Genomic DNA, 144179 nt, shown 5'->3' on the forward strand with positions numbered 1-144179 from the left:
CGTCCAATCCATCATCCTCTTCAAACTTGACTACTGCAATGCCATTTACCTATGCTTAACAAAAAAAAGCCTCCAAAGACTCCAGCTTATTCAGAATACTGCAGCCAAGCTGATCTTTGCAAAACGTAAATCTGACCACGTCTCCCCACTCCTGGCCAATCTTCACTGGCTCCCAGTGATTTCCAGAATTCAATTCAAATGTTCTTGCCTGGCTTTTAAGATTATTCATGGCATCCTTCCTTCCCTAATCCCACTTTCCTTTAACTCCTCGTGCCCTGACTCCACCAGGCCCGCCCAAAGATTAAAACTATCCTTCCCCTCCCCACATGGTGTTCTCCACGCAGGTAAACTGGGAAAAATCACTTCTATTCAAAATCACAGGTCTCTGGAAAGACCTTACTATCCCGCTGCGGAATCTGAGCTCCCTCCATTTATTGCACAAGCAACTAAAATCCTGGCTCTTCTCTAACATATAATTTCTTTTTTCCCCTTACTTTTCCACTCTATTTATAAACTTATGTAAACCTTTTCCTATCCTTTCTCATTTTTTAAGTTCTTGTAAACCGTGCCGAGCTCTACTTCCGTGGAGATGATGCGGTATATAAACTTAAGGTTTAGTTTAGTTTAGTTTAGGATTATGCATAAGGGTACATTTACGTTATATTGGCATAGGACAGGGTATATTCACATTATACTAGGGAATTTGGTGCAGGATATAGTGACATAATCTTGATATGTTGGCAGCATAACGTACTATGCTCAACGAGTACTCAGTCTAGACATATAGTGGTGCAATCATAATGTGTTGGGATGTCAGGTTGATGTATTGTATCCATATATTTCAGTCAGGAAGGAGGTGAAACAAAATATGCAGTGACTTGGATTCCAATTTCAGAGAGACATGCAATGAGGAGATGATGGTGAATGCCACACTGAGATCCAGCAGCACCAAAGGGATATCACTACCCTTATCCATGAGTTTCCAGCAGTTGTTGATATCGAAAAGGACAGTTTCACTACTGTGGAATTTCCTGAATCTTGATTTGAAGGTGGATAGGGATCCTTGTTTGTCGATAAAGGAGTGTAATTGGTATAACACAGTTTTTTTCCAAGATCTTGGAGATGAAGGGTAGGTTGGAAACAAGTCTAAAGTTGCGGGGCACATTTGGCTTTAGTGTGGGTTTTTTCAAGATTGGTCTGATGACTTCTAGTTTGTGGGCACTATAACTGTTTGTAGAGTTGTGTTTATGAGAGGGAGGATGGAGTCTACAAGGGTGCCTTTCACAGACAGGGTTCTAGATTGGAACTGGAAGGGCAAATAGTGTCTAGTACAGGGGTGGGCAACTCCAATCCTCGAGGGCCGGAATCCAATCGGGTTTCCAGGATTTTCCCAATGAATATGCATTGAAAGCAGTGCATGCAAACAGATCTCATGCATATTCATTGGGGAAATCCTGAAAACCCGACCGGAGTTGCCCACCCCTGGTCTAGTATCTTGGTGATGTTGTCATGGGAGACAATTTAGAAGTACAATAAAACAGGGGAACCAATTCCACAAAATCGAACAAGCAAGAGCAAAGTGGAAATGTCCAATCAGAATGGTGCACAAAAAAGTGTCTTTCAACTCATCTGATAAATCCAATGATCTTTATTCATCCAAACCAATTCAAACATCCAAAGCAACTCAACGACTCGACATGATCATGTTTCGGCCATCCGGCCTGCATCAGGAGTCTTAGGAGTCTTTGGGTATCAAATGGTCTTTAAAATAACAAGTGGACTAAAGTAAAATGTTCATGCCGTTGCTCCAAATCTATAGCACTGCAAAACAACTCAGCCATGCTTCCTTCCTGGCCTCCTGCTGGTGTCAATTTACCTAATTCCGGCAGCGGAACAGCCTGCAGAGAGGATCACCAGTACTTTAGCGATCCTTGCAGGTTGCCATCGGTCTCCAGAGCTGTTTCTTCTGCCGCAATCCTGCTTCTAAACTAAACTAAACCTTAAGTTTATATACCACATCCTCTCCATGAATATAGAGCTCGGTACGGTTTACAAGAGTTTAATAAAGGAAAGTATAACACGTTGAGTTTGGAGGTAGTGTAAAGGGGGGGGAGTAGAGCATTATGTTTTTGTGAAAAGACCAGTTTTCAGGTGCTTGCGGAATAGTTGGAAGGAGACCTGATTCCACATAGGGGTAGTAAGGTTATTCCAAAGCCCTGAGATTCTGAAGAAGAGAGATTGTCCCAATTTTTCCGCAAGAAGGATGCCTTTTAGTGAGGGGAAGGATAGTTCAAGTTTTTGGGTGGGTCTAGGGTTTTTGGGATTTGGGGAGTTCCAAGATAGAGGGATTAGGGGAGGGAGGATGCCGTGTAGGATTTTAAAAACTAGACAGGAACATTTAAAGTGAACCCTGGCGATTATTGGGAGCCAGTGGAGTTTGGACAAAAGTGGGGAAACATGGTCAAATTTACATTTTGTGAAGATCAACTTGGCCGCAGTGTTGTGAATTAGTTGAAGTCTTTGAAGACTCTTTTTAGTTAGACTTAGGTAGATGGAATTACAGTAATCTAGTTTGGAAAGGATAATGGATTGAACAAGGATGGCAAAATGTTGTTGGCGGAAGCAGGATCTCACTTTCCTCAGCATGTGGAGGCTGAAAAAGCATGATTTTACCGGGAAGTTGAGGTGGTCATTGAAGGACAGAGAAGAGTCGATGATGATGCCTAGAACTTTGCTTGAGAACTCAAGCTGCAGCGTGGCACCAGAGGGTAGCGTGAAGAGGGTGGGCAGCTGTTCTAATTTTGGACCGAGCCAGAGAAATTTCATTTTGGACTCGTTCGGTTTCATTTGAACAGAGTGGGACCAGGATTGGAGTTTCATTATGCAGGCTATTATGTTCTGAGAGAGGTTGGTAAGGTTTGAGTCTGTCTCGAGAAGGATGAGGATGTCGTCAGCATAAGTATAGATTGTTTCAAAAGAAGCTAGATGGAGGGTTTTCAGGGAAGGCATGTAGATGTTGAAGAGAATAGGAGATAGGGGTGATCCCTGCGGGACTCCACAAGTCAGTTTCCAAGGAGAGGACGTGTTGCCATTTGTGTTGACAGTGTAGGAGCAGGAGTGTAAGAAGTTTGAGAACCACTCTAAGACTGTGGAGTCAATGTCTATCTCAGAAAGTTGATAAATTAGAATATCGTGGTGGACGATATCAAAAGCTGCAGAGAGATCGAATTATAATAGGACAGCAAACTAGTAAATTCAGCACCCAATTGTTTCTGGTAAGACGTAAGCAGGGTAGAACTTAAGCAGCTATTGGTGTCATAAAGGAACTTGGATAGAGGTAGAAGAGCAGGAACGGTGGTCTGTTAGCCCTGAACACAGGGCAGAAGAAGAGAGAGTTGGGTGGGCGGAGTCTGGTCCGATCGGCGTCGCTGTGCTGCAGAGTCAGGCTGAGGAAGGAGGGACAAAATGGAAGCCTTCTTACTCCTTCCTCTGCCTGCAGAAGAGCAGGAACGGTGGTCTGTTAGCCCTGAACACAGAGGAGGGGCGGGACCATGGAAGAGGGAAGACAGCTCCGAAGGCCAAGACAACCTGCAAGGATTGCTAAAGTACGATCCTCTCTGCAGGCTGTTCCGCTGCTGGAATTAGGTAAATGGATGGGAGGGGGGAACACGCAGGCCTTCCGGGGGGGGAAGGACAGAACTTCCGGGGGGACAGGCCTTCAAGGGGGGGACAGGCCTTCGGGGTTGGTGGTACAGGCCTTCAGGGGTAGGGTGTAGGCCTTCAGGAATGGGGTGCCTTCAGGGGAGACAGGCAGGCATTCTGGGGTGGGAGTCAGGTCTTCAGGGGGTTGGTTCAGGCCTTCGGGAGGGACAGGCCTTCAGAGGAGGGGGACCCTGGTATAGAAGTACACGGAGGGAGGGAAGGGGGGTTCAAAGAGATGTGCATATGCCGTACTTTGGGATGATGAAATAATGGGTCTAAAAACAGAGGATAGGGAGAGAGATTGTGGACAATGGGCTTTAGAGAGGAAAGGAACAGAAGTTTCAAGTTTAATTAAAATTGTTTATACCGCCTAATCAGCCTTCAGAAAGGGAGAGAAGTTGGACACAAGGGATGGTGTGGAGAGGGAGATAGAGATACTGTATAGGAGGGTAGTTGGGAAGAAAAAGGGAGAGATGGTGGTCCCTGGGGTGGTGGGGAAGGAGGGAGAGACGCTGGATGAAAGGGTAGTTGATAAAAGGTAGATATGGGAATGGAGACAAAAAAAAGGAAAGACCTCCTGGAGAGGGAGGGATATGGAAGGGGAGGACAGAGATAGAAGATGGATGGTTAGCACGGAGAAAGAAAGAAGGAGACCCTGGCAAGCAAGTTATCAGAAGACAACCAGAGCCTGGGACCAACAAGATCTGAATAATGATTAGACAGCAAAAGGTAGAAAAAATAATTTTTTTTTCAATTTTGTGATTACAATATGTCAGATTTGAAATGTGTATCCTGCCAGAGATGGTGTTAGACCTCGAACTTGAGCTAGGATTTAACAGAGAGGAAAAGTCTTTTTTGTTTGTTTATTTTGTTTACACCACAGCGCCAGTGTGGGAAGGAGAGGGCAAAGGGGGTAAAGAGGCTATAAAATAAACCCACCAGGATGTTTGGAAAAAAACACCCAATTGGGCAGGAAAATCGAATCAAAAAATCGATTCCATAGGCTGAATCAAATCGAATCAAATTTTTTTTTTCCTGAATCGGGCAGCACCAAATATGCCTTGACCTTATTGTTGAAAAACCACTGGTTTAGAGAGACTTGCTTAGGAATCCAACTTGCAGTAGAAACATGATTTAAAAGTGTTAACCTGACAGAATATTCCAACTATCTAAAAAAGTGTCTTGAATCCACCTGTGAAAATAGAACTCTAACCTCAAAGCACATAATCACAAGCCCTATTTCCTGAAATTAGCAATACTGAAAATTCAAGGAGTGGTATCACATCTGTGTTTTTTTTGTAAAGTTGTCTCTCTGCCTTTGAAGTTAGGCATTATTTCATCATTATCACTTCTGTGATAACATTACAGTTCAAGAGCAGTTGCAGTGGCAACATCTTGTGAATGGAAAATGTGTCACCCTTCTCTGAAATCATTATTTTGTCTAGCTTCAGTAAAGATAACCCTTGGCAGGATACCTTGCTGTTCAGTCTGATTAGATGAGATGGGAGGAGGCTGTTTCATTGTTGCCTGAAATTAAACTGACTCTTTCTATAATAAAATAAGAAATCTAAGTATCCTTGCAGTAAGATATGACTCTGTCTGTGCTGAAAGGCACTTAGTTCCATTTCTTTAACTATTATCTTTTCCTGTTGTTCTCAACCTGCTCCTCAGAAATCATCTGGTCTATTTGTTTTACAGAATGGACACAATAAATATGCATAGAAGCAAAGAATATGATGGCAGAAAAGGGCCGGCGGCCCAACAAGTCTGCCCAATCAAGATCCCTCCCATCCTCGAGAAACTATCCTCTATTATACCTCTGTAGCGACCCCATCTGCTTGTCTCATCTATCAATCATCCTCTCGGTAAAGAAGTATTTCCTGGTGTCCCCATGAAATCTTCCTCCCCTAAGTTTTAGTGGATGTCCTCTTGTCACCGTGGGACCCGTAATAGTAAAGATTTCCTCCTCCTCCTCGATGCGGCCCGTTATGTATTTGAAGGTTTCTATCATGTTCCCTCTTTCTCTGCGCTCCTCGAGCGAGTATAAGCGCAGCCTGCTCAGACGATCTTCATATGGAAGATTTTTAAGTCCTGAGATCATCCTTGTGGCCGTTCTCTGAACCGACTCAGTTCTCTTCACATCCTTTTGGTAGTGTGGCCTCCAAAACTAGATGCAGTACTCCAGGTGCAGTCTCACCATGGATCTGTATAACTGCATTATTACTTCGGGCTTTCGGCTGATAAAGCTTCTTCTGATGCAGCCAAGCATTTGTCTAGCCTTTACTGAGGCTTTCTCCACCTGATTTGCAGCCTTCATGTCTTCACGGATGATTACTACCAAGTTCCTTTCTGCTTCAGTTCTTGTTAATTTTTCTCCATTTAAGGTGTATGTAGTGCAAGGATTCCCACTACCAAGATGCATCACCTTACCCGATGTTCACTTACAAAATGGGGGGATCACCGCTAGGAGTGAGTAACCTTGAAAGAGACCTGGGAGTGTTGGTAGACACATTATTGAAGGCGCCACAGCCTCAAGGAAGGCAAACAGAATGTTGGGCATCATTAAGAAGGGTATCACGTCCAGGACGAAGGAAGTCATCCTGCCACTGTACCGTGCAATGGTGTGCCCACACCTGGAGTACTGTGTCCAGTACTGGTCGCCGTACCTCAAGAAGGACATGGCGGTACTTGAGAGAGTCCAGAGAAGAGCAACTAAGCTAATAAAGGGTATGGAGGACCTCTCGTATACTGACAGACTGAAGAAGCTGGGGCTTTTCTCCCTGGAAAAGCGGAGACTTAGAGGGGACATGATAGAAACCTTCAAGATCATGAAGAGCATAGAAAGAGTAGACAGGGACAGATTTTTTAAATTATGGGGAACCACAAGTACTAGGGGGCACTCAGAGAAATTGAAAGGGGGAAGGTTTAGAACAAACGCCAGGAAGTTCTTTTTCACCCAGAGGGTGGTGGATACATGGAACGCGCTACCGGAGGATGTGATAAGCAGGAGTACGCTACAGGGTTTCAAAGAAGGATTGGATAGGTATCTGGAGGACAAAGGGATTGAGGGGTACAGATAGGAGTAGAGGTAGGTTATAGGGATAGGATTAGAGGACTAGAGACAATTACATAATTAGTCAGGGACACTGTTCAGGCAACTAGGCCTGAAGGGCCGCCTCTGGTCTGCCTCAGCGGAGGCAACTTCTTATGTTCTTATGTTCTTACATTTTTTGGCATTGAAATTTAGTTGCCAAGTATTGGTTCATTATTCTAGTAAAAGTAGGTCTTGCTCCATAGTGTTTTGCGCGGTTATGCAGTTAGGTTCTGTTGCCCGGCCAACAACGTTACACAGTTTAGCGTCGTCGGCAAATAACGTAATTTTGCCTCGAAGTCCTTGAGTCAGATCTCTTACAAAGATGTTAAATAGCATCGGTCCCAAGACCGAGCCCTGCGGTACTCCACTGGTTACTCTTGACGTTTCTGAGAGAGTACCGTTTACCATCACCCTTTGAAGTCTGCCGCTGAGTCAATCTTCTACCCATGCAGTCAGCGTTTCTCCTAGTCCCATCGCGTTCATCTTGTTCAATAACCTGCAGTGTGGAACACTATCAAAAGCTTTACTGAAGTCCAAGTACACGATGTCAAGGGACTCCTCCCCGTCCAGTTTTTTTTTTTACCCAGTCAAAGAACCCTATCAGGTTGGATTGACAGGACCTACCCTTCGTGAAGCCATGATGGTGGGGGTCCCTTAACTTTTCTTCATCCAGAAACGTGTCTAATCTGTTTTTGATCATCGTTTCCATTAGTTTACACACTATTGATGTGAGACTTACCGGTCTGTAGTTCTCAGCCTCTGACTTGCATCCCTTTTTGTGAAGTGGAATAACGTTGGCAATTTTCCAGTCTAAGGGAACTCTTCCCTTGCTAAGGGAAAGATTGAAAATCTCGGCTAACGGATCCGCCAGGACATCCCTCAATTCTTGAAGCACTCTGGGGTGTAGATTATCCGGGCCCATAGCTTTGTTAACCTTTAGTTTTGACAGTTCTTGGTAGACACTGCTCGAGGTAAATTCAAATTCCTGGAATGGATCCTCCAAGCTCCCCTTTGTCTGTAGCTGAGGTCCAGATTAGAGAGTTGCGTGGGGACAGAAATCCCACCCGTCCCCACCCGCCCCGTGAGGAATCCCACCTGTCCCCACGAGGAATCCCTCCATCCCCACCCGTCCCCGCGAGGAATCCCTTCCATCCCCGCCCATCCCTATAAACTTCAGAAATAGTTATTTCATTTAATTATGCTACTGAATTAAAAGCTCTGGTAGAAACCCATTTACAAGTACGCAAAAAGACTTTATTAATTTGGAAATATTAATTGGGAAGAATACATACTTTGTAAAAGGGTTTCTACCAGAGCCTCTAATGTTGCTAAATTTTTATCAACACAACTAATATACTACTTTATCCTGAAGCAAAAAAAAAAAAAAGAAATATAATTTTTTTCCTAGCTTTGTTGCCTGGTTTCTGCTTTCCTCATGTTCTCATTCAATTCCTTCCATCCACTATCTCTCTTCTCTCTGCATCTTCCATTTGCTCTGTTACTGTGCCTCTCCCTTTCTCCCCCCTTCCAAATTGGTCTAGCACCCATCTTCTTCCCTTCGCTCCCCCCATAGTCTGGCATCTCTGATCTCTGTCTTCTCCCCTGCCAGCGTCTTCTCCCCACTCTCTCTTCCCCATTTCCTTTCAGCATCCTTCTCCCCCCCATCTTCCCCATGTCCTATCAGCGTCCTTCTCCCCCTCTGTCTTCCACATGTGCTTTCAGCGTCCTTCCCCCCTCTGTCTTCCCCGTGTCCTTTCAGCATCCTTCTCCCTCCCGTCTTCCCCATGTCCTTTCAGCATTCTTCTCCCCCTCTGTCTTCCCCATGTCTTTTCAGCGTCCTTCTCCCCCCGTCTTCCCCATGTGCTTTCAGCGTCCTTCTCCACCCCTTTGTCTTCCCCAGTGCTTTCAGCGTCCTTCTCCCCCCTCAGTTTTACCCATTTCCCTTAAGCGTCTTTTCCTCTCCACTCCACCTTTCCTCCCTTTCTCTCTCCCTGCCCCTTACCTTTGTGACGCTTCCCCGCCCGACAGCAGAACAGGCCCGGTCCGACAAACCTCCCTGTCCTGTAGCCGCAAATCTAAATTACCTTCTTACAGCAGCTGGAGTATTGAAGCTGCTGTATGAACGTAATTTAGATTTGCGGCTACAGGGCAGGGAGGTTTGTCAAACCGGGCCTGTTGTCGGTCGGTCGGGGGAAGTGCCACAAAGGTAAGGGGACCTGGCTGGCTATGCACTCCCTCTCTAAGGCTGCACCCGGGACGGACCGTCCTTCCCCCCCCCGTTGGTACGCCACTACCTTTCCCTACCTGTCCTGCCGCAGCACACAGCCGACCGGAAGTCTTCCCGACGTCAACGCTGACATCGTGGAAGACTTCCGATCGACTGTGTGCTGCGGCAGGGCAGGTAGGGAGAAGATGAGCCTCGCGAGTACATCCAACCCCGCAGGAAACCTGCGACCCTAGAGGGCATCCCCACGGGATCCCCGTGACCCTAGGGGGCATCCCCACGGGATCCCCGTGACCCGAAGGGGGATCCCAGGTCCCGCGGGATTCCCGTCATCCCCGTTCCCGTGCTTTCTAGTCCAAATCCTGGTGCTTCACAAGTGAAGACTGAGTAGAAGTAGTTATTGAGCAGCTCTGCTTTGTCTGCATCCGAGTGTGCAAAGTTACCATCGGGTTTCTTTATGCGGCCAGTACCGTTTGTGTTCTTCTTCTTGTCGTTGACGTACTTAAAAAAGGATTTATCCCCCTTTTTAACCTGCCTAGCTATATTTTCTTCCATTCGGAGTTTGGCCTTCCTGACCGACGTTTTAACTTTCCTAGATTTCGTCAAATATGTTTCTTTTGCTTCCAGTAGTTGTGACTGTTTGTAGGTCACGAAAGCTTTTTTCTTTTGTTTTACTAGTTCTGAAATCTCCTCGGAGAACCACTGTGGTTTAATTCTGCTGTGTCGCTTGCTCACAGTTTTTATATATATGTTGGTTGTTTCTTGTAGGGTTGATTTTAGGTCCGACCATAGTACCTCCACACTGTCTGTCTTGTTTTGGGTTTGTAGTTTTTTGCGGATATAGTCTCCCATGCTCTGAAAATCGGTTCTTTTAAAGTTTAGGACCTTAGTCGATGTATTTGATCTAGTGGCTCCTTTCTTCAGGTGGAACCACACTATGTTATGGTCGCTGGAGCCTAAGGTTTCTCCCACCGCTAATTCTGTGACGCTGTTTGCATATCAAGAAGAAAACACTCAGACTTATTTCTTGGATACTCTTTGTGACTTTTCTTAACAGGTCTGGCGGGTCCCGGGGACTGGTTCAAGAGTCACTTTTTCACTTAACATAAGGACATAATAATATAGTAAATTAAAGTAGATAAAGACTTGAATGGTCCATCCAGTCTGCCCTTTAATTACATGCATTAAAGTGTCTTTTTTTTTTTCTTGACCATCGACCTTAGAAGTCCACCTGGTACTGTCCTTTGCTTCCAACTACTGGAATTGCCATCAAAGCTCACTCCAGCCTATCTAAACCATCTTAAACTTTTGTGTGATTCAGACCATGAAACTCTGCCCAGCGCCGTCCTCATGTTTCAAATTGTTGGAGCTCTCAAAGACCTCTGAAGCCCATCCTAAACCGAATTGCCTCATTTATAGTACCAGCCTTAGTACTTCAATTTATAGTATACCAATCATATTCTAATTTGAGATCCTCTGTATTTAACTCATGCTTTCTTGAATTCTGTTAGTTTTCCTCTCCAGCACCTCTCTCGGAAGGGAAAAATAATTTCCTAACATTTCTCCTTAGTCTACCACCCCTCAACCTCAATTTATGGTCCTCTAGTTTTACCAATTTACCTTCTCTGGAAAATATTTGTTATATATTAATACCTTTCAAGTATTTAAATATCTGTATCATATCACCACTGTCCCTTCTCTCCTCTAGAGTATATAAGCATATGTTCAGGTCTTCTAGACTCTTTGTGTACGTCTTATGACACAACCTCCTAGCATTTTGATGCCTTACTCTGGACCACTTTGAGTCTTTTTATATTCTTAGCCAGATACAGCCTCTGAAACTGAACACATTATTCCAAGTGGGGCCTCACCAATACCTTTACTGGGGCATCAACACATTCTTTCTTCTTCTGGTTATGCCTCTCTCTATACAGCCTAGCATCCTTCTGGCTACAGCTACCACCTTGTCACACTGTTTTGTCGCCTTCATATCCTCAGACACTATCACTACAATGTCCCTATCCCCAACTGTGTATATCAGCCTTTCACCTCCCAGCACAGACATCTTCTTCAGATTTCTACTCCCCAAATATATCACTCTGCACTTCTTCATATTGCATTTTAGTTGCCAGACATTAGACCGTTCTTCCAACTTTTTCAGATCCCTTTTCGTGTTTCCAAATCCCTACAGGAGGTTCACTTTGTTACAAATCTTGGTATCATCCACAAAGAGGCAAACTTTAACCCTTCATAAATATTGCTCATAAACATATTGAATAGAATTGGACTCAGCACCAAACCCTGAGGCACTCCACTACTCACCTTTTCTTCCTCTGAGCAAATTCCACTAACCACCACCCTCTGATTTCTGTCCATCAACCAGTTCCAGTTCATCACTTTGGGTCCTAACTTCAGTCTAAGTTTATTCAAAGCCTCCCATGAGGAATCATGTCAAAAGCTTTGCTGAAATCTAAGTGAATTACATCTTGCTCAAGTCCTCAAACCAGTTCTATGGTTGTCCAGTTAAAGAATTCAATCAGATTTGTTTGGCACAATTTACTTATAGTAAAACCATGTTGTCTCGGATCTTATAACCCACTAAATTCTAGGAAATTCATTATCCTTTCCATCAGCAATACTTCCATTATTTTTCCAATAACTGAATTGAGGTTTTCTGGCCTGTAATTTCCTACTTCATCTCTGCAACCACTTTTGTGAAAAGGGATCACATCTGCTCTTCTCCAATCCCATGTGACCTCTCCTGCCTCCAGGGATTTATTGAACAAATCTCTATTTGCACCTGCTAGAACCTCTGAGTTCCCTCAATATCTTGGGATGTATCCCATCTGGTCCCTTGGCTTTGTCTACCTTCAATTTTTCAAGTTGTTCATAAAAACTTTCTTCCGTGATTGGCATGGTAGTCACTCCTTCTCATGTGTAACTTTGCTAGCTAATCATAGTCCTTTTCCAGGATTTTCTTTCGTGAACAAAGAACAGAAGTATTTGTTTAGCACGTTTGCTTTTTCTCATCGCTCTCCACAAAGCAATTCACAGCTTCTTTCAGTCTTACAATTCCATTTTTCATCTTCCTTCTTTCACTAATACACCTTAAAATATATTTTTCTTCATTTTTTATATTTCTAGTCATTTGCTTTTCTGCTTGCACTTTCGCTAAACATATCTCTTTCTTGGCTTCTTTCAGTTTCATCCGGTATTCTTTCATGTGCTCCTCTTCTTGAGTTTTTTTTTTTTTTTTTTTAATATTTCATGAATGCCAACTCTTTTTCCTTTATTTTCTCTGCCACTAGTCTGCCATATTGGCTTTCTTTTACTCTTGTTTTTATTTACTACTTATGAGGAATTTAGGAAACGTCTGAAAACACACCTGTTCCTAAAGTATCTAGACAACTGATCCTCTCTTCTCTCTCCCCTCTATAGCGATTAACTTGTTCTATTGATCACTCTCTCCTCAAAAATGGATTTCCCTCTTTCTTCCTCCCCTCTTAAAGTCAATCAATTTGTACCTTTGCTTAATCTTTGTAAACCACATAGAACTTCACGGTATTGCGGTATATAAGCTGTTATTATTATTTACTTTCCGACATGAAGATTGGTAGCATTTTTATTGCTCCTTTTAGCATGGATCACTGTTTTACCACTTCTCTTATGACCTCCCATCCTATCAGCTCTTTCTTCAGGTACTTCCCCATTTTACTAAAGTTTCTATGTTTGAAATCCATGATTTTGAGTATTGTGTGTCCACCCTCCACTTTAGCTGTTATATCAAACCAAACTGTTTGATGATTACTACCGCCCAGGTGGGCACCCACTTGGACATTAGAGACACTTTCCCCATTTGTGAGTACCAGATCTAATATTGCTTTTTTGCTCATTAGTTCCATCACTATTTGTCTGAACAGAGCCCCTTGAAGGGCATCCGCTCTCTCTCTCTACTTCTTTCCAATTCCACAAATGGAACTTTCCAACAGCACGTCACCTTTCTTTCCCAACTTGTGGATATCTGCAACAAGATCTTTATCGGTTTGCTAAAATTGAGTTTGAGCTCTGTAGACAACGCTCATGTGGATAGAAGTTCCATCTTCTCTTTAAGTGATCCACATTGCTTCTTCCTTTCCCCAAGCCCCCTGCATTTCAGTCACTTGGATATTGGTCTTTACATAGAGACCTACTCCTCCACCTTTTCAGCCATCTCTGTGCTTCCTAAAAAGAGTATAGTTTGGTATGTTTACATCCCATCCATGGGAATCACTAAACTATGTCTCTATGATAGCAACAATATCCAAATCTGCCTCTAAATCAGGGTTTGCAGATCACGGAGTCCAAGGTCCTGCAGCAGTAATACCGACCCTTCATCACATGCCTTCCCACTCTGTTTACTACTGTTAATAATCCTCTTTTATTAGAATGCTTTTTCTGCCACTCTATAAGGGCAATTCTATAACTGTGTGCTTCTAGTTATGCACATCTTGCATGTGTAAAAGCAGCAAGAAGTGTCACTTTTGTATGTTAGTGCCCTATGCACTATCCTATGAGGGTGTATATAATGTAAGGGTAATATATATGGATAAAGCATGAGTGGGACTACTACTATTTATCACTTCTATAGTGCCGAAAGGCATATGCAATGCTGTACATTTGGCATTTAATAGACGATCCCTGCTCAGAAGAGCTTACAATCTAACTTGGACAGACAGACATGACATATAGGGTTGGTGATGTAGAACCCAAGGTGAGAGGAGTTAGGAGTTAGTTTTTCTGTAATGAAATTTATACTTTACTTTTGAATTTACTTATCTTCAACCTCACTTAATGTAGCATCATATCCTGTATCTCCCTTAGAAAACTATCGCAAGTCACAATAACATATTTTCCCAAGGTAGGTAGATAGAGAGTGAGCCAGCTCTTGGGAAGTTTAAGAAGGGATTGAAAACATGGGACTAGAATTTCAGCTGGTGTGGACCCTGTATTAAGATCAGGCTGTATTCACTGCCAGTGTTTATGTAGATCTAAGAAGAAAAAAAAAATAAAAATAAAAATTTAAATTGAATCAGGTTGGGCAGACTGGATGGACCATTCGGGTCTTTATCTGCCGTCATCTACTATGTTACTATGTTACAATGGTGCAATCACTCTGCTGGCACTGTTTAGTTTAAGCTGACTATTCAGCATATTTAAACTAAAGAGTCGATATTCAAAGCAATTTAACTGGTCAGAAATGCCCACTGGGGGGTTCTGGAGGGAGGGAATGGGCATCCCTTCTGCTGGGGGAATTTTCAGGTAGGTTTGGGGCTTCTGGCAGGAGGGAGTGGGCATCTCTTACGCAAGAAAATAAATGATGGAACATCAGTGACACAGCATGGTTTTTCTATTACCTCAAGAAAAGAGTTAAGATTGCAAACTGTGAGGGTTTAGGACCAGAAGAGTGGAAAAAGCTCCCATCTTATATTAAACAACATAAAAGTTTAGGCGCTTTTTAAAAAATGGCTAAATGGCTAAAACACCTTATGAAATACACAGCTTGAGTTGGTGGGTGGAGAAGAGTTGATCTGTTGTGTGATTATTGTAGTAGGCTACAGTAAGAAAATATTTATGTTTGAGTTATATTATTGTTGTCATGTTTTTTATCTTTCATGTTAAATGATTATGTAGAAATTTTAATTATTGTATGGTGAATGTAATGTTGTTTATGTAGATTTATTGTGTGTGTGGCGATGTGCTCCGCTTTGTGAAAGGCAGATTATTAATTTAACCCCCCCCCTAGAAAACCAGAAATAATAAGAAAGGAAAGTGTACTGAATATTTTGACATAACTATGAAGTCATTCACACCTCACAATTCCCTTTAGCTTCCTGAGGTTTGACCTTTGGCCTGCAGTTACACTAAGCAGATGAGCTTCTCCACTTTTTATCTTTCTTACATAACCTCCTACCTCAGGCTTTATCTTATTGTCGCAGGCAGAAAGAAATGTCAGAGTTCTTATGTGAAGTCCTGAAAGAATGTCATGGGTGGGCTTAAAACAGCACAAACTTAGCAGAAATCACAGTCACCAATTCCTGCTGGCTCAAATGTAAATATGGCTTTATTTTACAAGGCAGAAGGAAATTCAGGAACAATCTGTGCCTTCATCCAGAAAAATGCAACAAAATCCCATAAACCTCAGGCATGATTCTTTGTTCTGGGATGACTCTTTAGACTTCCAAGGGTTCCAGACCCTGACTTTCATAATCCTATCTCTTATTTTTTTCCACAAGCCCCATGCTTGCCTCGTCTCCTCTTGTTTGCAAAATGTTGCACCGACTACTTCTGTAAACTTTTGTTTGTAAAATGTTTTTGTCAACTACTTTTATAAATTGTCTATTACAAGGGCTCTTGTCCAATTGTGAATTGCCTTGAACCTTTATAGGCATTGAGCAATCCACAAATTTCTGATTAGATTAGATTAGTGCTTCTTTAGAAAAAACAAACAAAAAAAACAGAGATCTTTGCCTGAATTTCTCTTATCCCATCTGTTTGGGAAGAAGATCTGCCACATCAGAGCAAATTTGTATGCATGTTGGATGATTTTTTCACAAATTGCATACAAATAAATAAATACTTTGCCAAACTATTTCAAAGACCTGATCTATTTTTTTTTTTTTAATAATTCTTTATTCATTTTCAAAAATTACATTAAGTGTTAATATTTTCATTCACAGTAACAATAAATACATCACTTATAAACAATCATTGGTATATTACATAGATTCTTATCCCTACCCCTCGCCCATCCCTCCCAACCATATACTCCATTATTGTATGATATATGTAATAATAAAATACCCCCCTCCCTACCTCATAAACTGATAAACATAAGGGAAATAATTTTACTTAATCCTGACAATATTTTGTTAATGGTTTCCACACATCCTGAAATTTCTTAAAATATCCCTTTTGTAAAGCAATAAATCTTTCCATTTTATAGATATGGCATAAAGAATTCCACCAAAAGTTATAATTTAATCTCCTCCAGTCTTTCCAATTATATGTGATTTGTTGAATGGCAACCCCTGTCATTATTAGTAATAATTTATTGTTATTTGCAGAAATCTGACTTTTTGCTCTCATATCCACACCAAATATCACAGTATCATAGGATAATGCCACTGGGTTCTCTAATAAAGACCTGATCTATTACCATAGAGAAACAACCACACTCGTCTAGGTTGCTTCTCTGGAGCAGATGAGATCTCAGAAAGGTTTTCACTCCGAACAACAGCAGATATTTGGAGTTTACATTTGCAGAGATTTTGAAATTATTACTAGAACTTCACAATGTTTCACAATTTTATATACTATCAAGTACATTCCCAGCAAATTTTTCTCCACCTTCATTATATAATGGAATATGGAAGGAAAATGCATATTTATGTATTTATTTGAATCATTTTGGTATACCTCAAGTTAAGGGTCCATTATGGTAGTTAGCAAAAAAAATAAATAAAAAAGAAGCAAAGCAGCAATTGTATGTACACATATTCAAACCATTTTTTTTCCTGCAGGCTATAAAGATACTATAATGTCCATGTGAAAAGCTTAGCCCCCTTTTAGAAAATCATGCCAGTGGCTGCTGTATGGCAAACGCCCCAAAGCCCTTTAAATCTCTATAGGCTTTGGGGCAGTTACCACAGCGGAAGCCACTAGCCTTGCTTTGTAAAAGGGAGGAGGGGTAATGTACATTAACAACTAAGATGCAATATGGGACGTCTTACTTTATGGATTATTTGAGTTTCCCAAGTTAAAATGTGTTTTTGATGCTTTAGTCCTGAGCACTGTCTCATACATTTATTTTTCAAATATGAAGCCCGATCTTGTCTAGGCACTCCAGCAGTGAAAGAATTGAATAATCAACATTAGTTCAATGGTTGTGGTTTTATAACTTGTTCTCTTGCTGATTTGCCTACGTAAGAACATGATGCATCTATAAATAAAGAGCACAAAATAAAACAAGTGATTGGAACTAACAGTTTGAATGACATAAGAAAATTGTAACGGCATATCATTACGAAGACATGACTCAGGTATGATGACAAGAGACGAATTCAGAATTTACTATAACAGCACAGAATGCTCTAAAGGACCAACTCTGAAGGCAACGGCACAGCGTTATATATCAAAGGAAAATTAGAGGTTAAGGAATTGAATCTGCCAGATCATGAGAACTAGAGTGAATGAGCTGGGACAGAGCCAGAGCTCAAAGGTCTAATGAGCAATAATAGGACATACTACATAACCCCAGGGGGAAAAAAAAGACATAAGAATGACACTAGAGGCTCCTTTTACTAAGCTGCATTAGGGCTAGATGCTAACACCAGCATTGAGATGGCATTAGTTCTAGCCACATAGTGTGGAGTTAGCGTGCGCTAATCTGCTGCGTGCACTAAAAATGCTAGCGCACCTTAGTAAAAGAAGCCCTAGGAGAAAATGGTTTGAAAAGATAACCTGACTGTGATTATTATATGAGACTGCAAGCTCCTGAAAATTAACTGAGAATGGCTTGTGACTTTTAGCTCAAAGAGGTCACAATACAGTAGTATTTAAAAGTGTCATGTATGAATGCCATAGCGCACAAGGAACTAACGTGGAAAATGCTTATAAACGTATAAACATTTGCCAGAGGTTTCACCTGCACACATACTTCATGCATGTGTATTTTAGGTTAGGGTTAGAGTGTGTATTATATACAGGTAAGTCAACATATTAGAACATAAGAACTTAAGAATAGCCTTACTGGGTCAAACCAATGGTCCATTAAGCCCAGTAGCCCGTTCTCACAGTGGCCAATCCAGGTCACTAGTATCTGGCCAAAACCCAAGGAGTAGCAATATTCTATGCTACCAGTCCAGGGCAAGTAGAGGCTTCCTCCGTGTCTTTCTCAATAACAGACTATGGACTTTTCCGCCAGGAAATTGCCCAAACCTTTCTTAAAATGAGCTACGCTATCCGCTCAAGTTTCCAGTTTTTTTCATAAGCTATATTTCCTAAAATATATAAAAAAATGGAAACTCGCTGGACTAAATGTATAACCCTCAATAGAGACTATGTTGTTTAACTTGTTTTTTTTTTTGTTTGTTTGTTTTTTTACCAAACTTTTCAAACCACCCTCATAGATTATACTATATACATTTGAACTGCATGGATTTTATACTATTATAGAAAGGGAAGTTTCTCTGATTTTTGAACTATGTAAAATCTATATGACCCCCCTGAAAATGTTCCTGCCTTGAGTGATGGAGGAAGGATTTTCAGGATGATCACTAAGCAAGGGTTGTTCTCCTGGCAGGTGGTTTTGGTAGGAGACAGCCATGTGGAAAAAAGGACTTTGATTGCTTGCTCCTGCTGAAACCCTAGCACCGAGAGGGAAGTCATATGAGCCAAGACAGGAGAAGTTTGCAGAGCAAGGTGCAGATGGCCTCTGTTCCAGGATGGGACAGAAATATAGAAGACACTGTATGGATCAGATTCTGGAATGTTAGCAAATGGGATGGCAATTGCCACATGCTGTTTCCTGATTGTTTAGCGGACTTGCATTGAAAATAGATTGGAGTGTGATTGTATTTCCATGTTGAACTGTGGTCTTGAATGGAAGAGATTAAGGATAAACTGCTTTTCCGGATACTTTTGAACCATAAATATGAAGTTACCATTTATGAACTGTGGTTATTGTGTTCCTGTTAGTAAAGTAAGTTGAAGTTAACCACTGATAATGCTGACTGTTTATTTGCTATGAGTGAAGGAAAATGTGCCCAAGAAAGAGTACCCTTTGGCCTACCAGAATTTAACCCAGCCCCAGTCTATGCCCAGTTTGTATATAGAACTTTGTTTTGTAGATCCTGGTCAGGGTATCTTACCCAAAGAGCTTAGCAGGTACTCAGGACATTGGGAGTGTGACCAGGATTACATCTGATTAGATTATATCTTTAAAGAGAGTAGTTTGTCCCTTTAAAACACAGGTGTCAAAGTCGGTCCTCGAGGGCCAGAATCCAGTCGGGTTTTCAGGATTTCCCCAATGAATCTGCATGAGATCTATTTGCATGCACTGCTTTCAATGCATATTCATTGGGGAAATCCAGAAAACCCGACTGGATTCCGGCCCTCGAGGAGGGACTTTGACACCCCTGCTTTAAAATAATTGAATTATGTTTGCATAATGCAATTCGATGAAATCTTCAAGAGGAAAATTTGTCCCTTTAAAATCTTTAATTTATGTTTGTGCTAGGTAATTGAATGGAATCTTCAGTGGGTAGAGTTTTGACCCCTTAAACATTTGTACATCATATTTATATAATGCAATGTGATGAATTCTTTAAGGAATGGTATTTGGTCTTTTAAATCTAATATAATGTACACAAAGTCAAGGTAAGGGTGAGCTAACAACAGTTCAAGGTACTTTTAATCTTTGGTTAGTGTAAAGCCACATGTGGTGGATTTAAGTACTGTATTGCATTTAAAGAAAATTGATGCTAAATATGCCACAGCAGAAATGTTTGATTTTTCCAGAAAACTTGAAACCAACCAAGATACTTAACATTAAAATAGTAGTTTTAGGGGAGGCAACAGAGTGAAGGGAAGCTGCTTTTGTGACCACTTGCAGGCAAGGACCAGGCTGCTGAAAGCCTTACTATCACAGGAGTTATAAGCTCCTATTTTACTTCTGTCTCTCTGTGGAACAATGGGAAGCAGTACATCAAGGGGAAGCTGCTAGTATGACCACTTGCAGGCAAGAAATGGGCAGCTGAAAGCCTTACTATCGCAGGGGTCTTGACCTGCTATTATACTTTATCCTCTCCATGGAACACAGTTGTGGGTACGTTGCCACAGTTACATGCCTGAATGGGCATGTCCAAGGGGGGAGTCGCCTTTGGAGCCCCTTCAGAGCTAATTGATGAGCCAGGAGCAGGGGAAATTTTTATTAATGGGGAAGAAGAAGAGGCTAAAAAGTACCATTGTTGGGCTCTACATCTACCATACACGATATGCAAACCCCAGCCCCTCAACCGGCATTATCTTTAGAATACAAAAGACTTACAGATGATATTTGGGATGGTCACTCAGATCAAGGTATGAGTTTGTTGAACTCTCCCTTTATCTCCTTTATAAGGGCATTGGATGTCCTTTACCTTTGCCCAAGCCTGTCTTGCAAACTCAGTCTTCAGAGGTATTTAAATATTGTGGTGAAGATGAGCCCACTCTTTAAGATATATTAATGGTGATGGATAGAATGGAGAAGAACTTGGAAATTACTTTTTCCCAGTTTTATAAATTTACAGAAGAGTCATGTAATAAAATGATAGTGCAGAAAAAGAGATTGGTAATATCTGAACAGTGATTATTTAAGTCCAGATACAACAGATTGCTAAAACTTGCCGCTTCTTCCTCTATAATATTGCCAAAATCTGACCTTTCCTTTCTGAGCGCACTACCAAAACCTTTATCCATGCCCCAATCACGTCACACTAAGATTACTGCAACTCCCTACTTTCAGGTCTTGTGCTCTGCCATCTTTCTCCCCTTCAATCCATCCAGAATTCGGTTGCACAACTTATATTCCATGAGAGCTGCTATATTCATGTTACCTCTCTTCCAAAGTCACTTCATTGGCTTCCCATCCATTTCCATATACAATTCAAACTCATCGTACTGTCCTACAAATACATTCACTCAGTAGCTCCTAATTATCTCTCATCACTTCTTTCCTCTTATGTTCCCTACGATGAGCTCCACTCAACTGGTAAGTCCCTCCTATCTGTGCCCTACTCTTCCTCTGCCAACTCCTGACTCTGTCCTTTCTGTCTTGCTGCACCGTATGCATAGGAAAAACTGCCTGAATCCTTACAGTGGGCTCCGTCTCTGGCAGTGTTCAAGTCCAAGTTAAAAGCTCACCTCTTTGAGACTGCTTTCAACTCCTAACTCTTCTCATCTTGGGTATTGCATCCCCAACCCGTTATTGTCATGTGTGTCTGTCCAAGTTAGATTGTAAGCTCTTTCAAGCATGGAATGTCTATTTAATATCAAAATGTACAGCACTGCTTATGCTCTTTAGTGCTATAGAAGTATTAAATAGCAGTAGTAGTAGTAAGTTAGAGTCCCAATTAACTCACTTACAATTTGTAGCAGCCTTTTCAATAAAAGATAGCATTTCTATTTATATGAAACGAAGCAACTGAAAATAAATCTAGGGCAAAACATTTGAGAGTCCTAAATTTTCCTTTAACCCAGAGGTATCCAAGCTCAGTCCTCTATTATGTGCTATTAGCAACAAATAAATCTGAACCCATGAAGTTTAGTGGTTAATCACGCTACTCTTTAACTTTGAGTTCTCTGCATATAATACAACTACCATTTAAAATTCCACTTCCAAATTATTCAAGTCTTTCAGAGGGTTTGCTATACACCCCTTTCTCAAATGCCTTAACCATAGAAATTCTTCACAACATTTTCAACAGAACTTCTGTCACACTGACAATATTTTCCAGCTTCCGTGAATAACCTCTTGAGCTTTTTTATAAGCAAACCTTATTCACAAACTTCACTGTCCTTACTTGGTTCTCATCTTATCAACACCATTAAATTCCTATATACATTGGGTCACGTGATGAGGCTTAGCTGAGCGGAGGCTTTCAGCCCGAGCTCCGTTCCTTTCCAGCTCCTTGAGCTTTTATCACAGTGCTTACCTCGTGGCTGGGTCTGTTCTTTGGACTCCAGGGGAAGCTGAGACCTCGTAGCACAGGGGGGTGGCGTGATTTCGACTCGGGGGTAGTGTCGGGTCCCGGGTCATGCCCTCGAAGACTCAGCGGCCCGTCAAACTGAGACAGACCACGCTCTCCCCAAATATGGCGGCCGCCAGCACTTCCCCTAAAACCACCGTCGCGCTGCAGGAGGAGACCATCAGGGAGCTGACTCGGCATCTGTTGGCCCTGATTGATGATAAATTCGCCAGATTTCAGGCGGCGGTCGACGAAATGAAAGACTGTGTCGAGCGCCAGGGGTCTCAAATTACCCAGCTGGAACAGCGGGTTTCGGTCCGGGAGGACGCAGCCGGGCTTACTGAGATGCGGGTCCAGGAACTGGAAGCCACCTGTAAAGTACTCCACTCCCGCCTGGAGGATCAGGAGAACCAAGGGCGGCGAAATAATTTGAGGCTGATTGGTTTCCCTGAGCGGGTCAAAGATTCTGAACTGAAAGACCTCATGGAAAGATGGCTGCCAGAACATGTGGGCTTGCACCTTGAAGCAGGAGGCTGTGCGATTGAGCGGGTGCATCGCATTGGGGCACAGAGAGGGGATGAGGCGCGCCCATGACCGGTGATTGCCAGATATCTGAATGCAGCTGTTAAGGATCGCATTTTAGCGCTGTTCCGTAGATCTGGGACTTTGGCCTATGAAGGGGCGAAGCTCCTGCTCTTCAATGACTACTCGGTGGATGTTGCGGGGAGACGGAAGGCCTTGGCTCCCTACTGCACAGAGCTCTGGAACCGTGGCTTAAAATTTGCTGTTCTTTATCCAGCCAGGGTCCGGATCCATACTACAGCAGGGGCTCGTCTGTGTGAGACCAAAGAAGAGCTGCAGGCCTTTCTGGCGGAGCGCCGTGAGGAGGCTGTGTCTTAAGCTGCCTGGACATGCCCTACAAGGCCATTGTTTCATTGACTCCTCCGGGCTCGTGTAAGAGCCTTCTGTGGGCCGGGGGAGCGGTGTGGAGCCGGAGGTGCCTTTTGTGCCGGGGGGTTGCCCTTACGGGGGCTTCCCTTGCACTTGGCTGCCCCTGTCCCTGTTGAGTCTGGGCCATTTATTCCCTGACATTTGGACTGTGTCCCCTCTCGGGACGGCTGGCGGACTCTTCCCTGTTCGGGATGCTGGCTTATAATGCTTCCCGGAGGGGGGGGGGTGGATTTGCCTGTTTGCTTGACTGTCTGTTTCCCCGTATAGGTTGGGGATGTTACTGGTTTCTACATGTCTGTTCGATTCCGAGGTGGAGGCACCCCTTTAAGGGGTTGCTCACTTTCCCGGGATCAATGGAGTCCTGATCTGGGTTGCTGTTGTTCTTTGAGGTTTCTGGTATTTGCCTTGTATTTCCTATGTTTTTGCACTGTTTTTTGATTCTCTGTTCTTTTGTGGCTGGGCTGGAGGGGGGCGGGGGAGGGTTGTATGGGGATGTTTTTTATCTTATGGTTTTGGGGGTTGTGGGTGCTGGGGGTGTGTGCAGGGTTGTCTAGTGGTAGGGGTTGGGACGTGTATACCCTTGTAGCGAGGGGGGAGGGGAGACGGGTGCGGGGTGTGTGGTTGAGGGGGTTTGAGTGGGGGCTGTCTGTGTGTTGGATATGGAATATGTATGCGGGGGGTGGTTGGTGGGGTGGGGGGAGGGGGGGAGTGGTGGTGGGTATTTCCTTTTTCTTGGGACCCTCCAGATTTGGCAGGGGAGGGATGCTGTGCCACGATGGGGGGTCTGGGGAGGTTCTCTGCTGTTCTCCACTGGTTTCTGTATGGTAGGAAGGAGGGGGTGGGTAGGAGCGGTTGGGTGGGTGTTGTGCCTTGGGGGGTTGGGGGCTGGGTTGGCCTTGGAGGGGGGAGGGGTGGGTTAGGGGGTGGGTACCCCTTGGCGACGGGGAGTTCTCTTCTTTCCTTTTTTTCAGAGGGCTCTGCTGGGAGGCTCTTTGGGAATCTGACGTCCTGTGCTTATCTTTCCTGTTTCTTTGCAGCTCACATGGCTATGGCTGATCTGACTTATATAACTCTTAATGTGGATGGTCTCCACTCTCCCATCAAACGTAAGAAGGTGTTATCTTTTCTGAAGAGGGAGAGGGTGTCAGTGGCTTTCCTCCAAGAGACCCACCTTACCTCTAGTGAACATTCCAAATTAGTTAGGGATTGGGTGGGGGAGGCTGTGTACTCTTCCTATAACTCCAGACAGCGCGGTGTCGTTATTCTTATTAATAAAGCGGTGGTGGCAGTTACGCATGAGACCATTGTGGATCCCCAGGGCCGTTTTGTCCTTTGGGCTGGCACCCTTCAAGATCGTTCGGTGCTCTTGTGCAATATTTATGGTCCCAATGTTTATGCTCACTCTTTCTTTTCCGCTGTGCTGGCTCATATTTTGGCCTTGCCTAACTATGAGCCCATTTTGGCAGGGGATTTCAACATCACTAGCGATCCCACCCTAGATTGCAAGCCTCCGAGGGCGGTGCGGGGAGATAATGAGCATATTGGCGTGAATTTTTTGATGAGTGAATTGGGACTGGTCGATGTGTGGAGGGCTCACCATCCTGGGGAAGTGAATTTCACGTTCTATTCTGCAGTGCATCATACCCACTCGCGGTTGGATTACATCTTGATGCCGTCACAGGCCATCGGCAGGGTGGTGCGTACCCATATCCTCGATGTTCCCTTTAGCGACCACGCTGCAGTCTCCCTCACCTTGCATTGGCAGGGCCCTGTCCATGATCGTATATGGCGTTTGAACCCTTCACTCTATTTAGATAAAGCCTTTCATGCGTATCTTGAAACGGAATGGGATTTCTACTGTCAAACTAATAGAGGGGGGGAGGTGTCTGATACCATTTTCTGGGAAGCTGCTAAGGCCTTTCTTCGGGGGCGAATTATCGCCTATACGGTGACGCAACGTCGGAGACGTGATGCGGCTTTGTTGTCTCTCACTCGTCAATTGCGTTTGTGTAGGAGTGCCTTGCATGCCGCACCCTCGGAGGCCGGTCGTGCGGAATATTTGAACCTGCGAAAACAAAATGATGTTATTTTTACTGAGAGAGCTATGTCTCATATTGACATTTACAAGTTTCGGCTGTATCAATGGGGTAATAAGGCGGGTAAATTATTGGCCAATCTGGTGCACCCATTTCGTAAGGCCACTCGTATCTCTCGCATCCGGGTGAGTGCTAATACTGTTTACACAGGGGAGGCTGAGATCAAAGATCAATTCGTTCGCTTTTATCAGGATCTCTATGGGCCGGGCCCCTATGATTTGGAGGCGCATGACACTTTTTTTCGGGATCTCGTGTTACCTCGAGTATTGGACCAGCAGTTAAGCCTGTTGAATGCCCCTATTTCGTGTGATGAGATTACCACAGCGGTGGGGGCGTTGAAATTGGCGAAGGCTCCTGGAACAGATGGTATGGGGCCAGAATTCTATAAGATACTGAAATTTAAAGTGGGACCGGCATTGGCGGCCCTGTACGCTGATATGCAGAGTACGGGGCGTGTTCTCCCTACTCAGAGCCATGCCCATGTGGTGGTCTTACCGAAGCCTGGAAAGGATCCAGAGCTAGTGGGCTCCTACCGGCCGATATCCCTTTTGAACCAGGACATGAAACTCCTTACCGCGATTTTAGCGCGCCGCTTGGCTCAAGTGATTCCTCACCTGATTCATGCTGATCAGGTTGGCTTTGTCCCGGGCCGTTTTGCCTCTGCCAATATTTTGCGGGCAATGGTGGCCCTTGGGGAGGGTAGAACTCGAGCAGGGGATGATCTATTGGCTAGCTTGGACGCGGAGAAGGCTTTCGATAAGGTGACTTGGCCTTATCTTTTTTGGGTCGTGCAGCAATTCGGTATTTCGGGGCCTTTCCATCAGTGGATTACTCATCTCTATACATCTCCTACGGCCCAGCTACTTATTAATAAGTGTCGTACGCAGTCCTTCTCGTTATATAGGGGTACGCGGCAGGGTTGCCCATTGTCTCCGCTTTTGTTTATCTTATCCCTAGAGCCCCTTGCCCAAAAGATTAGGACTTGTTCAGATATCTCGGGTATCTGGGTGGGCGCTGAGGAGTGCAAGATCTCTCTTTTTGCGGACGATATGTTGCTATTCGTGAGTAGGGCGCGGGAATCGATTCCCTGTCTGACTGCCCTTATTGGACAGTTTGGGGCCTTTTCGGGACTTTGCATTAATTTCAGCAAGTCAGAAGCCTTATCAGTTTCTTCCCCGTGTGCCTCGCAATCTGATCTTAGTTTCCCATTTCGATGGGTGGTTGGGGAACTCAAATATCTGGGTATTTTCCTTAGTGCGGCCTGGTCTACTGTGTATCGTCGGAACATCTCTGACCGCTTGAAAACTTTGCAGGACTCTTGTGTGCGATGGGGCGAACTGCCTCTTTCCTTGTGTGGCAGAATTGCTTTGGTGAAGATGGTGCTGCTCCCCAAACTCCTCTACCCTCTGCAGATGCTCCCTATTTGGATTAAGGCGGTGGACAAACGTTTTTATCGATCTACTATTGGTTCCTTTATTTGGCATAATCGGAGGGCCAGAATTCATTGGCGGTCGCTTACTCAGAGTCGGGAAGGGGGGGGCTGGCTTTGCCAGATCTGCGCTTGTACAATGTCGCTGCCTTGATGAGATGGGTTCATGAGCTTTTTACTGATGCTCCTCGTTTTGCCCCAGGGAGGTTGTTCGATTCTTGGACGGCACCCCATAGAGCTTTTGCCTGTTTGACTTGCCCCCGGTGGAGGCTCCCTCGCTTGGGTCTTGCCTCGGTTTGGTTCCTTCCCCTTTGCAAGGCGCTGCGGTGGTGGAGACATCAGATTGGTAGGGGACAGGGCAATTGGGCTCTTCAAATGATCAGTCACAGTCCTGACTTCCCCCCGGGGGTGGGATCCCCGGGGGGAGTGGGGACGCGTTTCGGCTCCTGTTTCTGCTTGGGTCATGTGTCTGCGTTGAGCTCTGGTCCTTTTGTTTTTCCCTCCTATGACACCCTCCGCATTCAGTGGGCCCAGCCGTGTATGCCCTTTTTCGCTTACCTCCAGTTGAGGCATTTTTACATGGCTAGCCTTCGTCGTAATCCAGGGGGCGTCTCTTTTCTACGGGTGGACCAGATATTCTTGTCCCTTCCTCCGGCTCTCAATTCCTTATCTTTTTGGTATCGGACGGCAAGAGCGGAGAGGGCAGATACTTTGTTGCCTAGACTGGCCGCTCGATGGTCTGGAGACTTGGGGGAGGAGGTGTCTTCGGGGGAGCTTCAGGCATGTTTCTCCAACGTCACCTCGGGGGCTCGCAGTGCACAGCTCAAGGAACTTCAGTTCAAATTGCTTCATCGTACTTTTTTTACTCGGCTCCGGGGTCTACAGGCGGGTCTGTGGGATTCGACGGATTGCACGAAATGTGCGCGTGCGTCGGGGACTCTATTGCACATGATCATTGAATGTCCATCCCTGAATGCTTTCTGGAATGGGGTCTTGGATTTTCTTGCTCAGATCTTGGGGGTGCCAGTCCAGTGGTCTTATCGTATTTTGGTTTTGGGCCATGAGGTGGAGTTTTTGGATCAGGGTTTCACTGCTGCTCAGTGGCGCTTTGTGTATGTTGCTCTCCTGGTCGCCAAGCGGGGAGTTCTTTGCAAATGGATTGATGTGGAACCACTGGTATTAGTGGGGTGGCACCAGGCATTGAGAGAGGTGGCTCATTGGGAGTTGAGGGGTGTGCGGGGACAGCCGGGGGGGGGGGCAGATCCTGCTGTATCAGTCTCTCTGGGAGCGGGCTCTTGCTGAGCTTGTTGCGCTTGCTGCTCCCCTCTGAGGCTGCTCTCCTCTCTCTTTTCTTTTCTCCTCTCTCTCCTTTCTTCTCCCTTGTTTTTCGTTTTCGTTTTCGCTTCCTTCTCGCTTCTTCCTTATTCTTTCTGTCTTTTCCTTCTTCTTTCTGTCTTCTCTTTCTTTCTGCCTTTCTTTCTCTCTCTATCTCTTCTCCTGTCGCTGAGGGGGGGTGGGTGGGTAGGAGGGAGGTTTTCTGTTTGGTTTGGGTGGGGTGTGGGGTGTGGGGGTTTCTTTTCTTCTCTGAGAGAAAAAGAAGAAGGTATGCGGCCAGACTGGTTCTTCTTCATGGTTGTTCTGTGAGTTCTGGGCCTTGCGGGTATTGGCTGATTCTGAGGGGTTTTGAGGTGGGGGGCTTGTCGTTCATTCTGAGTGCCTGGATGTTTTCAGTTCTTCTCTCCTCTACCCTTTCTGACCTTTATGCCTTGCATTCTGTATCGTTTTCACTTTGTACTTGATTATTGTTAGGTTGTATTACCATTGTCTGTCTGTGTGCTTCTTAATAAAAAAACATTTTAAACCAAAAAAAAAAAAAATTCCTATATACAGCAACCATAATTTTTCACATTTACCAACACTTTCTCTCTTTGAAGTAACAACCCCATTTGAGAACCCCTAAAAACACAGGTATAACCAATTAGCTATTTGTTTCTCTAAAAGTCAGTACACATACACATGTATTTACTCACTCTACACGCAATGACTAAATCATAGAAATTCCAAAACCTTCATACCACCAACTCTACACACCACCCAATTACTACCTGTCACACTCTAACACTAAGACAAATCCTCAAAATTCATAGAATTTGAAATGGAGGGTGTAGGACCCCATTGACACCTTTTCAACAAGCAGTGTTGTTAGACAAGCTGCCTACCCTACCCACTAGGATTCTGTATATATACAGTACATTTATTGTGACTGAACCTTGTGGTATTATTTATTGGTGTTTTATGCTACAGGTATAATCCATAATTCGTTGGCGTATTTAACTTTTTTCTCAACATCTGCTCCTGTCTGTTGTTCAGCTCCACTTTCTGTTGATTCTCTGCTCATGCATCACTGCTGTCTTACTGTTCTGTTAGGTCCTGTCTGCTTCAATTTCCTGTCTGACCTTTGTTCCAGTTTTGTTAATATCTCTCATATAGTTTGATCCAGGCTAACATTCCCATTCCTGATCCCTGTCTGCTCTTGCATCCTGCCTTAGATTTAAGTCTCGTTTTGAGCACAGCCTAGATCTGATTTCATATTTATCTTCTGGACTAGCTTGTTACACTTTAAGTACTACGGTCAGTTCACCTGCTTGCTCTGAAATGACCGAGTCCTTTTCGGCTGCCTATGAACTGGCCGCAACCATGACATCACTGTTGCTATTAGGGATTTGAGGCTCTATTCACCTTCCAGAGGTCAAAATGATTTTTAAATGACTCAAGTCCTAAAAGAATAGAATGCTTCCTTATTCTGCTTGAATGGTTTCTTCATGTGAAAAAGTATCCTAGAGAAATTTACCATAAACTCTGCAGTGGCTCATTATGTAAATCATGTGCATTTTAGAACTGTGAGACTGAAAACCAAATGAAAAGAATTATGCTTGACCTGTACTACTAAAGCAGGAAGTCAATTTAGGGATGAAAGATGATCGTATTGTTCACATAAAAAGTATAGAGATAGATATTGAAAAATAAGCAAAAAAATCTGGCACCCAGCATGCAGGTTTCACAAAAAGAAGACTGTAAACTAAAAAGACAGTCTTATTACTACCTTATGTTGAACAGAACATTTTAATATTGGCATAACAACACAGAGAAAAACACATGATCTCATCTTACTGCTGCTATTGCTGACATGATGGTTGATTATAAGGAAATGGTTAAATGTATTCTGATACTAGATTATATTTTTAGTATCTAGAAACACTTGAAATCATAAAGGCAAATACTGTAAATGTGATAAATCTTATGCCATGGTCAAGAAGGGCCAATTTGGTTATGTAGACTTAGTCAGAGCATGAGCAATGAGTTGCCAACATATATACAACGCTCAATTGCTTCATTGGAAAAGCATGATTGAAGAAACTGTAAGAGTCATAGAGAGGTCAAATTGAGAAAGATCACTAGAAAAGCGCATTTGTAAAACTTCAAAAAGGAAGCTGAAATTGTGATGCATTATATGTGATGTAGTTTTTGATGGAATAACAAAAATGCTTACCGCCTTAAAGACCTATCAGAGCACTTTGTTCTTCCCAGAAAGAATTGAGTGCATCTGCTCTTTTGATTCCCAAGTTAAAATAAAACTAAACTAAAACTTGGCTTTGTATACCGGGTCATCATCTAATGAGGAGCGCGACTTGGTTAACGATAATTTTTAAAAAGTACAGAATGATGAAAAAAAGAGCCATAAAACAAAGAGTAAAAGACTAATGAGAGTGATTCCCAAAATGATTTGCAAACAAAATTGTTTTTAAAGTTTTATGAAAAAGTTGAAAAGGACCAGAACCCCTTAAAGCAGGGGTGTCCAATGTCGGTCCTCGAGGGCCGCAATCCAGTCGGGTTTTCAGGATTTCCCCAATTAATATGCATGAGATCTATTTGCATACAATGAAAGCAGTGCTTGCAAATAGATCTCATGCATATTCATTGGGGAAATCCTGAAAACCCGACTGGATTGCGGCCCTCGAGGACTGACATTGGACACCCTTGCCTTAAAGTAAAAGATATTCAATTCCATAATTCTGTTAGTTTAAAAAAGAAAGATTGACTAAGTTTCTTAATTGCTTTTATTCCCTTAGTTGAGGGGAAAGAAAGTTTAAATCGGGTGCTTCTCGCAAGAGAAAATCTATGAGCGTTCCAAGACAGAGGGACAAAAAAAGCAAAGATACCATACAGGCCTTTTCGGGTATAAGCCCTTCACTGCAGAACTCACTCCCAGACAAACTTATGTTAGTTAAGCTTATATATTCATTGCTGCCTTTTCCTAAGCCTGACATCTAATTAAATGTGTTAATGCTTCCAACAAGGTGAGTGCGGGTGAGCTGAGAAGCGAGGTATGACAAGCCACATATACGCAGCCAGGTACGGTGAAAGCAAATATTATTAAAGGTGTCATATAAGGGATCCTATTCACTTCATCTGAAGGGAAGATGCATTACTCGGTGGGGGGAGGGGGGGCTGCTCCTGCAAGGCCATAACATACTTGAGTGCTTCTCAGTTCAGAACCCCCCACATTTTACTGAAAACTTCACTTTTTCCCTGTTTTTAGGGAAAAAGTTAAGTTTACAGTAAAATGAGGAGGGTTACAACCCGCAAGCCCCCCCCAATGCCGCCGCGATCTCTATTAAGTAAACTGGGGGTGCTCCCCAACAAAACCCCCCGTCGGAGCCCCTAAAAACTGTAATTTTCTTCGGCGCGTGCCTCCATCTTGCGCTCAGTTGTCAGCGCGCGCCTTTGTCTTTCGCGGGGTTGTCTATGAACCCTCTGGCTTGGTCCCTAAATCCAGAGTTACCAGCACAGATTCTATTGAGTACATAAGGCTAGCCTGTAGCTGACCAGGTCAAAACACTTAGGCCCAAATTCTCTAAACAGTGCAAATTTTTTAGGCGCTGGTAGGCACCCAAGCTCAGTGAAAGCCACCATTTAAACAATATTTTTCACAGATTTTCAAAAAATCGGTACCAGAATTGTTCCTTTATATGCGCTATATGCTGCCTAACAACACTAGAGGAGTGGCTAACACCAGAAGTGGCTTTAGGTACCATAAAGCACCTATGGAGGCATGATTCACATCAGAAGTATATGCCAGAAATATAGGCCTGGATGCACGATTCTCTAACCAGTGCCATTGCGTGATTGACACGCAATTGGAGGCTGCTGTTAAGGTGGCCGCCGAAAATGGTGTTGGTTAGAGAATCTGGGCTGTATAAGCTCATATTCAGACTGTGAGAGATTGCCAGCAATCTCCCATAGTCCGCAGCAATACTGGAAATTCAATGCTGGCGCCATATCCGGCCATCAACACTGAATTTCCAGTCTATTTTTTGGACATAGCCGGCTATGCCAATATTCAGTGGCTAGCAGTGGCTAGCTAGCTATGTCTCAACGGCCAAAGATATAGCACCCATTTAGTTGGTTGTCTTTGACTGTTGAACTTAGATGGTGAGCCACTGAATATTGCGGTGACCAACTATGTTGCTGGCCAATCTGTACACTGGGATATTCAGCATGAGCTAGCCAGCTATCCCACACTGATTATCGGCATATGGCCAGTTATGTGCTATTTAGACAGCTAAGATTCATTCCCAGCCATCTAATTAGCATTGAATAACTGAATATCGGGTCCAAACTCTTTGAGGTTTCAAATTGAACTTGACCTAGCTGAACATAGCGGTTACAGTTTCTCAGCTTCAAGAAGGAGGTATCTGTGGTAGGCATTGCTGTTTCCTTTTGGGCCTCTTTAAAATAGCTCTGGCATGGCCTTCTCGTATATTTCCTAGACTATGTCCTCCTGGCTCCATCCCTCCCATGTTACTTTGTCCTTGGTGGGCTTATGGGGGTTTAAGGTGGCTCACTGTGATACTACAAGGGAATGTCCTTGAGGGCATGTGGCAGCTTCCTATAGACTACCTTACATTTCCTTCCCCTGAGCTTAACCAAGCCAAGTTGAATGCACTAACACCCAAGACGCCCAACACTGACTGGCTTGGCCCATTTTACTTATCTCATGTGTTACTCTGCCCCATAGGTTCTCTAATATCAGGATATATTTTTGTACCTCTAATTCATAATTCTATTGAGTCTTTTCAGTCAAAGTGTGTTCTCTAGTTACTTAACCAGTGTCTCTTTCACTGGTAGCATGGGTTTATAAGCTGGGTTCAGTAGCTTTCTCTGCCTTGATGTGATCTGAATAGGAGCAACAGGAGAATCAAATGACTGGCAGCCAAAAAAGATTGAAAGCTGCAACAGATGAAAAAAATACGTATTTAACTGATCTATATTTAACAATATATTTGCAAGGAAATTTCAAAAAGAAAAGTGCACACAGCTAGAGAACACCAGGATGTAATAAAATGAAATCCCTTCAGCATTTCTGAGTTTCTGTAATAACACTGGAAAACACCATGATCTAACAATTCAGAAAATTTTCATCTCTATGCTTACAAATAAGCAAACAAACAAACTAAGAACCAGCCTCAATCCAATTTTGAGGCTAAATAAACAACTAAAGTTGTTGTATTAGGTAGCCCCAGAGCCCGTCTCGAGGAGTGAACCTAACACAGAGCTAGGAGGCCTGCGTGAAAGCCCGTCGTAGATGCGGGATCAGTTGTTGAGGTCTGAAGGCAGGGGATAGGCTGGCGGGTCTTTCCTGCCATGGGGAAGACCTGCTATTGGCAAGCCGCGGCCGAGGAGGGTTTTGGGAGGAGGTGAGGTTAAAAGCCGGGGCTTGGGAGAACTCAGGGCATACCTGGTCCTCCGAGGTGGCTTTTCACGTCCACCCACCCTTTGGGTCACGGATCAGAGGGCTAGGTTGTGGTGACTCGAGGTGCGGTATCCCGAGCTACTGACTGCTGGGCTCATCAGGGGATGAGTGGTGGGCCGGCTGGGAGCCTTGCCTGGTGGGTCAGGTGACCCTGGAGAATGGGTCATGTGGGGGACATGCCACGCCTCAGTTCCTTGCTAGCATGGCGGGGTCAGGGGCCATAACTTTTGTTCAAGGTAGCTCAGGAATTTTGTGTTATGATGTTAATTTGCTGTTTATATTTTTAATGTGTAATTTGCAATAAACAGGGCTGCGGCTAATTTTCACCATATGTAGAATCTGGTGTTTTGTGTTAGGAAAGAAAGGGGTGGTGGAGCACAGGTTAATGGCTGTGTTTAGGGATCGGGCCTATCCAGGTTCCACTTTAATAGTTAAGTCAGAGTCTGAAGATGCCAAAAATAGCAGACATATCCATCTCAGCGAGGTCAAACTCTGGTTTGAATATATTTAGGCAACAGGGGCTATAGTTTCAGAAGAAACTTCCTTTAAATATTAAAGGATTCCTCTGATGACCTCTTAGGTAACTTTGGAAAATTAATTAGCTGCAGATTTGCTGCCATAGCAGCATTATCCATAACTTCAAGCGAAGCTATCTTTCACTAATGCTGCATTCTACAGTCAAAATCTATAGTTGCTTTTTTCAAATCTGCTACATCCCAACACATACACCTTCGAGCACTGGTCATGATCCTGAGCTTTTCTGAACAAACCACTAAGAACATAAGAACATAAGAAGTTGCCTCCGCTGAGGCAGACCATAGGTCCATCCTGCTCAGCGGTCCGCTCCCGCGGCGGCCCATCAGGCCCATTGCCTGGGCAATGGTCTATACCTATCTATACCCCCCAATCCCTTTTTCTTCTAGGAATCTATCCAAACCTTCTTTGAAACCATTTAATGTTTTCTTGTCTACAACAGCCTCTGGAAGCGCGTTCCATGTGTCCACCACCCTCTGAGTGAAAAAGAACTTCCTAGCATTTGTTCTGAACCTGTCCCCCTTCAATTTCTCCCAATGCCCCCTTGTGCTTGTGGTGCCCCTTAATTTGAAAAATCTGTCCCTGTCTACTTTCTCTATGCCCTTCAGGATCTTGAAGGTTTCTATCATGTCTCCTCTAAGTCTTCGCTTTTCCAGGGAGAAAAGTCCCAACTGCTTCAATCTGTCGGTATATGGGAGATTTTCCATTCCCTTTATCAGTTTGGTTGCTCTTCTTTGTACTCCCTCAAGTACCGCCATGTCTTTCTTGAGGTACGGCGACCAGTACTGGACACAGTACTCCAGATGCGGTCGTACCATTGCACGATACAGCGGCATGATGACTTCCTTCGTCCTGGTCGTAATACCCTTCTTAATGATACCCAGCATTCTGTTTGCTTTCCTAGAGGCTGTGGCGTATTGCGCCGATGCCTTCAGTGTTGCGTCTACCATCACTCCCAGGTCTCTCTCCAGGTTACTAACCCCTAGTGGTGTTCCCCCCATTTTGTATGTGAACATCAGGTTCTTTTTCCCCACGTGCATGACCTTGCATTTCCCCACGTTGAAGCTCATCTGCCACTTTTCGGCCCACTTTTCCAGCTGCATTAGATCTGATATGGCAAGTCAGAGAGACTAGGCAACTGATAAACAGCAGTCCATATTGATTTGAAAGTAATATGTTCCTCTCACTCAAGTTCAGATTGTGAAGAACAAATTGGTTGAATTTGACCTGAAACTTCAGCAGAGAGCTGATCTAAATGCTCTAATGTGGCATTACAATCATTTGGCCCCTTCCAAGATACTTTCTTTTCAGGATCAACTCTCTGGAGGTGGAACACAGTTTCACAATTTATTTATTTATTTCTAAAATTTCTGAACTGCTTGAACCAAAGCAGTTTCCATATAAAACATTCATAATATTTCATCAGACACTACATTGTACATGTTAAAAAAAAAGCAAAAATGGTCACACTCTATTATAATATATTCCACTTAGAATCATCACTAAAAATGTCTACACACTCAACAATTAAACATAACTCTGTAGGTACAAGAATTCCAAACCCTTAAAAATGTATTCAATGTACTGTACTGTATACTGATGCCAAATCATTCTTCAGTGCAAATTCACATAAATACATCAACAAATAATTGCATTTTCAACTTCTTTTTGGATTGCAGATGATCAGTACAAATCCTCAGGAGTCCAGGGAGGGCATTTCAGAGTTCCACCGCAGCAATGGAGAGCATTGATGCTCTAAATCTTACATATCAAACACTGTTTTCCTTCATGGAAATCAGTTTCATCTCTCCTTCAGATCTTAGTTTTCTGCTACATTACATTACGTTAGAGATTTCTATTCCTCCATTACCTTGCGGTTCAAGGCAGATTACAAAAGAGATAAAAAATGGAGGGTTACAATGGAAGAACATTTGTCCTTTCTAGAGAGGTAAAGAGTAGGTTATGTAGTTTCTGTGTGGCGGGAAGAGGGAGGGGGGAAGGATGGTAAGTTTGAAGTTAGGGCTGTTTCGGGAATTTCTTGAAGAATGTAGTTTTTATTTCTTTTCTGAAGTTATGGCTGTTTCAGGAATTTCTTGAGAGTATAGTTTTTATTTCTTTTCTGAACGTCTTGTAGTCTGGTGTCGTTATCAGTAGATTGGAGATTTGGTTATCTAGTTTAGCTGCTTGAGTGGCCAGGAGGCCATTGTATAGTTTTTTCCGTTTTATTTCTTTGATCGAGGGGTGTGTGAATGGGGGGTGTGTTTTTCTATGTCTGATTGAGGTGGTTTGGATGAGGCGGTTGTTCAGGTAGATTGGGCTGTCTCCGTTTAAGGCTTTAAATAACATACAGTAGAATTTAAATAGTATTCTTTCTTGGATTGGTAGCCAACGTGAGTTGATGTATGCTTCTGTAATATGGTCGTGTTTTCTCAATGAGTAGATGAGTCTCAGAGCTGTATTTTGGATTGCTTGTAGTTGTTTAGTCATTGTAGCAGGGCAGGGGAGGTAGAGGTTGTTGCAGTAATCTAGTAGACTTAGGATTAGGGATTGTACTATAAGCTGGAATTGTGTTTTTTTGAAGAATTTCCTGACTTGTCTTAGGTTTTTCATCACTGCAAAGGATAGGCTGATATACCTTCCAAAGAGTCTGAAAATTTAAAGGAACTAACACACACAAGATGAGACCATTTCAGACTTTAGGCCTCGGACCCCCAAACACTGAACCTCTTGAGTATAAGGAAGTAGGGAATCATACTGCCAAAGGAAGTTGTTTAAAGCAGCATAGAAAATGTGCAATGGGCTCAGAATAACATCTGTGTTTGAGGAAATAGCTAATCCACCTTTCTCTGGCATTGTTTCCAGCAGCAACTGCTTACTGGAACCTCTCTGCATAGCACATAAATATCCATTGAACTCAATGGAGGAGTTCTCACAGATCCCAAGGGATACACCTGTGATCTGCCTTTATATTAGTCTACTTAGCAGAAGACACAGTTAAGATAATTCCAGAGAGAAACTAAATGGCATGCTGTCATTTTTCCAGTTAATCCTTCTATTTTCCAACTATCTTATTTGTTCCCCAGATTTCTAGTCCCCCTGTTTTTCACCTACTTTGTGGTCCTCCAGCCTCATCTGCCTTCCTTTACCTCTCATTCTCTTATCAGTCTAAGTTGCTTCCCAGTCACTCTTCCCCTGTCTACCTTTAGTCTTTCTTTTACCTCCAATTTACCATTTTAAAGCCCCTATTTCTACCCTCTCTCCTTCAAAGATCAGCCTTTCTTTTTTCTCCCAATCTCACAGTAGAACTCTGTCACTTTCAACTTCCTCACAACTCCTCCTCAAACTCCTTAATAGGCTCATAATCAAAACATTTAAATGTCCCAAAATCAGCCTAAATCGGCACTTGGACATCCTAATAGCCTGGATGCTCAAGTGTCAATAATAAAAAACAACTTTATGGACATCCAGCAGGACTTCCAAGCTACTAAACATTCAGAGTCTAAAGGGGCATGTTGGAAGGTGTGTTATGTGTGGGCTTTTGGCGGGCTTAAACCTGGACATCCTGCAGTAATAATCAAAGCTTTCTCAGGATGTCCAAGGTGGAACTTACTTAGCTCTGTTTTACATGTGTCTAAGTGTTCCAAAGGTGACCAAACTGACAAGATGACCACTGGAGGATTCAAGGCATGACCTCCCCTTACTTCCCCAGTGATCATGAGCCCCTCCTACTACCCATGGAGAGAAAACAAAACAGTAGGCTTCACATCAGCTGTTCATGGCAGGGGAATCCCAATCAGCTGAGACAGTTTCAGGGATTCCTGTTGGCTCAGCTGATGGAAATTCTCCCTTCCAGGATCAGCTGAATAGGCAGGGAGATTCCTCTCTCCCTCCCTTCCACCCTCACATGCACTGATCTCCCAGCCCCTCCACAGAAAGCCCCTGCACTACACTCCTCCCCCAACATCCTCATACTCTCCTGATATTGCCACACACCCTGTGCCTTCGGTACAAATATCAGTTGAAGGAAAGCCCATTCTCTCCTTTTGCCGGAGCCCATTGAACCAATCACTCTATCCTAAAAACACAGCACCTCTGAACCCATGGCACCCCACCACATCACCCCCAAATCCATTGCGCACAACCCCAATAACCTGAACCTGTGGCATGCTACCCTGACATTCATGCAGTCTCTCTTGTTGTAAACCGTCTTGAACTGAAAGATATGACGGGATATAAATAAAGCTATTATTATGTGCCTTCGTAGTCATGATTCTCATCACCTACATTTCCAGTAGGCCAGATTCTCATCTGGCCTACATTTCCAGTGCCTCTCTGTGATGTAGCCACAATTTTATAAATTGTGCCATCGTGTGACTGACATGTGACCGTTGCCACTTTTGTGGGTGGTTGCTGATCACGGTGCCATTTATGGAATCCGGGCCTATGTGACTTATACATCACAGCAACATTGATTATCAAATTTTATAAAAGTACTTCACAAGTATATTCTAATACTATTTTTCTGAGCAGCTTCTGATGGAAGTCTGAGATTTTCTTATTACTTGCTGTAACTGCAGAAAAGATACTCTGATTGACATCTTATGGTGCCTCTTACTTTTTTTTTTATTTCTGTATCTTTACCTAGCTACTCTTTTTGTGCTGCTGATGTGTGAATCACATCAATTTGAGAGGTAGATGCCACTCTTAAAGCACCTTCTCTTCTTATGGATCTCATGTAGTTCTCTTGTCTTGTGTTATTCAGCACATAAAATATCAGGCTTTTTCCTCTTTTTTATACTAAAATGGCTATCTGACAATCATGGTTCTCATTACACAGTATTTCTGTGACAGCTACAGCTACCATTATGACCTCCAGCTATGGAATTTTATTAAAATCCATAAAAGCTGACCAAAAACTAAACATATATTTTAGAACATTGGAAAATATTTTGATAGATTTTTAGCAACATTTTGGAAAATACAAATTAAATTACTTTATCCAGATCATATACTCTTTGAATCCTAAAATGATCTACTAATTAAATAAAGTACAGTTTTATAACTGCACCCACTTTTATTCCAAATTTATTCAGTCTTTGTTATCCTACTCCATGAGCAAACCTTATGGTTGCTTACAATCTAAGCAGAGAACAAACAACGAAGGTGACTAATCGATGTTCAATTTCCTTTATTGTTTGAAATGACTCGACACAATCATGTATCGGCCCCAGAGGGCCTGCCTCAGGAGTCTAAAACATGGGCATATATATGATTACATAAATATATAATGTTAAAAGAATGACCATACACATCCATATAAAAGCACAAAACAATTAGTAAATCATGAAACTATGTGCATAGACATTCAAAAACAATTTAAAAAGCATGAAGAAAGCATGAAACACAAAATATTTGTGAAATGTAGTAAATAAATATACATATATATTTTAATAGATAAAAAAAAATAGAAGAATATAAATATTGCATGAAACATGAAATGTTTGTAAAATATAATAAATAAATATACATATACAGAGACTAGGGGAGGAGCTTAGGCAACATGGTGCCCTGAAGTCTCCGCAACAACGCCGTCATGCTTACTAATGGAGCAATGTTAAAAAGGAAGTCAAAGACCTGAGTTTTTCAATCTGAACCTGGGTCTGAAAATGTACCTGGTCCGATGGATCGTTATATGGAGTGTGGACCCTCAACAATTCAGGAGGGAAATGCTTAGACACGAGCAGGACCTACCACTGGAAACAGACTCTGGATGCAACACTTTGGAAATCTGAAGTTGCTCAATTCATGTTGAGTCTTTCAAGCTTCTAAAGCTTCTTCAAACAGGCAGGATCAATGTTAGATATCCTGGGGCCCAGGGCAGAAATTCTTTAAAGGAAATCCAAAGCCTGCCAGCAGACATTGCCTTTTTCACCTCAGATCGGACAGGCTTAGATCCCCTGTAGCAAGGAAACCAAGGCAACTGTCCTGTTTACACACCCTTAGCACCGACCCTAAAGACCTGTCTCTGAAATTAATATTCCTCTCAGTTTAATAATGCCTTTTATTAGTACCTTCTTGTCACACTATTTTTAGTTCAATCTCTCATTGCCGCACCAATTCCTCCTTCCTGGTCCACTGCTCGCTCACTGCTGCCGCAACTCCACGAAGGGAAGGGCCGGTGACATACAATCGGGCCCACCAGCCTTCTCCCGATGTCAATTCTGACATTGGAGATAAGGTCTGGGCCAGCGATTGGCTGGCCTGGACCTTCTCTCCGACGTCAGAATTGACGTTGGGGCAGGACTTGTAGGCCCAATTGCATGCCGTCAGCTCTTCTCTTCCTTTCCTGTGGCAGCGAGTGGGTAAGAGGGCGACGAGCTGCACCGGCGGGGGGGGGGGGGGAGGAGGGGCAACAAGCAGCAGCAGAATGCTGGGGAGGAGGTATATTCGCTCCATAAGATACATCCCCTTTTCCACCCCTCACTATTTCTCTGCACTGGGAAGAAATTTGTTGGATTTGGATTCCCAAAGATAACTGTAACGCTCCTATCACGTCTCAGATTATATCCAAATTAACCACAGCCAGTCTTGGTAATACAGTTAATAGAACTTGTGAACCCAAACTTTCTCTACTCACTGAGTTCAAATTTGAGGGAATAGCAGAGATAATTCCCTTTCAGTCTTCCCCCGATGTTGAACCGGCCCCCTCCGATTCCATCAATGATAATAGTGGCTCTGCTGGAGCCACAGAAACCTTCTATTGGCCACTACCACAAGGCAAAGACTCATTGATCTTACTTCCTGGCACCAAATCAGGCGACGAGTGCAATTGTGGCTGTGTCTGAGGGCTTCAACCTTCAGGAAAGAGAATGATAGCTTGGAAAGAGGCCTGGAGATCTTCCGTCTGATTCCTTCACTCCTTCCGTGCACTTCTATACCAGTGACCCCCTCCCCTGAAGGTCTGTCCCCCCCGAAGGCCTGCATCCCACCCCTAAAGGCCTGTGCCACCATCCCCGAAGGACTGTTTCCCCCTTGAAGGCTTGTCCCCCTTTAAAGGTCTGCATCCTACCCCAGAAGGCCTGCCTGTCCCCCCCTAAAGGCCTGTCCCTCCCTTTGAAGATCTGTCCCCCCCTTTGAAGGTCTGCCTCCCCCCCATGAAGGCTTGTCCCCCCTTGAAGACCTATCCCACTCATGAAGGCCTTGAAGATCTGTCTCCCCTTTGAAGGCCTGCCCCCCACTTGAAGACATGTCCCCCCTTGAAGACCTGCCTCCCCTTCTTGAAGGCTTATCCCCCCCTTGAAAGCCTATCCCACCCTTGAAGACCTGTCTGTCCCCCCCTTGAAGATCTGTCCCCTTTTGAAGGCCTGCCTCCCCCTTGAAGGCTTGTCCTCCCCCTTGAAGGCCTATTCCACCCCTGAAGGCCTGCCTGTCTCTCCTAAATGCCTGTCCCCCCTTGAAGACTAGCCTCCCCCCTTGAAGGCCTATCCCACCCCTGAAGGCCTGCCTGTCTCCCCTAAATGCCTGTCCCCCCCTTGAAGACCTGTCCACCCCCTTTTGACGGCCTGCCTGCCTGTCCCACCCCAAAGGACTGATCATTCCCCCCCTTCCAGCATCCGGCTTCCACCCCCCTGGCCTTCTGCTTTTTCCCCTGGCCTCCCCTCACTGTTTACCTTCCAGCCAGAACAGCCTGCAAACAAGATCGCGGTGTTAGCAATCTTAGTACCGCTTCGGAGCTGGTTCCTCCATCGCGGTCCCACCCCTCCTCTGACATCAGGAACCAGCTCCGAAGTGGTATTAAGATCGCTAACACAGTGATCTTGTTTGCAAGCTGTTCCGGCTGGAAGGTAAACAGTGCGGGAAAGCCAAGGGGGTGGAAGCCGGAAGCCGGACGCCGGGGGGCGGGGAATCCGACAGCAGCACTTCCCGACTGACCCTATCCCCTCGCCTTCTATAGCAGGTGCGGCAGCTGCAGCTCCTGCTTTAGGGGGCGAGGGGGGGAGGTCAGGCCAATAGGGAAGCCATTTTTTTTTGTTTTGAACCGATTCGAATCGATTCACTTGAAGTGAATCGGTGAACCGATTTGAATCGTGAATCGGGCAGCACTACTCTCTACTCCTGTCCAAAACATGCTTATAATATGCCTCCTTGCTATTTGGATGAACTGCAGTGTGAAATGTCCACATTCTAACTTTCCAAAAAAGGTTTAACAGATGAACATTTTTTAAACCATTTTGAGGCATCTATCTACTTTTAAAATGAGTGCCATGGTCATTTAACTTAATCAAAGTAAATGAAGATAGGGAGGTGGATCACAGTGTTCTTGTAAGTTGATATTTACAGAAGCTATGATATTATCCTCTCTTAAAAAGTATTTCCTTATGTTACTCTTAAATCCACTGCCCTGTGACCTCAATTAACATCCTCTAGTTCTACAGCCTCAAAAGAGATATATTTGTATATTAACGCCTTTCAAGTACTTTAATACCTGTATCTCTCTTTTCATCTAGCCCAGTGGTTTTTAAACCTGCCCTGGGGGACCCCCAGCCAGTTGGGTTTTCAAGATATCCTTAATGAATATGCATGAGGCAGATTTGCATGCCTGTCATATCTATTATATGCAAATATGCCTCATGCGTATTCATTAGGGATATCTTGAAAACCCAACTGGCTGGAGGTCCCCCAGGACAGGTTTAAAAACCACTAATCTAGCCTATACATATTCAAAAAGAAGAGTTAAAGTTCAGAGGTCAGTTGCAAATTTCTTAAGGACCAAATACTCTTTTGCCTTGAACATATTTTAGAATCAATAAATAGCATGTCAGGTTATTCTTATCATTTGGCTATGCACACTGATGTGGAGTTACTCACTTTGCTTATCAATTTTTGATGTTTCAAAGGCCTTTTGAACATTGTGCATTCCTTTATCTAAACTGACATCTCCGAATTAATCAAATGTTGTCATCTGGAATGGTAACAGTAAGGTTTTCTGCAAACGAGGTTAAACAAAGGTTATTTCACTACAAATTAGAACTAAGTAGGATACTGATGCTGAGAAACTGGAACCTTGTTAGCTAGATTAATAATGAATCAAGTCTGAGACAGAGGGTCTCCAAAGGTGAGATAGCTGGAACTTGAATGCAAATAGCCAAATTATGATGATCACATTCATATATAAAGGCTGCTTTTCATTATGCATTTGGAAAGCAAACTTTTAAGCATATAAGAGGCAAGACATATTATGATTGTTTTTTTGCTGCTGCTGGTCCATCATGCCCAGCAGTCCACTCCCGCAGTGGCCCCCAGGTCAAAGACCAGTGCCCTGAGACCAGTCCTACTTGCTTACATTCTGGTTCAACAGAAACCCGTCCAACTTTGTCTTAAATCCCTGGAGGGTGTTTTCCCCTATAACAGCCTCCGGAAGAGCATTCCAGTTTTCCACCACTCTCTGGTGAAGAAGAACTTCCTTACATTTCTACGGAATCTATCCCCTTTTAACTTTAGAGAGTGGCCTCTCATTCTCCCTACCTTGGAGAGGGTGAACAACCTGTCTTTATCTACTAAGTCTATTCCCTTCAGTATCTTGAATGTTTCTATCATGTCCCCTCTCAGTCTACTCTTTTCAAGGGAGAAGAGGCCCAGTTTCACTAATCTCTCACTGTACGGCAACTCCTCCAGCCCCTTAACCATTTTAGTCGCTCTTCTATGGACCCTTTCTAGTAGTACCGTGTCCTTCTTCATGTATGGCGACTAGTGCTGGATACAGTACTCCAGGTGAGGGCGCACCATGGAACAAATACTAGATAACATCTTTTCCTAAATAAATTACTTCATCTTGATAAATACAGCAATCAAAAGTTATTATTGAGTATATGAAATTTTCTTTCAGCATTTTTACAGCTATATTTAGAAAAATACATTTTATTCTTTAAATCTAAATTCTTTCCTTGAGTGTCTATTGGCCCTCTACAAAGGATGCTGAAAAGTTCTCAGCCCAAACAACCAACGTCCTAAATTCTGAGTGCTATTTTGCCACTGTAACTGAAAAGAGTATTTTATTCTGTTAAGTGCCAATTTGCAGAAACATCATTCTGTTTTGACCTTGTTTTAGATCATTGGTTGAACCTTATCCACGTCATTCTCTTGGTTGGGCTGATAACCTTTCAATACTCCCTCCCCCCCCCCCCCCCCATAAGTCAGCTGTCTGAATTAGAAATTCAGCAAAGGTTTTTTTTTCCTTTTTCACGTATGAGGCTTTACCATCAGAAACTATCACATACAACATTTTGTGGAACCCTCTGTTTTAGCAGAGGGCTGATAACATTGGGGGAGCATTCTATGAGCCAGGGAGGGGAGATAAGTTTTTAGTTAAGAGAAGTGGTGGAAAGTGGGCTTGAGATAATTGTGATGAGGGAGGAGGAATAAAAAAAAATAAGGATTTTTTTTTTTAATTTCTTTATTCATTTTAAAGCCATGATTAAGTGCAGGATATAATGCAATCATATAACTCTATAAAAGCACTTAAATACATTTACAATTATAATTTATGACAAATAGATATATCACCCCCCCCCCCCCAATTATATAAAAAAAAAATACACTCAAATTGAGAAATTGAAAAATACATTACAACCCACCCTTGACGTGTATGACCACAGGGCATAATCACTAATCACACTGCAAAATTTTGTCAATGGCTCCCAAATCTTCAGAAACTTCTTATAATGTCCCTGATGTATAGCCATACTTCGTTCCATCTTAAAAATATGACATATAGACTCCCTCCGAAAGATATAGTTCAGTCTATCTCAGTTTTTCCAATTCCTTAAAATAAGCTGAATGGCAACCCCTGTCATAATAACATAAGGATTAACAAGCACCAGGGAGATAGGGGTAGAGGTTGTGGATTGGTGAATTTGTGTGGTAAAACAAGGGCATAATAGGATTGGTAGGGAGGAGAAAAGGGGTGGGGAAATTTGGGAAGAAATTTGTGTGGGAAGAAAATTTTGTTTGGGCGGTGAGGGCAGTGGGAGGCCGGGTGAGAGAAGCTGTCCTCCAGGCCCTCCCTCTATGGGATGGAGGTAATAGGTCTGAGCAGGGTAGGGAGTGGTCGCAGCTAGTGGAGGGTTGGAAGGCCAAGAGGGTCCCCCCTGCTTCGAAATGCCCATTATCTACCAATCAATCAAAGAATTTCTTACAAAATCTCATTAATAACGTTTAAAAAGATTCAGTCCAAATTACCCCAAGTTTATTTTATTGATAAATATCTTATTCCATATGAGCCATCCCAGATCCTTAGATCGTCTGACCGTAAATTGTTTGCCGTCCCTTCCCTTTGAATAATAGGAACAAAAAGGCACAACATTTTCTCGGTTGTGGCCCCACAACTCAGTTGTGGAATACCCTACCAGCTCCCATAATGGAAGAGACCAACCTAGAGCGTTTCAAATCACTGTTCCCTCTAAGCTGAGCAGGTGTCCTCCAGCTGCATTGCTACCACTAGGGGGTGGAATATTTTCAGTCGCTAAGGACAGGTATGTTCCCTGGAGTCCTGCAGAACTTGCCTGTCCCTCACAATTGAAAAATAAAAACAGGCCGGCCGGGAGTCATCTATTCAAAGAAGCTTTTAACTCTTGATTTAATTATTCTCATTATAATTCAGATTCCTTCTAAGAAACAAATAGCAATATTCCCTTTCCTTTTGCTTTCTCCTTATTTGGCTCTCTTTCCTATCCAATTTGTTGTTCCAACCCATTTTCCTTTGTGTCTCATGTTTGTCTGTCACATTTGTCGCCCATTCAATATGCCATTTGATTGAAAATGTTTTTTAAATTGTATTTCCCCTGTTAATGTCAATGGTGTGTTTTTTATTTGTATCATGTCTTTGTTTTTGTTTTCCCTTTTATATTTTACCTTGTAAACTTGCTTAGAAATTGGATAAGCATCTAAATCAAATTTTAATAAAAACTTGAAACTTGTCAGTAAAGTTAATGAGTAAGATATGGGGTTTAGTGTGTTTTAACTAAGGGCTCATGTGTGATACTGCCATGAGATGAAGCATGACCTTGTGGTAATGCAGGACATGCATATTGGGGTGAGAAAGGTTGTAGACTTTATGGGTCAAAAGGACAGCTAGTGTAGTACCGTCTAGCTGTTACAATTTGTCATAGTTACATTACAAGTTTGGGTTTTTTTCGATACAAGTTTTTATCCTAATGAAACATACTAGGGATCTAATACCAATAAACAGTGGAACCTTGGTTTACGAGCATAATTCGCTCCAGAAGCATGCTCATCAACCAATTTACTCGTATATCAAAGCGAGTTTCCCCATAGGAAGTAAGAGAAACTTGCTTGATACGTTCCCACCTACCCCCACCCCCCGAGGCCAGCGGCGCTGCTCCATCCCCCCAGAACCGGCTCGCAAACGCCCCCCTCGGAGAGAGCAAGAACCATAAAGCCTTGAGCATGCGCAGATGCTCAAGGCCCAGGCAAGAGGCAGAAACTTCTTTCACCTGTGGGCTGCGTGCTGGTGCCAGATGGGGTAAGGCTGAATGCTGTTCATGGGGGAGGGGAGCGATGCCGATTCTCAGTTTGTGAGACAAGATTTGCGAGAATGTTTTGCTCGTCTTTCAAAACACTCGCAAACCACGTTCCTCGCAAACCGAGGTTTGAATGTACATCATATACAGGTTACAGTTTGCCATAGGTCCAGTGCAAGATTTTGCAATACAAGTTTTTATCTTAACGCAACACATACTGAAGATCTAGTACCAATATACATTTGCTGCTGTTAAGATATATAGTGTTAAAATAAAGCTGCAGCCAATATTTTGCCACTGTTCATAATTAAAATTAATTATTGGGGTGAATGAAGTATGTAAAGGGCAAATGGAATTGTGAGTCCCAATGTTACTATTATTTGTCATTATTTTTTTCACGCTTGAATATTACAGCTACAAGAACCACTGCCTGTGGTATACAATCACAGGCAATGCGTAATAAAATGGTGAGACAACAACAAACAAAAATGCTGTACTAACTCAATTCCCTATCTTTCCTTTAGAAAAATGCTAAAGACCTGCTTATTTGACAAATTCTTCTAAATGTGATTATAATACAGTCTCTTGATTGTGATTAACCGTGTTGAACTGAGAGGTTACTGCAGTATATAAGTGAATTTGTTATGTTATGTTATATTTTGGTTGTTCTGCAGCTCAATTAATGGACTTCTATGTAAGCTATTCCCTCTCTCCCTAAACTCTCTATTAAACTACCTAAGCAAGCAAAGCCTGGCACAACTTATGACCTGCAGATCCCTCCTATGGCCAGGGATTAGGAAAAGTTTCTCTTCCTTATCTGCTATCAACTGGGGGAGGAAGTCTGTTTTCCACAGTAAATCTGAGCTTTGGAACCCTGGATACCATTTTGCGTAGGTTTTTGAACACATTCTTGCTCATGTCTGATTGTCGCATGCTACTTGAGCAACATACAGATACGCATTTACCCCTGATTCTATAATGCCTCATGCCCAGGGCCAAGTAGGCACGTGCCTAGGGCCCAAAATGTTCAGGGGGGCCCGATGAAGGAGGGCATCAACATTGTTTTTTCCAAACGGCAATGGACCCCTCCAGCATCGATCGGCAACGTGGGACCCCCCCCCCACCATCGCCAGAAAGTAAGACAAGCAAGCAACGTGGGTAAGAAAGGCAACGGGAACTGTAATTGTGCAAGCGGTGCTGCTTGCCCAAAGCTTCCCTCTGACGCAGCTTCCTGTTTCCGTCTGGGCGCATGGTGAGGTGGGGCGGGGCAGGGGGCCCCAGTGTACTTGTGTGCCTAGGGGCCCTCGACAAATTAATCCTGCCCTGCTCATGCCCAAATTTACGAGAAGCATGAAAAATTGAACACGGGTCATTTGAGGGTCTAACTTAATAGATTAACGTGATGATAATTGGCCTTAACAACCAATTATTAGCTATAATTGTGCACTAATTGGCAGCGACACATGTGACTGTTCTTATTCTTCTATAAGTTGCACATTCAAGATTCCAGAGCATGCAACTTCAAGGGAGACCAGGACCTGGGAGGCATATGGGTAGGTCAGGGCAGGGACACATCAGGAATCTAAGCATTTATCAGGGGGTGCTGAAAAGTTCTCAGCCCAGCCAAGAAGAGAATGACGTGGATACGGTTCAACCAATGGTCAAAACATAGAATTTTGCTTCTGCGAATTGGCACTTAACAAAATAAGATAACACTCTTTTCAGATATGGTGGCAAAGTAACGCTCAGAATTTAGGAAGTTGGTTGGTTGAGCTGAGATCTTTTCTGCACCCCCCCCCCCCCTTATGCACCTAATTGCACACAGTTAAGTGTGAGCCCTTATTCCAGGCATTTGGCTTACAAAAGTACTTGTGACCACATGTAGGCACATAAATGTGGATAGACACTAGCATTCTATAATGGCAAATGCGTGGGCTTCTCCATCTTTTTAAAAATGTTTTTAAATTTGCTGAATTGAAATCTAATATGTAATGTTCCTCCTGTTTGTTGGAGGTTCTCTTATTGTTATCCACCGGGAAGGGGTAAAACGCGGACCTCACGGACCTGACGGACCTCGCGGATGTAAACCCGTACGGCCTTAAAAATCTGAGGTCCGTGTCCGTGCCGCTTGTAGTTTCTGTCGCTGACAGACCTCGATGAGATTTTAGCACTGACGGATCCGTCTCACCATAGAGAGGGAAAAGTGTTAGGATCCGTCAGCGCTAAAATCTCATCGAGGTCTGTCAGAGCCAGAGACTAGTGCTGGAGTTTGGAGACTTCTTTTCCATAACGCACGTCCGAAACCTATGTCCCCGCTCTCTTGGCTTCAGCTCTGCCGCTCCAGCACCGTACGGGTTTAGATCCGCGATGTCCGTCAGGTCCGTGAGGTCCGCGTTTTACCCCTTCCCTTATCCACCTAGTACTCTTCAAAATAGGCAGAATATAAGCTGTATATAGAATAGTTTGAAGGGGCATTTTCAACACGACATCAAAATCTGAGTTTGGACATTTGGCGGAACACGCACAAAAATCCAGTAGCAAACATAACCATTTTCAAAACAGAAAAACCTCTATATTTTTGATTCAAAAATGATCATTTCTCATATGTGCTTCTCCTTAGTGTTTATACCTTTTTGAACCACTTTTCAGAAAAAAAAAAACGCAAGAAAAAAGCTATTGGGATGTAGGCGGAGCTAGCATTTTTACTACACTGGCCACACAGATTTCTCAGCAGTGCAGTGGGACACCTTAGGGAGCACTGCAGTGAACTTCACATAAAAAGGCCCAGGCACACATCTCACCGTAACCACCTTATAGTGTATAGTGAGCCCTCCAGAACCCATCTAAAACCTACTATGTCTAACTATACATCACACCAATAGCCCTTATGCCTGCAGGTGTCACCTATTTAGAAACATAGAAACATGACAGCACCTGAGCACTTTGACTCCACTCTTCACAATAGTGATATAGAGATTTTAGACTGTATTTTATTATTTTTAATTTGGTTTACCTTTTAATTGAATGTTTCTGCCACTGTTACTTTGTATTTTTTAGATTCAGGTTTTCTCCTGCTTAGATCCGCTGCTGCGAAGCGGCAGCAAGCCGACACCGCTATCAGCTGACTTCCGGTACATGTCTTACAAATTGATCTCCTTTGCGGCGCACGCCAAAGGAGCGCGAACAAGGAGCAGGACCTGCTCCTTGATGCGCTCCTTTGTGCGCGACCTTGGTGCGCCTCTACAATTAGACCTTTACTCTATAAACTTTTCTATATCTTCACTATTAGTACTCATCTTCATTTACATCCAAGCCAAGATTCGATGGAGGACTCAGTGTACCCGATACCAACTTTTTGGGGACACAGACCAACTAAAAGGGGTGAGTCTTTATTGCCTCGGTTTCCAGAGTCTTTACTGCCTCGGCTTCCTCAATATCTTGATATCCAATTAGCTAATTCAGTTTCTACCTATTCTAACAATATAAATATAGGTTTAATTAATATAAGATCAATTAAAAGTAAATTCCATACTATTAAAGATATAATACAGCAATAAAATCTGGATATTCTTTGTTTAACAGAAACATGGCTAACAACAGGAGAGGAAGCTTATCTCTCTTATGCTTGACCATTAGGATTTTCTTATATTTACAACCATCGTATAGGAAAGAAAGGAGGAGGCCTAGCAGTATTATTTAACCATTCTTCTTTATTTAAAGTAGACCAATCATTAGCCAGTATACCGTTAGAATATATACATTTTAAAATAAATACCTCCCCACAAACTGATTTTCTATTGTTATATGATCCCCCTCCAATGGGAAGAGATACATTTGATTCATTACAATCGTTATTATTCGATTTTAATTCTCTAGCTACCAATACAATAATATTAGGAGACTTTAATATTCACCTAGATAATTTAGACAACTCTTTCATAATTGAATTTTCCGAACTAATTTCTAATCTTAATCTTTCTACTCTATTCAATAATCCAACACACACTGCGGGACATACCTTAGATATGATTCTTACCCCCACCTATCACAAAGATAATTTTACAAAACCTACTCTAACTACAGTTCCTTGGTTAGATCATTATTTAATAACTACTAATTACAACTTTCAAATTAATAAGAACATTACCACCAAAAACAATTTCATATCGAGATTACACTAAAATAGAAACCCCAATGATAGCCACATCCTTTAACATTAAAATTGAAGAATTCAATCTCTTACCAATAAAGGAACAAATAAAAGCTTGGCACAAAGCAACAGAACAACTGATAGAAAATATAGCTCCAATATGCACAAAAACCATCAGTAATAAAAAAATGGAAAATCCCTGGTTTACAGACGAACTACTATTAATTAAAAAACAACTCAGATCCGAAGAAAGGAAAGGGAGACATACTAAATCTAGACAACATCAAATCAAATACAAACAACAAATGCAGTATTATAAAAATAAAATAAATGAAGCAAAAACTACATATTATTCAAATAAAATAACGAATGCAAAAAATTCATCTGCTCTCTATAGTATCCTAAAACAGCTTACAATACCCAAAATTATCGAAGATCCATCATTACAAACTAGACCTAGTGCACAAAACCTTGCTGATCACTTTATAAATAAAATAAATAAAATAAGAAGCAACATCAAACCAAATACAAATTTTTTCCAAGAAGAAACACAAATACAAACAATACCTACGTCCAAATGCAACAATTTCATTATACCCTCTATTGAAGATCTTAAATCTCTTCTAGGAAAAATTAACGCAAAAGGAACAGATATTCATACTATTTCCCCTTTTATATTAAAACAACATTTTTCTTTTTTTGGCCCTTTTATCCGATGCATGATAGAATCTAGTTTAACTACAGGGTACATTCCTAAGGAATGGAAAGAAGCTATTATTCGACCAAAGATAAAAAATCCCAAAGAAACAACCTCAGAAATATCAAATTATCGCCCAATAGCCAATTTGCCATTCCTCACTAAACTAATAGAAAAAGTCGTTTTTAATCAGATAACTAACTTCATAGAAAAAACTCATATACTACACCCAAATCAAACTGGATTTAGAGCAAATCACTCAACCGAACACACAATGATAGGACTCACAACTAACATACAATACCATTTAGATCACCATAAATCAATAATTCTGATTTCACTTGATTTATCTGCAGCTTTTGATACAATAGATCATCATCTACTCATTAACAGACTTTCTTCAATTGGCATTTCAGGACAGGTACTAAGTTGGCTTAAATCATATTTCCAAGATCGCTCAGCAAAAGTAGTGTTCAATAATTCAACATCTAATAATTTCACTAATTCATTCGGAATTCCACAAGGCTCAATTCTTTCACCGCTTCTATTCAATATTTTTTTGGCACCTCTACTGACGCTCAGTCAATCTATTGGATTTTCTACATTTGCATATGCAGATGATATTCAATTGCTTCATCCTTTAAATCCATTAGATTCAAATGAGATAATATCCATAAATAATAAGTTAATACAAATAAGCCAATGGCTTAAAGACAATATGTTAGCACTGAATCCAACAAAATCCTCAGTGATGTTCTTCCCTTGGAAAAAAAAGAGCTAAAGGAACAATTTTCATCTCAGATACTATTAAACAATATTCCCCTTCAGCAAGTAAATACAACAAAAATATTGGGAGTAACCTTAGATCAAGAATTTAGCTATCATAATCAAATCAGTACAGTTGTCAAAAACTGTTTCAATAAATTGCGACTTATCAGATCATTAGCAAAGGTTCTTAAACCAGAAGCACTTAATATTCTTATTCACTCCCTAATCATTTCTAGGTTGGATTATTGCAACTCTTTATACTGTGGCATAACTCATAAAGAAATAAGAAGACTACAAATAATACAAAATACAGCAATAAAAATTATAACAAATTCAAAAAAGTATGATCATGTTACACTTCTCCTACAAGATGCACACTGGTTACCTATTATACACAGAATAACATTTAAAATCATATTACTAACATTTAAAATCCAACAATCACATGAGCCGTTATTTCTGGACAGACTACTAATACCTTACTCTTCACTTAGGACGCTGAGATCGACGCAACAAAATTTATTAACCATTCCTTCTTTAAAAATAATTGGGACAAGAAGAGCAACCATATTTTCAGTACAAGCACCCCAACTGTGGAACAATTTACCAATTTATCTACGTAACGAACCATCATTAGTCAAATTCAAACGCGGTCTGAAAAGCATTCTTTATAAAGATGCATTCAATACATAGATAGATAATTCCAATAAACACAGTACTTATTCCCCAAAGAATCAAATGAGTAGGACATCAATATGGAAATTATAAGTGCTTTTATAATCTTAATCCTCTTATTTCTCTCTTCTTTCAAAAGATCATTAATATTAATCTGGGTCTTTTTACATTCTTCATGTTAAAAACCATTTACTTTTAAACTGATTAATCATTCTTAACATTACCTCTTTCCTTGAAACATTTTAAAATAATTAAAGCTTTTTCTATCAATTTATTTTCTTTATATTCTTTCTTAATTGACCCTATCCTTGTGTATAAACCTTAAATGTTCTTTTTTCTTTTTTTATTTTATTTTATAAATTGTATAAATTGTATTTCTCCCCTTTACCTACTTGTTCCAGTTTGTATTAATAGAACATAATGATTAGTCTGTATACTTTTGTTTCATTTGTATTTGTCATCCCTGGCTTTTATTGTACATTACAATTATGTAATACGCATTGAAATATTGGATATTGCGTAAAATCAAAATATAATAAACTTGAAACTTGAACTTGAAACTTGATAAAGGTCAAATGGCCCATCTAGTCTGCCCATCCACAATAACCATTATCTCTTTCTCTCTCTGAGAGATCCCACGTGCCTATCCCAGGCCCTCTTGAATTCAGACACAGTCCCTGTCTCTACCACCTCTTTCGGGAGACTGTTCCACGCATCTACCACCCTTTCTGTAAAAAAGTATTTCCTCAGATTACTCCGGAGCCTATCACCTCTTAACTTCATCCTATGTCCTCTCATTGCAGAGTTTCCTTTCAAATGAAATAGACTCGACTCATGCGCATTTACATTACGTAGGTATTTAAACGTCTCTATCATATCTCCTCTCTCCCGCCTTTCCTCCAAAGTATACAGATTGAGATCTTTAAGTCTGTCCCCATATGCCTTATGATGAAGACCACATATCAATTTAATAGCCTTCCTCTGGACCAACTCTATCCTTTTTATATCTTTTTGAAGGTGCGGCCTCCAGAATTGTATAGAAATATGACGGCAGATAAAGGCTAAATGTGATTTTTTTTTTTTTAAACCCTAATGCGGCGTAATAAAAGGGGGCCTAAGTTGTTAAGACTGAACAATGTGTTTCCCAACTCTTGCAAAAAGCAGCACAATGAATAGTGATACACTCAGAAATGTTTTTTGTTCATTTTAAATAAAAACTTTAGGATTTTCTGAATGCACCTTAGCAAATATATACAAAACCCTGAAACATAATGCCATATACAGTTCAATTCTTCAAGCTCCAGAGCAATGAGCGGAGAAGCATTTCTCATATGTCAGCCCATAAATCTTATTTATTTTTATGCCTAATACCCATTAGAACATGATTTGTTTGCATTTCTTGTTTTGAGGATGTTAAGATTTAATTTAGTTGGGGGGGTATGTAATTAGTCTTGAGCATCTGCCAAATATTAAGTGCTCTAGTAGCCAATCTTTCTTACAAAGCTTTGAATCACAGCCTTTGGATTTCTTTCTCATTTGCCATCATTTGGCCGTAACAGCTCAAGAAGAGAACTATTTGTAAACATCAAAAAATGTTTTACAAAAGAGTTTATTCAGTTAAAGGATTAATTGTAAAGCTAACATCCCTATCACATAATGTGATCTTTATTTAAAAGCTTTTATAAAACTGCTCTTCCCACCTTACATTCACTCAAAACAGTTATATATATATATATATATATATATATACAGTATATAAAAAAATGTACATACTACTTAAAGCCATTCCTTACCACACCATTTTTATTCTTGCAATTTAAGTTACCATAAAACAAACAGTATACGTTGTTATTTAAAGTATCTTAAGTAAAAGTAAAGGTAACTGCATATTTTGATACTTAATAAAAGTAAAAAAAATATAATGAAGAAAATTTACTCAATTAAAAGTAAAAAAAGTTAAGGCCCAAATCTTATTTTTATCTTATTTATTGATTTTGAAAAACATACAGACAGTGCAATCAAATACAATAAACTAATCTTATAAAAGCTCTTATATATATTACAATAAACCCTCTATCTTATAATCCCTCCCTTTACTGGAAGTGTATTAGGACAAGCGCCCCACCGTATAGGGGGCAGCAGTGACAAAATGGCCAAGGCCATTGCCTAGGGGGGAAGGGAGGGAGGGGAGGGAGGGGAAAAATCAGGTAGAAAGAAATAGGACCAGGAAGGGAGGGGGGCAATCAGGGTCAGGGACTTATGCACAGGGGGGCGGGGTGAGCGAGGGGAGGCGATCCGTGGTTCGGCCCACGCCATGGGAGCGTTGTGGCATTTTCTGTGCTGGGCTCTCTTCCCCATGATCTTCCCATGTGCTCACTTGGGTGTTTGGCCCCCTTTTCCAGCCCGATGTAGCTATTCCTGCTTGTGCAGCTCGAGAGGTGAGCGTGGAGGGGTTCCAGGTGAGCAGCTGGGAAAGAAGAGGAGGCCGGTGGGACGTGCGCCCAAGAATTCGTATGGTTTGGGGTGCCTGAGTTGTGCGGGAGCATTCCAGCGCTTCCCTGCCGGCCCCTGCTGCCTTGGGTGCGAGTGTTGGTGGTGATTGGGGAGCCGCTGCAGCCGCCAGTGCTTACCTCGTTCGGGGCTACAGTGTTGGACAAAACAGATCTGCAGAGCACTGCACGAGGCATGTCAGGCATCATCCAGGCAGCAGGTGAGGCAGACGACAGTCTTTCGGTCGTGCACGCTGAGTGCGTGGTCGGTGACTTTCGATCGCTGAGGGCGTGGCTGAGGTCCCACATGGGAAGCGTTTGGCGGTCGACTGAGTTAAGCTGCCAGAGTGCAGTAGGCGCTGCCGGGATCCCTTTGGTGCGTCGTGTCATGGGAGTAAGGTTTAGACTGTATCCCCCTGACTTATAGCAGCTGAGTCCTAGGAACACAGGCGGGGTAAGGCGCCATCTGTTTCCTAAGGGTGTGGTGCTGAAGCTCTCTTCGGCAGCAATGGGGTCCTGCCAGGAGATAAGAGCCAAAGTACGAGGGAGACAGCGAGGGAAGTTTTTGTTCCTTCCCCGCGCACTGTCCGCGGCGTGTGTGTGTGTGTGTGTGGTGTGTGCGCAGCACGATGGGGTGGGTGTTTATGGCCGGTGTGGCTGAGTCGGGTGTTTCAGGGCACCATGCAAGTAGGCAGCCACATGTTGAAGTGTGGGGTAGGCTGCGGCAACAGTCCTCTGCCTGGCTAGTTGACGCACGTGGCCTGGCAATTTGGAGGGCCACCTTTGCTTCTCCATGGGCTGTCTTCATTTGGGTTAAGTTTAGTTAACTTGTTACCTCATCCAGTCTGGATTCTACTGTGGCAACATGTGTTATGCCCATAGTGCTTTTAAATATAGTTTAAGTTTTGCTCTCCACCATGGTGCTCACATGAGCAATTTTGAAACTTGAATTCTACCGCAGTGAAAATGGGGGGGGAGGGGGGAAAGGAGCCCAGAGGTAGCACATATTCAGAAATACAAATTCCTTGCTTGAGGCACATGTGTTTTTCTTTGTCGGAAGTGAGTTTCAGCAGCATTGTCAGCTCGTGGCGTTGTACATGAGAGGAGAGATGATGCAGAGCTTGCTGAACAGCAGAGAGTGCAGGGGGATATCCCAGTTGGGGGAGCCATGTGGTTACCTGCAATCTGGAGGGGAGGATGGACATGGAGGTCCAGGTCTCAGAATGTGATTCAGTGCCTGGGAAAATGCTCTGCAGTACCTAGGTTTAAATAAGTCTTCTTGGGGACCTTTTATGGGTTTTGGATTGTGGTCTGAAGAAAATTCATTCAGACAGGGTTTAACCTTCACTGGAGTTGATTATTGAGAGGGAAGGAACAGAATGGTTGTAAATGATAGCATCATTTACCACCGTGATGGGCGATGCAATTGTAGTTGTTCGATACCCGACACGTGCTATTACGTGGGACCCACTCGGTGGCCATAGGATGTTTTCCCTATACTTAGACTGGGAGGTTGTACCAGCTCAATCTGTCAGTTCACCCAAGGTGAGCACCGATGAGAGCCCGCGAGAAAGGTAAGAGGTTAGGTCCATTACTCAGGAGTGCGCCCTTCATATGGAGGTAGTGTATGGACAAAGGGTAGACGCCCAAGGGTGTACATGTGAGTGTGGATATGCTATAGTACCTGTCTTCAAGGCCAAACTGTATAGTGGGGGCCACAGCCGTATACCTGGTGGGGACCCGAGATAAGCGAGGTTTCGCTATCTCGGGTTGTGGCGGAAAGAATCCTAGTGGGGTCATAAGCACAGCATACAGATAAGAAAGAACACTGCATTACAGTTGTTGATAGCCAAAGATGTGACGACGTATAGCCTTGCAGAAGCAAGTGAGGTAAGCACTCAGAGGCTTGCTTGTCTCCCGGCTTGGACAGCGGGGAGGCCTTGTGACATGACTTCAACAACCGACAGGTGGAGGGCCCCTCCTTGAACGGGATGGGGAGAAGGCGGGGCAGCTTGAACGGCTTTCCCACGAGAACAACGGTGGCCCAGCCAGAGATGCTGGGCAGGACACGGATCACTTGATGGGTGTAAGGACTGAGATGCAGCAATATGAAGTTGTGCCTATATAAAATGTTCAGGCGAATGAATATGATGATATACATTGGTATCTAAATTGTGCATGGTGAAAGTTTTGGTATGTTGGTATTTGCTGTTTGTAGATGATGGCTGCGGCCATTAATAAATCCACATATTGTCGAAGAACAGCGTGTCTGTGTAATACTTGCAAAGTATTGAGAGTGGGCGGGAGGCAACAAGTGCCGAGTGCCAGTTTTTGTAGCTTGAAATATCAGATCTGGTAAAATAGATTAATTTATGACAACTTCAGTTACCTTGAACGTGTGTTACAAAATCATCTAATGGACCCTAGCTCCTGAAGTTAGGTGGAGGTAGGCACCCTGCTGCCGCCTAACTTAATTGGTTTTAATTTGTTTAATTGACACACTAATTGGCTGTGCTGATTAAAAACCAATTAAAATGTAACTAAAATGGAGGCACCAAAATGCATCTCCCCAGAGGCCGCTGTTGTCCTGCCTACAGAGCCGCCTTATGGCACCTAATGCCACTGTAGGTGTGGTTAATGACAGATGTGGCATTAGGCCTCGTAAGGTGCCTCTGTAGGTACGATTCTCATGAAAGGCAGGTGCTGGAAATGTAGGTCTTTATAACACTGGCCTTCATTTCCAGTGCCTACCTTTCTTGTAGCTGCAATTCTCCATATGATGCCATTGTATGATTAACATGCAATTGGCGGCCATTTTATAGGCAGCCAACGATATCGACGCTGGTTGCAGAATCTGGCCCAGAGTGCCTAAAATAATAATTTTTCAGTAAAAAGTAAAAGTACCGCAACTATAACTATGTCTGTTCATCAAGAATTGCAACCAGTTTCAATTTTATCTCCACTTTAAAGTGATCCAACTCATCTAACCAGTTCAAACACAGGCAACTCCACTGTTCTTATAGGCTATAGTCACAGAACAGCAAAATTTAAGCTGAAATGATCCACTGTTTGCATGACAAGATTTGCAATAGAAAAATCCTCTTCCCAGTTTTGCTGTTTCATTTGGTTTACTGAGGAATTGTCATTTACATCTCCCTTCCATTTAACTTTTTATTTTTAACTGTAAGCATCAAATGTAACTAGGTAAAACATTCCTTTTTAAAGATGCCTTTCAAGTATAAATGTCCTTTTAAGGATTTAATTTTTTTTTTTTTTTAAATCCTTTATGAGTCCGCTTTTATTGGACTTAATTATTTTTAACCCCTTCCTTATGTTTATTCCTTTATATCTTACTTTTATTTAACCATTGTAGTTCTCCCCTTTTTTCCACTCGTACCCGTTTGTCTAGTCAAGTATATTATTGTTTTGTTGTGTATGTTTTTTTTTTGTTAAAGTGATGTTAATTTGTATTCTGTTTTTACCCTATTTTAAAATGTATAACCACCTTGACATAAATTGATAAAGTGGTATATCAAATTTTTAATGAACTTGAAACTTGTAAATGTAGTACAAATTGGCAAAATTCTTGCTTCAGTAATTACAAATATGATCCTTCTTTACAATTAAAAGTATCAACATTTACTTAAGTACAGTAATTCCATTTACTTTCAGTAGTTACTATACAACCCTGCCAATATACCCTGGCTATCTTTAATTGCCCTTAGGGCAATTCCCTTATACTGGAACATAGGACTAAAAGTCCATCTAGCCCAACATCCTGTTTCCTATAGGGGCCAATCCAAGTCACCAGTACTTGGCAAGATTCCAAGATGTGGTAAGATTCTATGCTACTTAAGCCGGGGGATATCAGTGGCTTTGAGAGTGCTTTTGATTCCTAATTGCTCTCATCTTGGGTTCTGCAAGCATCCCCAATCCTATATGTCATGTCTGTCTGTCCAAGTTAGATTGTAAGCTCTTCTGAGCAGGGACCATTGATAAATGTCAAAATGTACAGCACTGTGTACACCTTTTAGGGCGATATAAGTGATATGTGCATTCTTTTTTTAAAAAAATATATATCAAAAACGTATTGTAGAAAATGTTTAGTAGCAGGGAGTCATTCAAGTCACATATACACGAATTGCTGACACAACACAACTGCACCATTTTGAGAGGAGCTGGCCTCACTATTGTTAGGTTGGAAGAAGCGGGGAGACATTTGGACACTGCATGGATCCCCTGAAGTAGCCTTTGCAGGCGAAACAGAAAGACTTTTCTGTCCGGACAAGGAGCTAAAAGCCTTTTTGAAGTTCTACGTCTTCAGATGAGTGCATTTTCGCTATTACTGTGATTCTATGCTCTACACCTCCACAATCTCTTATACAAGTGAAGTTGAGCTGTAGCCCTCGCCAATAATTTAGCTAGTTTGGGATTCTAGTCACTTTTTTTGACACAATTAATGCATTGAATTTTGCCTACTCTGTTTATACTCTGAAAAATTTTTTTTTGAAAAAGAGTTGATTCTGTATGAATGAAAATTATTTATTTATATGTATACGGAGTTTTTTTTATAAACCGGTGATGATGTGAATAGGTTTGGGCACTTGTGTAGTCCCAGCCTGTCACAATTGAGGTTTATTTTTCTCTGTTGTATTATTATTTCCATACAGTTGTGTTGTGTCAGCAATTCGTGTATATGTGGCTTGAATGACTCCCTGCTACTAAACATTTTCTACAATACGTTTTTTGATATATATTTTTTGATTATTTACGATTGTATCCCTGAATATTTTTAGTTGTATAACATTCTTTTTTTTAAACACAATGGCCCCAATTCCATATAGGTCACCTAAAAAAAATCAATGCCAATTAGTGGGGTGCTAAGTGCGATTCTACACTCTAGAGGAACGCAGGGAGAGGGGGGACATGATTGAGACATTTAAGTTCATCACGGGACGTGTCGAGGTAGAAGATGACATTCTCTTCCCCAAAGGACCCTCGACCACAAGAGGGCATCCGCTTAAACTTAGAGGGGGGAAATTTAGTAGTGACACCAGGAAGTATTTTTTCACGGAAAGGGTGGTGGACCACTGGAATGAGCTTCCGGTGCAGGTGGTCGAGGCCACCGGCGTGCTCGACTTTAAGAGAAAATGGGACACTTACGTGGGATCCCTACGCAGGTCGAGTCACTAGCATCTAAACTATTGGGGTGGGTCAGTGGAGTGGGCAGACTTGATGGGCTATGGCCCTTTTCTGCCGTCATCTTTCTATGTTTCTATGTTTCTATTCTATAAAAGTTAAGTTTACTGTATAGAATCTTGCTTAGCGCTGCCTAAGCAGCATTAGGTGTCGCTAGGCATCCTAAGTTTAGGTGCACTGTATTTGTGCTAGGGTTTAATTGGCCTAAATACATGCACTTGTTAAGCGCACAACAGCACTTAGTTCAAAAACAGGGGCCTAACTTGAAAACATGCCCACTTTTAAGTAGCCATTTTGGACTAGGCTCCTACTTTTTATAGAATTGTGTTTTTCCAGTTAGATGCTTAACTTTCAATCAAGTCAAATTAATAGCATTCATGAGGTATTGAGTGCCAATTATCAGTGCCAAATAAGCCTATTAACCAATTACCTCCCCTTTTACTAAGCTGGGGTAGAGGCTAAATGCTCCAATGCTTCTCTGACACTCATAGAATTCCTGTGGGCGCTGGTGCATTCATGGGCTAGGCACGCCGATGTAGGTACCTAATTTTAGGTGCACTTTATATAATTTTTCCACTAGGCCTCTAACATGACAGTGAAATTCTCCATTTCAGGCTACTATGGCTTTTTGGCATCTATCCCTCTGTTTTACTAAGGGACGCTAAGCGTTTTAGCGCGTAGTAACCGCTAACGCATCCATAGACTAACATGCATGCATTAGCGTTTGGCACGTGTTTAGCTTGCACTAAAATGCTTAGCACACCTTAGTAAAAAGAGCCCTTGGTGCATGCTAATCATTAACATGTGCTAAATCCATTAGCGCTCCTTAGTAGAAGAAGCCCTTATTATTATTAGGATTTAGTTATCACCTTTTTGAAAGAATTCAGTCAAAGTGAAGGACAGCAAGAATAAGTCAAACATAAGCAACAGACAATTATAGCAGCAAAAATACTCAAATTACAGTACAAAGTATAACACCGTACGCTACATTATAGTGTTAGTACAATATGTGATAAAACATTTTAATAGTTTACAGCTTAGGGTGCAAGCAAAGATGGGGCATATAGGTACACTTCCCCCTCCCCATTCGCGGTTTCCCCACTCACGATTTCACATAATCATGATTTTTTTGGGGGGGAGGGGGGAAAAACATATTTTTGCCTTCCCCCAGCATCCCGGCCTTACCTGGTAGTCTAGCGGGCTTTCAGTGCAGGTTAGTTCTAGCCGTGTAGCGCGGAATTAACGCACGCTAATCTGCTGCATGCGCTAAAAATGCTAGCACACCTTAGTAAAAGGAGCCCTTACTGTAAGATGTGTTTTTATAAAATTAATTTTATAAAATTAATAAACAATTTAAACAGCGAATAAATAAGGATGTGGTAAAAGCATGCATTTTATCACACCTTGATAACCTCCCCCATAGAAGTGCAACATTTCACTTTACAGGGCATATCTCAGTTGCAGTCATTCAGAGGAAGCAGTGAAGACATATCTCGCATAAGCAGTACCCTGCGGTATATTTATTTTTACTACATTTCTAAGTATTTCCTTATACTCACAGTAAGTGCTGCTATTCATTTTAGGGCACAGTTAGCCTTCTGTCAGGTGTGATTAGAGAAGCCATCATGCCTGGGGACATAATAGCCAATGCAGAGATTCCCCCATTTTTTTTGCATCTCTTGCTAAAAAGAAAAACACTGTGATACAAATGTCATGCCTTTTAAGGATATTCCTAATGAATAAAGAAAGTGAACCGGGAGAGAAACTCATAGAATAAATTTTCTAATCATACCATCTTCCTTTGCATGCAAATCTATCTCATGCATATTCATCAGCAATATTCTGGATATCTGAGCAATCTGTGGGCTTTTGAAGACTGGAAGTGAATTCTCAGTTTTGAGGAATTGACATGGAAATGAACATTCAAAACAAAGCATCACCATTTAGATATAGTAAGTAAAAAAAAAAACAACAACAACCCATCAAAGCATTTGTGCTTGTAATATATTCTAAGTACTGTACTGTACATTAATTTGGCTATCAGTTTTATTGTTATGCGGCTATAATCCTATATACCAGTGTGAGTTGTGATGGAGCTTATGAAGAGAATCACTGGACTCTTTATTTGCGGTGCAGTATCTTAAATTTCATTCATGGATGATATACCGTAAATGCAGATGTTTGCCTAGACCTGTTTGTACATGCACAGCATTCATCACTCAATAGCAAGTGCCTAGTGAATTCACTGTTCTGCACTTTTAAGATGCCTACTTTTGAACAGGTATGAAAAAAGTTATGTTATTTTAAAAAGCATAACATACTCAGTGACTGGTTATGTCCTCTTACTTTACAAGGGGGTGCTAATAAATCCTTGGCTTTGTAAAAAAAATAAAAACAAAAAACAACAAGCTATGGGATTGAAAAAAATAAATGAATTACATATTCACCACTGAGCTCCACAACAGGTAATTTCCAAGGACCTTGGAAGCATACTTTTCTGTGCGCTAAAACAAAGAATACCCATGTAACTATCACTCTATAGCCAATCTACCATTTTTACCTAAAATCACTGAAGTGGCAGTTCATTTCCAACTTCATGATTTTGTCAATAAAACAAATACCCATCACCCATGCCAGACTGTCTTTCAACATCATCACAGCACAGAAACCATTTTCATTGGTATTACATCCCACATATACAAAGTATTCAACTAATCTAAAAGCATTTTGATGGCATTCCTTGATTTATCAGTGACCTTCGACCTAATTGACCACTCTCTTCTACTGAATGCTTTACGCTGTAAACTGCTTAATTATAGGTTAAGAAATTTTAGAAATAAACAAATAAGATGCTATTCTTGATCTTCAAAGTTCTAAGATTGGGTGATCCTGCTTACTGATCAATTTTCATCATTCCATATATCCCTTCCAGATACCTCAGATCCATCCACCAAAATTAGTTTAAGATCCCTACATATTGTGAAGTCATACATGAACATATCGGAAATGCAACTTTCTCAGTACTTGGTCCCCAACTTTGGAACTCCATCCCTAGAGCCCTTTCACTTCAGTCATCTTCAGAGAAATTTAAAACTGAACTAAAGACGTTTCTCTTCATGGATGCTTTTCCATAATTCATAGTTTACCTCCCACTCTTTTAACATCTAAGGATAGACCTAGCAGGAACCCAAAGCCTCCCTTTTGTTGTTTCGCTCTCCTCCTACTATTACAAATTTGTAGTTCTACCCCCACTCCTCATTTATGTGTCTGCATTTAATTTACACAATCCATTCTTTTCTACTTCCTCTGTGCTCATTTTTTAAAAAACTTTATTTAAAGCAACTCAGAACAATCCAAAATTGCAAAACATAGGAAGATGGGAACATAAGCATACAAAGAAAACAACCACATCAGGATCCCTGTTCTTCTTTGCAGATAGTTTGATTAACCTCCATCATAAATAGGACATTTTGTTATATGTCCTTCTTTACCTGCTGATAGTTGTACATAAGTAGTTCTTTCAGCTATTTGGCTTTCAAAAAACTCTGAAAACTTGGGTTTGTGGATATATTTTTGATGATGATGGGTATTTATAGCTTGCTAAATCCTTAAATAAGGTTAGAGTCAAGTTTACAAATCATCCCCCCCCCCCTTTTTTTTTTTTTTTTACAAAGCTGAAGTAAAAGTTTCTACTATTGCCAGGAGTGCTAAATGCTCCAATGCTTCTCCGATGCTCCTAGAATTCCTATGAACATTGGAGCTTTTAGCATCCCGGGCAGTGATAGAAAATTCTAACATGGCTTAGTAAAAGAATGGACAAGAAACTGATTCATTAATCAAGAAATTGAGCAAAATGAAACAATCAATACTAAAAGATCATTAAAAAACAAAAACAAAAAAACATCACATATAAGGTTCATAATAAAAATGTTGACAATTGATAACACAGGCAAAAAAAAAAATTCTTGGTGCCTTGTTTTTTTTTAAACCTATTCTTAGGGTTATTTGAGGCACTGATTCAGAAAATTGCATTGGGTAGACCGCATCAGCTCTAGTTTCTTAGATAAGGTTGAATTTATGCCTTTGGGATAGTAGAGCCAAACATAAACATAAGAACATAAGCAGTGCCTCCGCCGGGTCAGACCACAGGTCCATCCCACCCAGCAGTCCGCTCCCGCAGCGGCCCAAAACAGGTCAAGACCTGTCTGAATCATCAGAAGGGGCTCCCTTGCCACCTTGGTTTCCCATTTAAGTCCTGCCTTCCTATCGAAGTCCTAGCCCTCCGGTCTTGCACATGCACGACCAGGTTAGTTTATACTCATTACCTGATTTACTTCCTATACTTGTGTTATATCCCAGCTCCTCCCTCAGTATCCCACGATCCCTTTATCCCTCAGGAATCCATCCAATCCCTGTTTGAATCCTTGTACCGTATTCTGCCTGATCACTTCCTCCGGTAGCGCATTCCAAGTGTCCACGACCCTTTGGGTGAAAAAAAAACTTCCTTGCATTTGTTTTGAACCTGTCTCCCTTCAGTTTCTCAGAATGTCCCCTCGTATTTGCTGTCCCCTTCAGTCTAAAGAATCTGTCCCTATCCACCTTCTCTATGCCCCTCATGATCTTGAAGGTCTCTATCATATCTCCCCTGAGCCTCCTTTTCTCCAGAGAGAAGAGCCCCAGCCTATCCAGCCTCTCGGCGTATGAGCAGTGTTCCAGCCCTCTTACCTATTTCGTTGCTCTCCTTTGGACTCTCTCAAGTACCGCCATGTCCTTCTTGAGGTGCGGCGACCAATACTGAACGCAGTATTCCAGATGTGGACGCACCATCGCTCGATACAATGGCATGATGACTTCCCGTGTTTTGGTTGCTATGCCCTTCTTTATGATGCCCAGCATCCTGTTGGCTTTTTTCGAGGCTGCTGCGCACTGTGCAGATGGCTTCAGTGATGCATCCACCAGCACACCCAAGTCTCTCTCGAGTCTGCTGTCTCCCAACAATACCCCCCCCCTAATTTGTAGCTGAACAACAGGTTCTTTTTCCCTATATGCATGACCTTGCATTTGTCCACGTTGAAGCGCATTTGCCATTTGTTTGCCCAGTCTTCCAGCTTCTCCAGGTCCCTTTGTAGGTCCTCACATTCCTCCCTGGTCGTAACTCTGCCGCACAGTTTGGTATCGTCTGTGAATTTTATAACCTCACACTTTGCCTCCTTTTCCAGGTCATTGATGAATATGTTAAAGAGTAAAGGCCCCAGCACCGATCCCTGTGGCACACCGCTCGTGACTCCCCGCCAGTCAGAATATTGACCCTTTACTCCAACCCTCTGCAGTCTTCCCGACAACCAGTGCTTGATCCATCTGTGCACATCCCCTCCCACCCCATGGTTCCACAGATTTGCCTCCGAGGGAATAGCTACACATAATTATTTTTTATATCTTTATTCATTTTGAAGCCATACATAAGTGTAACCTATTATACAATCATATTACACTATAAAAGCACTTAAATTCAATCAAAATTGTAGTCCATGACAGATAAATATATTACCTCCCCCCATACTCGTATTCAAAAAAATTGCACTCATATTTAAAAATTACAATTTTTTTCCAACCCTCCCTCCCACCCACCCACCCTGGACGTGTATGATCAAAGGGCAAAATCAACTATCACTCTTTGCAAAATTTTGTCAATGGTTCCCAAATCTTTAAAAACTTCTTATAATGTCCCTGTTGTATAGCCATAAAATGTTCCATTTTAAAGACATGACACAGAGACTCCCACCAAAAGGTGTAGTTCAATCTATCCCAATTTTTCCAATTCCTTAAAATAAGCTGCATGGCAACCCCTGTCATAATAAAGAGAAGTTTGTTATTGTGAGATGATATTTGGCTTTTAGCTCTTATCAAAGTGCCAAATAGCACAGTGTTGTTTGTTAGTGCCATTGGATTTTCCATTACTTTGTTCAACTGATCCCAATTGGATCTCCAAAATTGAAATATCAAGGGACAGTAAAATAATAACTGATCTAATATCCCAGGTTCCAGATGACAGTGCCAACACCTATTAGAATTGGAACTATCTAATTTCAGTAATCTAACTGGAGTCCAAAATTCTCTATGTAACCAATAAAACTATGTTTGTCTCATAGATGTAGACACCTTACATCTCAACCTCCAAGTCCAGATTTGTGGCCATAGTACTTTAACTACACATAATTAGTAGAGTATATGCTCTTTCATTTCAACAGGCTTGGCTGTAACATGAGTGTTAAAGTCCATTATCTGCACAGGCACTTAGATCACTTTCCAGAGGACCTTGGTGACTTAAGCGAAGAGCAAGGTGAAAGATTTCATCAAAAAATAAAAACAATAGAAGACAGATACCAAGGAAGATGCACACACATGATGGCAGACTATTGTTGGAATCTTATGTGGGATTGTCCTGGTACATCCTACTCTCGAAAATCTTTTTGTGTGTTGAATGACTGGAAAGTTTGTATCATAAACTTGTGCTTTTGGAATGAAATAAGTAGAATTTTATGTTGTACACTTTTCTTTCAATTTTTAATATGTTTCCTCAACATTGGGACTCTTAATTCAGCCATTCTCTGACATACTTCTCTTAATACTATTAAATAATTCCATAACTCCATTTTAAATGGACAAATATGGCAGCAGCTTTATTTATCATAGTCTTGCATATTAACTTTACAACTTTCATGAACATATAATAAAGATCCAACATTTGGAAGCATTTTAGGAGATGTATCTCCAGAAGCTATCCGGTATCGAAACTAGCTCCATTATCCCCAAACCCTTTTCTCTCATAACCTCCGGTGACTTGTGGTGTCATCAAGCCACCTCAACTTGTGGCAGTGCCGCCCACGAAGCTATCTTTAAAATTCACCCCTCATATATCTTAAACTTCTATCTGCTTTCTGATAAATGCTCTTCTCATGGCCCCCATCCCAACATCAGCTGCAACCTCTCCCCACCACCCATACCCTAATCTGACATTCCCAGAAACCCCCCCCCAAAAAAAAAAAAAATCTAGTGGGCTGGGAGAGAGGGAGGGAATCGCTGAACTCTCCAACACTCCCTCTACCTCCTTTCTTCAAGTAAATTCTTCTCCCCGCCAATTCTCCTCAGTGCTTCCTTGCTCCATACACTCCTCCTTCCACCAATCCTCACTTGATCCCACCCCCTTTCTCAGTCTCCTTGTTGCTATCTAACTTTCTTAATATACTCTTCCCCTCCCCCCTCACCCATTTCTTTATATCACTTGGCCTCTACGTCGCCCAATGTTACTTGCCACCCAGTTAAAGCTGTGTGGCCCTTTACATTAAAATATCCTGATTGGGATAGCCATGCAAATGATTACTCGCAATTGGAAGAATGGGATTGTCTTAGTTTTCCTTACTGGTGGGCGAGTTTATGCTTAACTTATAAATATGAGAAAATGAATGCTGACTTGCTGGGGCATAATAAGATATTCATATTGGTTTAGGGTCCATTGACTTCTTTTGTAGATTTGTTATAGTTGCCATTGTATTGCACCCACACATCCAGGGGGGATGGGAGCAGGAGGGGCTATGTCTTTTGTTTTGGTATTGTTCCTGATGGTAATGATGGATGGGGGAGGGAATTTTTATCTTTTGTATAGATTCTGATTGTTTATAAGTGCTTATTTGATTATTATTATTTGTATGTAAATCGTATTGCACTTTTTGTTGGCATTAAAAACTAAATAAAACAAAATCCTGATTTTTTAATGGGTGAGCAGAGTGGTACATGGCTCTTGCTCTGTATCTCATAAACTAGAGCTGATAGGAGAAAACTGGTGCCATTTTTTTTGAATCAGTAGGTCAAATTTACCCAGAAACAGGTCTAACACTTGAGGAACCAAAATGAGTGTTGGCCAGTATAATGTTTCAATATCTTGCAAAACTGAAAATAATTTGAATGCATCCGAATATTCACTGGGAATATGTTCTAACTTTTGAACAGCTGATATTTAAAAGACTTTTCATATAAAGGTAACATCTTTACCTTCTTAAAAACAGGTTATTGCAAAGCAGAATAATTACATGCACGCTTATGCATTCCTAACAATTGTACAGTAAAGATCAGATCAGCCCTCCAAAATCTTAAAAGCTAAACATCATAATCTGAAAATGCATCTAGTAATTTTGACTGCATGAAATGAGGGCTTTTGCAAGCTCATTGTTCCGGAAATATTGTTATGTACTGAGGGAACTGTGGGTGTTGGGAGTCATTGAATACCTGTTTGCAGTATTGCCACAGATGTCACTACTTTATTTGCCTTATTTTTAAATGTTAATACTGACTTTAAACTTATTTACACTAAACTTATTGAAGTATCATGTGTTAATTTTGCATATTAAGAAGAACACCAGATTCATCTGGTGTGATATAATATTAGCTGAGCTGATGTCACCAGCAGGTAATATTTATTGAATGATGGTGTGGGTAAAATGGGAAGGGGAGGAGGGCAGAGGGTGAGGGGAATATATGAAGTGTTATCAAGGGTCTGTAGAATAAGGATTGGCAAGTTTACAAGAGGAGGTAAGAAAGGGTTAATAGAGCTTGTAAGAAAGAAAAATGATTAGGGAGGTTTCTAAGGTGATGGGGTGGAGCAGTCACGTGATTGGTTGGATTTTGTGGCAGTCTGGAGTGATTTCTGTGAGGAAAGGAGAACAGTAGAGTAGTCTCTTCAGTAAAAGATTATCCCTCCCTCCCTCCCATTTGTGCAGGTGTTATGTTTTGTGTCAGTGTTGTGGGGTGGGGTGGGGAGTGTACATGTTATATGTTGACTTGGGTGGGTTTGGTGGAGATTATGGGGTTGGGGGGAGGTGGTCGCAGCTTTGGGTGGGGCGGAAAATGGGATTTGGCCTAGTTGGATCTGGGAGATGAGCAGTTAATAAATAAATAAATGTAACACTCATATGCGATACCGCTGCGAGGGGAAGCATGGCCTTGCATCACCGTGGGTCATGTTTGGGGGGAGGGGAAGCATGGCTTTGCGTCACCGTGGATCATGTTTGGGGGGAGGGGAGGGGAAGCATGGCCTTGCATCACCGTGGGCCATGTTTGAGGGAATGTTATAAATTTAAAGACTTAAAGGGAGCTAGTTTCGACACCGAATAGCTCCCTGGGGGTGTGTGAAATATGCATTGGTGGTTTGTTGGTTTTTGGACACAGATTGCATTGTAAGTGAAGATAATATTCAGATAGATAATAAAGCTGCGGCCAAATATTTATTCCAATAAAACTGAGTTGTGTGATTATTGATTGATGGTGATTAGCTTTCAGTTGCAGGTGACGGGAATGCAAATGCTAATGTTATAGGACTGCATGATTGTGTGGGAATTGTTAAAGGCTTGGACTTAAACATAGGGCATGTTACAATTAAAATGCTATACCTGTTTATTAAAACAGCTCAGCTGATACTCTCACATAAACACATATATATTTACATATACTGTATTTTTTGAAGTAGTTGTAGTCCTTTTTTATTTATTCATTGTATTGCACTTTTTTGATAGATTTGGTGTTGAAATTAATTCCTTTTTTTTTCTTTATTTTTATATATTTGCAAAATATTCTGGGATGGCAGGTGCTTGATACTAGCTAGTCAATGACAAACCTGAATTACTGGTGTTCAAGGGTAGAGAATATCAACAGCAGTATAATAACAAATTCTACCTAAATTTTAATTTAAATCTATTCTTTTGTATAATGGAGCCTCAGTATGCTATTATGAGACATTTATATACTGTTTGATGTAGCCAACATCTTCATAGGATCACATTTGAATTTAATCATGATCTTATATAGAATATTTTTCTTCTTTTTTGCTTTTTTTAAAATAATGTAATAACTTATAAATGATTTAGCAGTACAAAATCACTTATCTGCTCTTTAAATCATTGCAAGGGTCACCTGACATGTCCATGTTTCACTGTTTCTTCCTCAGGGTCACAAAAGATGCGGGAGAGAGAGAATAACATCACTTACCCACTCTTTTACTAAGGTGCACTAGTGTTTTTAGCACGCGCAGCAGATTAGTGTGCACTGCTCCCCCCCCCCCGCGCTACACGCCAAGTAGCCATCTCAATGGCAGCGTTAGCGTTTAGCGCATGTGGCAAGGAAGCACGTGCTAAAACCGCTAGCGCAGCTTAGTAAAAGGAGCCCTTATATATATTGTTACATCTGTTGAATATATTTTGTTACAATAAACAATTTTTACATGAAGAATATCAATCCCACAGAACCGTTTTTGTTTTGGGTTTTCCCTTCATTTTCTCTGCGAAATTGTTTGGTGGGTTTTTTTGTTGTTGTTGTTTTTATTGTTACTGATACTTACACTTTCTACCACAAATGTACTAGTTAGTGTGGGAAATGGGCCTGGGTTCACTTCTTATAGTCAACTGCACGAACCTACTGGTCTACTTCAGACACCTGCTTGCTGATCTAATAGGACTTGCTTGAACATCTGCTGCTTTCAACCAAATGTACTGTTCCCTTCACATCTTTGGGGGGTAAAAAGGGGTCAGTGATCACTGGGGGATTGTGTATGTGTGTGTGTGTATGTAGGGGGTCATGCATACATCCCTCCAGTAGTCATCTGATCAGTTTGGGAACCTTTATGACACATTCATTTTCAACCAATAAATAGAGGGGGGAAATACAGCCATCCAATCCAGATTATAGCACACAAAAAAGGTACAACACAATCTAACTATGTCCTGGTAGGTGTTCACAATCATCCAGTAAAAAATAAATCCAAAATTCAAAGCAAATGCTAAGCATACAAAAATGTGGAGAAAAACAGACCTCATACACAGCTGGGACAGCACTGGATCCTAAGCCAGTGTTCTTCAACCTTTTTATACCTATGTACTGGCGGAAATAAAAGAATTATTTTGTGGACCGACAAACTGCTAGGACTGAAATTTAAAAAAAACATTTCCATCCCGTTTCCGCAAGCTCGGTCCCTTCAAACCACCTGATCCCATCCGCACAAGCCTCAGTTATGATTTTATATTGAATGTATTTTATTAAAATATAAAAAGAAACAATATTCTGTACAATTGTCATTTTAGAAATACAAATAATACAGAGCAAGGATCTACAAAACCCCTGTTTCCCGTCCCCTTCACATATATCCCCTCTACTATCAGGAAAACTGAGAAAGCCAAATTATTACAGAATGTTACAGAGAAATATCATGCTAACATAATACCACAGTCACACATGACAAGAATAGTGTTAGGAGAGTGCAACTAGGGCAACTGCCTCCTGGTCAGAGAGAATCCTAAGCCAACTGGAAGTTAAAGAAGCACTGCCTGGGCTTTGCAGTCCCCAGTTATGTCTAACGCCAGCTCTAGCAGGATATATATTTCAAATCTGATATATTCTAATCACAAAATAGAAATAAAATGATTTTTTTTTCCTATCTTTTGTTGTTTCTGGTTTCTGGTTTCATCTTCTTTTCACTCTCTTCCAGCGTCTATCCTCTCTGTCTCTTCAATCCAGCATCTGCTCCTTCCATCCACTGTCTGCCCTCTCCCCCTTCCATATGGTATCTATCTTCTTTCTATGCCCACCTCCCCTTTCCAGCCAGCCTGCACCCCCCTCTCTCCTTTTTACATGATTCATTCCAGCTTTACTGCTCTCTTCATTTTTTATCTCTCCTACACCAGATCTAGCATCTTTGTCCCTCTCTGCTTATTTCTCTGCTGACCCCCTTCCCAGCATCAATCTCTCTACTTTCTCATTCCTGTCTCTCCCATTTTCCTTATCTGATCTCTCCATTCCACCCTGACCCCTTCCCCCTCCTCTAATCTCCCTTCCAGCTGTTTCCTTCCTTTTTTTCCTTCTCCATTCCCTCCTCCCTCTGTCCAACAATAACTCTCTTCCCTTCCCTTTCCCTCCTCCCCTCCCAGCAGCATCTCTCAATCTCCTTCCCTCCAGGCCCAGTAGCAGTTATCTCTTTATTTTCCCTTGTCCAGCAGCTTCCCAGCCTCCTTTCCCTCCTCCCCTCCCAGCAGCATCTCTCCTCCCTCCCTCCAGATCCAGTAGCAGCTGTCCCTTTATTTTCCCTTGTCCAGCAGCTTCCCAGCCTCCAACAGTGGCTTTCTCTCCTCCCAGCAGCTTTCCATACTTGCCAGCGCAGTGATTCACTAAGACAGTCTTGGGTCCTTTGCTGGATCGCGCTGCCTCTGAGGAAAGTGGAAGTTGCATCATCAGAGGCAAGCCATGACTCAGCAAAAGCATCAAAGCTGCCAAAGTGAATCGCTACGCTGGCAAGTACCGACCGCTGTTGAGAGGGGAGAAAGCCACTGTCAGAGGCTCCCCATGATATTGCCGGCCCTGCGCAGACCGGCAGGAAATTTCAGCTCATTGATCTAGCCGGCCCTGCGTGGACTGGCAGGAATTTTCTGTGGACCAGCACTGGTCCATGGACCGGTGGTTGAAGAACACTGCCCTAAGTCATCTGTATCATCACTGGTCTGAAAAAAAAAACTCCACACATAAACATTTAATAAGTCTTTCACACGTTCAGTGAACTCTTGTTTTCAAAATTATTTTTTTCAAAAGTAGGATGAAAATTGTGACTCCACTGCAGAGAAACATGTGTCAATTGCTACAGGGGAATATAGAATAGAAGGAGGTCGAGCTCGATCAAAAAACTTTTTCACATATTAAAGCGTAAAAAAACTTATCTGAAGATTGTTAGAAGGGTGGCTGTCCATTTCATAATGCTTCTCTCATAAGCCTTTTCTCATAATTAAATTGGAGTCGGATGACAGCGGCAGCCTTGGGAGACCCTTGATAAAACACTCGGTTGTGTGAAACATGTCGGGTCTGACTCCCCAGGTTTTGGCTGAGATAAGTACCATTTTCTCTCATAAGCCTGCCACTTCGATTTTCTTCTGACAGGAAGAACTCCTGTTTTACACCTTTAACAATGCTACATCAGGGGAAGTTTGCACTCAATCTTCACTCATAGCTCATAACACCTGCAGGACATAGTTACAGTGTGTTGTACTTTTTTTGTGTGCTACATTCATTTTCAAAACAGGTCTAGCCCCAGATGTCCAGATTGTGCCCAGGATGTTTTGTAAAATGTTTTGTAAAATTATGGCTGCAAAACATCCAGGTCCTAATCCCACCCTAGACCAAACCATGCCTCTAACATGCCACCTTGGAATTTAGGCAAACAGCAGATGAACAGCATAGAGAACTCTCTAGAAAATAGCCTCCTTCTTTATGAAAGGATAGCGTGGATTTTAGCGCAGGCAGCGGTGGTAACTGCTCCGACGCTGCCGGCACTAAAACCCGTACTATCCTTTTATAAAGGAAGGGTAGGTTTCAAAAATGATGATTTAAATATTTTGGTGATTTAACAGTCGACGTGCCACTTTATGCCATTTTTGGGGACATTTTTCTGTTTTGAAAATGAGCCCCATAATATGGTAGACGGTTGCAAAATCAGACCATTGTTTCCAGACTCCTACAAAGTGCTTTTGTCAATACGCTTGGAATTATTCACATTGGAGAGAATTGACAAAGGACAGGTCTGAGTAAAACATTTCATTTTTGCCTTACTGAAAACAAATGTTGCATAAACACCATATGTACACGAAGGATAAATGTGGAACTCAGTTTTTGTTTTCATTCATTAGGGCTGGCCCTGTGTCACTCCAATTATGCCACTGATGCTGTCTGCTCTGATACTACAACGTGTGTTTATGCTGTACTTAAACAGTAAGATCAAAGTTAAAAAAGAAGAGGAGATAGCTGAATTTAATCTAAGTATTATGAATTTATAAAGCATATTTTATTTAATATTAGTCAGAAACATGAGTTGACTGATAATGTGAGATTTCTCTCATTAGCCAAGGCAGAGTCAGCATGGCAGCAGGAAAGTAATAACTAGGGGAGAAAAAACATTCCATATGTTTAGTCAAGAGACATGATGCTTGACGAACTGAAAGTAGGGCAAGTTATGACTCATGAACACTACATTTTTTAATAAGTGCAAGATTGTAAGGCAAGTTAAAGACTGTGGATGCTATCCCATGATCATGTGAAAGAAGCAGATTCTGATATATGATCTAAAATTGAAGAGAAGAAACCCATCCACACAAACCAAAATAGCACAAAACTACCATAGATAAGGCCAAACAAGGAAAACACCAAAAATAATTTGGTTAGTATTAATTTATTATTTTTGATCTATTTACATCATGGTTTCATATTCAAGCTATTTCTTCCAGATAAAACATTTTCTTTGTATTGATGGCCAGCAGTTCTCTTTTATTCCTTTAGTCCAACTGAGTTGGAAGGGATACTTTTTTTAGTCATTACACCATGGGCCTTTGTTCCAAATTACCTGGGATTTTTTTTCCTTCAGCTTGGTTTAGCCATTGTAGTAACAACCATTAGCTATTAGAGGAGCAGGGATAGGAAGAAAATGCATGCTAGGGAGCCTTCACACTCCCACCATTTCAAAGGCCCGGCCATGTTCCATACCTAGCAGGTGGCATATGTCAGAGGGGGCAGGATGCAGTCAGGTTTCTTTGACAGCATGGGAGCATAAAGGCTTCCAGTGCTCAATTTCTTACCATTATTATTTTCTCTGTCTTTTTAACTGCTGCTGGACCAGACAACTAAAGAGGCTATAACAAGATGACGGGAAAGGCCTGCAATTCCTGTATGGATCACTTATTTTCTAGGCTCCTGGGACCCCAGCACTCACTATCAAACTAGTACCCTGTGGCTAGGGTTACTACATGGCTCCAGAAAAAGGATGATAGATTGAGACATCCGGGTTTTACTTCCATTCAAAGCAATGGAAGTAAGGAGGACAGATTGAGACATTTAGGGCTCCTTTTACTAAGCTGTGCTAGATGCTAACGCCAGCATTGAGCTGGCATTAGTTCTTGGCACGAAGTGCAGGATTAGTGCGTGAGGCAATGCAGCGTGCTCTAAAAACGCTAGCGCACCTTAGTAAAAGGAGCCCTTAGGCTTTACTTGCACTGAAAGCAATGGAAGTAAAACCCAGATGTCTCAATCTGTCCTCCTTTTTCTGGATCTATATGGTAACCCTACCTGTGCCCATGACACCCCTGTCCCCTGTCTGCCACCCCCACCCCAGTATAAAGGCAAGTTCACACAAGAAAATACAAAGTATAGATAGGTTTACCAGATGTCCATTCAAATAGGACATATCCATGCAACAAGAAAAACCAAGTTTGTCTCATTGATGCTGACGATGTACACCTCAACCTCCAAGACTAAATTTGTGGCCATTGAATAGCAGAAATCTGTGGCTTAATCTCAATGCTCCAAATATCTTGAAGGCTCGTTTTTGGTTTCTTATTTAAAAATCCAGATTATTAATTTATACAACTGAGCGGCCTGATGCTCTAGAAAATCTGTCTGGAAGCATAGGACCAGCAAACTATACTGATTGTTTTGGCCCCGAGCAAATGCGACGATGAAGATAGAATAAGTGTTGCTCAGCCATTTCCCTGAAGCAGCGGGTGTGTTAAGTTTACCCCGCGAAACTAAGGCCTGGTCGGATAACAGTTAGAAGCAATGATGCTGATTTGACAGTGGGCTATTCGAGCTAAGTATTTGTAAAAGAATATACTAGTTGACTGTATCAAATGGAAAGCCATACGCTATAATGAATTTTTCTTTTAAATGAACTTATTTTTTGCAAATGAACTTTTTTTCAAATGAACGATTGAAGAAATATTTGAAACATTGATTGGAAAGCCATAGGTTTAATGAATTCAAGATTGCCTCAAAACACGTGGTTCTTTGAATGTAAAAAAGGGGATTTGTATTAGTTAGATAGTTTTATTGTATTTATTGTATTTATACTGAAGCACTTTCACTGAGCACTTTATATTATGCACTTTAAGTATCAGTAATACTATTAATATTTTGTGTAATTAGAGAAATATGTAGGATACATGAACTGATGAAAAATAATGGAATGAAATTGTAATTAATAATAAGATGAAAGGAATTGGAATGAAATTGAAAAAAAATTTTAGATGAGATAATCTTGATTGAATATGATTAGGTGAATATATACTGTTTGGCATGAGTTGGTCCTGAGTTTAAAAAATGGCATGCTGATCTATTTTAAGCAATATATATCCCATACCAAAATAGTAATTTGTAGTTTAAATTTAATAAGTTTTTAGGATTTAAATTAATACAAGAGGAGACGTGATAATGTTTATAATTATTTATTTATAAAAATATAATGTAATTTGGTTTAAAAAATATATATATATAATTAAATATTGATTCAATTTATCTATATTGGTAGGGAGGTGGGGGTAATAGCCGGTGATGTTATAAGGAGATAAGAGAGCAATGTATTTCTCTCTTTAAGTAATCCCATTTTGGGAAACATTTTCTCCTAAGTCTGAGGCTTGTCCCCACTAGAAGTTAATTAGTTTAATGCGATTAAAAGTCAATAGTTAAATTATTAAATCCAATTATTTAAGTAGTGAATTTAATTAAAAGTTTGAATATAGAAGCAGTGTTCATCTTTGATATTGTGCAAATGGTTTTCAACATTTTTATATTTTGTGAATATAATACCATTTGAAGTTTGTATTGTTTTGTTATAATCTTAATGGGAAAATTCCTTCAATTAGTGCCACACTCTATTATTTCTTAGTATTCTTTTATCATTCATAGGTCATAGGGACTTCATATTCATTTATTATTTTATTTATTTCTTCTTCACATAAATCTTCTAAACATCATTCAGAACTGTTAGCGCCCTCAGCGGCTACACTTGAGCGTCATATTTCATGTAATATTCAAGTATATACGTAGCCAGCCTCCTCATCGGCCTTTAAATATTTTCCTTACTTTCTTATTATTCCCATATAAATAGAATAAATATATAATTTAATTGATAGAAAACTTATCTCATCTTAATTAGATGTGCTCCGACGTGAATTCAACGTTTTGCATAATAAGCTGTCTCAAGGAGTATTCCCCATTTAAGAAATAACACCATCTCTGTGTAGATTTTGTAGATTCCAATCATATCACCCTCGGCCATCTCTTTTCCAACCTGAAGAGCCCTAACATCTTTAGCCTTTCCTCATATGAGAGGAGTTCCATCTCTTTTATTATGTTGGTTGTTCTTCTTTGAACCTTTTCTAATTCTGTCATATCTTTTTTGACATATGTTGACCAAAACTGAATGCATTGCTCAAGATGAGGTCACACCATAGAGCAATATAGAGGCATTATAATATTCTGGGTCTTATTTACCAATAATTTCCTAATAATTCCTAGCATTCTGTATACTTTTTTGGCTGCCCCAGCACACTAGGTAGAACATTTCAGCCTAAATTGTCTACAATGACACCTAGATCTTTTTCTTGTACTCTAGCATCTAGTAACTATGATTTGAATTATTCTTCCCAATGTGCATTACTTTGCATTTGTGCACATTAGATTTCATCTGCCATTTGGATGCCCAGTCTTCCAATTTCCTAAGGTCTTACTGCAACTTTTCACTGTCCACGTGTGTTTTAAGAACCTTGAATAGTTTCATGTCATTTATACATTTAACCAACTCACTTGTTCTATTTTCCTGATCATTTATAGATATGTTATATAGAACTGGTCCCAATGCAGATCCAGGTGGGGAACTGATAAGGTTGAAACCTCAATATATATATATATTTAAGTTATTATTGTTTGCCTAGGAATATATAGATGAAAATCATACTCTGAATCACTTGAAGTCAGAATGTTCAAATCCTTAAAGGTCATAACAATTGCCTTAAATCTTATGAGTACTTGCAAACACAGTAATACCTTTAAAGATGACAGATAAAAGCTTACATGATTCAGCTAGTCTTCCCATCAAGGTAACAATGTACCTGCCATTCTGTGCAGGTTATAGTGATTCATGCTTAAACACTGGTTATCAATTTTCCATCATGCCAACTACATATACATAGTTAAATATGATGCAGTCATGGGACAATATTTTATAACCAAACACATTGCTAACAGTATTTAACTTACTAATTTCAACGTTAAGATATTTTCCCCTCCCCCTTGAGTTCATATTTTTTCTTCTGAATGTCATCTCCGTTTGCAGATTATCAGATCTAATTGGCTTTATTATGAAGTAATGGTAACATAGAAACATAGAAAGATGACGGCAGAAAAGGGCTACAGCCCATCAAGTCTGCCCACTCTACTGACCCACCCCATTAAGTCTGAGTGCTGATGACCTAGTTCCTTAGCTCGACCCTCGTAGGGATCCCACGTAGATGTCCCATTTATTCTAGTACATGAATGGCTGAGATATAATCTATAGGTTAAGATGGTATTATCTGATGATTTTTACTGATGTATGTGATTTTTTAAAGATGTTTAAACCTGATGTGTGTGATACTGTGAGCCGCCTTGGATAAAAGCAGATTAGAAATGTTTTAAATAAATAAATAAAAATAAATAAATAAAATTCTCACTTGTAGCATATGATAATAAAGTGATATAGAATACACAGACTTGATCTGGATCTGCCTTTTGCCATTTGCAGGATGCAAACAATAAAAGTCTGTCTAGCATTGACCATACAGTAGTTCTCGAATTCATACCTGTCATTTACCATTTGTGTGATTCAGACCGTAGAAGTCCCTTCAACACTGGCCTTTGTTCCATGCTACTGTTGTCCAACAAAATACCTCAATAGCTGTATTTTTTTTCCATCATCCTTCTAATTAGGCAACACCTGTGTTTTTCCCACATTTTTCAATTCCCTCACTGTTTTAACTCTGCCATCTCATCTGGAAGGACATTTGAGGCATGCATTACCTCCTCTGTGAATAAATAATTCCCGACATTACTCCTAAGTCTACCACCCTGCAACCCTAGATCTACTGTCTTCTCATTTTTGAAAGAAGTTTGCTTGTATATTAATACCTTTCAAGTACTTACGGTAAATGTCTGATTTATACAGTATCTCTCTTTTCCTCTAGCATATTCATGTGCAGGTCTTCTAGTCTCTTCTCAAATGTCTTATGATGTAAATCCTGTATCTTTTTAAATTTTTTTTGCCTTCCTCTGGACCGCCACAAATCATTTTATGTCCTTGGTGAGATGTGGCCTCCAAAATGGAACACAATACTCCAAGTGGGGTCTCACCAATCACTTGTACAGGAGCATCAATACCTCCTTTTTTTCTGTTGTTTATGCCTCTCTCTATGCAGCCTGACATTCTTCTGGCTATAACCACTACCTTGTCACATTGTTTTTCTGCATTGAGATCCTCTGACACCTCAATGTCTCTCTCCTAATCTGTCCACATCACTCTCCCTTAGCACACACTGCTGTTTTAGATTTTTATACCTGTAAGGATTCTCTGCCTACCTGTGAGCATAGGCTGAGTCTCCAAAACACCACACCGCCTACCTGCAGACGTAGGCCAAGTCTCCAAAATGCTATACCGCCTACCCATGGGCAAAGGTCGAGTTCTGGACCATGCTCTGGTCCCATCAAACAAGTAAGGCTTACTGAGGGTTAGACCAGAACAAAAAGCTGTGGAATCAATGTTCTTGATGTGAAAATTTATTATTACATAAAACCCAGCAAATAACAAGACTGTCCAGGCAATGCAAGTCAGGTAGAAAATCATAATTGAGGTGGACCCAACATGGTCTGTGTTTCGGCTATGACAGCCTTCCTTGGAGGCCTAGGTTCAAATTAGAGAATGACATAGTAACAAAATTCATCACCGTTCCTATCCCTGTGGATCACCATGGGAAACCAACCCATGTCATTCTTTAATATCTATCTCATCCTCAGTCCTTCTACACCAGCATTCTTCAATGCAAAGCTTGAGGTTCAGTGGCTGTGACCATCCATACTCTGATGCTTCCCTATCTCCGTAAAGAATGACATGGAGATAGTTTCCATGGTTATCCTCGGGGATAACGGTGATGAATTTTGTCATTGTGTCATTCTCTAGTTCAAATATTAAGCCTTGGAAAATAGAAGACAAACACTATGTAATCAAACATTGACTCTATCAACAATTAGAGTGAATCTTTCCCTGTTAATATGCAGATGTAACTTCACTCTTGTTATACCTTGGATACTGATTGTTAATTACATAGTGTTTGTCTTCTATTTTCCAAGGCTTTAAATTTGAACCTGGACCACTGAGAAAAGGGAAAGGGGACTTATGTTGCTTTGGAATTTCAAAGCTGACATTCAAAGTGGTGGGTACTGGAGGATTAAGTGACAGGCAGGCTGAGATTCAGGTCTGAATTCCTGTAGAGATATCTGGTACGGAGAGGTAGATCTGGGAGTCATTGGCATAGAGATGATCTTGAAAACCATTGGAGGAGGTCAGTGTACCAAGAGAGCAGGTATATGTGGAGAAGAGGAGATGGAGCCTTGAGGTAAGGTGGTACTAAGCAAGATTCTATAAAGTCTACCTAACTTTTATAGAATCATGCTTATTCTCTGGCAGTGTTCAAGGCTCAGTTAAAAGCCCACTTCTTTGAGAGTGCTTTCAACTTCTAACTCCTCTCACCTTGGGTTCTGCATCCCCAATGCTATATATCATGTCTGTCTATCCAAGTTAGATTGTAAGCTCTTCTGAGCAGGGACTATCTATAAATGCCAAAATGTACAGCACTGTGTACACCTTTCAGCGCTATATAAGTGATAAGTAATTGTAGTAGTAGTAAGCTCTTTCGAGCAGGGAACATCTATAAATATCAAAATGTACAGCGCTGTGTATGCTTTTTAGTGCTATATAAGTGATAAGTAATTGTAGTAGTATTACTGCGCTAGTTGACACCTAATTTTAAGGCACCCTACAAGGGGCTGCTGAAAAGTTCTCATCCCACCCAATAAGAGATTGATATGGAGAACCATATGTAAACTAAACTAAACTAAACCTTAAGTTTATATATCGCATCTTCTCCACAGATGTAGAGCTCGGCACGGTTTACAAGAACTTAAATATAGAAAGAGGAGAATAAGGGGTTGGGGTTGCGTACAGGGGGAAATAGCATTACATTTTTGTGAAAAGCCAAGTTTTCAGGTGCTTACGGAATAATTGGAGGGAGCTCAGGTTCCGTAGTAAGACAGTAAGATTGTTCCAAAGCCCTGTGATTTTGAAGAGGAGGGATTTTCCCAGTTTACCCGCATAGAGAATACCATGTAGAGAGGGGAATGATAGTTTGTGTTTTTGGGTGGGTCTGGTGGAGTCAGGACTTGAGGAGTTATAAAATAGTGGGATTGGGGGGGTGGGGAGGATGGCGTGAATGATCTTAAAAGCCAGGCAGGAGCATTTGAAATGAACTTTGGAAATCACTTGGAGCCAGTGGAGTTTGGCCAGAAGTGGGGAGACATGATCAGATTTGCGTTTTGCGAAAATCAACTTGGCCGCATTGTTCTGGATTAGCTGAAGGCTTTGAAGACTTTTGTCTATTTTTTTTTTTTTTAAGTTACATATTTACACACACACACCCTTTTTACAAATCTGCGATAGCAGTTTTTAGTGCAGATCGGCACGTTGAATGCTCGGCACTGCTCCCAATGCTCATAGGAACTCTATGAGCGTCGAGAGCAACACAGAGCATTCAGCGTGCCGTCCTACGCTAAAAACCGTATTGTGGTTTTGTAAAAGGGGGGGGGGGGGGTTAGCTTGATGAAAAACATCTAACTGCTGTTTGAATATTGGCCTTTATATGATTTCAGGCAGATCACGTTAAACCACCGTTTTACATTAACCTGAAGCTGCATGCATTTCTACTTTTGGTAACATCAGACATTTTTGACCAATTTCACTACGAATCATGGTGTCTGATAAGCTCTAAATTTCCTTTGTTTAATGTGCATTTTTATGTGTTCAATGGAAATCTTACTGAAGAATAATATCAACTATAAGAACACACCTTTACCTTCATATATTTTTCTGTGCTGTCACGGAATGTTTCACAGATATCTTTTAAACCAGTAAAGTAAATACATCAGAGTCATAATATCTGCCAAAAGCATAATCACATATGTAACCTAGATCTCCCATTATTTCACTGTCACTTTTATCACCAGAAGGGAATTTTTAAAGGGGAAAAAGCTAATTCAACTGTCAGTTAAGTCAGGGAAAAAAAAATCATTACACGTCCCCTATTTCATTCTGATTTATTTATCACTACAAAGAACATAACAATATGTAAACATCTGAGTGATTTTCTCAGTTAACTATACTCAATATTATGACAGAAATTTCAAAACATTTATGAACATACTTTTACCTGTGTGGGTACTGATGAATTTTCAACAAGAAAAAGAAGCATGTACTGTACATCCTCTTTGAAATTTAGCCCAAGAGGGGCATAATCGAAAGGGATGTCTAAGTCCATTTACGTCCAACTCGCAAGTTGTCCAAAGTAAAAAAAAAACAATAATGGGGAACATTTTTATTAAAAATCTTATTTCAGCACAGAGTATAAACATACAATGCAAACCCCAGTTATCTTTGCTGAGTATATATTGCTTTATTATTTCCTGCCTAAATGCAACACTTCATCTAGAAGGAGAAAAAAGGCCTCAGAAGTCATGGGGGAAAAGTACTACCCCGGAGCTGTGAAGGAAGGAGCTACTTGTATACACAGGCTCCCCTGCATGCTTCTGTCATCAGCCGCTGGAAAACCTCCTTTTTATAATAGGCATAGATTTCAAACATATGAATTTTATGTGTAACCTTTACACTTACTGAAATTTGAAAAAATGCGAAAGATACAAAAAAAAAAAAAATGCTTATCTTAATGGTGGTCTTTAATGAGGTTCTGTCAGCTTTCTGTCTTCTCTCACTGTCACCACAGACTCAGTGCTTGCAGCGGGTTAGACGTTGCCATAGCTATTACTGATCCACTGCAATCAGGCTTCCCCCTTTATATTCTATTTAAAAAAAACCTACCTTTCTAAAGTCTTCAATCACCTTTTTCTGATCAATTCCAAGGGTCTTTACATAATTCTCTTTTTTCTTGACCCACCTGTTGCTTTCAATACGAACTACTCCTTGATATGCTGTTCTCACTTGTATTTTGGGGCATGCATCACGCCTCGCTTTAGACTGCCTAAAACCACTTCCGGTGTGGCCATGTCTACTTTGCCATTCAGTGGCCTAAAGCACCTATGCAGATGTGATTCTGGTGCCTTTTATTTAAGCGACGGTAGGCACTTTACTTTTATCATTTTTTACTATTTTAAACAGTTTCTCAACTAACTTAGGTGCCTAAGTACCTAATTTCCTGATTGTATGTAAGCTAGAAGGATTCTAGGATGCATAGGGAGAGGTATGGCTAATACGAAAAAATAATATATTGATGCCCCTGTATAAGACTCTGGTGAGACCTAATATAGAATATTGTGTACAAATCTGGAGGCCGCACCTTCAAAAAGATATAAAAAGGATGGAGTCGGTCCAGAGGAAGGCTACTAAAATTGTGTATGGTCTTCATCATAAGGCATATGGGGACAGACTTAAAGATCTCAATCTGTATATTTTTGAGGAAAGGCAGGAGAGGGGAGATATGATAGAGACATTTAAATACATATGTGATGTAAATGTGCATGAGTCGAGTCTCTCATTTGAAAGGAAGCTCTGGAATAAGAGGGCATAGGATGAAGTTAGGCTCAGGAGTAATCTAAGGAAATAATTTTTTTTACAGAAAGTGTGGTAGATGCTCGGAACAGTCTTCCAGAAGAGGTGGTGGAGACAGAGACTGTGTCTGAATTCAAGAAAGCCTGGGATAGGCATGTGGGATCTCTTAGAGAGAGGAAGTGATAATGGCTACTGTGGATGGGCAGGCTGGATTGGCCATTTGGCCTTTATCTGCCATCATGTTTCTATGTTTAGGATAACCATCTAGGAGAAGAATTTGAAGATTACCAGCATAAAATCTAAAGGCCATTTTAGGTTCACATTAAAAAGTGACAAAGGTAATTGATGCACATTAAAACATATTGCAAAATAGTAGATCTCTTTTTTCAATTATTACAAGTATTTTATTTATGAATTTTCAATTATTCATACCAAGCATTACCAAGCATACCAAGATTGACATAGCCTGAACAAATCAGGAAATAAAAATATATGATAAAGAAATATTATATTTATTCTCAGGTCCTCAATTAGGATCCAAGATTGACACTGGAGCAGAAACAAAATAGTAGATCTCTATGGTATTCCACGTTGCAAAGATCTCTAAGAAGATTTGTCATCATTCCATATGATCTTATAAGCACTAGGATGGGCTAACATTTTGCACTTTGAATTAAATGTCATCTACCATCTTTGCAGATAGTGTGCACTGATTTCATAGTAGGGTGCATGTGCTATCATGCATACTAGGGTGCATGTCCTATCATGCACGTGAACCATTATGTATGCGCATCCTATCAGGAAAGTGCATGCAATGTGCAAAGAGAGGGCACTATGTGAAAATACTCCTCTCCTTGCACCCCCCCCCCACACACACACACAATTGTATAAATATGTGTGCCCAAATTTGCAATTATAACTCGCACACAATTTTTAAGATAGGGTCAGTTGTACACATAAGTTAATAAGTTAATTGGCCTAAACAACCAATTACTTTATTTATTTAGATGGATTTATATCACGTCCTCTCAGAAGAGCTCAGAATGGGTTACAAGTTTACAAATATATTAAAGCAAAACAGGGTATACATAATAAAGTAGAACAGGGTATAGAAATGTATAGCATGATAGTACATTTTAGGTTATGGCATGATGACATAACTGATCACTTATCTTGCAGATTTGACAGGTGGGTGATCAATAAATACTTTCACTCTGGAAATCCAAACAGTCCATCACTGGCGGTTGTAGTACATTGGCAGGAGATGAACTATCAAATAAATGATTTATAATTTTTGCCATCAGGCAATTTCATTTTGATTGAGGGGATGATATCTCTCAAGTACCAACATATCATGAACAGAGATTAATTTATGCATGGCACACTGCGAGCCCTGATGGATTAAATAAGGATATTGAGTGGGTCACATTATAATACAGCAGGTGTTCTTTGATGAGATCATCGGTGATGTCATTAAGTTACATGTAGTATTAAGACTGATCATTTTCACAATGGAAACTAGCCAGCTGACATACCTGTTTCTTTTTTCCGCCTGACTGTATTTCAATAGCATTGCGGAGGGGAACGTGTGAAGTATGATGATGGATCCTAGCATTTCTTGCCTTCGTATTGGAGAGTGTGTATTCCCCTCCCCCCCTTTTACAAAACTGTGATAGCGTTTTTTAGTGCAGGCCAGCGTGCTGAATTCTCTGCGCTGCTCCCGACACTCATGAGTTCCTATGAACATTGGGAGAAGTGCAGAACTTTCAGCACGCTGGCCTGCACTAAAAATCACTATCACAGCTTTGTAAAAGGCGGGGTTTATGAATAGCAATCCCTCTTTCAAAAAAGTGCTTGATGTTTCTAAAAGACTGCACAGTCTTAACAACATTGCTCTCATGTTGACAGAATGAAAAATTCCCAGAAACATCAAATGAAGGAAACTGTATGACAGCTTACTGGCCACCAGAGCAGTGAAATTGGACAAACAACTCACCAATCTGCTGATTTCTACCACAGACTACAAAACCTTCAAAAAAGAAACAAAAAACCCTACTCTTCAAAAAATACATAAAACCAATATAACACAACCAAACATGTCCCAAACTCCTCCTGCAATACTATCTACTCTTTAGCAAATTCGAAAATGTTCAAACTATTCCTACTTCTTATCATAACAATTCTTATGTAATCCGCCTTGAACTGCAAGGTAAAGGTGGAATAGAAATCACTAATGTAATGTAATGTAATGGAAAATTCCCAGAAACAATACAGTTAATGCCACAAAGCAAAACTTTCCTGGCTTCAAATCCTTAATCTATTTGCTGATCCTGTCTAAACAGTTGTAGCTCTATTGACAGCATAACTTCCCTGGCAATGCCTTCCTGAAAGCATCACATATGACTTTGTCGGTATCTGTCCAGTTCCATCTTTTCCCAGGGCTTTTGTTTCTTCTGCAAGCTTTTGTTAATCCATGAAACCCACATCTCCCCTCTGGTTTTCAAGATATTAAAAAATACTTAGAGAAACCTGTATTAGAGGAAAAAGTCACATATTGGTTTAGATTTTTTGAAAACTGGGAATACAAGGGAAGTGATAGCTTCTCCTTGGTTTTCTATAAGATGTTCTTGCCTTAGTTAGTCCCTGAGTTTTATTAGCCTTTTGACAGGATAGAGACATCCATATTCCATGTTGGTGGTGACTATTTCAGTAATTTACAAGCCTTTAAAATCAATTTGTTCATCGAAACGCTGCTCATTCTGGGACACTGTCTTTTATAGATTTAACTTCATTCTTAAGACCAGAAATTGCTTGGCTAACATCTGTATGTAGGGATTTAATCTGTTTTACTAGATCACCAGGATAGTATTAGCCACTACACATGGCCAGCTTGAGGTTCCATCATAGAAAGATCATTTAATTATACATCTTGCTCTGAATTGGATCCGTCTTATCCATCATAGGTCTGGCAAACTTCTGCAAGGCATTAAGATAGCTCTGCTTTTGGCTCATATCCCACTAATTATTTTCAACAACTCCTTATTTCAGTATTTTATGGCTCAATTATAACCATTGATTGTGCTTCAAAATACAATGATTAAGGGCATTATGATATGAAAGACAGCAATGCCACACATAACTTCTTTTGCTAATGTGGTTTCTCAGATTTCTTCATGAATTCATGTAATGTTGGAACACTAGTTCTATCTCAGATCTCAATAAAGTTTTGTATCATAAGAGTGCTTAATGGAGTACTTCTATTTTTATTACAGGGAGGCACTCTACAGCAATTGATGTCCCATATGTCAGCGCTGCAGGAGCGCCTTCTGCAAAACACCACTGCACAACCAAAACTGCTGCAGGGCCAAATGCTCTCACTGTGGGCATATATTAGGCAAATTGTAGAATTTTTATGAAACTAATACATCTTAGAGTTAGGCCCTGCTGCAGCACCATAGCCTTACTATTTCCAGGCCTAGTTAGGGTTATATCGAGTCGTTCTTCTGCTTCAGAGCATATCTTTTATTACTATCTAGGTAAAGTATTCTAGAAAGTTTTAGCAGTGGAAGTTCATATTTTCTGGTCGGATTTATGAAGAAAGCAAGCTTGAAATTTGCCTTGATGGTGGCTGGATTTTGGAAGAGCAAATCATGCTTTAATATCAGGCCTGATATTTTCAAAAATATTCAAAACACAAGGGATGCTGGAAAGTTCTCAGCTCAACTGCCCAACTTTCTGAGCGTTATTTTGCCACTGTAGCTGAGAAGAGTGTTATCTTATTTTGTTAAGTGCCAATTTGCAGACACAAAATTCTACTGTTTGTTTTGGCATTGTTTTCAGATCATTGATTGAATCATATCCACATAATTCTCTTGTTGGTTGGGTTAACTTATCAGCACTCCCTCATATTTCTCTCCTTTATTTATTTGTTCAATTTTTTTTCTATCCTGTCCTCCTCAAAGAGAATGGGTTACAGGTTAACATGCATAATATACAGTTTATAGCAATTTGCCATAGTTGGCAGCACAAGGTTTTTCAATTCAAGTTTTTATCCTAATTCTCAGCTACCTGCATAAAAGAGCAAGTGCAAACTAGATGGTCAGTTTGAATCCATCTATTTTACCTGAATTGTTAAAGGCAACATACTGCCTGGTTTACCTTTGAAAATGTAGATAAGATGTGCATCCACATAGTTTATAATTTCATGAACTGGTTGAAAATTGACCACTTTGGGTACAACACTATCACTGGATGCCTCCAATTAGACACCCAGAGAGTACCTGGTAGGAGTATATCATAATAAATAAATAAATAAATAAAACCAGACAGACCTACAACGCATTCTGAAAATCAATCAAAACCACTCTGACAAATTCATCACCTAAACAGACTGACCTTCGTTCTACACATTTTTCCCCCTACAAACCCAAAACAATCTCTCAGGCAATCCCAACCCCCTCTCATATCCCCTCCCCTCTCAACCCCGCCTACATTCCCTCCCCCCCCTTTCTTCTGCAACATTCCCCTCACACATTTGTAATTCGCTGAATGTCCAGCCTTCTTTCGATGTGAACCGCCTAGAAGTCGTCTGACTATGGCGGTATAGAAAAATAAAGTTGTTATTATTATTATTATTACCTGAAAGTAGGAAGTAGGTGGCTAATTTCCTTTATGGGAAGACATCCACAGTGTTTGTCCCGCAAATTACAAGAGACAGGTGATGTTTTGTCACCTTAAGTGTGTTAGATCATTTTATTGTCACATACTGTGTGTGTGTTGGGAATCGGAGTTATGCCGCTTAGGGGGAGGGGATGGCATCTTGATTGGTAGGTTGTCAGCAGTACTTGGAGTCTTGGTTATAACCATGAATCATACCCATCATGTTTGGCTGTCTATATAATTGGCATGGTGGTGACTCTGGAGGAAATGCAGGAAAGGGGAGATATGATAGAGACTTTGAAATACCTATGTGGCATACATAGGCAATCTCTTTCAGTTGATATGAAGCTCCAGAATGAGAGGGCATGGGATGAAGTTAAGAGGTGATAAGCTCAGGGGTAACCTAAGGAAATATATATTTTTTTACACAAAGGGTGATAGATGCATGGAATAGTCTCCTGATAGAGCTGGTGGAGACAAAAACTGTCTGAATTCAATAAAGCATGGGATAGGCATGCTATCCTATCTTAAGGATAGGAGGAGATAGTGGATTCTGCAGATGGGAAGACTGGGTGGGCTATTTGTCCTTTATCTGCCATCATGTTTCTATGTTTCTATTTAAACATGGGTGACAGGGGCCTACACATAGTGGTGGGCACATCTCTGACCAACTTGCTGGACAAACTGGATGGACTCTGAGGGTCCTTTTCTGCCATCACTTGCTGTGTTATTGTGTTACTGGAGGAGCTTGTGGTGTGGTGGTTGGAGCTATAGCCTCAGCACCCTGGGATTGTGGGTTCAAACCCCATGCTGATCTTTGTGACCCTGGGCAAGTCACTCAGTCCTCCATAGCCCCAGATACATTAGATAGATTGTGATCCCACTGGGACAGATTGGGAAAATGCTTGAGTACATGATTGTAAAACCGCTTTGATAAGCGGTATATAAACACCTAATAAAAATTTGAAATACTTGGAGTAGTCTAATGATTAGTATAGAGGCCTGGGCCTCTTTGTGATTCTGGGCAAGTCACTTAACCCTCCATTGTCCCAGGTACAAAGTGCATACCTGTATATAACATGTAAACTGCTTTGATGTAACCACTTGAAGATGGTATATCAAATCCCATTCCCTTTCCCTTTAACCAGGTATTAGGATGCCTAACATTTAGATGTGAACATTTACTACAGCCACTGTGCTGGTATAAGTACAAGCCTCTAAGTGCAGCAGGTGCACATATAACTTTCAGTATTCTGTAAGTTATGCATGCCCTGTTCATGTTCCACCTCAGTGTATAGACTTTACACTTACAGGTATTATGAGTACCATGTGTAAGATTCTATATATGATGCCTAAACCAGGCGGCACTGAAAACAAAAATGCTGAGTGTTAGTTTATAAATAGTTTTTAAAGTTAGGTGTGGTTTATCAAATAGTGCTTACACCCAGAAATTATGCTTAACTTTAGGCATGTCCATTTCCACCAACTAAAACTTGGTGCAAAACCTCCCTCCTAAAGTAAGGTGCCAATCCCCCTTATTCTATAATTACACATGTAACTTACAGGAATGCCCTCCAATTTCTGGCTTCCCTTTTTTGACTTGCAGGAGAATGTGATGAAATCAGTTAGCTTAGCAGGGTTTAAAAAAGGTCAGGATAATTTCATAAAAGAGAAGTCCATAGGCCCTTATTGAGATGGCTTGGAGAAATCCACTGCTTATTGTAACCAGGGTTAAAAATTTAATAGCTACTTGAGAAAAAAAACAGGATTTAAAGAAGTTTTTAAAGGGTTTAATGAAGCAGAGAGGATCTGGAAGGAAATATCTGTGCTTTTTTATTTTTGAGCAGTATGGTTTGTGTATTGTTTGTATTGGTGCAGTTTTGAGGTTTTCTGTTGCTGATCTCTTGCACAGGTCTGCTGTCCTCATGCAGAGATCAGCATCATCTTTCTGAACATTCTAACTGTGAGATTTGACAGTTGGGAGGATGACTTGGTTCTGTGAGGAGGTGTTTTGGCTTGTGTGGCTCTTGTGAAGGTAATTATATTTGATTTTATTGAATTTTGAATAAGAATTGTAAGTTGTGGTTGAAGTTGGTTTGATTCATAGATTCTGGTAACTTCCAAGGTTGAAATATTTATTTCTGGCGGATGTGAAGAATTGTTTTATCTGTGAGACTATTGGGTGTTAGAAATAGTCTGTGAGATTTCTGTGTAATGTCATGAGGGAATATTGGTGAAGAAAATTCGATAAACTGTTTTGGAAGTTTAATATCTTCTATAAAATTTATTGAGACTTTGGGTTTTATTTGTGTTTTGAGATATAAGAAATTTGAATGATTTTGGAAATAGGAAATTCTGGGGAGGGAAAAAGTATAGGGAACATCAATTATCTATTTTTTTTCCTAGCTTAGAAAGTATATTTAGGCAATTTGGGGTTATTAGATTAGGATAGGGTTTTCCCTTATTGGTTTGTTTAAGTCAGAGTAGTAGGTTGGTTCCAGCAAGAGAGAGTCTGCTAGCAACAGCGCGCCTACGTGGTACCCCTACATAGCAAGAACATAAAGCCTCAAATACCCAAATCTGAGGAAAAAAGAAGAACTTTACAGAGGGGAAGTAGAATCTCTTTGCTTAGATTTGATTTACAGCATTTGTTTATTAAATATTATTTCTAATTTAAATTCTGAATCCTTAGTGCTTCTTTATATTTATTTTATTATATGTTTAATGACTATTTTTATTTCAAGGTTATACCATATTATTATATATTATTATTTTGTTTATGTAATTCACCCCTTCTCCTGGGGAAAGGTATCAATTTAACCCTCGGTGTGCACGACTACAAAACAAATCTTATTTCAAGAGGGATACCTTTTATCTCAGTCTGAGAAGGAGGGGGTTACATTATTCGTAGATAAGCAGCATAAAATCTGTTTTACTACTTGAGATCTAGCTAGGTACTTGAGACCTGGGTTGGCCACTGTTGGAAACAGGATGCTGGGCTTGATGGACCTTTGGTCTGTCCCAGTATTGCAGTTCTTATGTAAAATTTAGGTGCAGATCCAATGTCTAAATTTATGCACATTCATTTAAATTAAAACTAATTAGCGCCAATAATTGCACATTATGAGAGGGTGCTGAAAGGTTCTCAGTTCAACCAGCTTCCTAAATTATGAGTATTATTTTGCTACTATAGCTGAAAAGAGTGTTATTTTATTTTGCAAAATGCCAATTTGCAGAATCATAAAGTTATGTTTTGACATTGTTTCAGATCATTGATTGAACCATGTCAACAAAAAGTGTGGAATTTTCAAATCATCATGAACTCCCTGTTCCTGCAGAAGAAAACTCCAAAGGAAATCCAAGAATGTATGAAGCAAATATTGAGTGACAAATGCCCATCATACTCCACAGTGAAGAAATGGTTTGCAAAGTTTCAGCATGGAGATTTTGAGACCGAAGATGCAACAAGGTCTGGGAGGCCTGAAATGGTGTCAGCCCTTAAAATTGTTGACCATGTCCATGACCTGATTTGGGCAGTTTGTCAAATATCAGCTAAAACAATTGTTGAGACACTACAGAAATCCAGGGAACATAGATGTAAAATCCATGAGCAGCTGGGAATGCAGCAACTGTCAGCCAAGTGGGTGCCCAAATGTTTGAATGTTGACAAGAAACGACATCAAGTGGACACTTCCAATTTGATTTTGCAGCATTTTCGGTGAGCTGATGACAACTTTTTGGAAAGACTAGTAACTGTTGATGAAACATGATTACACTACCATGATCCTGAGACAAAACAACAGTCCATGCAATGGCGGTATCCAGGTTCTCCAAGGCCAAGGAAATTTAAGACCCAAAAGTTAGCAGGAAAGGTCATAGCCCTAGTATTTTGAGATCAGGAAGGTGTTGTAATGACTGACTATCTTCCAAGGGGGGCAAATAGTTAATGCAGAATACTACTGTAACTTGTGCCAATTAAAGGAGGCATTGAAAGAAAAAAGGAGAGGGAAGCGGCGAAAAGGAGTTCTCTTTTAGCAAGGCTGGCAAAACGATGTATGTTTTGATACAGTTGGGGTTTCAGTGCATAGACCATCCATCCTACTCACCAGATCTTGCTCCATCTGACTATTTTCTGTTTTCAAACCTTAGAAAGAGTTTGAAAGAGCAACAATTTCTGAGTGATTTAGAGGAGATTGCAGCCTTGGAGCAGTATTTCAATGGCCAGACATCAGAGTATTTTTTGGAAGGGTTACAGAAACTTAAGGCACGATGTGACAAGTGTGTTGAACTTGGGAGTGAATATGTGGAATAACTTGTAAGTTTCATGGTTCCATGTCATTCCCTTCTTGGTTGGGCTGAGAACTTTTCAGCACCCCCTTGTAAGATTTCAATTATTGGCTCATTAATTAAGTAAACTGTGCATGCAAATTGAGCACTTTTTATAGAATTGGGGGGCATATGTCTATAAATGCTGGTACTGTAAATACTTCTGTGCCTCATCTATAAGAACATATAGGCACCTAGATTATAAAATAGAATTGTCCATTTTTTTTTAAGGTCTGATTTAAATTAAATTTTCAATACATGTCAGGGTCCAGGGTTTATGTGGGTGTATGCATATATGTGTGTTTCTGCTTTGCAGAAAATTGACTTCATTAATTCTCCATGAAACTTCTTTTTTTTTTTTTAACCTTCTTTATTGATATTTTGAACTTTATAATGTATACAATTGAAAAATCAGAAAAATTATATGAAAATACATTATTAACATCAGAATTATTACATTAAAGAATTTTTAATCCCTTCTTAACCTATAAACAGTAATGATGTATATTATGCTATCAATATTATAAAATTTATTCCTCCAAATAAATATTGCACTCCCCACCCCCCAACCCACCCTGGATGTGCAAAGGAATCTAACATAAAGAAAAAAAGAATCACTTTAATTATAATGTGACAAAATTAGTTAATGGACCCCAAACCCCCCTAAAGGATTTAATAAACTCTAAACATTCTGCCATAATCTTTTCATATTTATATGTTGCACATACAGTTGCCCACCAAAAACTAAAATGAATCCTATCATGATGTTTCCAATTAGATGTGATCATTTGAACCCCTATTCCTGATAAAATCATGAAAAGGCGACTATTATTTTTGTCCAAAGTGGGTTTAACATGAAGAATCGTTCCAGAAATTATTGCTTCATATGTCAAAGGAATAGAGGATTGAAGAATATTGTTAATTTGCCCCCAAATTGACTTCCAAAAGCCAAGTATCAATGGACAAAAAAACAAAAGATGATCCAAAGTCCCTATATCAATATGACAATGCCAACATCTATTAGATTTAGAACTATCTACTTTGTTCAACCAAACTGGGGTCCAAAAAATCCTATGTAATAAAAACAGCCATGTTTGTCTCATAGATGCTGACATTGTACATTTTAATCTCCAAGTCCAAATTTGTGGCCAATGGTTTCAACAATAAGGGACCCTTTTATGAACTAGAGCATGGTAAATGTAAGCACAGGGCTGTTGCAACCATTATTATACTGGCATGATAGCACGTGTTTACTTATTCATTTATGGGAGTAATTCTATTTTTTTAAAAAAAATTACTAATTTATACATTTAATAGTTAAAAATTACTACATGACTTGAATATTGGCACATATGTGTACAAATATAAGCAACCTCCCCCCCTAAAATCTAGCTACATACTGTTTTGCAAGTACAAACATATCTTTGATAATACATCGTGTGCATACATACTGGTGGAGTCTCAGCAGATTGTGGATGTGGCTCAAACTTATACACATAATTTATGCAATATTAAAGTTGCATGAGTATCTCTGGAATCTAGGTATGACCATTTACAGAAGCTCTGTCACTAGCACAAGTGTTCATGTCTAATTGCATATATGCATATATCCCCGTTCAGCCAGTGAGCCAATTTAGAGATAATCCAGGATTCCCTTTTACTAAAATGTGCATCAAATGCTGTGTAGCAAATGTTCCAATGCTCATTCAATTCCTAAGGGTGTTGAAGCATTTACCGCGCTGCCCACACTGTTCATCTTAGTAAAAGGGTACTGAGGGCTGTGTTTACTGTTTTACATAGGATTAAATCTGTTCAAAGCTTTTTTGACTTTAATTCTTTGCTCATAGGGTCCTACCGGAAAGATGTGCTGAGAATTGAGTCGGTTCAACGTATGGCTACTAGGATGGTCTTGGGGCTCAAGGATCTCACGTATGAAGAAAGACTGAATAAACTACGGCTGTACTCACTTGAGGAACGAAGAGAGAGGGGAGACATGATTGAAACGTTTAAGTATATCACGGGCCGTATCGAGTCGGAAGAAGATATCTTCTACCTCAAGGGACCCTCGACCACCAGGAGGCATCCGCTGAAAATCAGGGGATGGAAGTTCCATAGCAACTACAGAAAATACTTCTTCACTGAAAGAGTAGTGGATCATTGGAACAAACTCCCACTGCAGGTGATTGAGGCCAACAGCATGTCAGATTTTAAGAGAAAATGGGATATTCACATGGGATCCCTAAGGGAGTAAAATCAGGGGGGTGGGTATTTGGAATGGGCAGACTTGGTGGGCTATAGCCCTTTTCTGCCGTCTTTTTCTATGTTTCTATGTTTCTATATTTCTAAGGTTTGAATACTGTAATGTTATTTATGCAGATCTCCCAAAACCTGAACCTAAACATCTTCAAACATTTCATAATACCAGTGTTCAAGTCTTATGTCATGCTAGAAAGAATGGTCATATTACTTAGCTCTTCAAAAAATGACATTGGCTCCCAGCCTGTTATAGGGCTCCTTTTATGAAGGCACGCTAGCGTTTTTAGCATGCGCTACAATGCCACGCACGCTAACCCCACGCTACACAGAAAATACTAATGCCAGCTCTTTGAAGGCGTTAGCGTGTAGAATGCGGGGCAATGTAGCGCGTGCGGTAAAACCACTAGTGCACCTTCATAAAAGGAGCCCATAGAATTCAGTTCAAAATACTTAACATTTAAAGCACTCCATACTGGCTTATCAGATTACTTATCTAAATTCCATACACTCCAGCTTGTTTGCTCCGCTCCATTAATGACTATAGACATTATTCTTCCTAGGCCATCTCAGGCCTACTGGGAATCTACACAAAGGAGTGCATTTTATTTTAAAGCCCCATTTCTTTGGAACAACCTGCCACTTAGAATTCAGGCAGAATCTTCATTGGAACATTTTTAAATCCAATCTCAAAACGTATTTGGGTAAGGAGACATATAATTGATTTAGGATGTTTTCTGGAACGTTGGAGAAACACTAGGGTTTGCTGCTATGGATATGATTGTGTTCTTGATTGAATGATGTGCTGTCCTTTAAATTAATGGAGTTCCTGTCTTTTGCTAAATTTTAATGGACATCACCGTGAATTACTTGTAAAAAAAAAAAAGGCAATTTTTACAAGTTTAGAAAACCATATCCCTTAGTATTCTACAAAGGAAAATAAACACCTAGTGGGATATTCTGTAAATGGTGTCTAAAAAGATAGGCACCTATAATGTATGCACCTATCGCATGTGAAACATGCTTAGACACTCTATTTTAGAATTACACTTAACTTAAACCTTAGGCACCTGCAATGTAGACCAGGGTTTTAAAGGCCTACATTATAGGTCAAAATAATATTAATATAAATAAGAGACCACAGGAGCCCATGAGAGGGCTGAGAGTGCTGGGCCAATCAGTGGCCCAGCAGAAAAAAAAGGCAATGCTGAAGGAGGAGCTGATCAATCAGGGGACAAGGCAGACTTTCCAGCAGAGGAGGCCAATGGGAGAGGAGACAACAGACAGCCAATCGCTCACACTGGCGTGAAATTTGAGCAAATTGAAGAAAGAAGAGAGTCACTGCCTAGCAACAATAGCCTGCACCAATCGGACACCAGGGAGGAGAAAACCCCCAAGGGAGATTGGAAAGAAGAAGGGCAGTGAGGAGCCATGTGGCTAGAGAGAGAGGGAGCAGGCAGGCCCTGAAAGAACAGCAAGCAGTGTGGAATGAGAAGAACTAGTCCAGGCAAGTGGGAGAGAAGCAGTCAATAGCTGGAAACTGAAGAGCCACTGGCTAGAATGAAGAGAATCTCCAGGTTAAAAAAAAGGGAGCTGCAATTGGAAGAGGTGAACCTTTGGAGAAGCTGAAGGGGCAGAGGGGCTGAAGCGAGAGAGTCTGTTGGAGGGAGAGAGAAGAGGGGGCTGCAGAAGAGAGAGAGAGCCCAGCTGTTGAGACACTGTGCTACAGGGGAGAAAGAGAGAGCCCAGCTGGAAGCAGGAAGGAGAGCTGGACGTGAGACTCCTGAGGAGAAAGGAAAAGAAGCCCAGGTGAATCCTAAGCAGCTACACTTCGCTCCTCTGAGAACTTTACTTTGAGTCTGCCTTCTAAGGATTTTGCTTAAGCCTGCCCCCCCCCCACCCCACCCCAAGAACTCTGCTTAAAGCCTGTTTTAGAGTCTGTTTCTGGGGTTACTGCTAGTTAGCCAATGGTTATAGTCAGTCCTGGAAGGGTGGGAACATCCAACTGAGAGTGACATAGCTGATGTTGCTGTTGGGTGGGCTAGTTAGGAACCCCCATTTATCTTATTTATTTTTGCATTTAGATAGCCTTCCCTCTCTCTGCCAATTCCCCTGTTTGTTTTTTTTAGATCAGGGTTGTCCTTCATTGATTTGTTTATAGCCAATATAGTAGGTGCTCCAGAGTTCCTGAGTCAAGGAGCTGACCAATAGAGGTGGCCAATAGAGACACAGACACCAAGGATCATGATACCCAATGCAAGATAGCTTCAGCATTTACAGAGACACTACTAGACTGGTAACACTTTGTGCGCACACATGTACTGTACTAGGCCACATTCATCCTAGTAAGACACACTTCAGATCTTGTATTTAAGTTAATGATAATGTGCATTGTAGTGTATCTGTCCTAAGAGATACCTGTGGAATGTGAATTTGCTGACACCTGTAGGGAGTGCTAAAGGAGGACAAAGCCATCACCTACAAACTGAACACATTTTTTGTGTCTGTGTTTACCCAAGAGGATATACACAACATACCGGAAGCCAACAGGTTATAAGCGGAAAACGAAGACAAGAAACTGACAGGGTTGACGGTCAGTCTAGAAGAGGTATGCAGGCAGATTGATAGGCTTAAAAATGATAAATCCCCGGGACCGGAATGAATCCATCCGAGGGTATTCAAGGAACTGAAAGGGGCTATAGCTGAACTGCTTCAACTAAGAGCCAATCTGTTGATCAAATCAGGAAGGATTCCGGAAGACTAGAAGGTGGCGAATATTACGCCGACCTTCAAGAAAGGTTCGAGGGGTGATCTGGGAAACTACAGACTGATGAGTCTGACCTCAGCACCGGGAAAGATGGTAGTGTGCTGATAAAGGACCGCATCATTGAGCACCTTGACGGACACAATCTGATGAGGACCAGCCAGCATGGCTTCAGCAAAGGAAGATCTTGCTTGATGAACTTGCTGCACTTCATTCAAGGGAGTAAACAGGCAGATAGACAAAGGTGACCCCGTTGACTCTGTATATCTGGATTTTCAGAAGGCATTCGACAAGGTTCAACATGAATGACTACTTTGAAAAATTGCGAGCCATGGAATCGAGGGTGAAAACTGGCTGGCGGATAGGAAACAGAAAATGGGAGTAAATGGATAACACTCGGACTGGAAAAGTGTCACCAGTGGAGTGCCGCAGGGTTCGGTGCTTGGGCCCATGCTCTTCAACATATTTATAAATGATCTGGAAATTGGCACGACGAGTGAGATGATTAAATTTGCAGACGATACTAAGTTATTCAGAGTAGTGAAGACGCAGGAGTATTGCGAAGATCTGCACTGTACCCAAGCACAGTACTGGGTAGAGCTTTGTATTCTTGCACAGAAATAGCTAAGAAGAAAAAATAAAAAAAAATTTAAATTGAATCAGGTTGGGCAGAGTGGATGGACCATTCGGGTCTTTATCTGCCATCATCTACTATGTTACTATATTACTATGCAATGTGACATACACACGCTCGAGAAATGGGCTGCAACATGGCAAATGAGGTTCAACGTGGATAAGTGTAAGGTTCAAAGTAGATAAGTGTAAGTGTCGGTAACAAAAATCTTATACACGAATACAGGATGTCCAGGAAGGTACTTGGAGAGACCCCCCAGGAAAGAGACTTGGGAGTACTGGTCGACAAGTCAATGAAGCTGTCCGCGCAATGCGCGTCGGCAGTGAAAAGGGTGAACAGAATGCTAGGAATGATTAAGAAAAGTATCACGAACAGATCGGAGAAGGTTATTCAAGCGCTGTACCGGGCCACTGTACACCCTCACCTGGAATACTGCATCCAGCACTGGTCACCGTACATGAAGAAGGGCACGGTACTACTCGAAAGGGTCCAGAGAAGAGCAACTAAAATGGTTAAGGGGCTGGATGAGTTGCCATACAGTGAGAGTTTAGAGAAACTGGGCCTCTTCTCCCTTGAAAAGAGGCGACTGAGAGGGGACATAATCGAAACATTCAAAATACTGAAGGGAATAGACTTAGTAGATAAAGACAGGTTGTTCACCCTCTCCAAGGTAAGGAGAACGAGAGGACACTCTCTAAAGTTAAAAGGGGATAGATTCAGTACAAACGTAAAGAAGTTCTTCTTCACCCAGAGAGTGGTGGAAAACTGGAACGCTCTTCCGGAGGCTGTTATAGGGTAGGGCTGGTCTCAGTTAGGGCACTTGTCTTTGACCTAGGGGCCGCCACGTGAGAGGACTGCGGGGCATGATGGACCACTGGTCTGACCCAGCAGCGGCAATTCATATGTTCTTGTGATTGAGGGTATTTGTGGAAAGTGACCATTGTCCTAGTGTGTAGGGGTGACCACCACACAAGAAGGGGGACTTTAACTTATCTGAGGATAGAAACCCCAAATGTGGGTTTCAGTAGTCATAAGGGTTTAGGGGTAGATACATGATATAGTTTAACCTAAGTTTCTATGAACTTTAATGGTAAATACATTATCCCGTTTACCTTTGTAAGCTTATCAATCGCTGAATGCCATCCAGCCTTATAGATTGGTACCTATCCTGAAGAGCTTACCTAGTGCTCTTCACAAAATTTTGCTCAGTAAACTTTATACTTCTTTTCTTGTTGAATTCCTTAGTTGCATGGCGTTATTTGGGAACCCTGCTATCTAGAGGTAGTTATACCACTCCCCCGACAAGAGGTCCATATTAAGGGAATATAAATATAAATGAATTGTTCTGTCAAAAATACAGCTTAATAATCCCAAAACCAGGACTGCATAAACTTATAAAAATAATTAAATATAGTTAGCAAATATTTGGCGAAACCCAGATCTGAGTTGGGGAGAGCTGTATTATCTATGATGGAAATATCTAGGGTATATAATGGTGTGAATTATAAGATGGTTCGGGGAGTACAAGTCTATTTTCTATGTGAAGTAATCATCATCACACCCACCAATCAAGTAAGATTTTATCACATTGTGGTGCTTAGGGTGGTGGATAGGAAACATAAGAAATGTGGTAATGATTCCTTACATTTCTTGCTTTTAATATGTAAGAGTTTTATGGTTCTGAGCACTTCTTTCACTTTTTCCATATTCCAAATATTTGCTAAATATATTTTAAATTATTTTTGTAAGTTTTTGCAGTCCTGGTTTTGGGATTATTAAGCTACATTATAGGTGCCTAAGTTCTTTAGAGAATCGTGTTTAGCAGTACCTAAGTCACTCCACCCCTAAATAAGTCTACTTTAGTGTTAGGTACCTATCTTTTGTGCAATTGTGCTTAAGAATATAGGTGCCTTTGCCCAATTACTTTGGGTTTTTTTTCAGTTATAAATTTGTTAAAGCTCATAATTGAAGACAATTTACTAATTGAGGTAGGTGCCTCTTATAGAATTTGCCCTCTTCTGTCATTTATAGAACGGGGAAATTCCATATATTGCTCTCAAAGTTGCCCATGTAAATTTGGGTGTGTGCCTAATTTGACACTGTATTTCTGTCCAGAATTGTTTCATGTCCAACATTTCTCCCTCTCTCATCCTCTGGACCCTGTCCAGCATTTTTCACCCCTGCCAACCATTCTTCCTCTCCCAGACCCTGTGCAGGATATTTTGCCCTGCCCACCATCCCCATGTCCAACATTTCTCCTTCTATCATCCCTCTGCAGTACCATGCTGCATCTCTCCCTCCATTCCTTCCATCATCATGTCCAACATTCCTCCATCTTGCATCCATTTCCATCTATCCCACTGTTCCATCTCCACCACCACATCTAACATTTCTCCCTCTCATCTCTCCCTCCCACCCCTCCCAACACCATGTCCAATAATTCTAATCTAATCTAGTCTTTGATTTATATACCGGGTCATCTCCCACTGGAGCTCGACTCGGTTTAGAAGTAATTAAAGACCAGCAAAAAAAGCAAACAAGAGCATAGGAGAAAATTAGTGTTGTAGGGCAATCAATTCTCCACTTTCTTCTTATCTCCATGTGCACCATCTTTCTCTCTCATTCAGACACCCATGTCCAAAAATTCTCCCTTTCTATTTTCTCTCCTCCCAAGTATCTTTCACTCCCTTCCTATGTCGTTCAATCCTATGTCCCATTCATGCCCCCTCAAACCCTCCCTTCTGTGTCCCAAGTTTGTCCTCCCTCCCTCCCTTCAGAGCCCCAAGCTCATGCCCCCCTCCCGCAGTGTAGGGGGACATGCATATTTCAGGCAGCTGCATATTTTTCCTCACGAAGCTGTGGGCAGTGGTTCCAACACGCTGCCGAAGACTGACCCAGAAGGTTTCCCTCTGATGTCGGCCCCCACATAGCTAACATCGGTCAGAGGGAAGACTTCCAGGTCAGCCACGAACAGTATGTTCAAATCGCTTCCCACGGCTTTGTGAAAAAACGCAAGCACTGCCTAAAAGGAAGGAAGAGGAGGCTGCCAGGAGACAGGCACACATCGCAGGATCCCCACAAGAGAAGAGTCACAGCCATGTGGCCAAAAAAATCACATATGGCTCGCAAGCTCCAGGTTGATGACCCCTGTGCTAGGTGGTATTCTATAAAGATGCATGCATACATATTTTAGTGTGTAACTGAAAAGGGGCATGACATGAGAGGGAGCATTCAAAAACATATGTGCACAATTATAGAATTTGGGGAAACCATGCCTAATTTACACATATGGATTTACACTAGGTACATCAGAAGCAGAAAACCTGTGAGGGAATCTTGGGACTATTGGATGATCAAGGAGCAGTGAATCTGGAAGATGTACTAAGCCAAATTGACAAGTTTAAAAGTGATAAATCACCTGGACTGGATGTGATACACCCCAGGGTACTAAAATAACTCAAAAATGAAATTGCTGTCCTGCTGTTAGTGATCCGTAACCTATCGCTAAAATCATCTGTAGTACCTGAAGATTGGCCAATGTTACGCCAATTTTTAAAAAGGGTTCCTGGGGAGATCCAGGAAATTACAGATTTGTAAGCCTGACTTCAGGGCTGGGCAAAATGGTAGAAACAATTATAAAAAATAAAATTGTGGAACACATAGATAAACAATTTAATGAGACAGAGTCAGCATGTGTTCAGCCAAGGGAGATCTTGCCTCACCAATTTGTTTGACTTCTTTGCTGGTGTGAATAAACATGTGGATAAAGGTGAGCCAGTTGATGTAGTGTATCTAGATTTTCAGAAAGCTTTTGACTAAGTTCCTCATGAGAGGCTCCTGAGAAAATTAAAGAGTCATGGGATAGGTGGAAAAGTTCAGTTGTGTATTAGGAATTAGTTATCAGATAGAAAACAGAGGGGAGGGTTCAATTGTCATTTTTTCTCAATGGAGGAGAGTAAACAGTGGAGTGCCGCAGGGATCTGTACTGGGTCCGATGCTATTTAACTTATTTATAAATGATCTGAAAATTGAAACGACGAGTGAGGTGGTTAAATTTGCAGATGACACTAAACTGTTCAAAGTTGTTAAAACACATGCGGATCGTGAAAAATTGCAGGAGGACCTTAGGAAATTGGAAGACAGGGTGTCCAAATGACAGATGAAATTTAATGTGGCGAAATGCAAAGTGATGCACATTGGGAAGAATAACCTGAATCACAGTTATCGGATGCTAGGGTCCATCTTGGGGATTAGCGCCCAAGAAAAGGATCTGCTTGTCACCGTAGACAATGCGATGAAATCTTCTGCCTAATGTGTGTCGGCAGCCAAAAAAGAAAATAGGATGTTAGGAATTATTAAAAAAGGGATGGTTAACAAGACTAAGAATGTTATAATGCCCCTGTATTACTCCATGGTGCGACCTCATCTGGAGTATTGCATTCAATTCTGGTCTCCTTATCTCAAGAAAGATGTAGCGGCCCAAAAAAATGTTCAAAAAAGAGCAACCAAGATGATAAAGGGGATGGAACTCCTCTCGTATGAGGAAAGACTAAAAAGGTTAGGGTTCTTGGAAAAGAGACAGTTGAGGGGAGATATGATTGAAGTCTACAAAATCCTGTGTTGAATAGAAAGGGTACAAGTGGATCAATTTTTTCCCTCTGTCAAAAATTACAAAGAGTAGGGGACAAGTCATGAAGTTACAGGAAAATACTTTTAAAACCATTGCCAGAGATTGTGGTAAGAGCGGATAGGGTAGCTGGTTTTAAGAAGGGTTTGGATAATTTCCTGGAGGAAAAATTCATAGTCTGTTATTGAGAAAGACATGGAGGAAGCCACTGCTTGCCCTGGATCAGTAGCATGGAATGTTGCTACTTTTTGGGTTTTGGCCAGGTACTAGGGACCTGGATTGACCACCATGAGAATGGGCTACTGGGCCTGATGGACCATTGGTCTGACCCAATAAGACTATTTTTATGTTCTTATGGTATAAATCCTCGCATCCAAAGTTGGGTATGGATCACAAAATATGCACTGTTCTTTAAAAGGCACCCCATGCAGTGCTCTTTTTTTTTTTCATCTCAAACTGGGACACTATTTTCTGAATCCAGTCCTTTCTACAGGCACTTCTATAAAGAGACACCTAGATGAAAGCATTTAAAGGGCTATTTCTTCTGTATGAGAAAATGCTGAGAATGGCCCCCAGCAGTTTATTTTGACAATTATCACAAAGTACGTGCAAACCTTTACCATGCTTTAGTAAAATGCCTCATAAGGTTTGAAAAATATTTCCCTAATGTATTTAGATTTTTTTTTTTATATCAATGTTATTGAAAATGTACTCGCTGTGCAGGTACCACTAGCATTCTCTAAAAGGCCATAGTCCAAAAACTATTTATTACTTATAAAGTACAAACATGTCTTCTGGTTAACTACTGTCAAAATGAGTAATGAGGCCCTGCTTATAAAGCTTGAAAAGAAGCACTCCATAGCAGACTGGGAATGGAAATCAACATTGGCATAAATAAAGCTAGTGCCCTACAGAGTATATGAACATTTTGTGAGCAATAAACAGTGCTGTGGTGTATATGTGCAGGCCAGTTTAGTCACTTAAGAAGCATTATCACCTCTGACTTAAATTGTATTCTTCAGAATTTGGAAAGCACATTCAAAAACATGTATATTGCCAAACACAGACAACTGAATACTTTTTTACAATAGAACGACAGTGTGCTGAAAAGTTCTCAGCCCTACCAAGAAGAAAATGGTGTTGATATTGTTCAATTAATGATTGGAAACAATGTCAAAACAGACTTTTGTTTCTATAAATTGGCACTTAATGAAATAACACTCTTTTCAGTTACAGTGGCAAAATAACACTCAGAATTTAGGAAACTGGTTAGTTGGGCTGAGAACTTTTCAGCACACCCTCGTAGTAACCAGCTGTGAACTAAGACTTTTTAAAGGTCACTAATACTGTGAAATACCAGACATTTATTTCATAATGAGGTGGGTTAGGAAAATCAAGGGAGATTAATTGCATGAAAATGAGAAATCACTTCAGATCCAGTTCAAACTGAAGTAAAAAGGATTAGATTTGTCCTAGAAATGCAAGCAATTTTATTTTCATTATAGAATGGAATTTAAGCCAATTGCACAGGAGTCCTCTAGAAAAATAGCTCTTATAAGGTAGCTAACATGCATGGCAAATCTTCTGCATACCATCCCCATGTTCTTATGCTCTCGGAAAGAGAAATTAATTGAACGCTCTGGTTTTGTTGCTGTCTTTGCAAGAAAGATGCTTCTTGTGCCAAACCAGCAGACAAGTCAAGCCCTAAAAACACTTCTCTACGTTAATTGCACAAAATCAGATAATGATTTATTGGATTGGCATCCAGGTCATTCTTTCTGTCATGATTAAAATGACATATGAGTATATTGGGCCAGATTCAGTAAATGGTGTCCAAAGTTAGACACTGTTATTATCTGTAAAGGACATTCTGCCCAGAGCACTCTTTACACAGTAGCACACTTCTCAGTCCTAACTTTGGGTCAAAACTCCAATTTAAAGATAAGTGCTAAGACTGCTGTTTTTTTATAATAAAATACAAAGGAAAAAAGAAAAAAAATGTTTTTAAAGCTTTTCTAATAAATATATTTGGCTTATGAAGAAGCTTAGCAGTGAATCCTCAGAATGAGAACATATACTTTTGAGTGCCGCTTCTGAAGCCTCAATTAAAGCAATAGCTAATGAGTATTGGATTCATCTAATTAATGTTATTTGTTAGAACATTGTCTTAGATGTATACTTTTGGCTTATATTTCTGTTCTGATAACTTTGTGTGTGACCACTTATGCCCGAAAAAAGCTAATGTAAAAGCTTGTGCCCACTTAATGGCAGTTAGGCATGCAAACGTTTCTTGCCTAATTTCTGGGAACATCTCTCACTCATGGAGGAAGACCATGGTCATCAAGTCTTGGGACAATATCCTCAGTTTCCCTGATGAATGTCTGCAAGAGCTCCTTTAAGGTCCTCTAACTATGGATAGTCAGGAGAACCTTTCACCAGAGATATTGATTAATGATTGAACAGAGCGGGAGCAGGGCTAAGCACCCCCAGGGCATGGGAGCGAACTCCGCCCCTCCCCCTCACCTTTACACCGCTGAGCTAGTTGGAAGGCTCAGCGAGAACGGTCTGGCAGTTTGAATCTGCCCCACAGCCTTTTCAGCTCTCCACCAGCCTTCCCTGGACCTTTCTACCTCCCGACTTGAACCGGGAGCAGCGAGAACAGAGCAGGAGCAGGGCTAAGCACCCCCAGGGCTTGGGAGCGAACTCTGCCCCTCCCCCTCACCTTTACACCGCTGAGCCAGTTGGAAGGCTCAGCGGGAACGGTCCGGCAGTCTGAATCTGCCCCACAGCTTTCACCACTCTACCTGCCTTTGATATACTAACTCCTTCAAACCAACTCCACCGCAGTGTTTAATCCCCTCAAAATCTACCTCTTCATCAAGTCTTCTCTACAACACCCTCTCGAAAACTCATACTCCCTCCTAAATCTACTCAAAACCAACAACGAACCTATCCAACTCCAAATCCTCCCTTTACCACCAAAATGAAATTAATACCTCATATACACACTCAGGTCATTCTACTGATAATCCTTCTCATAACCAGCTGGAAGACAGTAGCAAACAACATACTTATCACACCCACCAGTTCAGTCACAAACAAAATCCACTACCATAACAGGAACACCCCAACAGTTAGAAACCCAAACCACCAAACAACATTCAACAACCAATCACCCTAACATGGAGAAGAAGATCAACTCACCCCAAGACCAAACATCCACATCCCTCTAAATCACTCATCTATCCTGCAATAACACAAAATTATCACACAGAAACCACCATACTAACATGTGCCTACTTAAACATCAGAGACCAAAAACAGAAGACATAAAAAAACTGGTTAAAAAATGTAAATCTAGACTGTCTCTTTCTCACAGACACCTGGCTAACCTCAAACACAGATCCCAGAAAAACAGAAGTATGCCCTCAGGGATACAAAATAACAGTGACCTGCAGAGAGAAAAAAAGAGGAGGAGGACTAGTAATCTTAATCAAAGACTCCTTAAACCTAAAAATACTTGAAAAAAACCTCCACCCCACACATGGACCTCCTTGCATGTCATCTCTCAAGCACCACACTAAAAAACTCACTAAACTGCATGCTCTGTTACATAACACCAGGAAACTGGACCACAGCAAGACCTGAATTCGAAAATTTCATATACCAAAACTCATTAACTGCTGAATACAACCTTATCCTTGGAGATCTAAACCTACATCTCGAAGACCAAGCATCCAAACCAGTAGATAACTGTCTATCATTCCTCAATGCCTTATCATTCCAAATTTTAAACCCACAAATCACTCATGATAAAGGACACCAACTGGACATCGCAGCCTTCATGACTCATCAACTTTCCACCCCAGAAATTCAAACATCTAATGGAATCTGGTCCCTTCACTCTGGTCAGACCACTACACATACACATTTAACATCAACTGGACCAAAAACAAAACCATACCAAATTCCAAAAAAAATAACGAACACCTCACGCCAACACATTGAACCCACCAAATTCTGGACAAAAATAGATGAAACCATCCAGGACTGCAACCCCAAGGACTTCATCTCACACTGGAGCAACTTGAGCACAAACGTCCTTGATGAACTGGCCCCATTACAAACAAAAACTAGAATCAGCAGAAGATCAGACCAATGAATTGACAGCGAACTACTCCTACTTAAAAGACAGTGCAGACAACTTGAAAGAAAATGGAGAAAAAATAACCTAGACCAAACGAAAACTGCCTGGAAAAGAATTAACAAACAATACAAATTACAACTAAAGGACAAGAGAAAAAAACACTACACCAACTTAATAGGCACTGATACCCATGACTCCAAAAAACTATTCCAAATATTAAAAGATCTAACAAACACTAAACACTACATGAACCCAAACAATATCCCCCTCCCATCAGCCACCATCTTAGCAGAACATTTTAGGAACAAAATAACAAATGCAAGAGCCACCCTCAACTATACCCCATCCCACCTAACCGAACATACGATTCAACCCACAGAAAAAGAATCAACTGCAGCAGACAGAACATTGTCCCATTTCCTCAGTATACATTGGTCAGAACTCAATAAACTCTACAAAAAGTACAGCCACGCATCCTGTGACCTCAACCACTGCCCACCATACCTCCTAACAGCCTCCAGTGCAAAATTCCGCACTCTACTTCAACTCTGGATACAAACTATGCTCGATGATGGCCTTTTCCCAACCGACCTTAGCGAAATCATCATCACCCCAATTCAAAAAGACCCAAAAGGACCAACTGACCAGCCATCCAACTTCAGACCCATAGCTTCAATACCTCTATATGTCAAACTAACAGAAGGTCTAGTAGCCAAACTCCTCACCAACTACCTAGAAGACCACAACATACTTTACCCCACACAGTCTGACTTCAGAACCAACTTCAGCACAGAGACATTACTGGGATCCCTTATGGACACAGCCAGACAACATCTTAGCACTGGAAAAAAAATGCTGCTCATACAACTGGATCTGACCGCAGCATTTGACCTAGTAGACCATAACATATTACTGCAAATTCTGGACACAATAGGTATCTCTGATAAAGTATACTCCTGGTTTGAAGGCTTCCTGAAATCCAGAACATACAGAGTAAAATTGGATAAAGTAAAATCTGAACCTTGGTCCAATGCCTGCGTCGTACCTCAAGGATCCCCACTATCCCCTACTCTATTCAACCTATACACTGCCTCCCTCGGAACACATCTGGACAATCTAGACATTACCTCCTATAGTTATGCAGATAACATTACCATCCTCATGCTGTTCGATCAACCAAAGATCGCCATGACAGATATACTACATCGAACACTAGAAGCAGTAGCGACCTGGATGAAAGATCACAAATTGAAACTCAACCCAGACAAAACAAAATTCATCCTCCTCGAAAATAACAAAGCCCCAACCTTAACCAGTATAGAAATCAACTCAATCAACTACCTCATTCAAACCAACCTAAAACTATTAGGAATTACTATAAACAGATGCTGCACCATGCAGCCTCAAATAAACAAAACAATACAGAAATCTTTCGCAGTTATGAGAAATTTAAGACAAGTATGAAAATTCTTCGAAAGACCACAATTCCAGCTCATAGTTCAATCCCTTATACTAGGCCTACTGGACTACTGCAACATCCTCTACCTCCCCTGCCCTGCAACAATGACTAAACAACTACAAACAATCCAAAATACAGCACTGAGACTCATCTACTCACTGAAGAAACACGACCATATTACAGAAGCATACATCGACTCACACTGGCTACCAATTCAAGAAAGAATACTATTTAAATTCTACTGCATGCTATTTAAATTGTTAAACGGAGACAGCCCAATCTACCTAAACAACCGCCTCTACCAAACTACATCACCCAGACATAGAAAAACACACACCCTCCAATAAAAGAAGTCAAACGGAAAAAACTGTATGACGGACTACTGGCAACACAAGCAGCAAAACTGGATAACCAAATCTCCAACCTACTGATAACCACTCCCGAATACAAGATCTTCAGAAAAGAAATAAAAACGATACTCTTCAAGAAATCACTGAATCACTCTTAACATATCAATTACCTTCCATCCTCCTGCCTTCACCCCGCCCCACAGATACTACCAGTTCTTCTCAATTTCTCTTGAATTCACCAATGATCTACTGTATCCCACCATTTATATCTCCTTTTGTAACTCGCCTTCTCAACTTCTCTTGAATTTACCAATGATCCAATATTGTAACCCACCTTTTATAACTCTTTTGTAATCCGCCTTGAACTGCAAAGTAATGGCGGAATAGAAATCTCTAATGTAATGTAATAATTAATCTCAGGAAAGCCATTGCTCATAATTACCTCAATTACACTACTTAGAAACATAGAAACATGATGGCAGATAAAGGCAAATGGCCCATCCAGTCTGCCCATTTATAGCATTCACTATCTCCTTCTCTCCCTAAGAGATCCCACATTCTTGTTCTATACTTTCTTGAATTCAGACACAATCGTTGTCTCCACCACCACTACTGGAAGACTATTCCACACATCTACCACCCTGTCTATAAAAAAGTATTTCCTTAGATTACTCCTGAGCCCTATCACCTCTTAACCTCATTCTATGCCCTCTCACTCTGAAGTTTCCTTTCAATTGAAAAAGACTCACCACTGGTAACATCCCTTTTCAATGGAGATCGCTCTGAGGAAAGGGATGTTACCAGTGGTGTGCCTCAAGGTTCTGTTTTTCGACCTGTTCTTTTTAACCTTTTTATAAACGATATTGCTGAAGGGTTGTCAGGTAAAATTTGCCTCTTTGTGGATGATCCCAAAATCTGCAATAGAGTAGATATGCCAGATGTTGTGAATAACATGAAAAAACACCTGGCAAAGCTTGAAGAGTGGTCTGAAATTTGACAGCTAAAATGTAATGCTAAGAAATGCAAGGTCATGCATTTGAGCTGCAAAAACCCAAGGGACAGTTTATGGAGTGCATGACAGAAGAGCGGGACTTGGGTATGATTGTATGTGATGATCTTAAGGTGGCCAAACAGGTTGAAAAGGTGACAGCGAAAGCTATAATGATGCTAGGTTGCATAGGGAGAGGTATGGCCAGTAGGAAAAAGGAGGTATTGATGCCCCTGTATAAGACTTTGGTGAGACCTCATTTAGAATATTGTGTACAATTCTGGAGGACACACCTTCAAAAAGATATAAAAAGGATGGAGTCGCTTCAGAGGAAGGCTACTAAAATGGTATGTGGTCTTCATCATAAGGTGTATGGGGACAGACTTAAAGATTTCAATATGCATACTTTGAAGGAAAGGCAGGATAAGGGAGATATGATAGAGATACCTACATAATGTAAATATGCATGAGTCGAGTATCGTTTGAAAGGAAACTCTGCAATGAGAGGGCATAGGATGAAGTTAAGAGGTGATAGACTCCGGAGTAATCTAATGAAATACTTTTTTACAGAAAGTGTGGTAGATGCATGGAGCAGTCTCCCAGAAGAGGTGGTGAAGACAGAGACTGTGTCTGAATTCAAAAGGGCCTGGGATAGGCTCGTTGGATCTCTCAGAGACAGAAAGAGATAATGGTTACTGCAGATGGGCAGACTGGATGGGCCATTTGGCCTTTATCTGCCATCATATTTCTATGTATTTATGACACATTTTAGTAGCCTACTTCTGGACCAACTCCATCCTATTTATATCTTTTTGAAAATGTGGTCTCCTGAATTCTACATAATATTCTAAATGAGATCTCACTAGAGTCTTATACAAAACATCAGTACCTCCTTTATCCTACTGCCATTCCTCTTAGAATCAATCTGGAATGTTCTGCAAAATTAAAAAAAATTAAAAAAGTATCTTTCAAAATATCAATGTCCTGGTCACAAAAGCAAGTTTCAAGTTTAATGTGTATTTGATTAATTGCTTATCTTATTTACTAAGTGATGTGCAATATAAAATGATAAAAACATATTTAAAAATTGCAAGACCGAAGACTGACCAACGAGAAACAAGAGGGAAAAGGGTAGAACTACAAGAAAATCAAGAAAAAGAGGGAAAGAGAAAAACAAAAGGGGACTGAGAGACTGAGATCAATGCTCAAAAGCATCGTTAAATACAAAGCATTTCAAAGCTCCCTTGAAGGAAATGAAAGTCATTTTCTTTACATTTTTGGCATAGATAATTAAGAAGGCACACTTATTACCTAGGATCAAAAACAAAATTTTGCTACATAGTATTGTTAGGGCCCAGTTATCGATGATAATTGGATCATTATTCAATTAAATTGTGCTTGCAATTTGAGCATACTTTTTGTGTGAGCACTTATACCTGCCAAAACTTTCCACATATCTGCAATATCCCATGTAGTCAAAGACCTTGATCGAACTACACTTAGAGCTCCATTTGATTAAGCTGGACTGTTTTACCATCTTTTTTTCCCCCTCAAATTGATTAACAATGGCTTTTTGGAAACAAATCTGCAGTCTACACTCGTGAATTAAACTTGGATTTAATCTCATTATCAAAACTCATACAGAATTTCACAGGGAATTCTTTGGACCTGGAAATTCATATATGTTAGAGGACCTATAGTTAATGTTGCTCCCTTGTCTATTATTAAAATTGTAAGCTGATCTTTATCTTCAAACGTGAACAGATGCAATATATTTGCATGAAAGAACTGAGATAAAAACATCAGAAAAACTCTGGCTTTATAAAAATCTTAATAGAACTGTCTAAAAATGTTCTGAGATATCTTTGTCTTGAGTAAACAAATTACCATTTGGATCTCTGATTGCTTGAATGCTGTCTCTATTTTTCTAAGATATTGGGCTAAAAGCCTACCATGCACATTATTCTCTGAGAATTGTCTTGCTTTTGCTGAAAAAAAAAATAGATATACCAGCCTGAGTTTGTTTAATTTGTACCTAAACTTAATAAATCATCATGCTGACATTGGACATGAAAGGTTTCTGCTGTCTAAATGTATTTTTCTATCTGATTTAACTCCTCTTTTTTCTTTAAACTTCATTATACTATAACTAATAATGCCTACTCTGACAGTTGCTTTAAATGCATCCCATTTCACACTAAATTTCACATCCTGTGTTATATTAAACAAAAAAAAATCATTGATGCCTTTTTTAATCAAATCCAGTGAGTTATCATCCAGTAAAGCAGTACTAAATTTCCAATCGGGAATCGTTGAGCTAAATTACAGAAGTTATGCAGAAATTCTATTGTTGTGTGATCAGACATCAAGATAGGATTAGAGGTCTGCACGGGAATGGGGATTGTGGGAATCCCATGGATCCTGCGGGACTCCCACGAGGATCCCCCCCAGGCTCACAGGACTCCTGTAGGGATGGAACCAGGGTTCCCGAGGCATGGAAAGATAATTAGTAGAAGATAGACAAAATCAGAAACTGGGATCAAGATGATGGAAGAACAAAATGTCCTACCAGCTACAGCAAGAGAGATGTTCATTTTGAGGGGGGCTAAGCTCAAAGTGGGAGGCCCAGCCCCCTATCATAGCCAACAATTGTGTTTAATACATAATGAAGTACTTGCTGAGTTTGTTTTGGGGTTTCCAGTTCAGTTTTGGCACATTTTTCTTATGCAACCATTGTCCTGAAAAGTGCCTCTCTCAATTCTGCCTTAAATTATTTTGATGCTGTATTGTTTGATTCTTTACTCATTGCTGCATTAAAAACCACTTGTGGATCTGAAGGGGGACCTTTCACAAGTTACCTATGCCAGACAGTGGAACCAGATTTGTTTGCTCTACAGATATAAGCTTTATATTGCTAAAAAATCCAACTCTTTTAACAAGAAATGGGCGGCACTACAGTCACATGACCTAATGTCTATTCTAATTCTTTCCGGTGATGTATGCATCTCTTATTTCTGTTCACTGTTATTCCTCTACAGTGACTTAGTAAAATAGGGCTGGATTGCCTATTTAGAGCAGGATTTATTAACATTTCTACCTAAAATTGTAGATATCTAATTATGACCTTAAATGTGATACGACCACAGATGGTAAATAAGAAACGTGCAAATCCAAAGGCTATTGAAATGCTATAAAATCAGACACAGTAGATATTTTTCTGTCCATGGAGAGCTCACAATTAAAAATAAAAATCACAAAGAGTTGGTGAGATGTGAACCTGGATTCCCTGGTTCTGTGTCCAATGCTCTAAGCATTAGACTACTCTACTATTACACATGGATAGCTATATACCATTTTATAACAGGTTCCTAAGCTGCCACAATGATGTCTATATCCCTTGCTTTACCCTGTTCATAACTTAGGATCCCTTTTACTAAGTTGTGGTAAGCACTACCACAAGGTGTGCTCAGCTGCTTCGTACTAGTTTTTGCATGATTGTGTACTTCCCACATGCTAAGAAATAAAATAGATTTTTTTTAGCATGTGGATATGTTTAGGGGTGGAGAGTGGGCATGGTTAATGAGTGAGGTGAGGGAAGCTATTAGAGCTAAAAGAGAATCCATCAAAAAATGGAAGAAGGATCTGACTGAAAATAATTGTAAACAGCACAAGGAATGTCAAATCAAATGCAAGTTGCTAATAAGGAAGGTGAAGAGAGATCTTGAAAAGAAGATTGCACTGGAAGCAAAAACATACAACAAAAACTTTTTTAGGTATATTAAAAGCAAGAAGCTTGGAAAATAATTGGTTGTAACACTAGACAACCAAGGGATAAAAGGGACTCTCAGGGAAGACAAGGTCATAGCGGAGAGATTAAATGAATTCTTTGCTTTGGTCTTCACTGAGGAAGATGTGGGGGAGTTACTGGTGTCAGAAATGGTATTAAATTCTGATGAATCAGAAAAACTCATATAAATATCTGTAACACTAGATGATGTAATGGGTAAATTTGACAAATTGAACAATATCAAATCACCTGGACCAGATGGTATATATCCCAGAGTGCTGATAGAATTGAAAAATGAACTTGAAGAGTTATTGTTAGTAATTTTCTTTAAAATCCAGCATAGTACCAGAAGACTGGAAGGTGGTCAATGTTACACCAATTTTTAAAAGGGGTTCCAGAGATGTTTTGAGAAATTAAAGACTTGTGAGTTTGACATCAGTGCTGTGCAAAATGGTAGAGACTATTATAAAAAACAAAATTACAGAACATATACATAAGCATGAAATAATGAGAGAAAGACAATATGGATTTAGTAAAGGGAAATCTTGCCTCACCAATCTACTGCATTTCTTCAAAGGGGTGAATGAACATGTGAATAAAGGTAACTGTACCATCTCTGTGGACATCTACAGGGGTGAATTTCTTGTCTATAACCTAAAAATGTAAAAAAGGGAGATAAAAATTTTTTCAGATATATTAGTGAAAGGAGGAAGATAAAAAATGGAATTGCTAGGCTAAAAGATGCTGGGAACAAATATGTGGAGAGTGATGAGGAGAAAGCAAATGTGCTAAACAAATACTTCTGTTCTGTGTTCACAGAAGAAAATCCTGGAGAAGGACCGAGATTGTCCAGCAAAGTTACACGAGAAAATGGAGTAGATTCTGCGCCGTTCACGGAGGAGGGTGTTTATGAGCAACTTGAAAAACTGAAGGTGGACAAAGCGATGGGACCAGACGGGATCCATCCCAGGATACTAAGGGAACTCAGAGAGGTTCTGGCGAGTCCTATTAAAGACTTGTTCAACAAATCTCTGGAGACGGGAGTGATTCCTGGGGATTGGAGGAGAGCGGATGTGGTCCCTATTCATAAAAGTGGTCACAGGGATGAAGCAGGAAACTACAGGCCGGTGAGCCTCACTTCAGTTGTTGGAAAAATAATGGAAGTGTTGCTGAAAGAAAGGATAGTGTATTTCCTTGAATCTAATGGGTTACAGGATCCGAGGCAACATGGCTTTACAAAAGGTAAATCGTGCCAAACGAACCTGATTGAATTTTTTGATTGGGTGACCAGAGAGCTGGATCGAGGACATATGCTAGATGTAATTTATTTGGATTTCAGCAAAGCCTTTGATACAGTTCCTCATAGGAGGCTGTTGAACAAACTTGAAGGGCTAAAGTTAGGACCCAAAGTGGTGAACTGGGTCAGAAACTGGCTGTCGGACAGACGCCAGAGGGTGGTGGTTAATGGAAGTCGCTCGAAGGAAGGAAAGGTGACTAGTGGAGTCCCTCAGGGTTCGGTGCTGGGGCCAATCCTGTTCAATATGTATGTAAGTGACATTGCTGAAGGGTTAGAAGGAAAAGTGTGCCTTTTTGCAGATGATACCAAGATTTGTAACAGAGTAGACACCGAAGAGGGAGTGGAAAATATGAAAAAGGATCTGCAAAAGTTAGAGGAATGGTCTAATGCCTGGCAACTAAAATTCAATGCAAAGAAATGCAGAGTAATGCATTTGGGGATTAATAATAGGAAGGAACCGTATATGCTGGGAGGAGAGAAGCTGATATGCACGGACGGGGAGAGGGACCTCGGGGTGATAGTGTCCGAAGATCTAAAGGCGAAAAAACAGTGTGACAAGGCAGTGGCTGCTGCCAGAAGGATTCTGGGCTGTATAAAGAGAGGCGTAGTCAGTAGAAGAAAGAAGGTGTTGATGCCCCTGTACAGGTCATTGGTGAGGCCCCACTTGGAGTATTGTGTTCAGTTTTGGAGACCGTATCTGGCGAAAGACGTAAGAAGACTTGAGGCGGTCCAGAGGAGGGCGACGAAAATGATAGGAGGCTTGCACCAGAAGACATATGAGGAGAGACTGGAAGCCCTGAATATGTATACCCTAGAGGAAAGGAGAGACAGGGGAGATATGATTCAGACGTTCAAATACTTAAAGGGTATTAACGTAGAACAAAATCTTTTCCAGAGAAAGGAAAATGGTAAAACCAGAGGACATAATTTGAGGTTGAGGGGTGGTAGATTCAGGGGCAATGTTAGGAAATTCTACTTTACGGAGAGGGTGGTGGATGCCTGGAATGCGCTCCCGGGAGAGGTGGTGGAGAGTAAAACTGTGACTGAGTTCAAAGAAGCGTGGGATGAACACAGAAGATTTAGAATCAGAAAATAATATTAAAGATTGAACTAGGCCAGATACTGGGCAGACTTGTACGGTCTGTGTCTGTGTATGGCCGTTTGGAGGAGGATGGGCAGGGGAGGGCTTCAATGGCTGGGAGGGTGTAGATGGGCTGGAGTAAGTCTTAACAGAGATTTCGGCAGTTGGAACCCAAGCACAGTACCGGGTAAAGCTTTGGATTCTCGCCCAGAAATAGCTAAGAAGAAAAAAAAAAAAAAAAAAAAAAAAATTTTTTTAAATTGAATCAGGTTGGGCAGACTGGATGGACCATTCGGGTCTTTATCTGCCGTCATCTACTATGTTTACTATGTTTACTATGATGTTTGAATTTGCATTTTTGTATTCACACTTTTGATATCAATGTTGTTCCTGTTATCTTGTTGAACCCTTTCTAATAAAAATTATTATTATTTTTTTTTTTAAAAGGTGATCTGGTTAATATTGTGTATATGGATTTTCAAAAGGGATATGTCAAAGTACCTCATGAAAGACTTCTGAGGAAATTAGAAAGTCATGGGATTGGAGGTAATATCCTGTTATGGATTAAGAACTGATTGAAAGAAAACAGATAGTTGGTTTAAATAGTCAGTATTCTCAATGGAGAAGGGTAAGTAGTGAGGTTGCCTGGGGGGGGGGGGGGGGTCTGTGCTGGGACCACAGCTTTTTAACACATTTATCAATGATCTAGGGATGGGATTAACTAGTGAGATAATTAAAATTTCTGATTACACAAAGTTGTTCAAAGTTGTTAAATTTCAAGAGGATTGTGAAAAATTGCAAGAGAACCTTGTGAGACTGGAAGACTAGGCATCAAAATGGCAGATGATGTTTAATATGAGCAAGTGCAAAGTGGTACATGTGGGAAAGAGGAACCCAAACTATAGCTACATGATGCTGGGTTCTATGTTAGGAGTCACTGACCTTTCTTAGATGTCATTGTTGAGGATACCTTAAAATCTTCAGCTCAATGTGCTGAGGCAGCTAAGAAAGCATATAGAATGTTAGGAATTATCAGGAAAGGAATTGAAAACAAAGATGAAAATGTTATAATGCCCTTGTTTCGCTCTATGGTATGGCTACAACTCAAATACTGTGTGCAGTACTGGTTGCCATATCTCAAAAAAAGATATAGCGGAATTAAAAAAGGTACAGAGAAAGGTGAAAAAAAAAGATAAAAGGTTTGAGCTGCCTTTCCTACGAGGAAAGGCTAAAGCAGCTAGGGATCTTCAGTTTGGAGACGAGACAGCTTAGAGGTGATATGATAGAGAGGGAGTAGCATTATTTGTTAAAGATCATATTAAAGCCATACAATTGCAAGGTCTGCAGGGCAAGAAAGAGACACTGTGGACAGAGATTTAATAGTAGACATTCAGACTCTATCTAAAAAAAGGGGAAGTTTTACTAATAGGTGATTTATCATGCTGGATGTAGATTGGGGTATCCCTACTTCAGGATGTTCTGGAAGTGGGGAGATCCTGGATTCTCTACAAGGAGAACTGTTCCAGCAGTTGGTAATGGAACCCGTGTGGGATGGCATCATACCAGACTTGGTGCATACAAATAGAGAAAGTGTTTCTGATGTTACAGTGGGTGATCATTCAAAAGTAAAGGTTCTAGATTTTAAAGAAACTAACTTTGTTCAGATGGGGGAGTATGTCAAGGAATTGTCTGGATGGGAACTTCTGGAAGGAGTAGAAATGCAGTGGGCAAAACTGAAAGGAGTTATTGTAAGGGTGACATACCTTTTTGTGAGGCAAGTAAGTAAATGTAGGAGGAAAAGAAAGCCACTTGGGTTTACAAAAGTAGCAGCTGAGAAGGTAAGGAATAAAAGGTTAGCTTTCATAAACTACAAAAGATCGCAGAAAGGGGAAGACAGCAAAAATATCTGGAAAAGTTAAAAGAGACTGGTTAAGTAGTCAGGAAAGCAAAGATACAAATGGAAGAAAAAATAGGTGATATGGTAAAATGGGGAGACATGACAATTGTTAGATATATCAGTTATAGGAAGAAGTGCAAAAGTGGCATTGTAAGACTCAAAAGTGAAGGAAAGAAATATGTAGAAGCTGCTAAAGAAAAGGCTGAATTGTATAACAAATATTTCTGTTCTGTGTTTATGGCAAAAGTTAAAGGAGCGGGACCTCACAAGACAAATGTGAATAGGGATAGAGTAGTGGTAGACAATGATCGATTTTCAGAGGATTTTGTAGACAAAGTAATGGGGCTGGATGATGTACATCTCAGAGTACTGAAGGAACTTAGGGAAGTTCTGGTGGCTCAGCTGACTGGCCTTTTGAATGTTTCTCTAGAGTCTGAGTCTAGAGGACTGAAGTAAGGTGGATGTGGGAATTGCAGGCCAGTAAGTATGACTTCTGTGGTAAGCAAATTAATTGAAACACTTTTAAAACAGAGAATGGTGATTTTATCATGCTGGATGTAGATTGGAGTATCCCTATTGCTGGATCTTCTAGAAGTAGGGAGATCCTGGATCTTACAAATGGGGAAAGTATTCCGCCCAATGTGTGGTGGCGGTCAGAAAAGCAAACAGGATACTAGGAATTATTAAAAAAGGGATGATTAACAAGACTGAGATTGTTATAATGCCTCTGTATCACTCCATGGTGCAACCATCTGGAGTATTGTGTTCAATTCTGGTCTCCTCATCTCAAGAAAGATATAGTGGCGCTAGAAAAGGTTCAAAGAAGAGTGACCAAGATGATAAAGGAGATGAAACTCCTCTCGTATGAGGAAAGACTAAAAAGATTAGGGCTTCTCAGCTTGGAAAAGAGATGGCTGAGTGGAGATATGATTGAAGTCTACAAAATCCTGAGTGGAGTAGAATAGGTACAAGTAGATCGATTTTTCACTCTGTCAAAAATTACAAAGACTAGGGGACACTCGATGAAGTTACAGGAAAATACTTTTAAAACTAATAGGAGGACATTTTTTTTCACTCTGAGAATAGTTAAGCTCTGGAACGCGTTGACAGAGGTTGTTTTAATAGCGGATGGCATAGCTGGTTTCAAGAAAGGTTTGGACAATTTCCTGGAGGAAAAGTCCATAGTCTGTTATTGAGAAAGACATGGGGGAAGCTCCTGCTTACCTTGGATCGGTAGCTTACCTTGGATTGGTAGCTACTCCTTGGGTTTGGGCTAGGTACTAGTTACCTGGATTGGCTACTGTGAGAACGGGCTACTGGGCTTGATGGACCATTGGTAACCAGTAAGGCTATTCTTATGTTCTGTATAATTTAATGATTTAATTTAAGTTGTCCTTTTTCTTAGATATTTCTGGGCCAGAAATCCAGAGCTCTGCCAGGTACTGTGCATGGGTTTTATCTACTGGAGTCTGCATCAAAGCTCAATCCAGCTCATCTAAATCTTTCCAACCTAGTAAAAAGCAAACTCCCAATGGAAGCTCAGAAAGAAGAGAATGGCACATATCTCTGCAATATAGCAAGCTGCAAACTGTGCCAGCACATTTCATAGGATCCCACAGTCACCCAGATGGGAAAACATTTAGCATAAATGAATCCTAACATGCTTATCTTCTAATGTGATATATATCATTCAAAGGATAAAAGTGTGAAGAAGGATGTTATACTGGAGAATTAAGCCAGATTCTATCTATAGACTAAAATCAATCTACATAGATATCGTATTAAACATTGTAATATCAAGCAGGATGAAACCTCTGAAGGACAACACTTCAGAAAAACAGATCACAGCATCAATGATTTTATGGTGAGAATACTAAAAGGAAATTTTAAGACAATGCAGGAATAGCTCATAAGACCTTTGAAATCAAAATGATAAAATATTTTGACATTCACCAGGCAGGACTTAACAAAGATCTTGGTTTTCTATCACTTTACAAACCATAAAATTATACTGCTTTGTCACTTTATCACTCATCTATCTATATCTCTCTGTCTCTCACCCACCCAGCCCTCCCTGTTTCTCACATTATCCTCCCCTTCCCTCTTCCTGTGAGACTACTATTGGAATGTTTTTATGCTTTTACTGTATGATTCACTTGCGAGTATATATACTGATAAGAAGAAGAAGGGTAACTTTCAAAAGCTAATCTTATATTGCATTGTTAGTTCACTAAAAAATATATCACCTTATTCCCTTTATGTTTTATTTTATTTTTATATATTACATTTTAGAATAAAATATATGAGGGACATTCAATAATTTATCTACCTCAGTAGGACAGAAAAGGGTTTTCAAAAATGTTTTGTTTTATTTTTCAATATAGTTCCCTGATAGCTCCATATACTTTATCCACTTTTCCTGCCATGACTTTAACCCTTTTGAAAATAATTATTCTGTTTGACCTTCAAATCAGAATGGTGCGCACTCAACAAAAGTGTCCTTTAACTCATCTGATAAATCCAAATGCCTTTATTCATCCAAAGCCTCATAAAATTCATCCAATGACTCAATGACCCGACATGCACATGTTTCGGCCTAACTGGCCTGCCTCAGGAGTCTTTTGAGTCTACGACGGGTGTATTTTGAAGAATCGTATAAAATACAAAACTACACGCATCTGCAAAATGCGACTGCTAAAGTGAGAAGTCGTAAAGCGGAAAAGATCGCTGCGACCATGCTGGAAAACCATGCTGGTTTTAGATGATACTTTTAGACAATCAGAAAAGTTCCAACCGGCAGTTGGAACTTTTCTGATTGTCTAAAAGTATCATCTAAAACCAGCAGTGTGACTGAACATCACAAAACCTGTATATGTTCAGATTAAGAAGAGCAGTAGATTTATTAGAGTTCTAAGATTCCAGAACATCCAGTATCGGGTCTCCTGAAGCAGACAACGAAACGGGGCCACGTTGGGACCCCCTAAACCACATTGAAAAGATAAGTGAATATAGTGATGGCAGTGTGTTTGCTAAATTAGAGAAGCTAAAAAACATATTTTGCAAGTGGATAAGGACTTTAATTTTCTTCCTACATTTGAAGTGTAACCTGGACTTGTGAAGCTGCAATGACTGGAAGGCGAACTCTGAGCTTACTTTCATATAGTCATTTGGGTCATACTTCATAGACTAGTCTTTATTGAAGCCAGTCTTTTTGTCATAAAAATTAAATCCTCAGCTTTCTTGCAAATTACTGTGGAAGTTGCTTCCACAGGCCCTCTAGTGTGAGGGTCATCTTCAATGGACTCTCTATCCCACTTAAACTGCTTCCTCCAAAATTTTACTTTGTAGGATGATGAGGCAGACTCACCATAAACTGCAGTCATGCTATCATGGATCTCCTTTGGCTTTTTTCCTTCTTTTGTGAGAAATTTTATCACTGAATAGTGGTACAAATCTAGCAATTTCTTACTTGATTCACATGAGGACTCTCCTGACATCCTGTCTCATAGAATGTTAGACTTGCACTGAGCCACAGCTGTGCATGTTTAACCTTGAGACATGTCAAAACATGCACTCTAAAGGTAGTCTTGAATCTAGAAAAAACGCCACTTATCTGAAGGCAATTGTAGCCTGAAGAAATGCCAAGGCAGTATTAACTTGAAGAAACTCTTCTATATGATTGATGAAGACTGTTTATCCATGTTAATCTATGCTAAACTAGGCTAAGTAAAAAGGACGATTGGTAAATGGAAAGGAAGAGTCTTTGCACACAGGTTTTTGGCCAATGACTGGAGCAAGGAGCTTATAAACTACGCTGATCTACTCAGTCTATGACTGTGCATAGGCTCCATTTCTGAGGCCTTTCCTGTATAAATGAATAGAAGTTTTTATGCACTTCTCCATTTGAGTGGATTTAGATAATCTAGTATAGTTTTGTGTATAGATACCACTTGGGATACTTTATATAGGTTGTATACTAAAATAATAATACCCTTAGTGCCATACTGACCTGGACATCCTTATTCAGAATCAATTGTTCTTTCTGAAATGCTATTCAAAATATGTATATTTATTTATTTGTTTATTCGATTTTCTATACCGTTCTCCCAGGGGAGCTCAGAATGGTTTACATGTATTTATTCAGGAACTCAAGCAGTTTTTCCCTGTCTGTCCCAGCGGGCTCAAAATCTATCTAATGTACCTGGGGCAATGGGGGGATTAAGTAACTTGCCCAGGGTCACAAGGAACAACGTAGGTTTGAACCCACAACCTCAGAGTGCTGAGGTTGTAGCTTTAACCATTGCACCACACATTTATTTTTTCTTAGAGTGTTTGGTCTAAGTACTTCCTTTTAGATTTTATGACATTCCTTTCTTCTTAATATTGTTTTTATAGCTTATTTTACTGTAAACCTCCTGAATCTTCACAGGCTAGGCAGTATATCAAGTTCTGGAGTTTTTTTTTTATTCACACCTTATTTTTATTTTCAAGTTCTTAATAAATTGTAAAATTAATTCTCTCAGTTATTGGTAAACAATGTAATTCTTTAAGAACTGAAATAATATGAACAGCCTGACACAGGATGAACTGTGACATTTCAAATAATCTGCAATAACCTGGTCGGCCAAAATATAGTGAATCACAATATCCTAAACTGCTAAGTATTAAGTTCTGCACTATAGATCCAAAATCATTAAGTGGAATATAATTTTTAAATTTACTCAACATCCAAAGTTTGAAAAAGGTGTTTTTAATCACATCCCCCAAACTCTTTATATAGCACCCAAAAAATTAGTTCCAACTAGAATGGCGCTTAGTGTGATTCTATCTTTTAAGCTCATATAACTTTTAGGTGCACCTGTTTAGGTCAACTAAACCCAAGCCTAAATGTATGCATCTTGTGCATGGATCAGGCATATTCTATAACAATACACATGGAGGGGCTTAATAAAATTAAAAGTCATTCAGGCCTAAGGTGCTAAGTGCCCAAATTTGGCAGCAGGGAAATGTTCATTCTAAAAAAAAGGCCAAAATGTGTTGTTGATTTTATTTTTTAAATGGCCTACCTGTACGTTCAGATGTTTAATCGCCTAGGCTGCCAATATATCTATCTTTAAAACATGTTCCTGACCAAAAGTTTGCCCAAGTCCCAAATGCCCAAACCAAGACCTTTTAGACATAGGAGGGGCCAATCCTTTGCCTAACAGCACGATTCTCTAACAGGCATCTGTCATAAGTGCCGGTTAGAGAATAGGGGAACCTGTCCCCCCCCCCTAAAAGACTACAGCAGGAGAGATGCCAAATACTGCCTGCCAGACACCGCAATGATCACTGGCAGGAGAGATGCCCAATCTCTCCAGCCAGACACCCCCTAAACTCCTGAATAATTGCTGGCAGGAGAGATGCCCAAAATCTCCTGGTGGACACCCCCCAACCTCCACAATGATCACCAGCAGGAGAGATGCTCAATATCTCCTGACAGACACCTGCCGAACCCCCGAATGATCACTGGCAGGAAGGATGTTCAATCTCTCTTGCCGGACACCCCCACCCCTGAAAGTTTACCAGCAAGGAGGGATGCCCATTTATACCTGTTTTGACAATGACGATCTGCCATGACTTCACAATTTACTCTCCTTAGATAACATGTAAGATTAAGTGGTATAGGAAATATAAATAGCCTGTAAATGTAACTTGAATAACAATCTCTCCATCAGACTGCTTTGGATCAATTTTATTTTACTGAACAAATAATTGGCTAATTCTTGTTCACTGACTTGAAGTGCCTGAGTAGGAACATAAGAATAGCCTTTCTGGGTAAGACCAATGATCCATCAAGCCCAGTAGCCCGTTCTCACGGAGGCCAATCCACTAGTACCTGGCCAAAATCCAAGGTGTAGCAATATTCCATGCTACCAATACAGGGCAAGCAATGGCTTCCCCCATGTCGTTCTCAATAACAGACTATGAACTTTTCCTCCAGGAACTTGTCCAAACCTTTCATTAAACCAGCTACACTATCCACTCTTACCACATCCTCTGGCAATGCGTTCCAGAGCTTAACTATTCTCTGAGTGAAAATAAATTTCCTCCAATTGATTTTAAAAGTATTTCCCTGTAACTTCGAGTGTCCCCTAGTCTTTGCAATTTTTGACGGAGTGAAAAATCGATCCACTTGTACCTGTTCTACTCCACTTCAATCATATCTCCCCTCAGCCAACTCTTTTCCAAGCTGAAAAGCCCTAACTATTTTAGTCTTTCCTCATATGAGAGGAGTGCAATCCCCTTTACCATCTTGGTCGCTCTTCTTTGAACCTTTTCTAGAGCCACTATATCTTTCTTGAGATAAGAAAACCATAATTGAATGCAATACTCCAGATGAGGTCACACCCTGGAGTGATACAGGGGCATTATAACATTCTTACTCATGTTAACCATCCCTTTTTTAATAATTCCTAGCATCCTATTTCCTATTAAGTTCAAACAGCAATGTTTTGACAATAAACACAAACCCATCATCATAGAAACATAGAAATAGACGGCAGATAAGGGCCACGGCCCATCTAGTCTGCCCACCCCAATGACCCTCTCTACCTGACTCTGCGAATAGATCCCACATGACTATCCCATTTGGCCTTAAAATCAGGCACGCTGCTGGCCTCAATGATCTGAAGTGGAAGACTGTTCCAGCGATCAACCACCCTTTCAGTGAAGAAGAACTTCCTAGTGTCACTGTGCAGTTTCCCACCCCTGATTTTCCACGGATGCTCCCTTGTTGCTGCGGGACCCTTGAAAAAGAAGATATCTTCTTCCACCTCGATGCGGCCCGTGAGATACTTGAATGTCTCGATCATATCTCCCCTATTTCTATGTTCCTCGAGTGAGTAGAGCTGTAACATCCCTAGCCGCTCCTCATATGGGAGATCCTTGAGTCCCGAGACCATCCGGGTGGCCATTCTCTGGATCGATTCCAGTCTCAGCACATCCTTATGGAAATGCGATCTCCAGAATTGCACACAGTACTCCAGGTGCGGTCTCACCATGGATCTATACAACGGCATAATGACTTCAGGTTTACGGCTGACGAAACCTATGATTTGCCTTGCTTTGGAGGAAGCTTGCTCCACTTGATTTGCAGTCTTCATGTCTTCACTGACGATCACCCCCAAGTCTCGTTCTGCTTCAGTTCTTGTTAGGATCTCGCCATTAAGGTGTAAGTCTTGCATGGATTCTGGCTGCCCAGGTGCATGACTTTGCATTTTTTGGCATTAAAACTGAGTTGCCAGGACCTAGACCAGCGCTCCAATAGAAGTAGGTCATGCATCATGTCGTCTGGCATTGAATTATTGTCTGTTGTGCTTTTGCTCACTACATTGCTCAGTTTGGCGTCATCGGCAAATAATGTTATTTTACCTCGGAGCCCTTCTGCCAAGTCTCTTATATAGATGTTGAACAGGATCGGGCCCAGGACGGAGCCCTGCGGCACTCCACTTATCACCTCCGACATTTCGGAGGGGGTGCCGTTCACCACTACCCTCTGAAGCCTACCTTCAAGCCAGTTCCCAATCCATTTGGTCAATGTGTCGCCCAATCCTATAGAAATCATCTTGCTCAGCAACCTGCGATGTGGTACGCTATCAAATGTTTTGCTGAAGTCCAGGTAAACAATGTCCAGGGACTCCCCAACATCCAGCTTCCTCGTCACCCAGTCAAAGAAGCTGATCAGGTTGGATTGGCAGGATCTCCCCTTAGTAAATCCATGTTGACGGGGATCCCGTAGATTCTCCTCGTTCATGATCGTATCCAATTGGCGTTTGATTAGAGTTTCCATTAGTTTGCTCACTATTGATGTGAGACTCACTGGTCTGTAGTTGGCTGTCTCCATCTTGGAGCCTTTCTTGTGGAGTGGAATGATGTTAGCCGTCTTCCAGTCCATCGGGACGTTACCTGTACTAAGGGAGAGATTGAAGAGCGCGGATAGCGATTCTGCCAAGACATCACACAACTCCCTGAGCACCCTGGGGGTGTAGGTTGTCAGGTCCCATTGCCTTGTTAACCTTGATTTTTGACAGCTCGCAGTAGACGCTGCTGGGTGTAAACTTGAAATTACTAAACAGGTCAACTGATACAACCCTTGTCTGTAGCTGAGGGCCGATTCCCGGTGCCTCGCGGGTGAAGACTGAGCAGAAGTATTCATTTAACAGTTGGGCTTTTTCCGAGTCCTTCTCTACATAGTCACCGTCTAGTTTTCTGAGACGTACTATCCCGCCTGTGTTCTTATTTCTGTCACTGATATACCTGAAGAAAGATTTATCTCCTTTCTGGATGTTCTTTGCTAGAGACTCCTCCATGCGGAATTTGGCCTCCCTAACTGCTGTTTTGATGGCTTTTGACTTGGCCAGATATTCTACTCTAGAGTCCTGTTTCCCTGATTGTTTGTAAGAGATGAATGCTTTTTTCTTCTCCTTGATGAGGTCCGAGATCTCCGTAGAGAACCACTGTGGCTTATTGTTCCTACTCTGTTTGCTTACTGATTTAACATAGCGGTTTGTTGCTTCCTGTATGGTGGCTTTCAAAGTCGACCACATTTCTTCCACGTTGTCGGTTTCTGCTTGGCTTTGTAGCGCCTAGTGAACGAAGTCTCCCATGTCTTGGAAGTTTGTGTCCTTGAATTTGAGAACCTTGGTCAGCGTGGTAGATTTAGTGAAACCTTTCCTGAGATTGAACCATACATATTGTGGTCACTGGAGGCCAATGTGTCACCCACCGAGACCTCTGTGACACTTTCTCCACTTTTTGGTTCTATTTATGCAAGTTCTCACAAAAAGGTCTACTACTTTTTACCATTTCAATCTTATTCAGAAGAAGTAAAGAGTAGTTAATTAGTCACCTCCTCTATATTAACATACTGTATCTCCCAGGGGATCTTACTTTCTGATTAGAAATTAATACAACTGGGTCAAAGAAAGGATTGGTAACCATGCCTAATGATGTATGACTTGCCATCCGGCTGTAGGAAAGGCCATCTAATTCTGTCACTCAAATATAAGTTTTCTTAATTACTATTGGGAATTATTTCTTTTCTTGATCTCTCATATTGGGGTCCTTTTACTAAGGTGTGGTAGCCATTTCAGCCCGTGTTATAACGGCTACTGCACCTTAGTTAAAGGACCCCATTATAGGCTAAATAAGAGTTAATTGTTTTTATATTCTTGATGTTTTGTTACCTGGATTTGTTCGATCTGTATCAAGTGTTATTCATGCTTGTAAAATTGAAATTATATAAATAAACTATATATATATATATATATATATATATATATATATAAAGAAGTTAATACAACAGGGTTACCCAGGTCAGTGTTATCTGTATTATCATTATGCCGCTCAAAAACATCAAGTAGGAATAACCATATAATTATCATGCAATGCATATTTTAAACTCTCACTTATTATACTATTAAACCATAAAATATCTAACATAAAATAAAATTATTAAAATTCAGCATGTAATTACAGCTATCACCCAGATTTACCCCCAGACATGCCCACAAAGGGGCAAGACACACTCTTGTGTGCCTAAGGCAGTGCATTTCAGCACAGCATGTATTTAAAGTTGTAAATGACACAGTGACAGAATTTGTCCCCATCCCCATGTCATTTTCTTAATGAGAGAGGGAAAAATCAGAGTATGAATAGGCACAACCACTGACCAAGAAGGCTTGCATTGAAGAATGCTGGTGTAAAAGGACTGAGTTTGAAATACACTAAAGAATGACATGGGTTGATTCCCCACGGTTATCCGCAGGGACGGGGACTGTGCCAGATTCTGTCACCATGTCATTCTCTAGCTGGGGTTGCAGTGACTGACATCAATAAAGGAATTGAGCTAATACCTCACCATCTTGAAGATCTTGCACAGCTAATAGCAGTAGCATGATTCTGGGCATAGCAGCTCTGAAGCAGATGGAGGCAGGGTGCAAAGATGACAGTCAGATGGAGAAAAAAGAAATACTTCAGCACAGCGTGGATTTAAAGTCCCAGGGTTTCAGTTGCTGATATCAGCAAAGGAGCACTGTTTTAAAAACAGCAACACAGCTCTGGGCATAGTGGCTCATAAACAAATGGAAATGGCACCCAAAGACAATAGCCAGATGGAACAAAAAAAGTACATTTATATTCAAGTGCATTTATTTGCATTTAGTGACAGTGAGAGACACAGAGAGAGAGAAGGGAGAGAGGAGTGTGAGAAGTTAGCGCTCTGCTCTAATATTTATACTTTTTGTCAATAGAATATTTAGAGAGAAAAAGATAAAAATGTTGACTAAGTGTCACTCAGGGCTCCTTTTACTAAGGTGCGCTAGCGTTTTTAGTGCACGCAGGATATTACCGCATGCTACGCGGCTAGAACTAATGCCAGCTCAATGCTGGTGTTAGCGTCTAGCACACACGGCAATGTAGCACACACTATTCTGTGCGTTAATGCACTAACACAGCTTTGTAAAATGTGCGCTCAGTTTGTAGCTGGTAGAGAGTTCTGCTTTTTTGAATGCTTGTATCTGAGGAAAAGATAGAGGGGAAGTATGTTGACCATTTAGTTTCATTGATGGGTGCAAACGAAATGATGGGGAAGACTTTAGGTCGCAATCAGCACAGCCAGCTGCAATCAAAATAAACCTGGCTGCATAAAAATAAAAATTATAAAGTAGTTACGCTTACCTGGCTGCTGAATAGCAGCTAACGTACATTATAATTAGTACCATTTATGAAAACATTATTGAGGTGCTTATTGCTAATCAAACTGCAATATTAAACTGGCTGCTGTAATAATGAATGCAATTACAGATGTGAACTATTCAGCCTGAAAACTGACCTCATCCAAATTCACTTCATTCAAAAGAAATGTGCCAACAGTGATGGAAATCACTTTTATTTCCTGAGTTTCAATGACGCAAACCACTATGGATGATATCCACTTTGAACTTTAACATTTAATAGACAATGAATAGCACATGATTTTAAAAGTAGGAAAATCAGAAAATATAACCCTGTTTCACCCTCCCTCTGTTGAATCATTTCTAAGAAATAAATGAAAAAGGTCTCCGGTGGCATATGCTTTCTGCTGATGTTTCTTATACAACTTGTTGAATAAAAATTGTATTCCTATTTTCAGTATGCTGTAACTGCTACTACTTTCCAAAATTATATGTCAACCTAAACTCTGGGAGACAGGGTTCAACGATGGGTGGGCAGGAACATACATGAAAAGGGTCAAGTCAATAGAAAATGTGTCATTGACCAAGCCAATTCACTTCCTCCTGTATGAAAATGCAGTACTAAAATAGTATCATGATATCAGCAGAAAACAAGACCAAACAATCACTGGATGAACTAGGCACGCACTTAGTGTGGCAGGATTTTGTGATGTGACAGCGTAGTTCCAGCATGGCTAACCCTTCTCACCAGAAATTTGCATCAGAGAAGGCAGGAAATTGCAGGTCTAGAGATGCTTTTAGAGGCCAGAGGTAAGATGGCAATGGCAAGAAAGAGGGGAGATGCTATACATAGCAGGGCAGGGGAAGGCAAAAAGAGATGCTAGACAAGATGACTGGAGGGAAGAAAAGATGCAGTGCTATTGGGGATGGGCAGTCTCCACCAAGGGTTATGTACTGAGGCCCGAATTCTATAACCAGCGCCTAAATTTAGGCATCGGTAGGTGCCCTGCCAATGGTCATAAATAGCAGAGTTGAAGCGCCTACCGATGCCTAAATTAAAGGTGGCTAAATGGCCACTGGAATTCCAGCTAGGTTGGCGCTTTAGACAGCCTAATGCCAAAGTAGGCATAGCTAATGCCCAAAGTGGCCTTAGGCAAACTATAGCGCCAATCTAGCCGTGAAACACGCCAAGATAGGTGGTTGAAATATAGGCTTGGGTAACTCTGGCCTACATTTTAGTTGTCTATCTTTTCCTAGACTGCAGCAGCAGAAGAATTCCCCCTCTCCCATCAGCAGAGTGGCAGGGATTCCACAAAGCTGCGATCCTTGGCTACCAGTAACAGGTTTGTGGCTTTAGGGTGTCTCTGCCACTCAGCTGATTTTAAAAGAGAAATTCCTCTGCCATGATTGGCTAAGAGCAGTCGTAGCAGGGAACCCCTGTACCCAACCTCAAATCAGCCGGCAGCAGAGATTCCCAATCCCTCCTGCCAGCAGCCCCTCTGAACATCTCTGGCAGTAAGGATGCCCAATCCCCCCCACTGGACCCCCCCCACCTGGATCCCCCCACTACCTTATAATGTTGGCTGGCCAGAAGCATCTTTCCTGCCTCCAGCTGGCTGTCCAGGATTCAGGGCCTGTCCCTTCCTGGTGCATCATGGGATATACCAGGGAGGGGCCATAGGCCCTGATTGGCTCAGGTACTTAATGCTCCTCCCGTAGAAGGGTCCTTAGCCATTGGTCCATTTTACTTGCTTGAAAACCAATTTATCAAAAATCTCTTGTATCGACAAGGTTTGATGGTTGGAATAACAAATAAATATTGCCCTCGAGTAATTCTGTTAGGTTTGTAACGTTCAAAGCACAGAGACAAGTAGGAGCCATACCAAACAACACTTTGAAACAGGTACAACCAAATTTAAATAATATTCTAGCCTCAAAAGACAACCAATGCAACTGTCTATAAGATGGAGTAATGTGGTCATACTTTTTCAACCTGAAAATTAGACAGTCCGCAGTATTTTGTATGAGTCTCAATCTCTTTTGGAGCTTTTTATGAGATCCCAGATATATTATATTACAATAATCCAATATGGACAGAACGGATGATTGTATCAGCAATTTCTCAGTATTCACTCACGACTAATTCGGGAATTTGTTTTAGGATCATTATTATTTTGTTATCCTTTTTGAATATTGACTCTGTACATCCACTCTTATTGCATTATGCTGGAATTGGTTAATATAATTTTGTATGTTGACAAGTTTAATAAAGAATATTGAACTTAAAAAAACAACAGTGAACCAGGGAAGGTAGAATTCAGTTCCCAATGATGGGCTCTGCAATTTGTAAGATCACTTAAGCTTTCATTGTCTCAAATAGAAACTTATACAGTGAGCTCTCAAGAGAGAAAAATACCTATTGTATTTATTGTACTTAAGTGTAACATGTCTTGAGCTACTATTGAAAAGGTATGAGCTAAATTGAAAACCCCCTTTATCGCTGAGTACTGGCATGGGTAGGGAATCTGACAAGTTACCAGAAATAATAACTATGTAAGACATTACTACTAAGGCTTCAACAGCAATTCTGAAAAGTATATACTGTTACACACTACTTACACACATAGGGCCATATTCTGTAAATAGCACCGGAAGTTAGGCTCAAAGATCGTACCTACTGATGTCTAACTTAATTGCATTAATTGGCGCAGTAATTGAATGTACCATTTAAAACACTTTAAAAAAAAGTAGATGTTGCTATGCACCTACCGGAAAAGGTGCCGGAATCGTGTCTACAGCATGGCACCTAGCAGTGTCTAAGGTCAAAGTTTAGGGACCGAGATGACTTTAGGTATCATTAGGCGCTGCTATGCGCAATTCTCCTCAAAGCTTAAGCACTAGAAACGTAGGCCTGTAAAACACCGATCTACTGATCTACATTATTGACGCCTAAATTTTTTCCTAGGCACCGGTAGATAAATTATATAATAATAAAAAAAATGTCTAAGTTCATTTTGGGCCTAGAGCGCTAGTCATCCAAAGTCGGCAGTGTCCAAAGTCCATTCTCAAAAAATATGTCCAAAATATTTTTTTCTAAGAATTGTCTAAGTATACGTCCAGATCGCTAGTACATCTATCATTATACCGCATAATCATCCAAGTCCAAAATGCATAGAATAAGACCTTTTGGAGTGGGAGGGACCAGCAAAGTGATGGACTGGCCACCCAGACATGGCAACACAATAGTGAGGCACCTTATAGGGTACTGCTGTGAACGTCACAAAAAGGGTCCCACACAAACATCTCACCACAAATCCCTTGCAGGTCATGGTAAGCCCCACAAAACACCCCCAAAACCTACTATACCCACCTGTCTACCACCCCAATAGCTCTTCGGCTGTAAGTTCCACTTATATGGCAGTACAATAGGGCTGGGGGGGGGGGGTTGGTGTGCTCATATATTCCTCCATGAATGCAGCTGTGAGAGCTTGGCTTATGGGCCTAGGTCCTCCTCTCTATGGTTCACTAGCCCACCCCCCCCAAACTACTTAAGAAACCTCTGTGCAGTTCTACTAGGCTTTCCTATGCCAGGTGCTGATGTTCTGGAGGCAGGTATGTATATTTTTATTTTAATTTTTATGGCGTGTGGGGAGGTCAGTGATTACTGGGGGAGTTTGTACCTTGTCCAATTATGGCAGTGTGTGTGTGGGAGGGGGGGCAGTGATCACTGGGGGAGTATATGCATGTGTGTGTGGGTCTGTCTTGGTTATTTGGTCACTTTTGATACTTTCTGGGCACTTAGACCTGTTTTTAGATCACCTAAGTCACAACATACAAGTTCCGTCAAGGCAGCCTCTTCAAACGTTTGATTATCTCTGCAGTACAACTAAGTCTAGGTCAGCCCACATCCCACCCTAACCACTCCTTCAAAAATGCCCCTTTCAGCTCTGGGTGCACAGCAGGATTCAGAGGCATAAAAGGTCTCTGGATAAGTCATAAAACCCGTTTCAATTATCGGCGCTTGGATGACGAGTGTTTTAGGTCATCCAAGTGCTGATTTGGTCAGGTTTCTAGACATATTTCTGTTTCAATTATGAGCTCCATAGTAAACATAAGAACATGAGAATTGCCATACTGAGACAGAATGAAGGTCCATCAGGCCCAGCTTTCTGTTTCCAACAGTGGTCAACTCAGGTCCCAAGTACTTAGCTAGATCCCAAATAGTAAACATATTTTATGTTGCTTATCCTTGGAATAAGAAGTGGATTTCCTCAAGCCCTCTCAATACTTTCCTTTTAGGAAGTTGTCAAAATCTTTTTTAAACCCTGCTAAGCTAACTGATTTCACACATTCTCTGGCAACAAATTCTAGAGTTTAATTATATGTTGCATGAAGAATTATTTTCTCTTGTTTGTTTTACATCTACTACTTAGTAGCTTCATCACATTTTGGGAAAGAGTGAACAAGTGATTCACATTTACCCTTTCCACTCCACTCATTATTTTATAGACTTTTATCATATCAACCCTGAGCCATCTCTTCTCCATGATGAAAAGCCCTATCCATTTATTCTTTCCTCATAGGGAAGTTGTCCCATTCCTTTTCTCATTTTTGTCGCTTTTCTCTTTCTTTTTTTTTTTTTTATCATTTTTATTAGAAAAGGTTCAACAGGGTAACAGGAACAACACTGATTCGAAAAACTCAAATACAAAGAGGCAATGTAAATACAAAAAAGTGCACTCCACGAAGATCTACATAAATGGTACAGGAACACCAAAGCAAAAGGTGGAAAAAAACAGCCCCTCCCAGCGAACCGAAGTGAAGAAATAGCTGTTACAAAGAAGAAACAATATATGATCAGCTCCCAAAGCACAGAAGGTGCAGACAAACAGGAGGCCCGCTTTTCTCTTTCTAATTCCGCTATATCTTTTCTGAGATACGGTGACTAGAACTGCACACAGTATTTGAGGTGCGGCCATACCAAAAATAAGAGCTATACAAGGGCATTATTATAATTCCTAACATTCTATTTGCTTTCTTAGCCGCAGTCACACATTGAACTGAGGGTTTCAACATATCCTCAATAATGACACCTAGGTCCTTTTCCTGGTCAGCATCACGTAGCTATAGTTCAGATTTCCCACATGCATCACTTTGCACTTAATCACATTAAATATTGTCTGCCATTTTGATACCCAGTCTCCAAGTCTCTCATGATTCTCTAGGGGTGTGTATGTGTGTGTGTGTGTGTGGTAAAATGGGGAGGAAGAGAACCTTCAAAACATTTTGTGGTTATTTCACTAAGATACTTCTGATTTCCATAATGCAACATATTTATAATTCTGCCTCTGCTATTTTCCAGCTCCTTTCTGTTGTTTTGAGAACAGTATGGTTGGATTCTATGAACAATACCTGATATGGGCTTCAAGGCCCATGTGTTCTCTGTTTGAAGCCATTTAACCACAGAACATGGAACACTTCCAGTAAAATATTCCGTCACAAAAGTAACTGAATCGGTCTGTTCAGTCTGTTCCAGGAGGCTTTATTTAATCTTAAAGCTGCAGAAGTGTTGCAGGACAGCTCTCCATTGTCTAGTCTATTATGTTAAAGAATGAAATAGAGTCTTGATTACCTTACAAATAAATCTGGTTAACTGTTATATTAATTAAAATGCATGGTTTTGAGGCTATTCTGAACTATTTATATGTGATTTAATTCACATCAGCGGCTAATTTGTATTTAATGCAAACTAATGGGTTTTATGTAAATTGAGCATGTGGCAGTCTATTTGAAAAACAAATTATCTCTAGTTTCATTTCAGTTATTTTAATTAAATTTAGAGCCTATGATTGCATACAAGGAGAGTGTATGTGGGGGTATATGCATATGTGGGTGTACATATACATTTTATTTAAAGTGTTTATAATTAAATCTAATTTAAAGCAACAAAAAGACACAAAACTCAGATTTATTTCTTAAGACTACAAATTTACTATGCAGTAAGAAGATAGATAGTATAAACCCTTTCTGAACCCATTCATTGGCTTAATGAAGCATAGAAATATATAGCTCTGAGACTAAAATCTACTAAAGAAAGGTTATGGATAATTTCTTATTCTCTAATGTTGAAGACTTTTGGATTTGTAGAAAAGTAATACACAAAGTTAATATATTTTATTTATTTATTTAATTCATTTTCTATCCTACATACATAGAGGGGCATAATCAAAACTGTAAAATGTCCAAAAACCTGCCTAAGTCGGCACTTGGATATCCTAATAGCTGGGACGACCAAGTGTCAATAATCAAAACAAACTTTCTGAATGTTCAGGAGAATTTCTAAGCTACTCTGTGTCCAGAGCTCAAAGGGGCGTGTTGGGTGTGCATTGGGTAAGCTTCTACCTGGATGTCCTTAAGCAATAATCAAAGCTTTTCCAGGACATCCTAGGCAGAACTTACACGCATGATCAAACATATACATATTGGATAAAACTTTCACTGCAGTATTCTGAACTGTTTGAAGTTGCTTAAGGTTAATTGTTCTAATACCTAGGGTTACCAGATTTTACTCCTGTAGTCCCACCCCCAGGCCCGCCCTGTTCCACCCAGACCTGCCCTGTTACACCTACGTTATGTTCCATTCCACCCTAGCCTTACTCCAAAGCCCTGGCCCCCTCAACCTGTTCTTGTCCTCAGGACTGTGTCAGGAGGCCATCTGTGCATGCGTGTATGCAATACGATGACATCACAGGGTCCCAAGGTGGAATCTTTTCAAAACCTGGACAAAGTGCCGGGTTTTGAAAATCTGTCCGGATGCCTGGACATGCATGTCCTCTATAAAGTGGACATGTCTGGGTAAATCTGGACATCTCCCTACTGATACCAGCATAGACAATGTTACTATAATCCAGGAAAAAGTTGACTAGTGCATTAACTAATAATAATTATTTATTTCTTATATACCGCCAAAGCTGTAGTAGTTCGAGGCGGTTTACAGCAAAGAAGGGCTGAACAATCAGCGAGTATAGGTACAATCATCAAATAAAGATACAATTTATATAGGTAAGCAGGATACAGGTGCAATATAGAGGGGCTACATGTGAAGGTGAGCAGGAAAACAGGGGGGGAGGCATAAGAGAACTTGGGGGCAAAGAGTATATAGCTAGGGTTTCAAGAAATGCTTCACAGCACAAATCTGCCATGAGGTGAAGGATATAGATTTAATTGTGATTGAAATCTTTTATCCAAAGATTAATTGGAAGCTGGTTAATATCTGAAGATGTGGGACATTGTAACAGCAATAGATGCAGTGGTGCTTGAAAGCCCAAAGGATCAAGAAGAGTTCTATGATCATGAACAAAATCTAATCCCAGCTCTTGCAATGATGAATGCATTACACCTAAGCTGCCCCCCCCCCCCAAGTTTCCAAAGTCTATGAGTAAAAAAAACAGAGAATAAACAGTATGATAAGTACACCTCCTCTCGAAGCTATCTTTCAGTCAGGCACAGGAGATCAGGATGATTATAAAAGATAACAGCAAAAATCTGAGCAGATTTAATGCACACTGATCTTAAATTAAATAAAGCATAGTGTAGTCCCATAACAGATTTAGTCACAGGAGGCAAGGAAATACAAGCATTTAATGGATACAATATACATGAAACCAACTGCCTTGCCTGAGGAGGACAGTGAGTAATTGGTTGCTGATTGTGTGTCTCTTTATCCTCTTTGTGATCCATTCCATTTTAAAAGCTTGTTTGGTTTAGGTTTTTATATTTAATTCAACATCTTGTAAACCAATGATATTTGAACATGGGAGGGGCTTAGGGAGCAATTCTATAACTTGGTACCTCCAGTGAGGCATGCCATTACTATATGGAGAATGCCAATTCTGTAACAGTATTTGTGATCCAAGATGCCATTACAGAATACTAGCACAAACTGGAATTGGCAAACTGACAAGATGACCATCAAGATCGCCATTTTGAGCCAATCAGGGCCTTCAGCCCCTCCCACTGCATCCCAACATAAATGGGGGGGGGGGGAAGCCCCGTCATTTGCAGCACACGGCCCTGTAGGCAAGAGGGAGTGAGCTTCCTTCCTGCCGTTTTCTCATCCAAGGTACGGGGGATCCAGAGATGTGGGAGGCGGGCCCAGGAAGGTTAGGGGTGTGTGGGGGGAGGGGCAGAGATGTCAGGGGATGTCAGGAAGGTCTGGAATGACAGGAGGATGCCTGGGGTGTCAGGGAAGGTCCGGGGATGTCAGGGGGTGGTGTGTAGGGTTCCGCGATTCAGTTGATCCGGGCAGGGGGAATCCTTATCAGCTGAGCTGCCAGGAATTCCTGAAACCAGCTCAGCTTATATGGAGTCCTCTGCCCACCAGCCCGCCTCACCTTTTGTCTCCACCTACCACGCAGTTGCTGGATTGCCGGGTTAAGGAGTGACTCTGCAGGGGATCAGGTGCCGGGATGCAGTGGTGAGATGGAGCAGCGGCAAAATAGGGAGGGTGGCCGGCTGTACACCCCCTTGAGGCGTGCACCCGGGGCGGACCTCCCCTCCGCCCCCTCCTTGGTACGCCACTGCAAAGTGCTGACAGGCTGTTTTTAGGACGTTTTAAAATTTTGATTATGAGCCCCATAGTATCTATGCGGTATACATAATGGGCTGACCCAGTATGGCTGTTCTTATGTTCTTATCTTTCTCTTAAGGTGCTCTCTTTCATTTTTTTTTTCACTTTTCTGCCTCTATCCACTCAAATGTAACTCATGCTTTATTCTTTGAAAGTTTAATTTAATCAACTTTATAACCACTTCTTTTATCCCCGTGCTTTCACATTTCCCAACTTCCTATTCACTTTTATTTGCTCCCCATTACCACATTTCTACCCTCTGTACTCATTATTCTCTGTCACATCTCCTTCACCATTTTTATCATCACCCTCCTTGTCCTTTATCCACTCTTATAACCCAGTATTTCCTTCCTCTACTTCTTCTTCGCTCTCTCCCTTCCTCCCACCAGTCAAACATCTCTCATGTCTGCCCTTCTACCCCCTCCTCCCAAGTCTTGCCCCAATCCATATCCCTTCCACCTTTCCCTGTCTATCTTTCCTTCCCCTGCTATCTTCGAGTTGTTCATCTCTCCCTCTCCCCATTTTGCCTTCCTCCACCAAGTCCACCTCTCCCCCTTTCACACCATATACCATCTCTCCCTGTCCTCTTTCATTCCTTTTGACACCTCTCCCTATCCTGCCACCTCCATCCTCCTTCAAGTCCATCTCTCCCTATTCCCCTCCTACCCCCCTCTGCCATCTCTCCCCCCTGTCCCTATTCTAGCCCATTTATCCTCTTTATTCAGCTCCCAAATCTGACATCTCTCCCTTCCTTCCTTAACCCATCCCTGAGTCTATCTTTCCCTCTTTTCCTCTCTTGAATCCACCATCTATCCCTTCTCTCAATCCCTCCCCCGAGTCCAATATCCTCAGCCGTCACTCTTGAGGGAGCAGCATTTTGCTGCACTCTTTCTGCCATTCCTCTTCCTGGCATCTAATCCTTTCACTCTTCTCCCCCCAATCTGCACTTTCCCTTTCACACACCCCCACAGGCCCCCAGTATCTACCTTTAATGCGGTAAAAGTTGCTGGGTGGTTGTTGCAATTCAATGAGCTACCCTGCTGTCGGTCCTGGCATTTTCTCTCCACTGCGGCCTATCCTATCTGGCAACTTTCTGTTTCTGCTGGGGCAGGCAGTGTGGAGAGAAGACACCGGGATTGGGGGCAAGTTACAGTAGCTAATTGAATTGCTAAAGCCATCTGACAACTTTTACAGCACATTAAAGGTAGATGCTGGGGGGTGAATGGGAAAAATGCTAATTGGGGGGAGAAGGGTGAAAGGGTTAGATGCCGAGAAGTGGAGCGGCAGAGAGAGCACAGCAAGATGCCGCTCCCTCAAGAGTGCTGCCTCAGTTGGCCTCATTATAGGGCTGCCTCTGCATATTGATATCTTTAAGTCTGTCCCCATATACCTTATGACAGACCATCAACCAACCAACTCCATCCTGTTTATACCTTTTTGAAAGTGCAGAGTCCAGAATTGTACACAATATTTTAAATGAGGTTCCGCTGGAGTCTTATACAGGGGATCAATACCTCCTTTTTTCCACTGGTCATTCCTCTCCCTATTCACCCAAGCATCCTTCTAGCTTTCATCATTGTCTTTTCAACCTGTTTGGCCACCTTAAGATCATCACATACTATCATACCTAAGTGCTGCTCCAATTTTGTGCACAAAAGTTCTTCACCCCCTAAACTGTATAGCTCCCTTGGGTTTCTGCAGCCCAAATGCATGACCTTGCATTTTTTAGCATTACATCTTAGCTGACAAATTTCATACTATTCTTAAAGCTTCGCTAGATCCTTCCTCATATTTTCCATACCATCAAGGGTGTCTACTCTAGTACAGATTTTGGCATCATCCTCAACTAGGCAAATCTTACTGTTAAACAGAACTGCCCAATAACCAAAGCTTGAAGGCACACCACTGGTAACATCCCTTTCCTCAGAGTGATCTCAAGTGATCACTACCCTCTGCCACCTTCCACTCAACCAGTTCTTGACCCAGTCCATACTAAGGGCACTCATTTTATTTATTTGGTGCCTGTGTGGAACACTACCAAAGGCTTTGCTAAAATCTAAATCCACCATATCTAGCACTCTGTCCAATTCTTTGGCCACCCAGTGAAAGAAATTGATCAGATTTGTCTGACAAGCCCTGCCTCTAGTTAATCCATGTTGCCGCAGGTCCTGTAATCCACCGGATTCCAGAAACTATACTATTCTCTGTTTTAAGTGTTTCCATTAATTTACTTACCACAGAAATCAGACTTACCAGCTTGTAGTTCCCTACTTCTTCCTTACTTCCACTTTTGTGGCAATATCTGCCCTTCTCCAATCCTCTGGTACTATTCCCAATTCTAGAGAAGCATTGAAAAGGTCAGCCAGCAGAGCCCCCAGAACTTCCCTAAGTTTCCTCAGTGCCTTCGGATGTACACCATCCGGTCCCATTGCTTTATTCATCTTTAGTTTAGCAAGCTCCTCTTGACATTCTATCGAAAATGACCATCTGTGGGTACTATTGGATTCATACTCTGCTATTTGACATCTTTTGGCATAATAACACATTTAACAGTATTTGTGAACCCTGAAACAGATGTTAATCCACTGAAACATGGCCCTGGGTTGGGTTATTTTACTTGTTGGTACTTTACCAATAAATGTGTGTGTTATATTCTACACTTGTTCTTGGTCCATCCTTTCTTCCAAGATAAAGAAAAACATTTTGCTTTGATTATTTGAGCTAAAGAAGATGAAACTGTAATTTCTCAACATTATTCCCAAGCCTTGCTTTGTCTGGACTCTATCAGATCTTATGAGTTCAGAAAATTGATCATAGACTCTAGATTTAAACTGATGAGACTATACATATTTCATCCCCAATTTATTTCTCATCTAGTTAATTCTAGCATGCTTGTTGATTTCAATCCTTTAAAATTCATTGTTTTGTACATGCATTTAAAGGGCATTCTGGATTTATAATACAAGGGATTTGTTTTAGTCAGTCCTAATTAACCTTATTGTAGTTTAGCTCTGATACAGTTTAGGAAAGTTACTGCTTTTGCCACATTGAATTACATCTAAATTCCATACAGTCATCTCCAATGAAATCTTGTCTCATTCATAGTTCATCTGTTTTTCATGCAAAGCTCTATGGGATATGATTTTATGTGAAATAATCTCTAACCATGGGATTCTGTAGTTCTAGTTTGTACTTGTTATATAGAATAAAACTCTTAATATGACATTTATTTTTCCCCTGGGCATTTAGAAATATGAATTTTAGCCTTTCAGGTGGATAGTTTCATATGGGAAACATTAATTGTAAAATACAACAGTGGATTTTATGAGAATGACCACAAGAACTGACTTTGGATGGTTTTATATGATGAATTTAAATTTATACAGTGACTCTGAAAGCTATAAAAATGACTGGTGGTTCATGGCAAACAACTTATCAAAGCAAATTAATCCCTTTGGAAATACTTTAATGTTGCCATTCAGCATTAGGGCATTATAAGCAAACCTAGTGTTTAATATGGGCACTCATATCCTCCTCTATCAGTTTCCCCTGACAAATAGAGATCAGGATAATTGGTAGCAGGAAAACAGAAACATGGCTTTATTTCAATAACATACAGTAAAAGGCATTGTAAAATTTCAAAAGAAAAGTGAATGTTATTTTCTTATAAAACCTCCATTCCTCCCCTCCCCCCCCCAAAAAAAAATCAAGAAATCAATAAAAACAGTCAAGTGAATATTTGAAAACTTTTCAAATATATTTGATTCCTGATCAGAAGTCAGGTCATATTAGGGCTACTAGGCCAAGTCTGGGGTCTGCTGAGAAACTCGTCTGCCAGACTACCTGTGAATATCTAGCCACAATGAGTAGAGTTACCATATGACTCCAGAAAAGGAGGACAGATTGAGACATCCAGGTTTTACTTTCATTGAAGCAATGGAAGTAAAAACCGGATGTCTCAATCCGTCCTTTTTCTGGAGCCATATGGAAACTCTAACAATGAGGTAACTGTACCCTGTGTTTTCCCTCTATCAATAACCCACAACCTGCACTGACACTACATGGTATGGGTACAGACCAAATACAGTCAAATGTTGATTTAGCAGTAGAAGACTTGGTGAGGATATTTAAAAGTAGGCCTATGGTCGGTCAGTGGGGGCATCCATTGCTTCCTCTAAGCCAGTGGTTCCCAAACCTATCCTGTGGGACCCCCAGCCAGTCAGATTTTCAAGATATCCCTAATGAATATGCATGAGAGATTTGCATACCTGTAACTTCCATTATATGCAAATCTCTCTCATGCATATTCATTAGGGATATCTTGAAAACCTGACTGGCTGGGGGTCCCCCAGGACAGGTTTGGGAACCACTGCTCTAAGCCAATGGTTCTCAACCAGTGTGTCAAGACATATTAGTGTGTCACCAAAAGCTGAGAGGTATGCCACCAAAAATTTGACAGACAGCATGCTTGTGCAACAACCATGTTTGCTGCAGATTGGTGAAGTGAGAATCAGAAAATAGGGTATTTGAAATCTTCATAACAGGTCCCTTCTTCTGTCATTTGCTTCAAATTAAAATGTTGCTTCTCACTCCTTTTCTCCACTCTGGTAACCACAACCATTGTGTCTGTATTTCCCCTCCTATATCATTGTTTGCAACAATTAAATTATATAGGGTTTTTCTCCTTTATTCAGCTGAAAAGAGTAGTGCTTAGTGTGTCACACGTATGTGTTTTTCATTATTATGTTTTCAGTCTCTAGAACAGTGGTTCCCAGCTCTATCCTGGGTGAACACCAGCCAGTCAGGTTTTCAGGATAACCCTAATGAATATGCATGGAGCAGATCTGCATGCCTGTTACCTCCATTATGCAAATCTCTCTCATTCATATTCATTAGGGCTATCCCAAAAACCCGACTGGTTGGTGATCCCCCAGGTTAGGGTTGGGAACCACTGCTCTAGAGACAGACAGAATCCTAAGAGTCTTGCAGAGCTTTCCTGTACCTCACTATAGAAAATGTGAAAGTGATACAGCACCTTCTAAAGGCAGGGCTGTAGGTAGAGGACCCCCACTCAGTTTAGAGCAGGGATGTCAAAGTCCCTCCTTGAGGGCCACAATCCAGTCAGGTTTTCAGAATTTCCCCAATGAATATGCATGAGATCTATTAGCAGACAATGAAAGGAGTGCATGCAAATAGATCTCATGCATATTCATTGTGGAAATCCTGAAAACTCGACTGGATTGCGGCCCTTGAAGAGAGATTTTGACACCCCTGGTTTAGAAGGAACAGCAATAGCATCAACCCATTACTTTTGTTGTTTTTATTGTCTAACTGCATATGCTACTACTACTATTTATGTTTTTTCTAGACTTTCTACTGACTTTCTCAGCCATCTTCAGAAAAGCAAATTTGGAAGAAGAGAGCACTATGCAGATGATGCAACTCTCATTACTAGCAGCAAAGAAGACATGTTGTATCTATTGAGAAAAGCCAAAGCCACAAGTCATAACATGGGATTAGAGCTGAACATAAATAAGATGATCATTATGAACATGATAAATGATGAAGATTTTGAGCTTTAAGGTTATAGAATAGAAGTTGTAAAGGATTTCAATCCCCTGTGCTCTTTCATAAATAAAGAAGAACTAGCAGTGAAAAAATACTCCGCAGAATAGCTCTTGGTCGCTTTCAATAAAGGCTCTTGAGAAAGTATTCAAAGGCAAAGAAATAACACTCCAAACAAAGATCAGACTTGTCTATGCACTCATTTTCTCAGTGGTCAATTATGGATGTGAAAACTGGACACTTCGGAAACAAGACAGAAATAAAATTGACTTATGTGTGCTTTGGTGCTGGAGAAGGATTTTATGTGTGTCATGGACCACCAGAAGAGCTAACAAATTGATTCCGGAAGAGATCAAACTGGCTATGCCACTCGAAGCCCAAATAATGACATTATGACTGTCTTATTTTGGTCACACTGTCAGAAGAGAAAGACCTTTTGAAAAGGACATTATGTTTGGGAAGATCAAGGAACCAGACAAAGAGGGTAACCTGCAATCAGATGGCTAGGCATGTTGAAAACAATCAAGGGGATGATGCTGGAGGATCTTACCAGACTACCACAAAACCAATCTCTTTTTAGATCGGTAATTCATTAAGTCGCTAGGACTTGAGTACAAGTCAATGCACCTAACTAATTTATCTGCCCAAGATGGGGCGTAGCAGGTGAAGTCTTACAATGTAAAAATAGCATAGTGATGGTTTAACACAGATATGATACTCTCAATGTCAGCACAATGAGTGAAATTTAATGAGTCAATCAATATAGAGGGCAGAGCTTATTTTAAGTCTTTTGTGACTGATTCAGTTTTGGGGTGAAGATCTTTCAAGATGTCTCAATTTGTGTAAAGGTTATCTCAGGAGTTCCTCTAGGATCAGTCTTTTGACAGTACTTCTTAACATTTATATGTTTTTTCTTTGTGAACTTTTGGCAAGGTTGCCTTACAGAGTGTTTTTCCCTTATTAATGGGTCCTTTAAGGACTCCTTGGCTCTCCTCAATCTTTATTTGATTACAATAAACTGTGGGATAACTGTCAATAGATTAATATTGAACATATCCAAACCTCAAGTCTTAATTCTTTCAGATCAATCAGATGTGAATTTTTCTTCAGAATGTAAGATGGAGGACATTGAGAGACATTTTTGATGACATCCAAATCTGATT

This window comes from Geotrypetes seraphini, chromosome 1 (assembly GCF_902459505.1).
Source record: "Geotrypetes seraphini chromosome 1, aGeoSer1.1, whole genome shotgun sequence".
Lineage (NCBI taxonomy): Eukaryota > Metazoa > Chordata > Amphibia > Gymnophiona > Dermophiidae > Geotrypetes > Geotrypetes seraphini.